Source organism: Meleagris gallopavo, chromosome 5, assembly GCF_905368555.1.
Source record: "Meleagris gallopavo chromosome 5, MGAL_WU_HG_1.1, whole genome shotgun sequence".
NCBI classification, from domain to species: Eukaryota; Metazoa; Chordata; class Aves; order Galliformes; family Phasianidae; genus Meleagris; species Meleagris gallopavo.
In genome coordinates, this window is record NC_139408.1 from 50,480,804 (window position 1) to 50,624,982 (window position 144,179).

General features: G+C 41.4%; 1 protein-coding gene across 2 annotated transcripts; it reads left to right on the forward strand.

Annotated features, from left to right (window-relative positions):
- The first annotated feature begins 14,590 nt into the window (after window positions 1-14,590).
- Window positions 14,591-112,767, forward strand: KIF26A (kinesin family member 26A). 2 transcript variants are annotated; one of them, XM_085225724.1, is made up of 16 exons: window positions 14,591-14,714; window positions 15,013-15,174; window positions 16,893-17,156; window positions 47,167-47,667; window positions 65,570-65,736; window positions 85,402-85,585; window positions 98,245-98,454; window positions 100,292-100,385; window positions 100,868-101,130; window positions 101,382-101,565; window positions 101,851-102,010; window positions 103,553-103,715; window positions 104,254-107,626; window positions 109,593-109,783; window positions 110,660-110,810; window positions 111,308-112,767. In XM_085225724.1, the coding sequence occupies exons 2-16, from the start codon at window positions 15,040-15,042 to the stop codon at window positions 111,481-111,483; spliced, it is 6,216 nt and encodes a 2,071-aa protein (XP_085081850.1). In that variant the 5' UTR covers window positions 14,591-14,714; window positions 15,013-15,039; the 3' UTR covers window positions 111,484-112,767. The 2 variants fall into 2 exon arrangements, with proteins under 2 accessions (XP_085081850.1, XP_085081851.1); XM_085225725.1 differs by lacking the exons at window positions 14,591-14,714; window positions 15,013-15,174 and adding an exon at window positions 16,395-16,701.
- The last annotated feature ends 31,412 nt before the right edge of the window (window positions 112,768-144,179 follow it).

Consider the following 144,179-nt stretch of genomic DNA (forward strand, 5'->3'; position numbering starts at 1 on the left):
TAGAAGTGCTTCTCAGGGACAGTTTAGGCAAGGCATGATGTTTTTTTTTTTTTTTAACCTACTGCTGTAACTCAGAACAAGTTAGGCAAGGTTAATTACAGTGTAATAGGGTTTAATTTAGCTGGGAATGAGGGTATGGTGGCTGCTAGTGTTTCTCAAACTGTGAGGCTGGCCTCCTTAGGCAAGCTTAAACAAGCCCAAGGCAAATGGAAAAACACATTTTTGTCTGGGACTTGGCAAAGGTAGAACCCCCACATCTATTAATGATGATTCCTCATTTGCCAAGGCAAAAATTGAAATGTTCTCCCAAGGAAAAGATTAATGACCTGTCCTACTTAAGGGTCGGATGATTCAATACCATTCTGTCTCAGTTCTAATATATGGCACTCATTATCACAGTCTCTGAGCACCTCCCAAATATTTAAAAAGAAATAACACTAGTGTTCTGTACACACAGTTCTCATTAAATTCAGTGGGTGTTGTGAATGTTTAAACACAGCAGAGTAGAGCCCTGAAGAGTTGGAAATAGACTTGCAAAACACACTGTGGGTTTGATCCACAGCTGGCTTGAATCGGCCCAGCTCGGTTAACTGGAGGGGAGTTGCACTCATTTACATCAGCTGGGGTTTGACCCAGTGCTTTTCTGCCAGTGCCACTTCCAGCTGATAAGCCTGATCCTCCCATCTGGCTCTATCCAAACTTGTTGCTGATTTCAGTGGCAATGTGAGCTGTTTAAGGAAGGGTTTCCTGCTTCCGAGGTATTATGGTTGCTCTGTGTAGTGGGGTTCAAGATGATGTAAGTAATTGCTTTTTTTCTCTGAGTCCAATGTGCCCCTAAGAAGTTTAAGATCTATCTGATATGGATCAGAAAATGTTTCTTTTTTTATTCAAGAATGGCCTCAGTGACTCTGAAATAACAAACCTGGTAGGAAGGCTCTACTTAGGTGGAGAAAAGAGCTGAATGTTCCTGCACTGGGTTTGTCTGTCATGATGAAGCTATACTATGCTTGTGTAGAAACTGATGCTTTGTTATAACCCTTCTATGAAATCAGAGAGCATCACAACATTTCTGAAATGTCTCTTTGATGTGTGCTTTTTTTTTTTTCTTCCTATGGCGCTTTAAAGGTATAGAATGAGATCGACTTCTAACCGTTGTTTTTTCCTCTCTCAGACTGGGTGAACTCATGATGACAAAGCTTGTAGTTTTCATAAGCTGGCGGTAAGCCATGTCCATGAACAAACAAACAAAAATCCCCAACAAGTATGCGCTGAAAACCTCTGGGCAAACAGCCTTTCCTTGTGATATTGTCTAAGCTAAGCAAAAGCCTGAGGGTGTGAAGGGAGGAGACTTCTGCCAGACTTAGTCAAACGTTGCCCCGCAGTTGCAGAACATGTCTTTAGCTCTTACTATTAACATTGCAGACAGCAGTTAAGTTTCTTATCACAAGAATCTTGGCCTTCGTATAATAACACTTAATTTTTCTGCTCCCTTTAAAAATGAATAGCAAAGGTATTTTATGGTCAGACTGGAAGCAGGGGTGAGTTCAACCCTTTTGGTCCCCTGGTCAAAGGAGTCAGTCTTCTGTGTGCTGTGCCCAAAGAGCAGGAAGCAGCAGTGCATTCCTCCCTCCCCACCCTTTTCTGTAGGCTGCTTCATGCTCTGGCAGCACCTTGCAGTTTCAGCACACAGACACACACACACACACACGCACGCACACACACAGAGCGTGTTGGATGTGCTGCTGATTGGTCAGAGAGCCGGGTGGCAACACCTCGTGAGAGATGCATTCAAGTCAAATTCACATTTGAAATGAGGAAGGTGTGTTCAGCTTTACTCTTTCTGTGTCATCTACTGGAGAGCACCTCTCTGTGTAGGAGTAATACAGGTTTTGGTGCTGCTGAGTAACAATGGAATTGGGGCACTCTAGGTATCAGGCTGAAGTTCTTGATCAATAGGTGTTTCTCTAGAAACCCTTAACAGTAATAGCCTAAGAGTTGTTTTGTGAAAAGCTAGTAACAAAAAAGGAAAAAATTCTAGGTGGCGATCTTCAGTGTTTTCAGGTTCTTGTTCAGCTTCTCGTATGGTGCTTGCAATGGTATTTGCACAATTTTCATGCTGGGAAACCAGATATTAGAACCTATGTCCAAAGGAGGGTAACAAAACTGGTGAAGGATTTGGAACACAAATCTTATGAAGAGGGGCTTAAGGAACTTGTTTAGTCTGGAGGAGACTAAGGGGAGATGTTACTGTGCTCTACAGCTCCCTGAAAGGAGGTTGTGGTGAGGTGGAGGTTGGCTGCTTCTTCTAGGTAACAGTAATAGGGTGAAAGGCAATGGCGTTAAGTTGCAGCAGAGGAGGCTCAGGTTGATTATTAGGAAACATTCTCAGAAAGAGTGGTGAGGTAAGGCGGCCCTGGGAGGTGCTGGAGCCATCATCCTGGAGGTGTTCAAGAAAAGGTAGATGTAGCACTGAGTGACATGCTCTAGAGCAGCCACAGACATGAGTTGATGGTTGGACTGGATGACCTTAGGAGTCTTCCCAACCTTAATGCTTCTGTGATTTGCTGCCAACAGAAGAAGCATGTAGACCTGATCTGACTAAACTTTAGTGACTGGGAGGGAAGAGGAGACTAACCCATCCCATAGTTGTGAATCAATGGCCATGCTTTCAGCCTTTGTAAAATTGATGTATGGTCATTCATCTCTGTATAACTATACCAACTTACCCCAATGAGGAAATCACTTCGAGTTTTTTTTTTTTTTTTTCATCAGAACTGATGATGGAGAACTGCAGATAATTTTTGAAAATGTTTTTTCCAAATACAGTTAATTGTCCATATTAGCAGTAATGACATCCCCATGAGATAAATGAGGTGACGAAGCCTTTGCTTTAGACTATGAAGAAATGATTTTTTGCTAGCTGGTTTGTTTTTGACTTCCTTTCCTTGGCACAAGTTTATGAGAACCCATAATTTCAGAATGTGCATGACTTTCATTGTAAAACTTCATGATTTTCAGCAGTTTATACTGGTAGCTGATGAGTGCTGATGATCACTTCACCAACTGGTATTTATTCTATCTGACAGACTGGTTATTTACATCTCCCCTTAGCTTCATGGTTTCGTATAATCTTTTTGTTGTTTGTAGATCTAGATCTAGTGCTTGGATGGTATTTTTACTGGTATCTGAGAGTACTGGTAAAGGTGCAAGTAAAGGTCTTTTGAGAACACTGTCTTCTTCAAGCATATCCAGAAAGCTTGTTACTTCTAATGTTTGCTCATGTTACTTTCCTCACTTTGGTGTATGTTAAATTTGAGTCTCAGGGTGAGGGCGTAATGGCATTTGAAGTAGGGGTAGTAATCTTCTGATTTACCTTTTATTGGGCACTTGGATAAAATTCTCTTGACCAAACGTAAATGAAATACCTCATTTTCTGTACTAACTTCATGGTTAGTGAAGGGAAATGGGCACTCTCAGGTATTTTACCATCTTGAAGTGGATGGCTGAAGACAGACTCATTCCACCCTAGAATACACATTTCCCACAGTTTGCTGTGAAGTGGTGCAACATCACTAAATTGGCCATGGACTTCTCCTTTGTGGGCTATGGTGACTCAAAGCCATCCCGAGTCTCCCTGCAGTCCTAGTTCTGTAAAGAGCTATTCAGCATCTTGAGTTAGATATATGCTCCTCCACTGCCAGTTTTACTTGATTTATCTTTTTCTTGCTTCCTGGAGTGCAGCAGAAGGCATTTTTAGATCAACGGGCACTAAAATTAGAAATAATTCAGTGACACTTTTATAGTAGCTGCATGCAGTAGTGCTTGTTCTGTAGTAGTTTAACCTTCACACTATCATAAAACAGCTGTAGAGCTAGTTTTGGTGCCAGGATGAAATAAATTTATAATAATGTTTAGTTACCGTATCTCATGAGTTTTACACAGCAGTTTTTGCCAATAGGGTGTTTTTGTTTTGTGTTTTTTTTTTTAACCTGACTTCATAAGAAATCAGAACTAAGAAAACTGACTCAAACCAAAAGTCTGTACTGTTGGTTTTTTCTTTCCTTTGGGTTTTTCAGAGAATAGTGATTGAAGTTGAAAGTGACCTCGTGGGGTCTTGTCCAACCCGTGCTCAAGCAGAGCCATTCAGAGCAGGTTTTGTTAGGAACACTGTGTATAGTTGATCTTGATTAACACATGACATGTAGTATATTGACATACTCATTTATGTCAGGCAGTTTTAATGTGGTCTAGTGAATGTATCAGCTTTCTTGGGTCATACAGCCTAGCGACCCTTCTGAATCTGTTCGATATCAGTGGCTCATTGATGGCTCTGGAAGCTCTATCCTGAAACCCTTCTTGTTTGGTTCCTTGTTAGCCTGTTTTGCTAGACTTTTTTTTTTTTTTTCTCCTTAAATCTTCAGCTTCAAGATTTGTGTGACTTACTTAAACATAACTGTAAATCTTTAGACAGTTACTAGCTCTCACTGTGGTAGAAGGGTTTGGAATAGTAATCTGATGGCACCAGCAGTGCTCAGAAACTAGTAAACAAATGGAATCAAAGCCCTTTTTTTTTTTTTCCTCTTGTGATTTTTGTTGTAGGGTGGGGATGAGTAACTCATGCCTTTTTCTTATTTTCTTAATGCTTGGAATTGGCAATATTACATTGTAATAAATCAGTAAAGATGTTCTCCATTAATATTATGACATCTAAATAGAAAGCCAAATCTTTTCTCTTTCACGTGGGCATAAGACCAGAGAAACTCCAGTTTATTTGTGTACATGGATGGAATAGAACAAGCAAATAGAAGCTACTGATACTGCTACAATGTCTGTGCCTTTGCTACTTCAGGTGAAACCAGAGATTCTCAATCCCAAATGCTTTCTGGCCTAACCCATGCTTTGTTAATCCAGGTCAGAAGGCTTGTAAAGCTGCACTGGTATATGGAAAAAACTACTTTTGGTAAAGTAGTAAACTTCTGGCAGTTTACATTATGAAAGGAGGAGGTCTGAAAAGTGGCTCCCTGGTGTAAAAGATGCCTCTGTTGCTTGGGGTGGGAGAACTCATGATGCAAGGGCAAATCTGGAATAATAAGAAGAGGATCTTTGTATGTGATCTTTCCCTATGTAGTGTCTCCCATCTCCCTGTTGATGGACGGGGATCTAAATAATGATTTAGTAATAGAAAGAGAATGTCAAACATATTCCAGTATGTTCCTTCCACTCCCTCCAGTATGTATGTGAACTCATCTCATCAGGATGTATTTACGCTGAACACTTTCACAGGCTGATGTGGATTTGGTGACCATGCACGTTTCTTTGGGGACTGCTGTTGTCTTCATACCTCTACAGTGCACCCACAAATACTGAAGGTTGAGGTGGTGGCACTGCAGGCTCCATCTAACCAGATTCAGGTGTAAAATTGTAAAAGGCAGTTTTGTGCTCATGTCGAATTAAAGAATAGTGCTTTATTGTTTGCACAGTCTCAAAATCTGTGAGAACAGAAGAGGATATTCACATGACACTAATTTTAGGCAGTATTTGTGAAAGGCTTATCTTCCAGGCATCTCCAGAGGGAGGACAGAACTGTGGTGAAGGCAGTATCTCCTTTTTTCTAGAGGGAGCATAGAGGACATGCTTACAGTAAGTGCAAGTCTGTAGGCACCGTGAATGCCTTTGGATAAGCTAGTTTCCCCTCTTGCATAACATGTCTAATAGGATGTCCCTGGAATATTTATGGTTTGGAGCAGAACACATCTTTTACAAAGACATGTGGTTCAATTGAAAATAATAAGGCAATTTCCAGACTCTCTAAAATAAACAGGAGATTCATCACATATAATAATGTTGTTTGCATCTCCCCTCCCTATTTTTATTTTCCTAGTAAATACAAACATATTTTTCCCGACTTACGCATTCTATTTTGTAATAAGGTTTTAAAGAAAAAAAGACTGACCATACTGCTTTATAAACAGCCACTGGATTTTTATGTATGTGTAAACAGTGTATTAAACACCTAATATTCCAGAAGAGGCCACCATCTTGTGAAGTTGTGCCAGTAAACCTAAGTCCACAATCAGTATCTGAACTGTAAGTGGTCTCAATAGTCAACATGCAAGATGCTGCATCTGTCAGGCAGTTGGCATCCAGGAACGTGGATGTGTTGCCACTTGCAGTTCAGTATTCTGCTGTAAATTTGACCAGATTCACAACCATGTGGTTGTGAATTAGACTCTCAACCTGACAGTTTGTCTCTTTCAATCGTGTTCAATTATTGTGTTTCCCAGTTGAGTCGTTGGTTTTAAATAACGTGGAAACTTTCATCTTTGCAAAAATAAGATGAGGACTTTTCTAATGCCATCACCATCCGTGTAGTTGTGTAGTTACTTGACTTCAGAGTCTGGAGTGAGCATATGCAACATAGTATAAGCTGGGGCTATTCCTGACTACATACTGGAAACTGAGAAGAATAGGCTTTTCTGGGGCAGGAAGAGCTGCTCTGTCTCCAGAGGAGCTGGGGCTCTTGCTGTCCATGACATGGAGAAAGGTGGGCTTGGCAATTAGAGTATCCTGCTGCATGACCTGCGTGGTGAAGAGCTAGCATAGGAAAGCAGGCAGCCAATGCATTGTGCCATCTTCTCACCTACATCTACGAAATTCTGTTCTGCTCTGACCTCTTCCTTCTGTCCTATCTGCCAGAAGGCTCAACAGAGGTAAATAACCTTTGATACTTAAAGCTGTTGCTTGTTTTTTTCCAGGTATGTCCCAGTAAGGGTTTAGTTAGCAGGATCAGTGGATCAGGAAGATTGTCCCTCCCGTTATTGTTCCTTCTTCTGATGTTTCTGAATTCTTCCCTCCCCTACTGGAAACAAGCTTTTCCTTTGTTTGAACAATCAATTCACATCTGGTATGTGATGGAATGTTTTGGCCTGATGTGTTCAGAAGGGCTGGCTTGGATCTTCTCCGCTATTCAGTGTGATTCATTGTCCTACAGATAATGGCATGGGCCAGGTGCCTTCTGCCATTTGAAGGAAGGATACTGGTGACTCTGGTTTGCTGTCCCTACCATTATGGGGGAGATGTGCCTGTATGAGAGAGCAACCTTTCAGCAGGGTCAACATCCTCCAGTTTGGCTTTGTGCTGGCAAAGGCAGTAGAGGCCCTGGAGTTCATGATCTTTTTGCCATGTCTTTTTGCCTGCTGCTCTATCTAGACAATATTTGCTTTCCCAGTATTGAAGCTGGTCAGTGTGTCCCTTTCCTCTTTTTATTGCCTACAGTCCAGGATGGCCCAGAGATACAAATGCAAGGATATGTGTTGTATTTGGTGGTAAGCATGCGTGAGCATTATGCACCAGTGAAGTATTTGTAGCCTGAAAATCTCTGGGTATGAGTGGGTAGAGGGAGTGCTTCTCCAGTTTTGTGAACCATTTATAGTTTTAAGTGTCATATTATGCAAGAACCTGTCATCACTTTTTGTGTCATAGGCTCTCCAGCAATGTTTTCCATGTGCAATACTGATGCTCCCACACGCCTTTTTCCCCCCTTGTTTCACAGAAAACTGCATTCATTCTGCTTTGCCTTCTTGGTCTGTCAACGCCCTGACACTGATTCAGCTCTTCGTCTTTCATATCCTGGAACAGAGAATAAACAATACGTAGCCAATTTCAGTGCAAGCATTGAAAAACTGGAAAAAAAGAGCTTTCTGAAAAATAAAACCTTAATGCACTGGTTGGTCTAGCCACTTGCTTTTGAAACTGTTTTGTTTTCTTTAGTTTAACACCCTCATGCAGGGAGAAATGAAAAGAAAGCCATTAATGATCCGTTCAGTAGTTTGTTTTGATATTTATCTTATTGTGACTTTTTCTAATGTGCAAGATGCACAGTGAAACAGCAGCATGCATGGTGAAACTCCAATAGTTTTCGTGCATTGCCTGATACACTGGAATTTAAGCCTTCTTAGCAAGTGGCTTTTCTTCTGTGCCTCTCTCAGTTCTCCAGTCTGGGTTCTGAAAGAGTCTTGCAACAGCAGAAGAGTTCCCTCCTCTGGGAAGACGTCTCCCAGGGCAGTTCCCGGCCTCGCAGTGCCATCTGCCGAGAGTGGAAAGCACAGCCCCGAAGCTGCGGGTCTGGAAGCGCTGTTCCTTCAGCGCTGCTAAATGCTCTTTGTTTTGAGTTTACTTGAGGTTTGGGATTCGAATTCCTCTGCTGTAGTCCCTAAGATCAGCAGTATTGCTGAGACAAAAGTTTCTGCCTGTTGCTGGTAGTGAAATCTGTTCTGAAGAGCCTCTAGGCTGTTGGAAAATTGTCACTTGCTCTGTTCTTTGTCTCGTACTGACAAAGCAGCCTTGTTTTAGTTGAGATGTACAATTTGCTCTTTCCAATCAAGTGTGCTTAAATACTGAGTTCAGAAGATGGAGTCTTTCTACTTTGTTAAAGGATTAATAAGGCACTGAACTCTGAATGGATTGGTGAGAAAAATACTCTCAGGATTCACTGAGGAGAAGGAAATAAAACAGCAACTTTCCAGTAAGACAAGGCATTGGATGAGCTGTGAGGTGATACCAAAAGCGGGGCATTCCAAACTCTCTGGAGCACGTTGGGTGATTTTTGTTCTCTACAATATAATTTATGTGTTATATTCTCAAGTCACAAAAGCTCTAAGTGTGTGGCCAGCAGAGCTAACCTTTCCCTTTATGTTATGATGCTCCTTTATCTTTGATGAAAAAAATGACTGTAGAGAACTTGATGTTTACTTTTTTAAATGAGTTGATTGTCACAAAGTAGAGGGAGACCCTGGGAACGCCTTACGTGTGTGTTGCTCTGGGCGGATGGGAGCTAGAAGCCAGGACTGGGCTTTTCCCTCCCTCTTTGACCATCTCCGTGTATTAATCCTCCTCTAGGTCCCAATTTCTGCTCTACAAGTCTTTATCATCCTGTTTCACTCTACCAACGTGAGAAAGCAGCGTCAAGGGAAGATCAGGCTGGACGTTAAGATTCTTGACCAGAGGGTGGTCGGGCACCGGAGTAGGCTCTCCAGGGCAGTGTTCAAGGTCCCATGCTGTCGGAGATCAAGGAGTGTTTGGACAAGGCTGTCCGCGCTCGGGACCCCCCTTGGCTGACGCTGTACGCCCAAGGCCGGACTCCTCCCGCCGCTGTGCCCGCAGGAGCCGCCCGGCAGCGAGGCGGTGCGGGGGCGCTGTCCGTGGTGCTGAAGCGTTGTGCGCCTTCGACTGGCTCCCCACCCGCAGTCTCTTAAAGACCAACCAACGTTAAAAGGCAGAATTGTTATTATTTTACATTCTGCGGCTTAAATGTATCTAGATAGAGGCCACTGAAATAGGATTAGAAGCGCAGATGTGTAGCACAGGCAGGACAGTATGTGACTGGGTGGGCATGTTTCACAGAGGCGAGGGGGCTGGGGCTTTGCATGAAAAACACCCAGGCAAGTGAGTGAGGGTTAAACTGGTATGATTAGGGTGACAAGGAATTAAGCAGGAGACCATGGATTGCATACCGTCTTTCTTTATGACTTGCAAATTAGAATGGAAATTAAAAAGCTGGAAGACAGAGATCCCCACGCCTCACAGACACGGACAACTGAGCATAAGATTGTCTGCAACTGTCTCTCATTAAATGGTGTTAGGCTTTCCTTCCCCTGACCTTCACAAGTTGTTTACAGAAGGAGGTTTGATCTGCTCTTGGAGAGCGAGGTCACAGGGAGGCAAGGGACTGAGCCAGAGCTGGGCCTGAAATCTGTTCTATGCCTGCAGGCCCAGGCAGGCTCAGCAGAGCCCTTGCATCAGGTTGTTTTACTCAGCCCTGCCCAACAGGCAAGTTGTGACTCAGGGCTTGCTGAAGTCCCTGCTTTGCTGCAGGCTCATGGAATCCGCTCTGTGCCTGAATTGCCTCAAGTGCAGGACGGAGGCAGCCTTGCAGGGGCAGGGATGCATCTGATAAAAAGAGGCTGGGCCCCTCTGGGACCATGGGTGTGGAAGGGAAGCAGCAGTGTAGTGAACAGGTGGAAGAGTCCCAGCATCACAGGGAAATATCTGAGTGCAGAGGGGGAGGAAACCAGGATTGAGTTGGCAAGCCCCTCTCCTCCTGGAGACAGTGTGGAAATCTGCCTCAGGAGTGCATTTAGCCTCTCTTGTCCTATTTCCTGTCCTTTCCTGGCCCATCTGGTGCCTGTATGTCCCACCCTGTTCTGTGGAGCCCTCAGATAGTGGTTGGGGGCAGCTGGGAAGGATTCTCTGGGAGCCCCCCCGTGCACCAGGGGTGTCCACCCCCACGTCCCCAGGGTGGCAGCAGCCACATCAGCATCTGAACACGTGCAAGGGTTGAGTGGGATGTGTTGGCTTTTCATGTTGGTTTCGCAGATACAATCATTATTTTCTCCTCAGGCTGTGAGGGCTGAAGTTTCCCTTTATGGTCTTAACAGCCTGCCCCACAAATCAATCCCACCTAGCAGACCCGATGAAAATAAAGGTGAGGCCAAGCAAACAGCAAACAAACAAAAGCCCTCCACGCAGCCCTGGGTGGGCAGTGCCTGGTGAACGCCTCGAAACCTGCACTGCCCTGCGGGGAACCTGCCCGGGGCAGCGGGGCCGGTCCCAGGGCAGTGGAGTGGGCTCTGTAGGGTTTCCTCGGTGTAGCCTCTAAGTCGGGCCGTTCCTGCTATTGTTGTCTTTTAAGTCCCACTAATTTTTTCCTAATGATGTTTTCTTTGGCTGTTCATGAGCTCTGGGGTGTTGCAGTGCATAGGGCTATTCCTGCTCTGCTTTCCTTTCTCTGCCACCCCCCCTTTCCCTCGCATTGATGTTCGTTTGCATATTACACAAACAAGATCAAAAGCGGCTTTCCCACCTCCGCCCACCCCATGCTGCATTTGTTTGGGGCTGAGTGGGGCTGGGCCGGGTGCTGCTACCCAGCGAAACCTGGGGGGAGGCCAAGTCCGTGAACCTGAAAGTGAGCCCTATTACCACGTTATTTAAAGGTCTAATCGTGTCAGGTATCATACCGAAGAAAAATGTTAGGTCTGACAAAATGCTTATATTTTCCTGTGGTATTAATGAGAAGCTTGCCCTGGGCTATTTCCCCATCTCAGAGGGCAGCAGATGCAGAAAGTCCTTGGGGAGCAGATCTTTGAAATTTCATCAGCATTCATGGGTGACCTCGCCTTTTCAAGCACAATGATAGACATGATAAATCATCTTTACAACGAATTCTAATTATCCTCTATATGGCCGGATTGCCTCTTGAAAAGCAGAATTCTAGCACTTTTCCTCATTGCTTCCAGGTTTCCGGGAGGGCATCAGAAGTCTCGTGCTGTCCTTCCCTGCCGCGGCATGCATTGCGTGACATTAGCCCTAAACCCATGAGTGTGCAGGAGTCAAACTACTCTATTAAGTTACACGCTTGCCTGTATTGAACTAAATTTAATTCCTTTCCTCTCTTACCCAATGAAATTATGTGGCATGGTGTAAGATAGGATTAGAAGTGTATCATTATAGCAATTAATACTATAATGCCTCCATGATTAGTGTGCTACATTGAATTTCATGGATTTTTGCTCACTGTTGCCTAGATTTCCCTTGGGTCCTCTAGCCCAAACCATTGTATTCTTAGTAAATTAAATGTGAAATTACAGCAATATACTTAATAAATCCACTATCACCTGTATGGTACCTTAATGAACGAGTCCTGTGCAACCTGTGCAGCAGCACCTTGCAGCCTGGGATGCTCACAATGGGATGAGCAGGGCTTTTCCACCACTGGGATTCAACTGCCTGCTCTAGCCCTGCTCTTCTATTCAACATCTCCCTGGCTGGCCCAGAGCAGTGGGACTGTGGAACCCCAGCACTCCCTGTCCCAGTGCAAGCATAGTGGGAGGATTTGGGGATTTTGGCTCACAAAGAGAATGCCTTGCCCCATGGTGGTTTATCTGGGGGAATGGGGATGCATTGCAATGCAGTGTCCCCCACCCTGTCTGGAGATGGGAATGGGGTCCCCTGCCCTGCTTGGCTCCCCAGCTCAGGGGCTTTATGCCTTCCCTGCCACCTTGGGGAGGGGTCTCTAAAGTGGAGCCTGTTTGAAGTGGCCCTGATGGAAATAGGTCATTTTAGAGGTAGGGTAATGGGTGTCTGGTTATCTTCAGCCAGGGCTCTGTGTCAGGGAGATAAGGTATTTATTAAGAGACCTGTTTTAATGCTTGAGGATCACTTTCAGAGGGCCCAAGAAAAATGGACTTTATCTAGTCCATTATTATGTACTGTCACCCCGCTGATGTTTTACTTTAGCTGCCTTGAATAAAAGCTAATAACTTCTGCTTCAGCTGGCAAGACACCTGAAGGTAGCAGGCTGAGGTAATTTTCCCCCTTCGAGGGGTAACTGAAGAGAGACATCCCCAATTAGGGGTGAGGTTGAACTGCACGTGGACTACTGGTGCCCTGATGCTCAGTGCCCATTTAGACCCAAAACTTTCCTGGGGTCACTGCACAGAGCTGAGGAGTAGGGTCAAGGCAGGGTGGAAAAGGCAGAGCTCATGGGCAGAAGGGCAAGGGACATAGAAGATCCCAGGTCCTCCTGGGGCCTATTCAGCATGGACTGAATATTTAAACTCATGTGGGCTACAGATATGGGGAATGGGGGCAGATGTCTCCAAAGCAAGCAGTGAACCATAGTTTTATCTGTTCTTGGAGGTTCTTTCCACAGTGTAAATGTGTTGCTTGGGTTCTGGTGATGGGTACATTTATTCCTTGTGTGCAGTGCTTCATCTGGACAGTTGATGTCCATCTCACCATTGTGCTTGTATTGTTTTTCCTTCTACCTTCCCAGCACCTTGGTGATGTGGCACCTTTCAGGTATGATAAGTTGCAGGGGCAGGGACATATCCCACTTGTGTAGGGCAGAATGGTAGAGCTGAGGGACGGGAGGAGACTGCACAGTAAGGCAGGAGGCAGGGATAGGGCTGGTCTATGGGAGGGGAGGAGGCTGCACAAGGTGGGACAGTGGCTGTGTCCATGCATATCTCATCCCAGGTGGGTTCAGGGCTCAGCTGACATGCTGGCACTGGTCTGAGGTGTCTATATCAGGAAGGGAGGCAATAAAGAAGCTGGTGAAATCTGTACCCCTTTGCCATAAGCATCTCACTTCACTGCCTCTCTCCACCTTCCCTCTGCCCCAGGACCTTCTGTGCCTGCCTGGGACACCTGGGTTCCACCTCCACTGTGCAAAGCTGCCTACTGAGCCCTCTTCTTTGTCTAACAGGGAGGCTGAACAACCAAACAGAGATGTGTGTGAGAATGTGGTAAATCTGGATTGAAAAGAAGACAAGGTGTCCTTTTGTAGCCATAGAGAGTTCAATTCTTCTCTTCTTATAGGACAAGGGGAAATGGCTTTAAACTAAAAGAGAGCAGATTAGAAATTCTTTACTCAGAGGGCTCTGAGACCCTGGCACTGCTGCCCAGAGAGCTGTGGGTGCCCCATTGCTGGACGTGCCCAAGGCCAGGTTAGATGGGGCCAGAGCAGGAGGGGCAGCCAGACCACAGCGGGGGAGTGAAATTCAAAACATCCTCAAGGTTCCCTTCCAAATGAAGCCAATCTGTGAATCTACGACCCTCTCGGTGTTCCTCCGTCTCCACCCCGACGTGCCGGCCCCAGCCCTGGGCTCGCCCCGAGGCAGTGACAGCGGGAAACGGGCACGGACCGGCACCCGCCCCCCGGAGACCCGGCTAAACAGACGATTGATCTGACTTTCACTGCCGGTACTACGAAGCGGGATAATGCCTTTGTCAGGACGTGAGTTATTTGTTCAGCGGCAAAGTACACAGAAAGGGATTAACGCGCTGAGCGGAGCGTGCCCCTCCGGGGGGGCGGGTCCCCCCCTGCGTCCTGAACCACCCTCGGGGCAAACGCTGGGACCTGCGTGGGGACTCTGTCTGTAAAGCAGTCGGGGGGGGAGGGAAGGGGTGCGACCGGGGCTGCGATGCCCCGGTGGCAGCCGTGGGGCCTCCCCTCCCCCAGGTGAGGAGCTCTCTTATATTTATAGCTTTCTAGAGGACTGAAAGGCCCAGCCCAGAGCTCCCCCGGGCTTTCCTTCTCCCTCCTTCCCCCCCCCCCCCCCTCCCCCTTTAATTTCCCTTAACTCCTTTCCTCTTTTTTTCCTTCTTATTCCCCCCCTTTTTTTCCTTCTTCTTTTCTTTTTCTTCATTTTTTCCTCAAGATCTTTTCTTCTTTTTCTCCCCCTTTTCCCCCTTTTCTCTTTTTCCCTTTTCGTCTTTTCGTCTTCTTCCACCCCCCCCTTTCTCCCCCCTTTTTTTTTTATTTCTCTCTCTTTTTTTTTCCTCCCCCCCCTCCCTTTTTTTTCTTTTTCTCTCTCTTTTTTTTTTTTTTTTTTTCCCTGTGCGTGTGCGTCTTTCCCCTTCCTAAGCTGCCCTCACCGGCAGCTCTTCCCTCCTTGCCCTTATCCCGGAGGAGGAGGAAGAGGAGGAGAAGGAGGAGGGAAAAAAAGCACACAGACCCGCCACCCTGAACCCCCCCCCGCTTCCCCCCCAGCACGGACGGGGTCGGCAGGCGGCTCTCGGCGCGGGCTCGGGGCCAGCGGGCGCGGGGAGCTGATGGCGGCCGGCGACGGAGCGGCTCGCTGCCCGCCCCACGCACCCAGCGCGGTGCCGGCGGGCCGCTGAGCGGGGCGCAGCTCCGCGCTCGTCAGGCAAAGGTGCGCCGGGGGGGAGGAGGGTTGTACAGCGGGGGGAAAGCGGCAGGGAGAGGCAGGGAGGTGCCCGGCTGCGCTCTCTCAGCCCGGCGGCGCGCATCCTCTCGGATGAAGGAGTAACGCAGCCGCGTGTTTAGCTTTTTTTTTTTTTTTTTTTCTTTTTTAAAGGGTGAGGGGTATTGGCTATTTTTTCTTTTCTTTCTTTCTTTCTTCCTTTTTTTTTTTCTTTCTATTTTTTCTCCTTCCCCCACCCAACCCCCCCACACTCTTTCTGCATCCAAACACATCACCTCCTCCCCAGGAGCCGGATATCACCCACCCTCAAACTATGGCTTTTCCCAAACCTCCCGACGCGTCAACCGCCCCGAGGAGAAGCCCCGGGCTGCTGGAGATCGGCGCTCTGTGCTTGGACTCGGACATCATCTTCGGCTTCACCAGCCACCTCCTGAGACGCAAAGCCAAGGTAAGGGCATCTCGCCCGGCCCGGGACGGACGGACGGACGGGGGGGTAGGGAGTTTGGGGCGACGGCAAACTTCCAGCAGAGCGAAGTTGGCGGCTCTGCGGGCTTTCAGCACCACCAACAGTGCGGGTGGCTCCGCGGAGCGGCGCGGAGAAGCGCGGGGGCACCGCCCCCGTCCAACCCGAGAACGTCTCCGATGGAGCGTTCTGCGGGAGGTACTCGGGCACGCGAAATACCCGAAACTTTGTTACGGCTCCGGGCAACGATGCGCCGGTGTCATAAAGCTGTGCAGGGGGCGAACACGACCGCTCCAGCCCCCAGGGGATAGACACCCATTCATATTTTTTAGAAGGGGGCTCTTCAAACACGTGATCGGGAAAGTTTAAGCAGTGAAGAAGGTGTCTGATGGAAAGGAGTTGAAGATGTCTCTCGGGGAGGGTGGAATTAACGCGTAGCCCTGTGCATTTCCCTCCCAACTCCTCGTGCTGGGCGCTGCTCCCCGCAGCGCAATGCTGTGCTCCGGTCCCACCGCGCGTAGCCGGGGTCGAACGGGGAGCCGAGCTCGGCAGTGCGGTACCGCACCGCGGCCAGAAGGTGGCGCCATAGCCACAGCGACGGCGGAGCCGGGGAGGGACTGAGCCCCGCACAGCGCCCTCCCGTCCCGGCTTTCCCCCCGCGCTCCGCGGACAGCACCGCGCTGCCGCCGTGGGGCAGCGGGATCGTGCTGAGGGAGAGGGGGAGGAGTGGGAGACAGCGGCGCCTGCGGCTCTCTCTGGGGGAGAAAAACTTAAAAAAAAAAAAAAAAGTGCTAAATACACGAGCCGAAGCGGCAGCCAAGTAGACAATTAGCTGCGAGCGTTAATTTCCCCATCTGTCGGGTCAACAGTCGCGTGTAGCAACATCGCGGCGCCCCCGTCGAGCGGCTGCGGAGCCGGCCCGGGGAGGGTGGTTGCGGTAGAAGGGGGGGACAACCCCGGCACCTGCAGGGGAGCGATAGGACCTTCCCAGCCCCCCCGATGCCCGCAGAGTTCTCCGATGCGGCAGCCGCACAGCACCCCGTCCCTTTCGCCCCGCTCCTGCGGAACTCGGGGCTGTCAGTGCACAACACCCCGAGCACAGCGGTTTGGGACTGTCCCGTAGGGCCGCTATGAAAACAGCACCCCCTCACCTTCCAAACCCAACCCCAGCCCGCCCCGCTTACCCCACCCCGCCCGGCCCCTCCTCCCCTGCCCGGAGAGCACTTCTGCAGCTTTTTTTCCGACGTGCTCCCGTGCTCCGGCTCCTTCTCCGTGCCGCCGTGGGGAGTTCACTCCGCCTTCCTCTCCCGACCCAAACTTCGCTCCGTCCGCAGCATGGGAGGCAGCATCACTTAGTACTGACCCCCGCCTCTCCCTCTGCCCACCATGGGTTCCTCGCACCGCCGGGCACCTCGCCGCCCGCAGTAGCGGAGCGGGGCCGCGTCCCCATCCTCCAACATGAGCGCGGTGACCGGGAGGAAGGGGCCGGGGCTGGAACCCCGGGCTGAGGGGGTGAGTTGTACGGGAGGAGCGCTGCTACCCGCTCGTGGGTTTTTTGTTTGATAACTTTATTTATTTATTTCATTTTGCCGCGTATTTATTTATTTATTTCCCCCCCTCAGGGCGGGTGGCTGAGGTGGGTGGGAGTGGTGCCGAGCTTTCCGCGATGCTCGGCGCTGAAGCTCTCTCTGCTCTCTCCGCAGGTGGCGGAGGGGAGCGCGGGGCGGGAGCTCTCCCCTCGGAAAAAACCTCCGTCCGCTGCCTCCTCCGCCGTCCCCGAGGAGGAGCGCTGCGCCCGCCGCCCGCCGCCCGAAGGAGCGGGGTCCGCCGCCGTCGGGAGCGAAGCGCGACCGCTGGAGCGGGCGGCGGCCGGGGGCTGGTGCCGGAGCTGCCAGGCACAGCTGGCCGAGCTGAGGAAACAGGCGGCCAGGTTGGCTGCAGGCGGCTGCCCGCCCAACGCCCCGCCGGTAAGTGGGGGCTGCCGGCTCCGGGAGGAGAGAGAAGGGAGGGGGCAAACTCGGTCCCGGGGCGTGCAGGTGTGTGCCCCGCGGATATGGCACCCCCGGCGTTTTGCGAAGCGGGAGGGTGCTGCAAAAGTTTCAGGGCTTGCAGGCGTTGCTTTATCGGGAAGTGCCGCTGCGTGTTCTCTGCGCGGGTAACGCCGTCGGCTGCCGGGATAAAGAAACTGAAATAAGAAGTGACTTTGACGGGGGCAGCGGGGCGGCACAGCGAACGCCGTCCGGGCACGGGGAGCGGCGGATCCGGGCTTCCCCTGCGCTGCCCCGTTTGTGGGAGCGCACTGAGGCTGCAGGGGGTTCAGCTCGGCTCCTCCTTCGAGGGGGACGTGAAACGCCGCTGACACCTCCTGTATGTCCCCCATACGCATCCCCCCCCGTGGTGGTGGTCGGGAGGAAGCCGGAGCGGAGCTTTGCGGGGCTCTCGCTGCCCGGTGCTCCTCGGGTTTCCCTCGGGTTCCTGAGGTCCTGGAGTCATTCAGGGTGGTTTCTCTCGAGTCTGCGCCTCGCAGTGACTCTGGCTGTGAGTGGATAAAGTGCATGAGTGCTCAAGAGGTGGCCAGATGTGTACCGTTCTTCCTTCTGTGTTTCTATCAGAAATCTTTATCATTGCTTCTGGTGTCTCTCTTCCTTAAGTAACTGTGAAACAAAGCTTTCATAAGGTGATACAGGTGGAAAAACCTTCATGCTGACTCTTGGGACCTGGGGAGACCTTTCGAGTTCAGTGATGGTGCAAAATGCAGCAGAAGACCCTGAGGTTCTGTTTTAGGGCACCAAAAACCCGTGTTGGGTTTTTGATAACGTTTGGCAGAGAGGTATTGTTTTCTAAACAATGCTTATCTGGATGGCTGCAAGAATGGGGGAGAGAGAGGGGGGAGGGTCTGAAGAGGAAGCCAAACCCTATTGACCTTCATTTTCATTCAAAGATTTCCTGTATGATCTACAGCATTCCCATTGAATCTAAATATAGTTTTGTTTGGAAGTGCATTGTGGAGCAGTGTCAGTAAGGTTTGCATTCTCAGGCCTGGCCCCAAACCCTTTGAAATCAACAGGAGTCCCTGTGCTGACCCATTGGGTCAATACTAGCTTGTTTTCTGCAGCGTAAAGGTTTCGGATCAGGATTGTCAGACCTTTTGTTTTATGGATGGTTTCATTCCCATTGTGAGATCCATGTGATAGGGCTGGAGCAGTGTGCACACAACCCAGTTCCCATTGCTGTGGTGGGACCCATCCCTGATGGGCTGAGCGGTGTGGGGAAGGAGCTGGCCAGGTGTGTGGGGAGCAAAGGGCTGTGTCTGTGTGGTCCTTTCCCTCCGGTCCTTCATAAGCACTCGATGATGGGTGAATGAATGAGTGAATCCTGCTTTTCTGCAGCGTGCCTAGGAAAGTAATAACAGTCATCATCACAGTGCTGGAAACTTGACAGGCTTAGTCACGGAGTCACGGGTACCTGGGGGTTACTGGGTGAGCAGCATACTGATACTTGGGGTCTTTTAAAACTAAGTTTTCCAGCGTGCATGAGACCTCCAGCCTTAACTGAAAACTCACAGGCCCCTCAGTCAGGCAGTGAGCTGCTCCTCGGGTAGGAAGATGCAGCAAGCAACCCCACTCACTGCCTTCTGCCCAGCAGATAGCAGGAGATACCCAGCAGAGGTTGGGGTGCTCAGCTGCAGCTTGTTGGCCATGCAGTGGGAATCTGATGCAATAAGCTGGCAGGCTGAGCACGCTGTAATGTTTGTGCCAGAAAGGCAGCTTGCATTTTTTTCCCCCCCTTCTTTCTTTCTTGTTTAATTATATAACAAGACATCTGAAAATGCAGCTCCTCTCCCTGAGTTTCTTGCCTGTACAGTAAAGATCCAAAGAGTTTCTCCTAATGCGCTGTCAGAGGAAGAAGCAGCTCCCAGGTGAGCGAATGTAGGAGGCTGCTGCTGGGAGCACGCTGCTCTCATGGCCCTGTCCTTTGCTGTCGCAGTGAAGGGATCTTTCAGCACAGGTTGAGAAAGATTTCCACACCTGGTTTAAAGCCCTTTGGAAAGGTGGGTGGGAGCCTGGGAGATGAAAGAAGGGCCAGTTTCCTGCTGTTGATATCTGTGCTGATGAAAGGGAGCAGTTGTATTCTTCTGCGTGGGGCAGCTGACAGGGGATTGAATTCACATTAGAATAAAAAACCAAGGTACTGTTTGCAGTCTGTGGGGATAACAGATCTAATTGCTCAGGAGGGCGATGATTCATCGTTTGTGTGTTGCTGTCCTTTCAATTAGACTTATTTTAAATAAATAAATAATGTAAAGTTTCGGTGCTCAGATGATGTGCATTGATTACAGAATGCTGTTCATTGTTTGGGGCTTTTTCAAGTTCTCCAAATCTCTGTTGACAAATGATATAGAGATAGACCTCTTTGCTTATGTTACAACTCCTTTGCAGTTCTCCTGAATACTGGATTTATTGCACTCCACGCTGCCAATTCCCCTATTTTTGCTGCTGCTGTCTTTACGTTTTGCTGCCACGGTGAGGCTTTGAGCGAATCAGAATCAGCAAGGATGAGGAGGGTGGGGGTGGGGGGGGAAGAAAAAAGCAAAGTTCAATCTGACAGTATCGCAGACTGGCATTTGGGTGTTGCAGCATCAGTTGCTGGATCGTGCACTGAACAAGTAGAGGAGGAAAAAAAAGAAAAGAAAGAAATAGGTGCCTCATTTTATCCTTAATTAAAAGTTTTGCATGTGCCTTGCAGACCGTGTCCCTGGGGAGCTGTAATGGGCTCCCGAGGTCTGGATGTGCCTGGAAGCTGCTGCTTTTGGCAGCCTGGGGAGGTGGGTTGGTGGTCGCTGCCTGGCTGGCAAGAAGCCTCGAAAGCCACCCCGACAATTACTGCTAATTGGCATCATTGTTGGCAGTTTCACAAGAGAGGCTGAGGACTGAATGGAGCTGTGGATTAAATTAGTAATAATAATACTTAGCACCTCAAATCATCTTCTCAGTACTTTACCAAGTGCTAATTAATTAATTCGTGTGACATCTCTGCTCAGTAAACCAGAACGAGCTGTCGTGTCCAGAGAGGTGTGTGTGGGAACAAGGTGTGCCCCCCAGGGAAGGGACAGGCAGGGACGGTGTGAGGTGTGCAATGAGCTGAGTAACAACCGTACCCAGTTCTACTGAAATAGGAGTTTGTCATCGGGGCTAAGAAGAGGCCAAGACAAGAGGAAGTTTTCCTTGGAGGCAGTTAGCAGAGGACTGTGTCCCTCCCAGCCCAAGGATGACCCTGTTTCATCTGTCCCCAGCCCATGCATTTTGTGCTGCGCGGTGCAGGCACTATGGGATGGGAAGACATGAGCCCTGCATTATCATGAGTTCAGCTGAGTTCTCACTGTTCTACTTTCTGGGAGCTGCTGTTTTTCCCCGTTGGGATCCCTGTTGCATTACCTTCACTGCATGCTATATTGAGCACACCACTGAAATGCTCCAGGAGTGTTTGGGAGGTGAAGGAGAGGTGTGTGCTCTTGAGATGGAGAGTACTTTTCCTAATACTTAGAGCCCTGTATACCCAGCCAACCTGGTATGCCATGGCTGGATACAAAGAGGTGTTTTACCAGTCCTGCTCTGTTGTGCTGGTGACCAGGACAGCTCATGCCCTCGGCTGCTAATGAGCCATGAATCATTTGATTCTGGCTTACCATGCCCTCAGCATTCTCTGTGTTCAGAGAATAATACATAGAATCATTTGAGTTGGAGGAGACCCTTAAAGGCCATCCAGTCAAACTCCCTGCAGTGAGCAGGGACACCCACAGCTCTATCAGGTGCTCAGAGTCCCATTCAGACTAACCTTGGCTGTGTCCTGGGACAGGGCATCCACCACCTCTCTGGGCAACCTGTGCCAGTGCCTCACCACCCTTATTGTAAAAAATTTCTTCCTTACATCCAGTCTAAATCCCTTCCTCTTTTGCTTTTAAACCATTTCTCCTTGTTCTGTCACAACAGACCCTGCTAAAGAGTCTGTCTCCTTCCTTCTTACAGCCCCCCTTTAGATACTGAAACACTCTCAGCTCCCCCTGGAGCCTTCTCTTCTCCAAGGTAAACAGCCCCAGCTCTCTTAGCCTGTTCTTAGAGGAGAGGTGTTCCATCCCTTGGTGTTTGTATTACTTGGGTTGAGCTGGAGGAACCTGCTCTCTTGAGGAATGGGGAGTCCCAGGAGGCTTCAGGCATGCAGCCGTGCTGCTGGGCTGCCTCCCACCACACCTGCTGCTTCCCACATCCATGGGTACACCTGTGTGATGCTGATGGCATCACTCAAACAGGAAACAAAGAACAAAGTTTTGGGAACAGCACGTACTTCCCTGTGGGTTTCTCATTCATGCTAAATAACCCCATGTATTTCCACCAGCAGCAGAGTTCAGGAAGGATGGTTTGGTTGGATGAGTGCATCGGTCATCTCCTTGGCTCTCCTTGTGGTTCTGTACTGAGCCCGGGTGCTTCTTTGTGTTGTCTGGGAGTTGTGGGCACTTGCTCTGAGTCTCCCACCTCAACTTCAGATCATATGACAGGTTCCAAAACTGTAGGGGAAGACTGAAAGACTTGAGTCTTGGCCAGTCTCAGTGTCCTCCCTACCCAAAGGGCTGTTTTTCTTTCCATAGGAGGCAGGTTGACGTGGGTAGGGATGCTGAACAGCAGAACTGTGTCTTGTACCTCTGCAGAGTAATTGAGTTTTCAGGGCTCTTTACAACCATTGAGTGCACCTTAAAATGTTCTGTATTTAACACTTCAAAAATACATAAGTGGAAAAGTCTCAGTTAATAAATATGAAACTACAAGGCATTTTTTGAGATGCGCTTTTAATATTAAATTTTGCAAGAGAGGCTCTTGCAGGGACTTAGCTGCAGAGTGCCTGGGGCTATGAGCTCAGATGCAGATTGCAGGTACTGTGCAGTCTAATAACAGGGCTAGTGACATCACGGTGTCAGATATGTTGACACGAGCCATTCTCTTGTTTCAGTCCTTGCAGCAGTCCCCACACTATACGATAGGCTGCGGAAACTAACTGTAATGGGTTTGCTTTAGACATTTAGGATTTTCAAGCATGCCCTTTTAAAATACAGGTGAGTAGGATTATCCTACAGTCGGGATGCCTGAGGCCACAGACCTTCTCACTGGGGGATCTGCAGAGGGGGAGCAGGGGTTGCGCAATTAGCTGGAGGTGCTGCGGTCTCCAGCTAGCTGGGGGTAATTAGTATTGCTGCGGCTAATGCCTTCAGCACCCTGCCCTATTAGGGGAAAGGGAGGAAACACATAAACCATTTCAAAATCCCAGGGGGTGGAAAAGAGCATCTGCTGCTAACATCTGAGGTTACTTTGAACCTGTTGAAATATGCAGTTGCTACTTTATTGTTTTTGCCAAGAGTTTCCACCTACAGTGATCCCAGCCTCTGGCTTGTTTGCAGGGAGGTTACAGGAGGCAGCAGTCATCCTCCTCTCCCATGGCCAACAGCAGCTGATAGCGGCTGCTCCTCTGGGCCTGGCAGTGCCAGGGAACGGCTGGAGCCAACAGGGGATTTGGCTTTCTCAACAGCAGAACTGTCTGCTAAGTATATGTTGCTGCTTAGGTTTCCTGCTGCCTGGGTACCTCACAGCTGAGCCTCTCTCCATAGAGGTGATGAAGAACTGTCTGGATGTGGTCCAGGGCAACCTCCTCTAGGTGTTCCTCCATGAACAGAGGTTGGACCGGATGGACCCAGAGGTTCCTTCCAAACTCAACCAATCTGTTGGCTTTCCCTTTGTGGGTCCAAATCCTATTTCCCGCCGTGAAGGTGGTGATGTAAGGAAGAACCAGCTGGGCTTTCATCTGGCTGATGAACATCTTGTTATGACAAGTGAATGGAGGCTTTGCTCCACTCTGTGTAGAGGAGGAAAATCTATATGAAATTGCATGTTTGTCCTCTGGAAGACTTTTCCACGATGATGCTATTACCTTTGTCAAAGTTGGATTACTTTCACAATCTACATCTGTTTGGATATTATTCACAGTGAGTGTGGCAGCTGCTGTAAAATTGGGAGTATCATATCTTTTTTTATGTATGTATTTATGTATTTACTTACTGGAAATCTATGAAACTTGATTTGTCTGAATTCACCTCAGACCTGCAGCACTGGAATAACTGTTTTGTACTTACATTTCTAGTATATCCACTAATGGAAAGCACTTTCAGGTAGGCGAGAGTTCTGTCTGTGTTACTGGCCATGCACTTGATCAGGAATAGGTTGGCTTCTTTTACAAGTGTCTACTAGTTCTGTGTATTGTTTCAAATGGGTACCTGATGGGAGATAACCTGGGCCTTACTTTTACGGGAATTGAGGCTCCTGCTGCTGCCTTTGCCATTGGAGGAATTGTTCAGACACTGGGTAGGGATGCAAGTTGTGAATTTAACCCATAGACCTGTTGCTGCCTTTGTGTGAATTTGGACAAGCTGCTTAATATTCATGTGCTTAACCTCTCCTTTGCCCAGCAGAGATAAATTTCTTTCATCTTTTGTCCATTTCTGGTAATTGTCTGTCTGTTGGCTGGTATGGTACTGAGCATCATTGCCTGCTGTTCTTAGTTGGGCTGGCTGCTCCCGTAATAACCTAACAAGGAGAAATGTATAATAACATAGAAACACAGAAACAAGTGCATTCTGTGACCCAACTGTGAACCAACTTTGACAACCAACTTTCAGATTGGCTGTCTCTCCTAGGGGGATTTGAGGCAGGGGTCTGTGCAACAGCAAAAGCAGCAAACAAAGCCAGAGACATCAGCTAATCTGAAGAAAATTGCCAGTTCTCCTGGAGAGGAGTGGTGAGGCTGTGGAAAGTGCTGCAGAGGATGTCCAGGCAAAGTGGAGCCTGCTTAAGTAGCAGGTATCAGATCAGCTCTGGGAGTGCGGATTAAAGCAGTACCAATGGCATCTAAAAGGGGCTTATCTGCAGGCTGTGCTGTGATCCCTGTGATGAAACCAGAAAGCTGCCTTGAGGAAATGGGGTGTGCCCCTGCAGAAAGTCCGGAGCTCTTCAGTGGCTTCAATCCCCCTTCCGCTGTTGAAGTTCATGCCAAAGTGTGTTACTTATTAGCTTTCATTTGAAATGTTTTGGTTTGAAATGGAAAAAAAAAAAAAGATAAGTTTGTACAGAAATCCAAGAGCAAGGCTTCAAATGATTATCTCCAGCCAAGGGTGGGGCTAATGTTTCTTTGCAGAAGCCATGTATTCTTGTAGAATAAGTTTAAGTGAATGCAAGCTTTTGCTATATAGTTCTTTGCACTGACCGCTTTGCTTTGAAGCTGAGTGAACTTTGAGGGCGCAACTGGCAGATGTTCATTTTCATGCTGGAGAAGGAATGTTTAGCTGGTATAAATAAACCCACCTATTTTAGGCAGTGTAATGCCATTGTTGCAAGTTTGTTTCATCACTACCAGTCTGACTGTTGTATGCATCACTCAAATGCAGGGTGAATCAGCGGAATCTCAGCACTTGATCACACACAAAAAAAAGGCTTAGGTGCACACAATTAACCTTCTTTCTGAGTCAGGCCTTAAAATCAGTCTTTGATCAGCATTCCTGGAATTTGGCAGACTGCTCTCAGGTTCTGCTGGGGTTGGGCCAGCATTACCATATGTCAATACCTGCGCAGCATTGATTGAAATGCTGTGCAGCTGTGGGAAAATGATCAATTTTCATTTAGCTCTTAGCAAATCTTCCCTGGCTATTGCTGAGGGGTTTTGCACTGCTGGGTGAATAGGATGGGAAGTGTTCTGTACAGCTCTGAAATGTGATACTTCTGCCTAGGCTTGGCATTGACTGGCTTTCAGCACTAACAGTCACGGGGAAGTATTAGTCCTACTTCTCACAGCTTTCAAAAGATTGTTTGAATGTGTTTTCTGTTTTACCACAACATGCAACTTGTTACAATGTGGTTTGTGTTGCTGTCAGTGTGTGTAGATTGATCAGTGCTGATCGCACTGCAAATGGGCAGCATTTGGCTTTGTGCTTTAAGTCATTTGGGACGTTAGATGTACTCAGTCTGCATTGTACTCTCTTTATTGCCTTGTGTTATTCCTACCTTATTGTTTGAGGTAGCATGTATTTATTCCTTTTAGCATTGCTGTCATTCTCAGAGTACAGCAATTTCCTACAGTTTGTATGCAGTTTTATTTGATAAAAGTTTTTTCATGGTTTGCCTGCTGCTTTTCCTATCTTGACTGCTGAGCAGCTGAGAGGTGTCCATCGGGTGATGCTGCTTGGTATTTGGAGGAGGTCAGCCTGCAGGGGTGGCTGGGGTCAGTAGCACCGTGCTGGACTAGTGGTACATATCCCATTCTCATCCTATAGCTATAGCAGTCACTGGCAGCTGCTGTCACCCACAGGCTGCACACTGGCTCCTGGAACTCTGGGATCACAGAATCATGGAATAGTTGGGTTGGAAGGGACCTTAAAGCCTACCCATTTCCAGGCTCCTCCTATGGGCTGGCTGCCCCCCACCAGCCCAGGCCACCCCGGGCCCCATGCAACCTGGCTTTGGGCACCTCCAGGAATGGGGCACCGACAGCTTCCTGGATAGCAGTGCCAGGGCCTCACTGCCCTCTGAGTAAAAAGTTTCATCCTAAAATGTAATCTAAATATCTCTCCTTTAGTTTAAAGCCCTTACACCTTGTCCTATCACTATCAAACCATGTAAGAAGTTGGTCTCTGTCTTGTTTATAAGCTCCCTTTAAATACTGAAAGGCCACAAGTATTAACAGTCTTAACAGCTGTCTGGAATATGAAAACATATGAGTTGCTCGTATGATCGGGAAATTTGGCCATCCTTATTTCAATTCCTTTACTGCTTTTTGGTCAGCTGTAGAAGGACTGGGCTCTTCTGCTGAGAGCATTCAGGTCTTCCCTCAGTAGCATTTGGGTTCTTTTTGAGTGCCTCTGGATGAAACATGCTGGTGTTACAACAGACCCTCTCTTTAATACCAAACAGTCTGGAGCGTGTGGTGTAAAAGCAACTGCTTGTGTCTACTGCCCAGCTGCAGCCAGGCTACAGCAAACAATGGCACGCTTCCCAGGAGGAAGAGTGGCTAAGAGCCAAACCTTATAAATGTGCTTTGTCTGTGGAGTCCTTGGTAGATGCTAGTGTGGAAGTAGCTCCAGAAGCTAAGACTGCTGAGAGGCCTGGACAATCCGGCACCGGCCCAGACTGGGCACATCCCCTCATGGCCTGTTTTGTGAAAGTAAATGATTTTCAGCTGCAGTAAATAGTCAGCAAAAGTTGGATGGATTTGGCTTGTGTTCAGCAGATAAAGCTTTACCAGTCGTGCCAGAGCTGTTGGCATCCAAATGACTGAAACGACGGTAGGTAAACAGTTGAGTAAGCTAATCCTTGGCAGCCAGGGTGAGGGGGATGTTGATTTCCATGTGCAGAGTATTCTTAGAACAAATGTGAAGAGAATGCCGACCTCTTCCAATGCAGTGCTCTTGTGTTGTCAGAGCAGCAGAGTTGTGTTGGTGTTTTGGCCTGGATTTAGTAAGAGTATTGAATATTAGAAAAAGGGATGTTTAGTGCACTGAGGTATTATTTGAGAAGTGTTGGCTGCGTTGTGATAATGGATCCATTTTGTGATGAACACGTGTATGTGTGTGCTGTGGGGACCTAGTATGTCCTATTGCTGGGGGCATTGTGAGGAAGAGAGATGTTCCCGTGCCTGTCTGGCCTGGACCATCTAGTCCTTATGAAGCAGTCACCAGTGATGAAAAGCTATAAAATATATAAGAACTGTAGTAGGGATCCATAATGGCCTTTAAAGGATGAGGTGAGGCAGAGGTGTGTTTGACAGTCACCTCAGGGCAACATCAGTGCTCTTTTCTCTAGTAGGTGTGCAGATGGGAGGGCTGGCTTGTCTCAAGTACCGCCTTTGGAAGTTTCTTAGCATTAATATGGATTAAGGGCATTGCAGAGCTTTTGTAAGCTGTCTTAAAAACTATGCTCTGGGTGAAACCTGGGCCAGGGTTTGGCCTGTAACTATTCTGCCTGTAGCTTGTAATTAAACATAAAGCTAAACTCAGAATCTCCTATTAAAGTGTTCATGTGATAGTGTAGCTTGCATAACTGAATGCAAAAGTAAGCCATTCTGCTGAAGATTTTGTTGCAAAGAAAAGAGAGTATATTTGACGTTCCTCCAGCGAGCTCTCACAGGGGAAATTTTGTGTGGATGATTGAGAGGCGTGGAAACTGTAAGATATTGTCCTTTTGTGGGTTTTGTAAAGAGGAGATACAGTAGAAGTAATTTATAATATGCAGAGTCTCAGCAGTCTGCTAGGAGAGCTTCTTTAAGCAATTACCTGTAAGAATAAAATAAAAATAATTTATTATTGATATTACATATTAAGAAGTATTTCTTCTGGTATTGTTAATTTTTTATTTGTAGGCTCCAAAGGAGTAACCCAAATGTGGTTGGAGAAGAAAAATATGAGTTAATACATTAAAGTTTACATATTTTTCTTTTGATGGATTTATGGTTTTTAATTACATCTTCATGTCTTACATTGGGATCCCTGAGGGCCCTCTCTGAATTTTATGCTTACACTCTTGGTGTAACTGTGAGATGCTTTAACCTGCCACCTTGTGCACTCTTATTGCTGCTCGACTGACCTCTGGTGAAGCTACTTTTTATTCCAGTTTCAATTTTCAGACCCATACAAAGAGCAAAAACATATTTGCACAATTTAGAGCTTCTCGAGTTAATGTGTTGTACTTGTGAATCTCAGACTATGAATGGGTTTCTCTCTTTTTCTGTATGGAAGAATGGGCTTTGTGCTTATTTGCTCATTTGCCAAGGCTGTTTGGCAGTGAAAAGTAGTCACATCTTTGCTAACAACCCTTTGAGGAGTCATGGTTGGATTTAAGGAAGGACATCTTCAACGATATGTAGTCCTGCATCTGGCAGTAGATCTCTTCTGTCTTCAGATAAATACAGGAGTATTTTCACAACAGTTTGCAGCATGGTTCATTTATTGGAAATGGAATTGGAAACCTGTGTTAACAGGTGGAAAATGAAACCTATTGGCTCTGTATGTTTTCTGTTGATTTACACCAGCAAAACAGTGTTGGATCAGTGTGTGTATTTCAAATTCATTTCGCTACATCCTTTTTAAACAGTACATCCTATTCATTTTTCCGTTCAGTGGGAATATGATTACCTGTGTTGAGGAGTGGGGTGGAACACTGCCAGGATCTGTTTGGTACAACTCAGACATAGCTTATCCAAATCTAACAGCAGTTTATCTAAGAGGCAAACAACTCAGACTGATAATATGCAGACTTTCCAAAAGATATTTGCCTTTGGACTGACTCTGAACATGAATATTCAGACCAACCTGTGGCGTTTGAAAACAGCTGAAATAAGAGGGTAGCGGTCTTGCCTTTGGGAAAGCAAGGACATCTGGAGAATAGAGTTTATGCTGCACCAGCACTATGGTATTTGAGCACCTTTTCTCAAGTTTGTACTATATGTCCTTATTATTCTGGTCATGATCTCTCTTAAGTGCATGTAGCCCAAGAGCAAAATAGCTCTGATTTGTACTGTAAGATTTTAATTGGATTGCAGCATCCTACTGCCAAGTCTCTTGATAACATAGAAGATGTATTATATGCAGGGCTGGCTTTTCTGACCCACCCCAGCTTCTTCACTGAACTTTTCATTATTGTGATAGAACTTGACACTTGTAGGATTGGGTGCAATGAAACGTAGACAGGCAAAGAACCACAATGCAGAATAGCGGTAAACACTTGACCCTGGGAAGAGAACACAAGTGAGAATACAAAAGCGTTCTTGTCTAAGATGACACTTCAGAAGGTTGTTAATTTTCTGTGTTTTATTTTTGTAGTTTTTGTTTCAGTTCCTCTTGTTAGTCCAAGTTTGGTCCAATTTTCTTTCTTGCTGCTTGAACAACAGCCCTGTTTGCCTTCCAGTATTTAAAAGGGGGGGTTGGTGGCCCTGCCTGTGGCAGGGGGATTGGAACTTGATGATCCTTGGGGTACCTTCTAACTCAAGCCATTCTATGATTCCTTTCTAATGGCCGTGGTCCTGCTTCTTGTGGAAGCAGTGAGAAGTCTGGTATGGAAGGTTGTCTCATTAAGCATAAGGGTACAGAAGCAGCTTATCCACATCTAAAGGATTGAGCTGAAAATGTCTCCTATTACTCAGCAACAACAAAAGTAGATCTGCTGAGTGAAAAAGCTGTCTCTTTCTATGCTTTGACAAGATCCTTTAAGTCTGTGTAAGAGCAAAGAGTTAAGGTAATCCTGATTTTTTTTACAAAGGAGTTACCCAGGAGTCTTGTAGCTCAGCTGAATACAATGCAGGAGTGTCACCAATGTGAGATTAGAATAAGCTTCATTATCTTCAAAGAATGTTTACTTAATGGCTTGGAAGCCCTGTCTGTAGGTAGAGGTAGGAAATATCCTCAGGCAGAGAGCAGCTGATAGCATTAAAGCGAGCAGTAATGTTTTTCATGCATCCTTGCATCACGCCTGCTTCTCCCAGCCTGCTTCTCCCAGCCTGCTTCTCCCAGCCTGCTTCTCCCAGCCTGCTTCTCCCAGCCTGCTTCTCCCAGCCTGCTTCTCCCAGCCTGCTTCTCCCAGCCTGCTTCTCCCAGCCTGCTTCTCCCAGCCTGCTTGGCTGCCTGCCTGTAATCTCATGTGCACTGTTGGTATGGTATCAAGAGATTGCCAATAGTTTTGGATGTTCAGCACCGAACCCAAGCAATATCTTTGCATCTTCTGGATTACTTCCTTCTGCATCCTAGCATCTCTGGCCCTTTACAGGCCACACATAATTGGTCAGTCTTTAGCCACAGGCTTGTTTTTTTGTTTGTTTGCTTGTAACATTCTTCCAAATTTCTGTTAATTTTTAGGATTGATGTGCTTGCAGGGTGCCTTCTGAAAGCACATCCCTGAGTAGCCACAGGACATTTGTCTGAGGAATGATGGGGCAGAAGGGAGCTGGGTATGGTGCTTCTCAGCATGGGGCTCTCGGTGGCACGTCCCATGATGTGATGGATGTGGGATACATCACAGTGTGTCACTGGCTCTGCCAGGAAGTACATGAAGGAGTCATGGTGATAAACATCTCTTTCCAAAACCCTGATGTGGTAATGAGCTGAGGAATCAATTTCTGCAAATATTTGGGCAATATTACTTGTATTTTTCTTATAAGCATACATCCAGAAGTTTTCCTTAAAATACTGGTCAGAAATATTTTAAAATCTCAGAGCTTTGGATATTCCAGCTGTCACTCGTAATCGTATGGAAGACTGTACATGGTTGGTTTAGGTTTGTGGAGGCCACTTGTGCAGGATTTGGATCTTTTCTGTCTTTCCATCTTCAGAGTTCCTTCTGATGGCAGTGAAGTTACTTCTAATCTCAGTACAAAAGAAAAGACTGCATTAAATTTAATTTGGAACCCACTGGGATACGTAAACATGTCCCACATGCAAATGTTTAGCTCTTCCATTTTTCTCATGAGAACTTTACTGTAAAACTGGTCTTTAAAGCAAATTTATGCCTCCTTGGCTTTATTTTGAAGACAAAGCAGAGATGCAGTGTTCTAGGCAGATATATTTTTGTTCCCAGCTGTTTTGAATGTTCATTTCATGTTAAGTCTTTGTTCAAATGAGTTCTATGTCATTAATGACTCTGGAGTAAGTAGGTATGCAGAGCTGGAGGAAATCCTGTTTTATATGTTCCTATTCTAGGAGAGCCTCAGAAAGGCTAACAATAATGCTGCTTGGTGAGGTAATGGGTAAACATAGTAAGAAATTAAAACGTGCTTACTCCTTGCGGAGGCAGAAAAATAGCTTATAAAGCATAATGTTGTTCTTTGATACGTGTAGATAATCTGACCTGCTGCAGTCTGTGGATTAAGACATGAGCTGCAGCCACTGAAACAGCTTCTTATGAAGAACCCGTCTCTCTGGTTGTAAAGAAGTTGTCAGCAAATGCAAATGAGAATTAAAAAGAAGTGGGAGCCCAGTCATAACCCAGGGAAGGCACTTTAAAGGCTTGCTTTTAGCGGTCAGTTGATTTCTGTGGGAGGCGGAGGGCTACATTGTGCTGCTCAGCACTGTGTGTTCTCATGAGTCCAGTGCAGGCCTTCAGTTCCAGTGACAGGTGGGTGATACACAACTAGGCTCTGGTGATGCTCCGGTTTGTAGCTTTTTGTGCTCCTTTCAAGAAGCTATGGGAAAGGGAAAATGAGGGCATGCCTCAGCTTTTCCTTCCTTTTGCCGAATGAAGTTTAGTAGGAGAGATGTATTTATTTTCATGAAGCATTCTCATAGGAGGGCGAATTTCTTCATCAGATTTTCAAGGAAGTCAAAGCTGCATTTAAAGTTTTTGATCTTGGTCAGTATGTAAAAAACAGGATGAGATTCAGTAGCTCTTTTGGGAAACTTATCTTTTAAAATTTTTTATTCTTAAAACATAAAATTGTGTATTTTTTTTTTTTTCCCCTCCCTTCTTCTTGAGGCAGATTGTAGCAGCATGAATACAGTGAAACATCCTGCCTCCAGCCTATCTGCACTGTCTGTGCTATGGACTTCCCCAGGGGCTAGGGCAAGTCAACTAGCATTACAGTTTTAGATGCACTTACCCATTTAGCATATGCATTTTTCTCAGCATGCGATTATGGGCTGGTGACTTGCTGCATGTATACCAGGTCTCTCCAGCTGGTGCTCCTTATACATGCATCATTTTTTATGTGCATTACTCTGGTGCATACACTTCAGCTATAGCACTGATCTCTCTGCACCTTTATATTTTTTGAATGAGACTGCAGTGATTGCCTTTTCTTTGAGTAAGTAGGCAGAGTCGTACTTGTGGCATATTTTAAGACCACTTGGAAGATATAAGGTTATTTAAACGCTTGTGATTCATCACTCTTTGCTTTATTTGATTTCTTAAATGTTAGCCGCTGTGAACAGTCCTTAGGTTTTGCCCCTTTTATTTGGGATGCATCAGCTGAACTCAAGAGAAGGCAGCTGGTGTGCTGAAAGTATTGCTCCTGTAAGAATTTGGTGTGCAATTTGTTTATCTGAGAAAAAACTCAGTGATCGTTATCCTTGGCGTCTGCTTTTTTTGTTTGTTTGTTTTCCCTCCTAAAGTTGCCATCTTGCTCTGTTGGTATAATGGTGATAATGCTCCAACATGTTAACCTGTGCAGTGCCTTCCAGGCAGTGAGAGAGAATTGAGGAATGAAGAAAGCCTGTGTGTGAACTGAACTTGGCTGACTTAGGCTGATAGTGCTGGACACAGTCCCGATTGCTTTCTTGAAAGATGCAGCTGTGTGAGATCCTTTTGGGGCATGTGCCTTCTCCATTGGTGCATGGGCTACCTTCAGTGCTTTCTGCTGTCCTATGCTTTTGGAAAGGGTATCTTACCAGGAAACCTTGTCCCAGGTGGAGGCAGCTCTTCCCTGATGGTGAGAGGGAGGTAGGCCACCTGCATTTATCACCTGTAGAGCAGCAAGCAATTATTGATCCTTTATGGGAATGGTGGTTCTGGGTAGAAGAGTATTTAGGGTAAGAGAGTGAAGGAGCAAATATGCATTGGGTGTTGCAAGCTTGTAACTACCTGGTAGAAAGCGTGTAGGAGAGGCTGCTCTGTAATGTGTGCTGGAAGCATCTCCCTCCCCCATACCCCAAAAAAATGCATTTCTGGCTTCAAGATGTGGGAAGGAGAGAAGCTATCCACGAACAGCTGCTTTCCAGAAACACTTGAGATCAGAGTCTGAGTGTGTATCACCTCTAGTGTATCTTGCTTGTTTCAGGTTATGTTATGATGGCAGTCCTGATCATTATCTCATATTAATTTTCTAGAGCATGATGTATGTGGATACACCTACTGCACTCAGATTTCACTGCAAGATTAGAGACATGTTTAGGAAATTAGTAATGAGAGAAAAACGCGTAATTAAAAATGATATCAGTTTGGAAGCTCATCCATCTTCAGCCAGCTTGCTGGAACAGAAAGGAGTCTTACACAATGCTTAGTGGTGGGAAAACACATTTGGCTTTCTGCATTTTAAACAGGAAGGAACTATTTAAATGACAGACTTACAATAGTAATCAGGGCATTAACTTGGGAACATTGCATTGCATATTGTAGCTGCGTGATGCTGAGGGAACTCAGATTGTATAAAGTTCAGAAGGATCTCATTTTACTTGTTTTCTCTTAATGATACCTACAGACAATTGTTTTGTCTTATTTGAACCCTTTATAAAATAACTTGGTTTTTGGAATGAAAATAGGATTCATATTTGAGGCAGTCAGATTTACATATGCTGAATGCTGCCCATAAAGTTATGATGCTACACAGTCAGCAATTTATTGTTTCCTGAGATACAGTTTTATGTGAAATGTCTTGAATTCAGAGCCTGCAACAGAATTTTAGCTCTTCATCTCCAATGACCATTATAAATTTGCCATATGCCTAAAAATGTTCTCAGCACAACTGTGATTGTTCAGACTGTGAATTTCCTCTCATTTTATGATGGGATCCTTAGTTCAGAATAAAATTACTCTTCTTCAGCACTAGGAAAAGCACCATTTGGTTATATATTGTTTATTTCAAAATGTGATAACTTTTAAACATTGCAAGCAGTGCACTTATGCCATTTTTCATGAGTGGTTAACAGTAACATGTTGTCAATTTTTGTCTTATTATGTCTGTAAACTTGATTATCTTTCTCTTTGGTCCAACTTACATAAAACTGAAGCAGATGTCGCAGCAATAACCAGGTGTACATTGGAATATTTTGCAAAGTTTTAAATGCTGCAGGGATGTTTCCTAGTCAAGTTTCCTGGTTAATGAATCTGTTTATTACTGTTGTGCCTTACCTTGCGTTTGGTATTTTTGTAGTGAATCTGGCTGGGTTTTTTTTTTTTTTTTGGCAACAGGCTAAAAAATAACTTTGTAGAGGGACATGCTTCTTCACTGACTGAAGTGTAGTCTGGAAAACTGCTGACTGGCTTGTCACGCAGAGCTCTGTGTAACTTGCGATTTTGGTAAACTCGTTAAACATTTTAGAATTGCAAGTTTGACACAAGGGGGTTAGATCCAGCTGGGCCTCCAAATGTGGTCAGTGTGTAAATATTTATCTTTGTTGCCTCTGTAAGCATTCTGGTGTAAAGCCAAGCACAGAGGCTGATGACAGACAAGATAGCTCTGCCTTCAGCTCCAGAGTCAGAGCAGAACATTTTTGGGTGTCTGCTGATGGTGGCTGTTGGGTGTCCGACTGTTAGAGTCAATGGCTGTTGTTAGCTGGGAGGACTATGGGCAAGAAAGGTTTGGCAAAAAAGACTCAGGAAGGGAAGACAAGCAGCTCCCAGCAGTGCTTGTAGTGAGGAGCTGTTAGGTTGATGACCAAGGGGACCTCATGGAGCTGGAGGTCAGCAGCTGTGATGGAGAGGGGGTGTCAGCTTCCCAGTGATCCCTGTAATGCTCTTCTGTGGAGGATTAGCCTTTCTGGAGAGACACAACAGGCAGCATGGTCTCTGATAGCAGCCACTGTGGGGGTTGCAATGCAGTGCATGGAATAAGGAGGTGTGGATGTGTTCTGAGAATGCCTCTTACTGCCCAGAAGTGTCTGCATGGCAGGAAGAGGAGACCCTTGGTTCTTATGCCTGCGCAACATTGCAGATTTGGACCCAGGCCAGGCTCTGGAGCTAGGACTGGATCTTTTATGAGCACTATTATATATCGATGGAATAAAGAGAGAGAAAATCTTTTTCCAGGAATTAAATAATTGCTTCCTTGATGAAAGGACTCAACATCTGGCTCTCCTGCTTCATATATTTTGTCATGTAGATGTAACTGTTTGCTTTGTTTCTAGCAATAGTGTTAACTTATTAATGTATGAAGCTGTTTGCAGGTCGGTGGAAAACTGCATGTAAATCTTGATTACATGTAGTTGATTGTCTTTAACTCTTTATAAAATACAATTAGCGTCCAGTAATCATACTGTGGTGCTGTGATTACGCTAGTAGTTAGTGTGCAGTGCAATTCTGGTTTTATAGACTGGAGCTAATGTTAGCTTGATTAAAATTAAGGATAAGTATCAGCCTGTGTTGTTGGCCAGCTAATCTTCTCACCTTTCTGTGGGCAGTTTCATTGCCTCCTGCAGTTCTGAGTTGTGGCTGTCTGCTCCTGAGTGGATTCAGATTAAAATGCTGGGATTTTTAATATGCGGTGCCTCACATTGAAGTGGAGCCACTTTCAGTAACAGTGTCCAATATGGGGGGGAAGAAGTGGATTGCAGCAGGGTCTTCAAGGACAGTGACTTGGCACAGCACTAGTGCCTAGAGATGTTTTGATCCTATTGTAATGAATAACTGCTGGTTCCTGTTGTTGTTTCTGTTTTGATTGAGAGCCCAGCCGGTGTATGGTAGAGATAGGATGTTAGGGCAGGGAAAGGAAGTAACTGTCAAAAGTGCATCTCCCTTAGGAAAGCAAGAATGTGGAGGTATGGTACAGTTGGGGTTTAAATAGCACTTATTTTTCCTTGATTTTTCATAGTGCACTGACTGTATGCAATTTTCCACATGCTGGGTAATGGAAATTTGGTCCCAGAGGAAGTTACTTTGTAAATAAAGTTTGGGATTATAAAATCAATCACTGTTGGGTCACTAATTGGTGTGGAAGATAGGAATTTCCTATACAGTATGATAAGTTCATTGGCTTTTTGGCAGGTTGTGCACAGCGAGCTGTTAGCCGACGATACTCTTTCCTGGTTCTGTTGTTAACTCAGGAAAAGCATCAGGTCATTTGTGGCTACACCCAGACTGCCGGTTTGTTTCAGAGGAGTAAGGAGGAGGGGGAAGTTTGATGTCATGTAGAATCTGCATGTGTTTTATGAAGTTTGTTTTCATCTATCTGTGGCATAATGGTGAATCTTGGCAGCCAGATAGTAGTTGTGAAGATTGACTGCTCTAGCGTTAAGCATCTCACATCTCTGAGTTTATGTCAACACAAGCCTTCTTCCAGCAGCAGCATCTGGCTCATTGGCAAGATCTGTGGACAGTTGTTCTGATTGCTCTGGAGATGCCTCTGGTTGTCATGTGGATGCTGCCTTGACTGTGCTGCTTTGTTATTCTAGCTGGTCCCATTTTCATTTGATTTATTTTTTGGCTTACCTCTGATTCCTGATGAATTGCTCCTGAGACTGCGTTCTTGAACAAATCTTGCCTAACATTCTCGTGCAGGGACTTCCATGAGAAGCTGATGTTAATTTATTTCAGTGAGTGTTTGCTGATTGAAACTGGAGCAGTAACATCCCAATCTGTGCCTTCTGCGCTGGTTTTCCCTGTGAATCACAGCATCAGCTTTGTGAAGTAAAACACACATTTTTGAGCATATCCTGCATAATGGATTGCTCTGAGACTGGAGCTGCAGGGGTAAATCAAAGGTTACCAGTACGCAGCCAGTGTTTGGGATGGTGCTGTCTCATAAACTGGGAGTCCTGGAGTCAACCTCGAGGATTTCTCAAGTTGATCATATGGAATAAAGATCCTGGCCTCACTGATATAAGCTAGCACAACAGCAAAGAACAGCGTGTGTCAGCTTGGGATTTACATCACCTCAAGTGCTGTTGCTCTCTGCTTGATTGTATATTTTATTCATAGCACTTTAAAAATACGATTCGTTCAGAAGCTTTGAAAGACCTGTGGATTGAAGTAAAAGTGAATTCTTAAAATCATAAAGTCCCACTTTTCATTAAATAGGCCTGTCGGGGTCATTGCATCTCCTGGCTGAAATTAGCAAGTACCTGATGCGTAGGAGGCCAGACGAGATGGTTATCTTCAATGGCCTCAAGCTCTAAGGATCTGTAGAACTGCCTTGGCACTGTCCACAATTAGAGCTGTTTGACTAGCTGTCAGATTTTATAAAGATGCTGGCAAGGCATGATTACACACAATTTTCCGGTTTTAAATGTGTATTTACATCTGTAATAATAATAATAAATCACCCTGGGTAGCATGTATGGTGTTTTTTCCAGTGATTTGCTTCAAAGTTGATACAACGCTATCTGTTGCCACAAAACTTCATTTTCAAACGAAGGGGATCTTTGCACATTAATTTAACTCTTCTCCCAGCAACTCCATGCATTTCATGGATGTTTTATGATAAATGAAGAAGTGGATTGATGAAAGTCTTCACTGTTGATTGGAAATCAGGAATGGGGATGCGTGAACATAGAGAGAGGGAAATACTGACTTTGTATTCAGTATGAATGTTACTGTGGCTTTTCACAGGGCCCAGGTCTTGCTTTGGGGCTGTAATTTCTCTTCTTAAAGGAAACCTATCTTCCTCTGTACTTGGCCTTTTCCAACAGATGATGAGAAAGCTTGTCTTTCAAGGTCTCAGAACAAAAAATTAAACTAAAAACATCCTCTTATGTAGTACTAACAATTGAATGGAAGTATAAATGTATCCTGTGATGTTAAGCATTGTCTAAGCTTGTGGAATTTCTGTAGAAGTGACATTAGATACCATAAATGTTTAAGAGCTCTGTAAGTGTGACTGGTAGGGTGAGCTTTCATCTCTTTCTTGCTGCTTTTAATAGGATTTGGCTTGAAAGGTGTTGAAAGTTGTTGCCAGGTGTCTGATTGCTTCAGTGTCTCAGGAGATAAGGCTTTTTTTTTTTTTTTTGGTGAGGAGCTTGAAAGAGTTTGCAGAGGTCTACATCTATGTGTGTTATAGCTCGCTCTGCCGACACACTTACTATTTTCATATCCTGTGTTGTAACAGAGCTTTTAAACCATACCAACGTGGTTTTCAAGATGCCCTGAGCACAGGCAGAGTGATTTTTTTTTTTTTTTTTTTTTTTGTCTGCCTGTGGACGTGGCTGTGTTGATCTGTTTGCAGTAGAGAGACCTTGGGCAAAGGGAGTTAGTCCTCTTTGATTTCACAAGTTATATGGATGGAGAGGGGTTGTACAATGTGCAGGTTTTGCAGGACCACTGCAGGAATTCCCAGCCTTACTGCCATAAGGATTACAGGTGGACATTAATCACAGTACTGTTTTCCTCCTCACATCATTTGCTGGGCTGACAGGGGAGAGCAGTTTAAAAAAGTCAATTTCTCACTTGTCATTTAGGTTGCCAGGAAAATGTACAGTGCCTTTCAGTGGTCCTGTTAGGTGTTATAAGGTACAAGGCTGGATATGTGCTTGTTCGCAGTTACAGTATAGACACTGTAAGTCTTATATTAGAAAATAAGTTGTTTTGTGGACAAAAATTATCTGATAATGTTCTGGTAAGTTGTGCTGGAGAACAGTAGGATCAACAAAATGAGCAACAACAGTGTCTTACTACTATCCATTTTACTAAATTTATTTTACATAGTGTCTTAGTGTGACACTGCTACAAGCTCATGTTCCAAAATGTTAAGTGCTGAACTTGTCATCTAAAGAAACTATTGAAATAGGGGAACCATGTGAGTACATTGTAGCTGTAGTTAAGCAGACTAGTTAAGCAGAATGGAATCAGTTACTTCTGTGCATTAGCATCTTAACTGAAACCAAACAAGAACTGCGGACCTTGGTTCTCTCCAAGTCCAGAGATGTGATAGGCACCAGGGTGCTACTTTCCAACAGAGCTGATGGCAAGTTTGTGAACTTGCTGAAATTCCTTGCTAAAAGGTGTATAAAATAAATGTGAAACACCACCTACCTCCCCAATCTATTCACCCCCACAGCAGCTCTTCTACACGTGCTGCCAAATAAGTAAACGAGCAAGAGCAGATCTTCAGAGCAGTTTGTGGCCTGTTTGAAGCTGAGGAATTGGAGGTACACTTAGTTGCTAATTTTCTCTGCTTGGAAGCTCCTTTCCTTTGTTTTTAAGTCCAAACCAGAAGAAAACCGGAAAATTCTAACTTACTACGAAGTTGCTTAAACTCAGATATAAAGTCAGTTTTTTTTTTCAGACAAGTCAGTTTTTGGCAAAACAATTTAACTGAAGCACTTTAATGAAGATAAAGAATAAGTGTAATCCACTTTATTTCTCGAGACAGACTGCATGATGTGCTAACTGTGCACTGTGTGCAGTAATTTGTAGCTTTCAGGAGGAATACACAGTGGGCAGCCCTTCCATTCTGTAAGCTAAATCGTTTCTTTATGGTCCTCAAGTATTCATTTACCAAACAAATAATTGATAAAATGAGCAAGTGAAAGAGATGCTAAGAGGGTGTGATCCAATGCCAAGCACTGGTTTTCATAGTTGATTTTAAATCTACATTATGCTAATGATGTTCATTTGGAAGATGTGTCCACTCCCTAACTTCTGCTGCTGAGCGTGCTTTTAATTGGATTCAGATGGTTGGACTGCAACAGTTGTAGGGTTCGTACACAGATGTCCTGAGTGCTCCAAGCATTTTTTTCTCTCTTCAGTTTTTCAAAGCCAACGTTGTGGTCACTGAGGCAGGAGTCCAGAGGTTCCTAAAATCCCCCGCTGAAGGTTTGCCTGACGCAAATGGGCACACTTCTCCTGAGATAAATGTTGCTACAATCATTCAAATGTGCTGAAGACCTCATTTAGAGCGTTCTCCTTTCCCAGTCCGTTGGGCTGTGTGGGCTGGGTTGCTGGTCTCTGGCCAGCTCACTGGAGAAGTCTATCTCACAAGGCTTACCCTTGTGATCTGATTCTGAAAATATGGGCTGTTGCCTGAATAAATGAGATAGTGCAAACAGCCTTTTGTTTTGAGTAAAATGATACCAAAGGATCAGGTTTCTGTGAGGCATTCTGACAACAGGGCATGTTTCCTTTGTGGTGGGTGCTGCTCAGATTTTCAGCCCTGTGCTGGAGTTCAGAGGTACTGTATGATTGGAGTGGCCTGATTGAACTCAAACCACATATAGGGTAGGTAGTGGCAGAGGACATCAATTTCCAGAACGGCCATTCTAACACTTTTCATAAGCACGTAGTTTTGCTCTTCTTTTTACCTTTTAAAGAGAAAAGAAGTTTTGACTTTTTATATAAGCAGACTTTCACCCTTCAGTTTCAAAAAATGAAATACGATGAAAAATGATGTTTTTTTTTTTTTTTAAGCTCTTAAATATTCTCTAAATGTGTTTCTGTGAAAGTAATAGTGAAAACAAAGATGTTCTAAGGACACCATGGTGCAGTGTGGTGATGGGATGTGCAACTATTTCCTCAAACACTTGGTGCTGTGCCAAATGACAATAATGAAGGTTTAAAAAAAAAAAAAAAAAAGGAAAGAGAGAAAGAAGAAGAACACAATGGGTGTTAGAATACAGTCTTATCATGTGAACAAAATCAGTTCTGAATTTGCATTGTGGAGTTACAGTAAGCCACAGACCTGAGAGGGAAAATTAAAGGATTACTTAAAACCAACAATAAACATGCAAATTAAAACACATCATTTTTAAATGAAGTCATAAACTGTTAAAAATAAGCACAAAATTACATACTGGTTTGAATGTGTAGTTTATAGAATACGTGGAATGTTGAAATTGAATCAAATTAAGAAAAACATTTTCCAAAGGCAAATAAAATATCTGTTTAATTAGATTGTAAAGAAAGGAGATTAAAAGTAATATTTTGTAATACAGTAATTACTATTTTTCAGAAGTAGTCGGGTTTCTGTGTGTTGGTCTAAATTTAAGTATGATAGCAGATCTCTTTGGGATCTTTTGTTTTGTGTGTGTCTTTAATTGTTTTAAATCATGAATGCTACCTTTATTTTGTTTCCTTTGCACTGAATGCAATGCATGGCTGCCTGCTCCCATATTCTGCTGGCTCACAAACGCAAATCTCAGAAATCAGCCCATACTCTCTGGTTCTGGGAGGTTAAAAGCCGAATCATTGCAGGGAACTATACAGAAGATAACAGGAAAGGCCCCTGAAACCATTGGGAGCTGGGTTGAGGTGCTGATGGGAGTCTGAGATGTAAATAAACCAGATTGCTCTCATTTCCTCTTTCCACTGTATTATGCATTCCAATAGCACTATTCATCTTTATGACAGACACCTATTGCTTTAACTTTACTGCGGGCCACTGAAGTACATTAAAGTGGGCAGGAAATGGAAATAAATAGAGTTCAGTGGAGGCTTCAGAATAACTAAACACGCTGAAGTCATTTTTAGTGTGGGGTCATGTGTTTCTTAGCACACTGTAGCATATTGCCTGACCTTTGTTATGAAGATGTTTGAAAGAGATGCAGTATACTTAGAAAGTAAGAAATAAAATGCACTCTGATACATGTATTTTCCCCCAAACTCTTTGGGTTGCCAAAGATGAAAATAAATTGGGTTGAGACTCAGCTGGCCAGAGTCAATAAGGATATGTCTGCGTGCTCTGCCTCAGGTTGGGGTTAGAAGCAGAATAATGGGACTGGAGATTGTCACCAAGACTTTTTCCAGACAGCATAGGGCAAGGACCACAATCCATTCGCTTAAATTAATCTGCTCAAAGGTAGTGAGGCTTTCAGGTAGAGAGATGAAATGGAATTTGGCCTTAAAATGCATCTGTTTGTTTTTTGATTCATGTGCATTTTGCTTTGGAAAAGTTGATTGCTGTCCTGCTTAGTTCACAGGGCTAGCTGCTTCCAAAGACAGCTAAGTTACGCTGCAAGTTCCACATCCCCCTGGAAGAAGGGATTTGCAGTGAATTCCCATCTTGCAGAAGCTTTGTGTGTTTATTTTTCCTTGATTGTTTACACTCTTATAAAACATAGGTCAGTAACCAAATGATCTTGCAGCATGGGTTACTTGAAGAATTAGAGCTTGTATTTTCAGTCCCTTGAGATAATTAGCCATGTGGAAACTTTTTAAAAACAAAAAGCTATTAGTATGTTTTTTAGTTTGATTACAGAATGGTATCTGTAGCATGTTCTTTTTTCCTTCCTTTTTTTTCTGTCTATGTTTATATAGTGGAAAGCAAGCCTCAACCTTCAACATATTTGTCAATATAGAGCATATTAGTGGATATTCCACAATGTCATGTAAGATAAAAACTAATTTGTAAGCAGCATAGCAGAAATTGGCAAAGACAATTAAGACAAAAAATCATTATCATTGATCCATTTGCACTGGGAAAGCACATTTCATTCTCCCAAAGCATCTTTTAAAAATGTGGTTTGTCTTGGTCTGTGTTTAAGGATGTCTTTCAGTGTATCATTCAATGCTTCTTTCTTTTCTTGATTATCTTTATATCAAGATTTCATTTAATTCTGAATACTGCTGCAGGTAAACTTGCATTGCAGAAACTAGCAGCAGACAGAATTACAGGTAATTACAGAGAGTGGCTGTTGGCAATTTGACTTTTCATCATTTGTTCGTCATCGTTTGTTCGCACTCTCTGGATAGTTCCTCACTGCAAGGATTAGGTTACAGATGGGTGGGTATTTCTTCAGTGACTTCTTAAGTGAGAATCCAGATGCTTTTCTACATCCTCTCCTATTGCTTAGTTTGGGAGTTAGAAATCAGTGGCTGCAGGTAAGATTTCAAGTTTCTTGTTTCTCTTTTGCAAAGCTTTCTGTCACTCTGTTGGCAAAATTTAAATGCAGACTTTAAATACTTTGGAATTTACTGTAATCTGCAATTTTTCAGTAAAATTTTAAAAGAATTAGAGTTTTGTTTTTTAAGTGCATGTCACTCAGTCTCACGCTTCAAAGAACAGAGCTCCAGCAAGGTCATTTGATGTTGCATGCTGTTGAAAACCTGCATATTATTTTTGTGCCTAAGCTGTAGTGGGGATTTTCAGTCTTTTTCCATGTCTTCGGACACATCACAGTTGCTTTGAGTATGTCTGTATTTTCAAGGACTGTGGTCTCAGGCTGTAGTAATTTACGGCTGTGAGATGCTGACCTTTCTTTGTGCCCCAGATGCTTTGGTGTTAGCTGCATTGCTGGGAGCCTGCTTGGTGTGTGATGGATTTAACAGGGAGGAACTGCAGCAGTTAAGTTTCACATCAGAGAGGTTGTGTGAATTGAAATTACTGTTTTTATTTTTCCTTCTGTTACAAATTACTGGATGTGTTTTCAGATCTGAGCGTGTTTTCTGTACTCACTCTCTACATTCAGAGACAAAGCCTGAAGGCAAACTCCAGGCTAAATGCAACAATATTGAACTATGTGGGTATTTCTCTATTATTTCTAGCTGGAACACAGTTCTGATTTTCTACATTTATTGTCTTCCCCGGTTCAGCTAGGAAGCACTTTCAGACCAGGTGTGCATGCTCATCCTTGGAGCAAGTTGCACATGTATGATTAAGTCTTCCAGGAGCTTGTAAGGTCACTTGTGTCTGTAATAGCCACTTACTGGAAAACACAGACAAATTCAGGTGTTTCAGAAAACTTTTGCTCACACAAATATGTCTAATTATCACACTGGGGGCTTGCTGGTCTCCCAAGTGCAGTGGTCTGTAGTAGAACCATTTATTTTGTTCATCTAGCAGTCTGGAGCGTTTGGAATTCTAAAATTTATAAGCAGAAGTTAACAGGGTGAGTCAATTTTGTAGCACAGCAGACAGAAGTGATTTGGAGCACTGTTCGGATGGGTTTGTAGCCTATGTGCTTGAATATTGTGTTAGTACCCCCAGCTTGCATGTCTGCTTTGTTTCCCTCTCTGCCGGCAGAGCTGTGATGAGGATGACTTTAACTGCTCCCCATCTGCTCCTGTAACACATTTGGTCACTCTGCTTTATTTTCTTCCTCTGTAAAACATGAGAAGGCAACTTCCACCCAGACTCGTTAGGTCACAAGCTGCTGAAACAGGGGCTCCCCGGGTCCAGGCGTTGTCACCAGGTAGTAAAACCTCTTTATTGGGACTGACTTAACTTTTAAGTTCCACTTAATGTTTTTAACAGTAACTTGCATTTCCTCTGCCCTTCACGCCCAATCATTAGCCAGGTGTTTTTATCGCAGGGAGTGGAAAAATAAAAGTAATCTAAGCTCACAGCTGGGCCCTCTGAGAGGGAGCTGGAGGAGAGGGATGAGTACCAACATCAGTAGGGAAAGGGCTACAATGCTGTAAGGACCTGGCAGTTGGAAATGAGATGGCCTTTTATAGAAATTGGAAGGTGTCTCTTTTTTCTGGCATAAAGTGTGCTTATATAGTTTGTTTTCAGGTTGAACATTAGGAAAAATTTCTTCTGAGGAAGAGGCATTGGCACAAGCTGCCCAAGGTGGAGTCAGCATCCCTGGAGGTGTTCAAGAAATGGGGAGATGTGGCACTGACTGACGTGGTCAGTGTGCAATATTAGTGTTAGATGGACAGTTGGACTAGATGATTTTAGAGGGTGTTTTCCAGCCTTAATGATTCAATGATTCTGTGTTTTGTGTAATCTAAATAGATCTATTTCCTCCCCTTTTGAATATGCCATCCACTTAGTTTCCTTGTAACTGCAGTACTGTCTGACTCTGCTCTGCCTTGCGCTGTGAACTCTGTTTATGGAGCTGGAACTGGAGGCTCATTAATTTTCTTTACATCAAAAGAAAGTTGTTTCTTTCAAATGAGAAGCCTGCTTCACCTAGTGATTTGCTTTAATTGCTCATTTGAAACTTTTGACATTTGATAGCAATGTAAGCATTGCCAGATGAGGCCCAGGTCAGCAGGAGACACAGGTGCTTCATAGAGTCATCAGTGGATGGAAAAGGCCTCCAAGATCATCTAGACCAACTGTCCACCTACCACCAATTTCCCCACTAAACAGTGTCCCTTAGTACAACATCTAAATGTTTTGTGACTCAACCACCTCCCTGGGCATCCAATTCCTGCATTTGATCCCTCTTTTGGGGAAGAAGCTTTTCCTAATATCCAAACTGATCCATCCCTACTTGAGGCCATTCCCTCTAGTCCTTTTGCTAGTTAGTTTCCTTGAGTGCCAGGCCATGACTTGGTGGCATGGAACTGAGCAGTGGTGTTTTTGGGGGGCTGTGCAATCAGTGCTGGGTTGTTGACTGCAAGTCTGTGCTCAAAGGGCTCTCATTTGGAGGGATTTCTGTGAAGTGTAGGCTGTTTGTTTTTCTTGTGAGGCGTAAGGCATGGTCTTTGGCTCGCCTGAAGCATAATGGTGCCTGCAGGGCTGTGTTGTGATAGCTTCCAGTCTAACCAACTGCACCTTTCTGCTGAAGTGCTGCAGCTTAGAAGAAAGTTTCTGATTTTTTTTTTCCTAATATTTGTTAATTTAGTGTTTTTTACTTCTGAGAGACTTGAAGGGAAAGAATTTTCTTGCTCAGGAGGATAGGCGAATGGAGCAACTTCAAATGCATTTTAAGCCTCAATAAAGAGAAAAGAGGCAAAGATGAAATACTGTCTTTGACTTGAGTTTGTAAATTCACTCGCTAGTGTGAATACAGTGTATTGTTCAGTCGAAGCAGGAGCAGCTTCCCTTAGCCTGAGAGGTATTTTTTCCAGTAAATAAACAATAATTTAAATTACTGTGGAAAAAGTAACTTTTGTTAATGGTTTTTGGCTGTGGAGTGATGTGATGCTATATACAATGGTTATATTAACACAATACTGCATTTTATGAGATAGATCAAAAACTACTGCAGGAGCAATCCAGCAGCTAAAAACAAGCTAGATACCCTGCTGCTGGTGGAAAAGTTGGGCAGTGTTTGAGGATTTTATAAATTCAGAGCAAAGGGAAATGGCAGAGTTGAAAGAGAATAATGAGCAAAGCCAAAGTACCAGTCCCTAGACTTCTTAAGAGTTTTATTGATGTGTGTTGTAATTAAAACCAGAATGAGTTAGTTTTCTAATAGGGCATTCATTTCCTAGAGAGCAATTGCAATTTGGCATCAAGTAATACGATTTTAAAAGGAGTACTGATCTAGGGATACCCCAGCGTATGCAGGGTGGCTGATGTACTAGCTTTGCATGCTCTCATTATGAACAAGCAGATTAAATATTTTCACTTAAAATAATTATACAAATAAACCTTTGGCTATGATTTCATTAAAATTTTAATTGTTTAGAGAGCTGAAGGAGAGTGTGTGAAGTTGGGTCAGTTTTACTGCGCGGCATTCATCTTGATAGCAGATTTACAGCAGGGCTGGATTTAATCTCCTGGCTGATCTTCACAGTAGCATGCTGGGGATGGGAAGGCATTGGTGTGTTTCAGGAGATAGGTAACTCTATCTCTGAACTGGAAACACAGAACAGGGTTTTAAGATTTCTGGGCAGCCTTAAAATGAACTAGTAAGGTGGAGGAGGGGGGAGCAAAGTAGGTGTTGCTTTTAAATCAGCTTCTTAGCGTGTACCTTCACACATGGCTGTAGTTTCAAATCTATTTCTCATGAAAGCAAGAGTAATGTAAGAGAATATTGCTACCATCTGGATTGCAAAGATGAGAAATAACAGGCCTAGCTAGCAGAGGAGCCAGTTTTTGAGCACTACCATATAAGCTGTTTTTATGCTACTTGATTACTCATTTCTGAGATTGAGGACAGCAAAATGTTTACCAGGTCATGCGCTAATTTTTTTTTAATAATCTGAGATTTTATTTTCCTGGTTTAAAGATGGTGGTATGCCTTTGAAACGCGTTACAATATCTGTAGGGTCAGCATCTCAACTAATGTTGCTTCTGAGCATGAAAAACACAAGCATGTTGGATGTCTCCAAAGGAGAATTAATTAGAAGAACAAGTAGATCAAGTGCACCATAGCTCTATTGTTTAATTTGATGAAAATTTTCATGCTGGATCTCATACAAATGAAGTCACTTACGGTTTATTAGTCAGCTGTGACCTGAAAGTCTTTTGGGGTATTCAGACAAAAAACAAAACAAAACAAAAAAAAACAACAACCAAACCATGGTAAATACCAGTAGAGATTTAAAGTGTTTCCATGGGTGGAACTTTGTCTTTTTCTCTTTTTGTGTTTTGACTCAGTTTTTTTTTTTTTTCTTTTCTCCTGCTTCCTCCCTCCTTCTTTAGGACCCACGATTATCAGCTTTAATTTTTGACAAGCTTCAAGTGCCTGACTACTTACAGAAAAACAGGAATGAAGGAGAGAGCAGATGCGAAACTTGTGCCACTCACTTGAACCAACTGAAACAGGAAGCCATCCAGATGATGCACACCCTCAACCAAGCCAGCTACTCAGAAATGCCCGACCTCCCACCCGGTGCCACAGCAGTGACCAGCATGGTACCCAGGGTGGTCACAGTCTCTTCCCAGCGGGACCTTCCACTGATTACTGGGCAGGTGGGCAGGCAACCTGGAAAATCACCAAATCTCTTCTCTGGGACAGAGAGAAAGAAGGGACTTGGATGGTCTCAAGGCACAGGCAGTTTTCCAAACTCCAGCGTTCAAGTCACAGTAGCCCCCAGCGGTCTCAGCGGTGCGCTGAGTTCAGTCACCATCCAAGCTCAGCAGTACCTCGAGGGCATGTGGAGTATCTCCAGGGTGAACAGCTTCCTGCCTCAGGCTTGTCTAGTAAGTCGTGATAATGCAGATGCGCAACTTTTGTTTACGTGTGTGTGGATAAAGAAAAAATGTGAGAGGTATGCATATTTATGTTAGAGAGGATCAGCTAATGGTATTCTAAGCCATGTTTCAAGAACTGAGTAGCTTAAAAAGAGCCTTGAATGATGTTCTGTCAGATGTCACAAGGAATTTGCTTTCTTATCTTGGATGGTGACATCCTTTCCTCAGATGTTTTTTGTGACTATTGTAGCTTTGTGGATGCAGGTGATGTTATTTGGCTGTCAAATACCTGGTGACCTCTTCAGAAAAACATAAAAGGCCAGGTTTGTTACATAAAAAAAAATCTGGGGGCTTCATGGGAGCTGTATCAAAGATGAACTTGACCCTCAAGTTTAGTGCTGAACTTCTAAGGCTGTGTTCAATTCACAGATGATGTTAATAGACTGCAATGGGGAGAAAAAATCTTCAAGTTAAGTGTGTTGCAAAACAGCTTGCTGTGCAGGAGGATGCTCAGAAGGTAGCCTCTGTCCCATACTTCTGTAAATACTGCTGCACTTGGATTCTAAGCATTAAAGTTGGTTTTAAACCATTCCTGTATTTGATATATGTTATAAGAATTCTTGCGAGAAAGGAAAAATCTTAATAGAGGTGCACATCACATTGACAACCAAGTTCATTAAACATTTGTGACCATCTATGGAATGCTGCTGAGTACGAAATGATACACAGATTGATTTTGACTAAGATATAAGCCATTTTCCCTTGATAGTTAACAGAAGTCATGCTTTTCACTAAGGTACTGCAACAGATCTTTGAAGACCAGAGATGCTGGTGCTAGACAGCTTTGAATGCAACATCATGCCCTATGTGCTGTTATATATAAACACTACCAAATATTGCTTGGTAGCATCAGCTGGTTGAGCTCTGAGATCATCAGTGATAAACATTTTAAGAGTGCCATTGTATAACGTTACTTTTACAGGAGGCTGCTGTATTTCCTTCCAGAAGAGTCTTTGGAGACATGATTCCTCCTTCTCATACTTTTCTCTCACATGGAAATCTGTGAAAGCTTGCATGTCCCACCGTTGAGGGGCTCCCATTTATATCTGGTGTATCTTTATTGATGCATTGATCTCTAATGATATTACCTTTAGAAAAAGGGACCAAAAAAAAAAAAAAAAAAAAGTTCTATTCAACTGTTATGAGGAAATGCTTCTGTGAGTCCTGTTCTCTAAAATGCTACTCTGTTTGGGATCTCTATGGCCAATGTTAGGGCATGTGGCATTGTAGTATCTTTTTAATTCTGTGTATATCACAGAAATGTTGGAAAATGAGAAAGCTTTTGGCTTAAGAGGCCTACAGTCCGGGGAAGCACAAGTATTTCAATTTCTCTACTCGTTCCTTCCCTGCCCTTTTCATGTTTTAAATAATTTACTAACTGCCAGCTCCAAATTTCTTTCTGTTTAGCCATGCTCACTGATAGATGTGGTTTCCCCTAACCACTGCATTACCCTATGATAAAACTGAGCTACCTCATTTAACCTCTGAGAGGTAGAACTGTGTGTAATGCAACAGACCTGAAGTGCAATCTAGAAATGTGCAAAAAAGCTCAATAGCCTGGAAAAGTGACCTTTAAATGAAAGGATAGACAGTGTTAGACTGAGTGTTCGAGGTTGCTTGGATGTGATCCAATCATCTGCAAGAACAGTTTAGTTTTAGAAACAGCTTTTGGAGAAAAGCTATTTTTTTTTTTATTTTTGATTTAAGCCCAACTCTGTTCATCTCTGTCCACAATATCCTTTCTGTGTCTGAATTCTATTGCTTTTTGTATTATTAAGAGCCTTGTGTCTGTTGAAGCTGCTTAGGTGGGAAAGGTGGAAAAGTGCCTGCCATTGCTTTTCCCCTTAGGTGGGATATAAGGTTGGGGGGATTTCAGGAACTGGCTGATCTAGGATGGCATTCACTGCATGGCATTCTTGTCCAGTGCTTGTCTTACTTCATCCTATGAATTTGTTATGTTTGAGATTTCACAAGTTCTACTGATTGTCAATTGTCAACCTCCTTTCCCATTAGAAAGGTTTTCTTCTCTTTTGAAATAAATAAGCAAAAATAAATCTCCACTGCTGCATGTTAAACCCGTTATTCCAGCTGCCAGATAGTGTAGCTGGAGAAGAATTTATTCTGTTTTTTCATAGGTTTTTCTTTTCCTTTTCTATTTGAAGTTTGTTGTCATGTTTCCAATCTTTACCAGAAAATAAATCGAGTATTGAGCCTTTTCTTGTTAGTAATGATTTCTAGACTTTTGATGAGTCTTGTATCTCTCTCTAACTAGCATCTTTTTGTCCCATGTCAGTCTAAATACCAGTGCTCTAGCAGGATATTTTCTTCTAGCCGAGGCGTCATTGAAATGAAGAGTTGAATGGATAGTTCAAGTTTGGGTTACCTTCTCAGTTTCAGCAGAATGAAAATCAGAGTGTTGCAGCTGTGGAGCAAACCTCCAAATATGGAGCCCATGTAAGATGTGAACTGGTCTGGTTAGAGGAATTCTAGAGCAAGGAAAGCAAATGCAGTGAAAAGGATAGCACTGAATTATTTATTTCATGTAACATGACTGCATCTTGGAGCCCTGATGATACTGCATAAATGCAGAAGAAAAGACAGCTCCTGCCCTGAGGACTTCACGCTCTTACTTGTGATGTTATTTTGACTACTCTGTAAGTGCCCCTGATTCATTTGGAACCTGCAGTTTTCCCTTTTCCCTCCAGCCCCCCTCAGTGGAAGGTTTTTCTTGCAACAGTGCTGCACTCCTTGCTAGGAAACTGTTTTCTAAGTGCTTTACATCTCAGTGATATAACTCAGTGCCGCACTTGAAGTGAGCATAATTCATTTTCTAAAGACTGGATGACAGATGCAGATGAAGGCTGGGATTCATCTCAACTGTTTTCAACTGCCAGAAAGACAGGTGTTTATTCTAAGCTAATTACAGAGCATTCCTTTATAGCAGTAGGAGAGTACCAGGCACCTCTAAGAAGTGCTTTATTCCTCTCATGTTGGTTGTCTGTCCTGGCTCATCTTAGACATCTATCTTTGCTCACCTCGACTACTGAAGATGTCTGTTGCTTTCTCCTGGAGCCAGAACTCAGGTGGGTGCCTTGAAAATGCTTAACAACACATGGCTACCAAACCTTACGAGACCTTGTATCTACAAACTGTTCTCCGGGTTCCATATATTTTTTTTTTTACTTTATTATTGTCAGTTTTACCAGTGGTAGTACTGCAATTGTCTGCAGAGATAAAAAGATTATTTGATTTCTGCTCTTCTTATATCCCTGCCCAAACTTGCATGTATTACCTTGTAATGTCACTTACATTTATGAAAACGCTTCTGTGCTGAATGTTTGGGGTCAGAAGTGCAGTACATCGTAAATTTTTAATAAATGTTTGGAGTTCAAGTGTGAAAATCCATTATATAGATTATAAATTTTTTGAACAGGAATGTCTCTTCAAAGCATAGTGCGAGTGCTGCTCAAACTGAAATAATAACAGTGGTCTTCAGGAGCTGTGAAAAGGAACAGTAATTAAGGATCTGGAGGAGGGTCCAGGGAGGGGAGGACAAGGATTGCAATGAGTGCAAGAGGTGAAGATGTAATCAGTGGCTTTACCCAAGTGGCCTGTTGTGAAAAATTACACAAAATAATCACCAGTAGCAGTGATAAGTAGTTTGACCAGGCAGTGAACACTGTGGAGGGGAGGGAGCTGACATAACTCCATGTAAGGACAGCTGATTTGCAGTGGACGACTGACAACTGTAATTAGTACATAGTTTTATACTGATGTTTTTAATTCTAAACCTGACAAATGAATACAAGGTTACTACTCACATGAAAAAGCATGTAAGCAGTACTTAGCATTGGTACCACGCTGTTTAACATAGAGAAGGAAGGGAGGATTTAGTCTTCCTAGAACTGAGATCCTGCCTGAATGGAGAAAATGAAAACTACTAAAAATACATTGTACCTCTATTAGAAATACCCACATATATTGCTTATTGTGGGAAAAAGAGGTTCAACTGCATGCTTTGAATTGACTGTTATTAGTATGCAGCATTATGTGCTGAATAAAAGTGGTAATGTAGCCATGCAGTGTAAAAACATCACAGTGAAATAGAGCTTGTTTTGCAAATTGCTTTTTCTTTCATCTTATGCAAAATGAAATCTTTGCCACACTTTATTTCTAATTTGAATATTCATGAATGGGGCTGGTTATAAGGCAAAGTGCTGTGACTTTGTTGTGTGCTTACTAGTATCTGAGTTGCTTTAGAAATGTATTTAAGAAGAAACCAATTAGGAAACTAGGAAAACTGAGGTACTGGAGAAGTGAATGATTTAAAAAGACTTTAAGGCATAGGTATATAAAATTGTGAATTTATCAGTAGTCCAGTGTATGTCCTTGAAAGTATTTGCAAGTTCAAAGCTATATTTATGTCTAGATAGAGTGAGGTTCTTCAACTGTGGGGTTAAAAAGTGGGCATGGGTGTGAATGGATGCATGTCTTCATAAGTTCAAGGAGTTCTGTTAATTTTTACTATTTGAAAAGATTCTGAAAGCTAATTTAGTCAGACTTTAAACTTTCCTGGAGTTCTTCAGGTAAGAAGAAGACATATTCCTAATGTAAACCAGATGGATTCATTTGAGGGTTGCTCAGCCCTTGACTTTTCTGAAATCCTTTTCCTTTGTTTAAAGCGAGGATGACTTACATTTTGCTTAGAAGATGTAATAGAAACTGACTGTGGAAAACAGAACAATGAGATTTATTTTTCAGCAGTTACTTTTTTACATTGATAAATGTCATACCAAATGGATTTTTAAAATCGTTCTTGATAGCTTTCTCGGTGACCTTTTATTAATACTATGTGTGAAATATATTTTGTAACAAAACAATTAAAATACAGTGCTTTGGCCATAAATCTTGTCTATAAGACATTTGGATGACTTTGAGCTTTGGGATGTTTCTCAGACAAGATGGATAATAACTTGGATCTGCAGAAGGCAATAGCAAGCCTCAGACTAGTAGTGGGGCTAGGACTGCATAGAGACTTTTATGTATTCTCTTTAACTTTAGAGGTGCTAAAGAGGTTCTTCAGTGGAGGTACGTCAAGGAAGGAGAAGAGCAAAGAAAGCTGGAGTTTGGACTTGTTAAGGAGAGCGACCAACAATAAAAGGAAACCCGTCGATTCAAGTTACTAAAAGCTCTCTCACATTAACCTAATCTTATAGTTCCTGTGTGGAGGGAGATGTGAGAGGACAATACTATCAGCAATATCTTACATTCACTTACATTTAGAGTTGCAAGGTTGACCTTATCTCAGCAGCCAAGTAGCAGATCAGCTTAGAAACTGTAGGTTAGAAATTGAGCGTTGTACGCACACAAAACACACGGAAATTTGTTAATTAACACACTGTTCTGTGTGATTGCTAAGGACTCCATGGTCATTTTAATATTTTTTATTTTTTTTTAGATTGTTCCCAGAATGGGATGCTGAAGGTGAAAATGAGCTGACTTTTTAAAGTATAGCTCCAGGTATCAGAGTGACTCATGAAAATTAGGCAGAGTTGGTGGAAGGGGTATTGGCTCAAAGGTGAAGATAAGCATTTTTATAGGTGAAGGTGTGGTTTGCATCCCTTTATATTGTGTATTTGAAACTTCTGCCATGGTGTTGGTTTTACAATTGCGGGACAGGACAACTATCCTCAGGATTCAGACCCTCTTGGTGCTCAGATTACCACCTGAAAGCACAGTTCTTGTGATCCTTCACTCCTCCAGGCTAAGCAGTTGTTATTACAGCTCTCAGAGGGAAACAAATCCATACTGGCCTTTGTTGACAATTGCAGTCAACAAGCAATAATAAAGAATGTTGGCCCAGACTTCACCTATACTAATCAGGGGTATATTTAAAACAAGCAGACTTCAGAGATTATTTGCAGATGATAATCCACAGATTTTACCTTTGTTAGGTCTCGGGTTATCTCAAGGCCTGTTGCTGAGGTTAACTGCCTTCAAACTCCCAGAAATTCTTTGTGTAACTTCTGAGTAACTCTCTGAAAACATCTTGAGTTTATGCAATGTCTTTTTCAAAGTAATAGGGGTTCATAGGACTCTAATCTGGAAAATGTATCATAAAGTACACTTTAAGTGAAAAATGTCTCCCTGTTTTTTACCCCAGGTGTTTAAATATTCTACTCCCCACCTCCAAATTAGTTTCTTTGATTTGAACTTTTCTGTTCATCCATTTCACTTCAGTGTCTTTTTTGTTTAGTACATTTAAACCACGTATATTATCTGATTTGTTAATTCATGTATCCCACTCCTCCCAACACTAGAAATCACCTTACAAGAAAGGCTCTTAGGTTTTGGCTGGAGCTCAGATATGTCATCCAATAGAGTAAGACTATATATCTAATCTAGAAGGGCTTTAATGAGGCTGCCATTGTTCTGTACTATGTTGGTTAAGGGTGGGTTCCAACTGAGTGCTGCCTCTCAGTTTCAGAGGTGAAAAGCTGAGGAACCAGATGAATTCCAGATGGGCTCAGACCTTAGTCAGCTGAAGATAGATGGAAGAAAAATATTTTGTAGAAGTCTCTATACCCCATGAAAGAAACAAAGGAACTGATCTACATGGCTGGATACAAGTGCGAATTACCCAGTCTTCCCACTTGCATAAAATAAGACTGAACACAGTACAATTTTTTGAAAAGCACTTTAAGGTTTGCTCTCTAGGCTGAATACTGCAATGATGACATGTCAGGGTTGTGGGATTCCAGATAGTCACACTACACACTGAAAGCATCTCCTGTTTTGTGATATGAACAGCTGAGCTTGTGGCAGATGTTGATGTTTTTTGTTACTTGCAACTGGAATCACTAAAAGACCCTAAGAGGCAGCTTCTGAAAGGAGTTTTAAAAAGCACCTATATAAAATGTATCTACATTTCTGTTTGAGCACTTGGGAGAAAATTTATGATAGAGAGTTTGTAGATGTTTCAAGCATTTCATATGTGTGTGTTTAATGGAATGGATTGCCACTTTGCTGAACATAGTATCAAATCGGCTTTGTTAATTGAAAAAGATTTTTCACATTATTGCTAATGATGTGACACAGTTTTGTTAGAGATGGTGCATAAAATAGTGCTACTTGGAATGACATTAACGTATGCATTTAAATTCGTTCTTTTCCATTTATGTGCATTATTGATTTTATTTCATTGCTGGGGAGATAATGGATTTATAATTAGAATACAGTCACCGTAATCAATGATGAGATTATTAGACTTATAAATAGAACTTTAAAACTGCTATGAGGTAATTTCCCAGTGTAACGAAGGATCAATAATTAGAGGTTTGCTTTGAATCTTAAAGCAGTACTTGTGAGAGTCTGGCATGAACCACTTTTAGGGAAGTGAGTCCATATAAATCATTATACAAATTGATGTTGTGGTTTGACATTGTGCGAAGTTGGCCTATTATTATTTTAGTTTGGTGCCCAATTACTTATGAGTTAATTCCTCTGGGTTTCCACATCTGGCAATCTTTCAAAATTGGATGTTTGTTCTTTCCTGGTATCTAATTTTGAGGAAGCATCTGAAAGGAGTTTGCTGCTGTATTTTTGATACTGTTGGGCAAAGATAATGGATCTGCTATTCAGAACCTCCCACTCCTCAAAAGTAAGGATGGTAATGTTGGTCAAGGTGGTTACAGCTGTTGTAGGAAGCTAGTGGAAAAAGAAGGGGAGAGGGTACCCTTAGGATGACTGGCTTTGAGCATGGTCTGAGTTTAGTTGGTCTCTGCAGAATAGGTCTGCAGATATTGCCTCTGTTCTCAGCAGCCTCTTTGCATGACTCTGAAATTCTTATGGGGACCTATGAGAGTAGCACAGCCTCCCATGACTAGATAAGAAAAGAAAGACCAGTGAAAAGATAGATGTAAGTTATAAGAATGTTAGAAATATCCTACTGGGTCTGAGCTGAAGCACATCATGCTTAGGATTGTCTCCCTAATAGCAGTGGTGCTATTAATGGTGTTTAGGGAGAGCTGCGGAGCCTGGCTACTTCGTGCAGTCTGCTGTTAGTCCTCAGCATGTGCAGCTGAGGAGGTTTCAGGGGCACACCTCTCTGTTTCCTTTAGTATCTGTTTGTATGCCAGACATCTCAGAATTTATCTAATGCCTCTCTGACCCTGCTGACAATCTCTGCCTCCACAATCTCCTTTGTCAGCAGATTGCAAGAGTTCATTACTCCTGTGCAAAGAAGTACTCTCTGTCATCACTTACAAACTTGTACCCCATCAGTTTCATTGACCATCTCTTGTATCTCATGTTACAGGAATGGGCGAACTGTAATTCTTCATTCAGTATATTCACTACCTCTTTGACTTTGTAGCTCTCAATTAGAAGTCTCTCGGCCTTAATCTCACTAAACAGTAGTCCCAGCCTATGTTATCTCTCCTCCTAAGGCTGCTGCTTTGTCCTCTTGACCATCTGACAAAGCCTTGCTCGTCTCTCTTATTTCCCTAACTCTGCTACCTCTGTCTTCAGATGCAGGACTAGGAACTTCACTCAATGTATGGACAGACTCCTTATTTTCAGTACCCTGTTTTGTGATGCTGAAAATCTGGTGGTTTTGGCTGCTATTGCATCTTGAAACACTGGATGGTTGGACTGGATGATCTTTTAGGTCTTTTCCAACCTTGGTGATTCCATGATTTCCTGAATTGTAACTGCCAGTTCTGAGTTCAGTGTGCATAGAATATCCAGAGTTGGAAAGGATCCACAAGAGTAATCAAGTCCAACCCCTGGTTCCACATAGGACCACCCAAAATCTAAACCATATGTCTGAGAGCAGTGTCCAAATGCTCCCTGAGCTCCCAGCAGCTCAGGACCATGCCCACTGCCCTGGGCAGCCTGTTCCATGTCCACAGCCCTCTGGGGCAGAGCCTTTCCCTGACCCCCACCTGACCCCCTTCTATGTAGCCCTCCTTTGGGCACTCTCTAACAGTTTTACATCCTTGTTATCTTGTGGCAGTCACACTGCACTCAGTGCTCGAGGTGAGGCCACACAGCACAGAGCAGAGTAGGGCAATCTCTCCCCTTGTCCAGTGGCAGTGCTGAGTCTGGCGTATCCCAGGGTATCATTGGCCCTTTTGGGTGCCAGGATACACTGTTGACTCCCACTGAACTTGCTATCAGCCAGAACCCCTAGATCCCTTTCTGCAGTGTTGCCTATAGTCTCTTGTTCCCCAATCTGTAAATATGAGCAGAATTACCCTTGCCCAGGTGCAGAATCCAGCATTTACTTGTGTTAAATTTTCTGTAATTGCTAACTGCCTAACCCTCTGATTTGTCAAGATCTCTCTGCAAGGCCCCTCCACCCTTGAGGGAGTCAGCAGCTCCTTCTAATTTAGTATCATCTGCAAATTTATTTAGTATGTGTTTAGGTGTGTCTTAGATTACTGTTACGTGTGTCAAACCTCTTTGAAACTTTGCCCTTCTTTGTCCACTCATGTTTGGGAAGTTCTGGAGTTCCTCATCATTGGCCTGGCGTTTAGCTTAGTTACCTGAAAGATCTTTGGGACATCTGCAGGGAATCATGGCTGTTTCTGCATCTGAGTTGCAGAGTGTCAGCACGGGAGGGTAAGCACTGAACAGCCATGAGAAAGAAACAGCAGCACCTGCACGTCTCCTTCCCTAATTTGAAAGGTTGTCGTCCTTCACCAATTATCACATAGTCTGAACTGTCCCTTAGAAACTTATTGCTGCTTAATAAGCTTGCTGGTGACGAGGCCATATGCTTTAGATTTTGTTGTACTGAAGAACCAGCTTTCACTTCGTGTAACTAGGGCTTGTATCTCTTCAAGTGAGACACTAGTCAATGGGTGCCTTGCACTTGGTAGCTGTCAGGCAAATTAGTCCTGAGGGATGTTCTCTTTAAAGTAGTTAGGTGTAATATATAAGCAGTTCAAGCACGATTGAAAAAGAAATTAGGTATGACAGTCTCTGGCCTCTTTTGTCTTTTATTTGCTGACATTGTATGTCAATTAGTGTCACAACATAATTACAAAATAATGTAATAAAAAGGAGATACAATTCTTGGAAGCACGATGATTCCGTTTTACAAAATAGAGAAAGCAAGACACAGTGAAACTTGGATTGAGTTGCCTGAAGTCACTGAGAGATTTTGTTGCAGCCTCGGGAAGGCACTGCAAGTTCTGCTTCAAAGATTTGTGTGTGTCCTGTGTTTTGTTGCTAGAGACACATCTGGCCTGTGGAAGTCAGTCCTAATGGAAAAGCATTTGTCTTCTGGTAGGAAAACAAATCCTAAGCTAACAGAAATTTGCATTATTATGAGCTTGTTAATGAATTCCTTTGCTTGCTCGTATCAGCCTCTGACAAAAGGCAGGGATTCAACTATATATTTGTCCATTCGAACAAACAGTTCATTTTTAATTTTGACCACAGTGGTAAATTAAAACACCCTGAGCAGTAAACAGCAATATTTTTTTTTTGCTTTGGAAGCTGTAACTATTGCAGTGTCAGCAGGGATGGTTCCAAGTAACATTTTCTGATGCTTGCCTGGAGGCATTAGAAGAAACCGTTCCTTTAGTCTGGCTGTTTTAAATTGATTGTACATGGAGTGTCTTGACTTTGAGAGTGTGCATGTGTAGCAGAGTCTGTGCCCTTCCTGACCCTTTCATGTCCCCCCAGCATTCCGAGTGGTGGCTTTATGTGTACAAATAGGAGAGTAACGTTTACATGTTTGGTGGTCAGAGAGCTATGAAGGAGGAAAGAAAAAAGTATTGCTTGCCTCTTCTTTCTGCACTGCTGTTCCACATGGCTGAGGTGTGAGGTCACTTGTGTGGGTACTGAAGTTTTGGCTTTGGAGGGCTGAGTCAGAATGAGAGAATGCTGTCATTGCAAAGGTGTGGGAGCAGGGGAGCAGCAGGTTCATCAGTGCCCCCTGGCACCTTTGTGCTTTCAAATCCTTGGCTGCACACTTTCTAGCCTGGGAACACAGGTAGACTGAAAGAAGGAATGGACACTTCAGAGATTAAGGAGGCCAGCCCAAGATCTGCCCACAAGTTTTAATAAATCTCTGGGACTAAGGAGCATGGTTTATGTGAGATATAAGCCAGGGCGAGTTCAGGAGCCTGTGGCTATAGAGGAACTTTCTTCTCCATTCTTGTACTGCAAAAGACATCAGCACTGGAAGCATGTTGGATATCCATATCCATTCATTTGAAGAGTGAGGACAGTCCATGAAACATAGTCTGCATGATTTTTGGTAGTGAAGATAGAAATCCTCAGTGTGTGGTAGTAATTCAGATAGTAGACCAAAAAGTAAGAGCCCCGAGGTTGCCTTTGGATCTCCTGCAGTGTTTTCTGTCTGACAGGCATTCCTATTTCTATTTAATTCTACTTTTCTGTGATTTTTTTTTTCTTCTCCTTTTGCCTCATTTTTAAAGATAAAACAATAAGCCAGGCATTAGCAACTCTTGTAGCTGTAAACCTATTTCAAGAAAGGGATATTATGCTCTGTGTTTGATTCACATTGACCACACAATGCTCATAAAAGTCTGAATGTACAGGGTTAGGCATTCTTGTTACCACTTTGCAGCTGCGGGTTATGAAACAACTACAGTAGTGTATTGTGGTTGTAAACTACTCTAGTTATTTTATAATGAGCCCCAACAGAAACATTATCAAAAGGTAGTATAAAGTTTGTCCAGAACACGTGTCATTTCAACTGACGTATACTGCATGGTTAACTTTACGTCATGCTAGTCAACCTGAGAGGGAGTTATTTCACATGGGAGGCATATGCTTGGGGGGTAGGAGGATTTATAGTGTAAGCATTACCCAGGTGGAGATTTATGCCGTGTTTCCTCCAGTTAGTAGGTCACAGAACTTTGGAATGAAACATTTAGGGGGGAATTATTGTTTTATCGTGTACAAGCAAGAGCCTTAATAGACTGCAAAATCATTAGATCAAACAGTTCTTACATTTCAGTTTGCTGTGATGTTGTAGGCCAAAAGTGGAAAATAGAAGTTAAAGCAACTACTTAAATTCTGCCTTTTGGCCTGCAAGTCAGAAAGGGGTAAAAACAGGTTGGTGGTGGGAAAAAGAACAGTCCCGGTAGAGTATCAGTATTGATGTTGCTAGAGCTTCAACTGCAGTTTACTAGTGAAGTCCTGCTGAATGCATTCACTGTGGAACTAGTTTTTGGAAAGATAATATTGAGTTTTGATTGCACAGGTGTCTACCAGATATGGGGTGATGGTTCTGTAATTTTTCTTCCTTCCCACTTCTGCGAGTTTCTCCTTAATGCTTGTGTTTAGATGTTGAATCTGATTACTCTCTTCTGCAGTTCTCTTTAGCTTTCTGGTTTTCTTTTACCGTCATAGTGCTGTCCAAAGATTGATCTATTTTTCTCTATGTAGATTTTTATATTCCTGTGTTTGCTTCTTGCCTGTCAACAGGCTTATGTTTTGCACAAGTAGCAGAGGTGAAGTGGCAGTGCCTATCTTGGCTTTTTTGGATCTGTGGACAAAGGTCAATGTCCAGAGAATGGAAATACTCAGAAAATTGAAAACATTTCAGCTTAACTTTTGGCTATGTACTTCAAACTTGTTAAAAGCTTGCTAGGGTTGTAATTGTCCTTTAGATGGTAATGACTTGACAGCATTCTATGTACCTGGAAATTTAATCTATGTCCAGCTTCTCTATAGTGTGATTTTAGACAAGTCTGACTTGTTTAAACATGGACAGATGTTTCCTGCCATCTGGTCACAGCAGGGAACCTGTGTGCTGGGAACCGGGGATGGGACAGGAGATGCCCTTGCCATACCCAGCACATCTCTGCAGCCTGAGGATGTCAGGTCACCTCTGTGGTCTCTCTGTCCTCACCCTGAGCTTTCAGGAACTTGGATTGGGAGCAGCCTGTGCTACAGTTGTTTGTTGTGGCCCTGTCAACCTTGGTTGTACGTGTAGATGCTGCCAGCCAAAATGCAGCACATCCAGCGCTGCTCCCACATCCTCAGGGTGGGCACTGGGACCCCAAACCCTTTCATCACTGATTCACTCAGACCTGCAAAACACCTGGTGTGACGTTCTCAGCCCTTGCCTTTGCTATGCTCTTACTGGCACCAGTCCCTGTATAGCTTCAGAGAGAAAGTAAAGGGAGGCAGCATTATAGAGCATTTTTGGAAATCCTTCCTTTGAGGATTGGCTGTTTTCCAGAGAGTTAATGGTTTTTATCACCTCCAGATTTTTCTTAGAGAATTGAAAAGAAAAAAAAAAAAAAAAAGCAGGAAAAAAAATACAACTCAACACATTAATTTCTGGATGGAGGCCTGTGACATTTAAAATATTCAGCTACTCTTTATAGTGACAAGTTTTTGATTTCTGCGCTTGGATTTGAGTGATTTATGAGAATGTAGTAAACAGAAGCACAGTTCCCGTTCAGCCACATGCTGGAGTCTTTTCCCTCTGCAGAATTCTCTGCTTAAAAAAAAACTTAGCAGAGTTACTCCTCTTGTTTTAGAGAAGTATTTTCCATGTATAGTCCCCAGAAGAGAATGGACTGAGGTGAGGGTGAGGCACTAGATAATTCTCATGCTTAAATTAAAAACAAAGCCCACTTATCTTAGTTGTACCCTTCAGCATCCATAGGCGACGCAGTCTGAAGCAGGAGTATGCAAGAGAGTCCCATAATCTTTGTTTAGTTTCCCTGCCTCAGGGCAAATGACTTGGACCTGAAAAATTTCCTCATACCTGAACTGGATTTTCTTGAACCGGTAACAGTCTTAGTGTGTGACTGCAAGGAGGGATGTACCCATGGGGCTGTTTCTCCTAAAACTTTGAAGTCATCCTTGGTTAGCTGTTGTCCTCAGGTATTCTGTTTTCATTTCTTTCCCATGATCCATCTTCTCTTTTCTTTGCTGGTCTCCCTGTGCTGAGGTGGGTCAGCCTCGGATATTCCATTTTCCAGAAGTACTGACACGATTCAGGAACCTAAATCTAAGAGGACGTTTGTGGGATTGCAGCTTGGAAATGCCTCAGGGCATGTCCCATTGGGCAGGTGTGTGCCTGTTTGGTCCAAATGGGCTCCTTACCTGATTTCCACCAAACATGCGGACAGTGTGCATGTGGTGCACAGAGTGCACAGAGAGGGGGGGGGGCAAAATGAGAACATGGCCATCAATGTTTGACCGTGTAGCCATCTTCCTTTTGGAAAGCTAATATGTTTTCCTGATTTACTTACCTGTGCTGAAACGTTGCTTTAGCTAGGGATACTGGATGTGCCTGTAGGAAGGTTGACCCTGTTCTCTTCAACAGCTGAGATGTAGCTGTATCCTGGAGACCTGAAAATGGTTGTGCTGGAAAATGCTTTCTCTTTATATAGTGCAAACAGTCCTTGAAATTAATCCTAAACTTGGAAGAGTTTGTTTGGCTTTTTTTCACAGCTTCTTGGTAAGAATTAATATCAGTCTTCCTGCAGTGTTTAAGAATGTTAATTAAGGAATTGAAGACTTCATGAAAAAGGTATGGATTGTATTCTGAGCTAGGCTTCTGATGAATTTATCTCGCTTGTCTTATTTTACTTTTTCCCCCTCTACAAGAGTTAATGGTTTCCCATTGTCCTCATTCAATGTAAATTTTATGCAAAGAGCTGAGGAAAAAATACTGTCAAATTTACCCAGAAATTGCAGTTTGAGTTTTTAAGAGTGTGTAATAATTCTAGGAATGACAATTTATCGGCATCCTGGGCTGTTCTATGATTCTGTGATCCAACTTAGATATGTTGGCTAGGAAATGGACGTTTGAAAAGTATAAACTATCTGCTCTCTGAAAAATGAGTTTAGGTTTGGATGTTTTGAGTTAGGTGTCTGATATGTCCACAGTCATTGGTCTCTTTTAGAAATGTAGGCTTTTAAGTTCTCATATAAATGAAAAAGTGGTGAAGAAAGCATGTGTGTTATTTGTTGCTCATGGTTTTTGTTAAACATGAATTGCTTTTATGGGAATTGACCTGTCAGAAGATGAGCGCTTACAAAAAAGCAAAACATGATCTGGTTAACAGATTCCAGTTAGTTCTTACAAATCTGGCATACTTTCCTGTAAAATTCCCCAAAATTTTCTGATAAATACAGTTTTTATCTTCAACTTATGCATATGTTAAAGTATTATAGGTTAGAAACATGCTACTTCTTCAGTATTCTTCTTTCAATATTTTGCTTAAATGTGATTTCTTTCTTTCAAAATCCTGCTATCTAATGTTGTCCTGTTAAAAGCAAATGGAAAAATATAAGTACATTTTGGGAATTCAGCTTTACCCTGCAATTTTTAATCTGAGACAGTGCACGTGACGAAGCGTTGTGGTTGTCTTCCTGGCAGAACATAAGGGAATATTCAAACACTAATGCTAGGAGTGGCTGCTGGTGGGGTTTCCTTCCCTCTTGTGCTGGCCTCTGAGTGTGCCAGTTCCTCAGTGTACCAGCTCTGGAGTTTCTCATCCCTTCTCTCCAGGAACCAGTCTTGCTCCACCTTGCTTCATCACTTTGCTGTGTAACTCTACTTTCATCACTCAAATTGCTTAATTAGGTGAAGCCTAGGGTAAAGTGTGGTGCTGTGTGCCAGTAACCACACAGGCCAGCTTGGTGTTATAGCTGATGCAGCAGCTTAGGTCAAAGATCCGAAGTCCACCTTTTCCTCATTGGCATTTGATTGTTTCTATGATGTGTCATGCGTTCTTCTTTTGGTTATTCTCTTATACATCTGGTGTATATTTCCTAATCCATAAATTTCTAAGCACTCAGTAAGCTCTTCTCATTAGCAGCATTTTACATCAGTTCGGGTAACTCAGAAGATAGCACATTTGAATCTTTCCCAGTCTGCATATTTTTCCCTGGGTGCCACATACTTTCCATGGCTGGCATAGGTCAAGACCATATGCTTTCCCTTTCAATTTGTTCATACTCAGGTACCTTCTTTATCCACCACTTCATCATCCTCTTTACTTCATCATTTATTTTCAAGCAGCTAATCACAGGAGCAGATTTCATTGTTTTCCAGTCATCTCATTTCTTGGCTGTCCATGTATGATGGTTCAATGTTGGTATCTCATGGCTGGTGTAGACAGACTTCATTTTCTGTGTGTGTGTGTGTGTGTGTGTGTGTGTGTGTGTGTGTGTGTGTGTGTGTGTTACTGGTGTACCATTTTTTTTTTTTGGTGTCATTCTTGATCTCTAGCAGTGCTTAGTCTCCTGCATTGCTAAGGAATCTAATCTTCTGGGACACGTGTATTACAAAGTGAAGGATTTTTGTAGGAAGTTATTTAAATTTTCAAGTTAGGCTTTCAGCACAAGTAACTTCACTAGGATTAAGTTAATTTGTTCGTATATTCATCTATCTCAGCATCAGATCTCTGAAATCTGGTCTACAAAAGTATTTTTTGTTGCAGCATTTTGTTGCAGTATGGTGAAGCATTCGTCACTTCTCCTGTTACGATAACAATGTTAGCCTTTGAAGTGCAGACATTCTGAAGAGCTGAATGCACTTCCTCCTTGTTGACTTCTCTGGGAACTAGGAATTCAGCAGTTAGAACCTATGGGAATGAGTCCAAATGAACCTCCAGACACTCAGCCAAGCATTGCGTGGTTGGCAGAGTTTTCCTGTATTTGATACCTAATAAGAGGGTTGCCTCAGCTCTTATGAGAGCATCTCTGTTTTTTCAGAGTATGAGGAAGTTTATTGTCTGTATGTAGGTGGGAGCGTCCTATTACCATGTTTATATATCTGTAGATGTAAAACATGATCTGTGGCAACACAAAATTTAAAATTTGGTGGCATCCCAAGAAGTACTTAATTGCATTTGTGCTTCATTATAAGACTGTCTCCTTTTCTGGAATTTATTTTAGCTAATTAGTTGGAAATGTCAAAGTAGCATTTCAGATGTCAGAAATATCATATATTATCATATGTGAAGCAATTACCTCTTCTGACAAATATTTATTGTGGTGTCGTCTTTAATTAAATCTTCAGTACTCCTAGACTCCTAGATAGAGAGCAGGTTCTTCCTAAAAGGAGTCCTTCCCAGCACAGTCAGTGAGTGTTTGACTGTGGGACTTAATTGAACTTGATTCTGAAAGAGTTAATTGCTAGGATGTATTGACATGACACAGTTTCACAATACCAATGTCTGTCATTTTGGCAAAATTGTAAAACAACCACCTCCCTCCAAACTCAGTCTCAGATGTTGCAGATCCGTTATGCTGAAGAAGATGCAACTCCTTTTGTTCTTCCATTGGAACTGTTTATAGGAGACAAAAGTGCCATGTACTTACCCATCTTAGCTGCACAATGCGGAATTGCAGACCTGTATATACTTTGTAAAAAATCAAAATTTTCGTTTGTTTTATTTAGTACCTGGAGTTATTCTCGTGGAAACTTCTTACAAGCGTGACTCTTTGGTTATTTCCTCTTAAGCAGATACATCTTGTAGATGACGTGCCACTGAGAAATAATTTCTGACAGTTATAACTGAACCAGATAAACAGTTCTGCCAGCTCCCAAATAACACTTTAAAACAAAAGGGTTCTGCTTATAGTTTTCCATTTCTTCATGCCTGTCAAACTGTTTAACTGTGCATTACCCGTCACAAAAGGTCCCTGTGTTTTTCTGCTTGTCTGCTGCAGTCATGGCACCAACAAGCGTCTGTTGGTACGCTTGTCCAGCTGTATCGCTCCTCAGCTCATCTCTGTTCATGCTCACAGTATTTGGAAATACTGCATGTCACTGTTCCCTGTCATGGCCATTCAGCATGAATAGTAACCTATATATTTCCTTTTATTTCTTTTTCAGGCAGAAACAGCACCAGAAAGTGTCTGGGATGGTCCCAACGTTCAGGTTAGCTCAGGGCAGAACAATTCCGACCCCATAGGACCCGGTGGCTCCGCAGCTTCCCAGAGCTTGGTGGCTCCAGCTGGGGTCTCAGCAGGTGCCTCGGCTGCAGCTTCGTTCTTCATCAGGTTTGTCACCTTTCTGTTTTTTTTGTAACTGCTTGTGCATTTCCAAATGGTTGTGAAATGTTCTTGAGACTTTTTTGATAGGTAGAAGGTGAGTGTTTGGTGCTGGTTGCTGAGAGGTAGAGTTGGTCACCTGTAGCTTTACACTGCCAGTGGGGAGCAGGGATGTGACACTGACATCACATATCTCTCGGCAGACTTGAGCAGGAACCTTATTTGACCAAAACCCAATCACATGCCTGTTGGTCTTTATCTAGTCCTTAATGGACATTTCTACCTGTAGCAAATCTGGTTTTCAATAGGTTTACTTGGAGAAAAAGCTAAAGTAACAAAGTTTTTACACTTGGATCAAAACTAAAAGAGGTTTTTATTTAGATTTTTTTTCAGAAGCATGGCCACATGTACATAGACAAGCTTTTTTTTTTTTTTTTTACAACACTGTTTAAAAACACTGTTTTTTAAAAACACTGTTTTAACAGCAGTTAAAACAGTTTAAGACTTTTATAGCACTAGGATAGTGCTAGAGCAGTCTTCTTTTTTTCCCTGTTCCTGGGTCTTATAATGAAAATAAACTGTTAGTTTTGTTTGTAAAACTTTTGTTGTAATTAGCACTGTTGACTAAATGCAATACGCTGTCAAGCAGATGGTATTTCAAGCAACAAAATTCAGGGCTTTGTACTTGCATTCCAAACTCCTTTTTAAATTCAGAACTGAACATATTTTGAGGCAATATTGAAAAAAACATATGTCTGTGAGTGACATTAAAGTAAAATTTATGCACTGAGGATCCTTTTTATTCTTGCAAAAATTGTATTGTTTCTTTTTCCTTAATTTTTTTTTTTTTTTGCAACATCTGAAAAAACAAATTTTAAATTGTAATCTGAAGTCAAAAAGAGCTCTTCAGAAAATAGCACTTGGGCAGATGAATGTGGTACGATGAGTCTGAACCATTAGGTACTTTGTACCACTATGCCTCTGTGTGCAAGAGGTAGGGAAAGGTCTGTTCCAAGTGTCGTGTGTGGAAGCTGGTGTGATGGGTCTGTGCTGCAGGTTTAAAGTCAACATAGAGAAATGTTGCTGATAGAGGATAATATGTTTTGTTTTAAGATAGTTATTTGAAGTTGGTGTAAGTGGAGAGGAAAATGAGGGGAAAAGCTCAAACTTTTTTCTTTTAGTTAGCTAAAGACAGGTGAATCCTTTCCATAATACCGACAGTGGCCAGCTGAACAACTTTTATTGTGCTACTGGGGGTATGAACAATCCGATTTAATCTACTGGAGTAGATTAAGCTCTGTGCTTTCACTGGAGAATCCAGAAAATAAAATAACACATTTAAAACTGAGAGAAAGAAGTCAGTGCCTAATAATCTGAAAAAAAGATCCCAAATATTTTCCTCCCAGTGATGCTTCAGTCACTGGTCAGCGAAACACAGTTCTGGTTTTATTGTAAAGAGACAGGTCCTTGCTAATGATTGTCATTGGCTTGACTGAAAGAGTCTTCAAGTCCTCAGTCTTGAAACAAGACTGAAAATGACATCACTGTGTATTGGATCAGGCCTTAATTGCTTCACATGAGTCTGTCTTTGCCTTGACTGAATCACGGTTTTATAGCTTTAGCAGCCATGTGTAGCTAAAATGTTTTAAAATCCATTAGTACCTTGCTTATTCCCTATGCATTTTTTCTGATCAAAATTCTCGTCATCTTAACCAAATAATAGGGCTGGTTGATTTTTTATTTTTTTTTTAGTTTTTTAATTTTTTATTTTTTACAAAGCACTTGTTTCTTTTAACAGTCACCCAAGTTAGTATTTTCATTATCTTTAACTATATTGCTGATAAATGCATTTCAGCATTCATTTCTCAGTCTTCTCAGAGCCTCTCTTAAGTGTGTGGTTTTTTTTTTTTTTTTTTTTTTTGATCCCTAAAAGCAAGCATTCATGGACAGTCTTATGAAGATTGGAATTCTCTCTCCTCCTATTTGTTCCCTGGCAGTCATATATACATTGAACAAGTCCTCAGGTGGATACCATTACCTAATCCTGGCCAGGCAGATCCATCTCCATCAACATTAATCTCCCTCTCCCACTGCTCCCCCTCTGCTTCTAATGTGTCCTGCTGTGAGAACCTATGGATCAAACTTTCAGTCCTGTCCTCTCCTCTCATTGCTGAACTGTATAGCCCTTGGAAGGAAGAAGAGGAAGTCTTCAGAGATGAGACAGGTGCTGGTAGAAGCTGGGGTATAGGAAGCTTATTCTGGAAGCGTTAAGTATTAGAATCAACAGTTCCAGAAGTTTTTCTTCAGTCATGGTGATCAGGATTGATTGATCTGACCTTTGCACGCCTATGTCTTTGTCTCTTTGCACCATCCAACTTGGAGCAAGTGGTAGAAGGTCATCTCTGCCTTGAATCCTTTGTAGCAGTGTCTTCTCTGTCCTTCACCTCTCATTCAGCTAAGCCTCTCTCAGCAAGCACCTTGAGATAAAAGAGGAGTCATAGCACTGGCAAATGCTGCAGTCCCTATTCATCATATTTTCTGATTATTCCCTTATGATCTTTCTCTCTGCAGCCACTTAAACTGTAAACTTAATAGCAGGGCCAGTCTGTTATTTGAGTTATGCAGAGCCTGGAACACCTTTTCCCTTATTTGCTTCTGGAATTAATACAGTTAATATATTGAAGATTTTACAAGCAATCTTCTTTTTTTCTTCTTTTTTCTTTCTTTCTTTTTTTTTTTTTTTTTTCCTAAACCATTCCCCTCTTCTTGTCTTTCTATTGAGTACTTCCATCTTTACAGGAATCCTTTTTAAAAAGTGGCTGTGGATGGGCCTTTTCCTTGGGAAGAGGGCTGTTTTGTCATAGAAATAAAGTAGCTAGGCAAAAATATGCATGTATATTAACTTTAGTGTATGAGGGTGCAGGGTTAGTTACTTCAGAAGACAAAGCCTTTGTAGCTTGCTTGTGGAAACTGTCTGTGATTTACTTAGCAGTGGCAACAGTAGATCATGAATAAAGGCGTCCAGTCTTGTTCTTCATGAAGCAGCGTTAACTGTGTTTGTACAGGTCTGAGCACAATTAGCTTTTGGGTTGTGGCGTGGTTTGCTGGCAGCACATAAATGTCTTTCAAATTAAAACTAGAATCTATATTCAGTGAAATGGCACCCTTTGACTCTTGCTTGTGGGCTGGCTCGTACCTGTGAAGTCAAGTCTGTGCAACTTTTTTGGTTTACTTGTTTGTTTTTCACTCCAGTTTATTCCTCAATGACAGTCATAGTTTGTAAGGTCACAAATTCAGAACACAGTAAAGCAATATTCATATCCTTATGTGGAAAAAAACTAATAGCTGCAGCCAGAGTCTTTACCTGGTGGTGAGAGATACATGGGGTTAAAATGAGTATCTTTAAGACGGTCTTTGTAGTGAGTGCATTGATTCTGTTAAGTGTATGGCAACCCAAGTTCATGCATTCATCCAAAGCTCTTTTTCATTTGAATGTCATATTTAATTTCTTTAAGCTTAATTATGCTCTGCTTTTCAAAATAAAGAAAAAAGAAAAACATTTTATTCATTACCTTGAAATGCAGAGTCCAGTGTGGAAGTGCTAAGTATTCAAAATCAAAGCCAAATATTAGAACCAGCAGACAGAAGTGTATTAAGAAATTAAATCAGTTTTAAGCCTTTTTCCCCTCACTCTGATCTGTCATAGAAGGAGAAAAAGCTTTGATTAACAGCCGACTGTGCCACACAAGCAAATTGCCAGACATTACTCAATGGTCATGTTACTGAAGGGGTGTGGAGGATTTAGCAGAAAATGCAGTTTCTCAGTAGGTCACTGTCAGAATGAGAATGCTGGAGTAAAAAGTGTAGCTCATCAGCACTGTTGGCTGTGAAGAGGCTCCCAGTTGACCCTTACAGTGCAGGTGAAGTTTTAAGTGGGCATTCCTCAGGTTTAAGAAAAATGCAAGTGGGCTTTGCCTATTGGTGTGGACTGAGCCATGCCTTATTGTAGTACTCCATACTTTGTATGCGTTTTCCAGAGCCTTTTTTTTTTTTTTTTTGTATAAGCAACCTGAACAAACTTGAAATTACCGAGGGAAAATATGTGAGAAAGTTGTAGGACCCTTCTGTGAGCTGAGTTCTCTTACGCTTTCAACTAAGTAAATATTGACTGGTTTTGGTGGAAAGCTGTAATAAGCTGTTAGATTTTGTCAGCCAGACACCTGGGAAAGGGTGGAGGTGTTGTATCCAAGAGTAGGCAGAAAGACAGTGAGGAGGAGTAGAATGAACTTGGGTGGAGGTTAATTGTCTAAAAAGAAAATACCACTCCCTTGAGAGAAAAATCAGGTCCCCCTGAAAATGAAGCCATTGCTATTCATTTGTGATTTTTTTTTTTTTTTTTTTTTTTGCCTGTTAGTGGCTGGTGACATGGCAGTGCTGCCTGTACCATCACCTAAAGTTTTGTTCTTTTGAGTTTCTGGCCTAGGTATCCAAAGCAAGTGTTTGAGTAGTGATGGGGTAGATAAGAGAAATCAAAGCTGTTTGGAGGAAACTGTGTATAAAGCCAACTGACCCTGAGCAAGATTGAACAGAAAACAAGCTGTATTGCATCTTAAATTTTAATATTCTTTGATATTGGATTGTTTTTGTGTCTTTTCAGGCTGGTTTGGGCACAGGGTTGCACTTGCTGCTGTGAGACCGTTGTCTTCGAAGCAGTGATGAATTACACTTCCAAACACAGCACTCACTGTGCACTCCCTGGTTTCTAGGTCTCTAAATTATTTGCAGTGTTGCTGGGCTTCACTAGATTAAAATCAGTTAAGTTAATAAATCTGGAGAATCACAATGGTGAATCACACCCATTATCTTTCCACTCATCGTATTTCTGCATGTTTAGGAAAGCTGTGTCAATTTAGACATGACATAAAACATTACACGATATGCTTTTTACAAGCAGCTTTCTTAGCAAAACATAACATACAATCTCTGAGTAATGCAATTGAACATCTTATGAGTTAAAATAAGCATAGTCTTTTCCTAGATTCAGGATATTCCATCATATTGTAATGCCTGTGAGTTGTGGATTACAGAATCTAATTATTCACTAATGAGCAGTAATGGTACATATAAACTAAGGGTCACTATCCTATTACAGGCACCTGATGGTTCACTGATAAGCATTTGGTCATTAGATTGACCATAAAATATAGTCAATAATTGAGGTTAGTCATAGAGCAGACACCTTATCAGCACTAGGCATGGTGGGACAGCTTGCCAGTACTCTGTGTACTGATTGTGCTGTGACTGAGCATATGATTAGGGTATTGAAGCAGTCTGTATCTAATGAAACTGCAGGAAAGGCATAGCAGTATTAGCACAACCACTAAATGACTAATGCGTTTTTGTTCCAAGCTTCAGACACTTCAATTAGTTCCAATAAACTCTGATCTAGTGTAGCGGTAGGCAGAGGATTCAGATATTTTGTGTACATGCTTTCATTATGCTAGTCAAAATTTGTAATGTTTTGGGGACAGATGAAATCTAGGTGGCTTTGAATGAAAAATGATGGAAATAATAAATGATGTCATTACCGTTTTTACTTCACTTTTTCAGTTTTATTTTTGCATTTTTAAAATTCAGATTTCTTATGAAGACAATAGCTGCTGCCTGATTTAAAAGATGAAGCTGACAGTAGCAAATTAGATGTCTACATGTTCTGCTTTAAGATTCACTCATGCAGTTCATGTAGGCTTGTGCATATAGATCTAAACTTAGAATGTGTTCCTTAGCGTTTTGTACCGTGTGGAACATTAGTCAAATAGTCTACCTCTTGAAGGCTTTTGAAGAGATATTGATTTTACTGTGCTTCAAACTGTTGCTGAGAAAATAACCTCAGAACCATTCTTTCATGATTTCTTTCTTTCTTTTTTTTTTTTTTTTTTTTCCATGAGGATGCCTTAACTTTCATAAATTATTTAATACAGTGAAGGATGCAAAATGCCTTTTGTCTGTCTGAACTGCTGTTCAGGCGTCTGTGATGCGACCTTGGAAAGTAACCATAGAAACACGTTAAAAGCATCAACTGAAAATCAGTAGTTGGGTTTGACAGTGATGCAAATTCTGTGAAAGAAGATTATGATGTATTAGGAACACTTGAGGCATATATTACTGCTAACCTGTTAAACCTGATTATTCCATGTCAGTCAGTACTTTCAGAATTTAATACAGAGGGAAAAAAAAGAACAAAAAAAAAACATACTTTTTTTTTTTTAAACTTCCTATGTTTAAGATGTTTCCAGCTAAATCACTTCATCCTGCCATTCTCTGTCCTTCTAAAAGCAAGAATTCTATTTCTGCTAAGCCATAATGTAGTTCACCAATTCTCTGTATTTAATAGCTGTAAACTTTTGCCCTGTACCCTGCTGGGATGTGCTGGTATCCTGGCTTTGTGCAGAGCTGGTATAATTTAAATCTCTTTGACAATTTAAGTAGATAACTCGGTTTGAGTAAGTAGTAGTTCACCAGAAGGTGAAGAAAACGTGTGACGCATTGGATCCTGAGCCAGACCTTTTAGTGCTGAAATGTGGTAGCCAGGCCAGTTTGTGATGTTGCAACAGAAGTGCTTGTGAGGATTACAGGTAACTATAGTAAATTTTTGGTGAATCACAAGTCAGAGGAAGAAGCAGAGTCAATTGTATCCTCACTAAGGATAGTTCACATCCAAGAAATTTTATGTTGAAGTGTCAGAAAATTAAATTTGAATTAATTACCAGGGAAGGTGGGATCCTGGCTTTTCCTGGCCTTGTTGACAGAGGTAGCCAAACAGCTGTGCATGGTTTGTCTCCTCTTTGTGGGTTTGTGACAGTATCATGGGAACTCTGAGGCTCTTCCAGGGGCAAAGCAACTTACTGACATTAATGCAGCTCAGCAGCCGCTCGGAGCATCAGCCCTTCTTCATTAAATCCCCACAGTGTCCTACTTCCTCTTGCTACCATCCAGTCATTGTTAGAAGGCAGTCGGGAATGGTGGCTGAGCAATCTGATGGCCAGAGCATCCAGATGTTTCAGAGGATGCCAAATGTGTAATTCCCATTTTTCCCTCAATGAATCTCTCCTCAGAATCTGGTGAGCTGGAGCAGCCCGGTCTCTGCAGAGTGTCGCCCCACCACAGGATACTGGAAGTGTAAAACCTTCGCAGATGCCTTTTCCATGCTGTATGGTTTCAGGTTAGATATTAGGAAAGATATACTCTCAGGAGAGTAGTCAGGCACTGGCACAGGCTGCCCAGGGAAGTGGTTGTTTCACTGCCCCGCAGGTGTTCAAGAAACACGTGGATGTGATATTTAGGGACGTGGTTTAGTAGGAAATACTGGTGGTAGATAGACAGTTGGACTAGATGATTGTAGAGATCTTTTCCATCCTTAAGGATTGTATGATTCTAAAAAACCCTCATGCAGATGTGCAAATGGAGATGGAGTGAGTGACACTGGAGGGCTTGCCTCGTCCTGCTGGTGCCATGCCGTGACTGCTGGAATGCTGTTGCTAGCAGCCCCTGATGTGTAAATGTGACCTGCATATAGCTCAGTGCTATGCAGAGACAGGAGATGAGGCAGGGTGTGTAGCACTGTGTAGTATCTTGTATCATCTTTGGGCAGCTAAAGCTTTCCTAGTTGCTGTGGCAGCATAATAGTGCCTATAATTAAGGACAAACGAAATAGTGTATGGCTTAGGTATATCCTGTTTAGCTTTTGCACATAAGGAGGATAAATGAGAAGATAAGACTGAATTTAGTAGGCTTTGTCTGTGCAGACAGAAATGGCTCTCGGAGCAGTGTGTTTAAGAGCGAGACATCATTACTGGTATTGTTACTAATACTGCATCATACCATATGCTGATAAAGCACTATGTAAATTAAGCCAGGTTCCCTGCTATGAAGAGCTCATCTGTGAAGACTGAGACTGGGGAAGACAGCTGGGGACACAGAGCTGTGGTTCAGCAAAAAAGAGGAGGTAAAGAAGCCAAAGTAGTTGAGAAGAAAGGGAACAGTAGAGTTTTGGATATTGGCACTTCTGAGTTGATCAGTACTGAAAGTGTGAAGAGGTGAAGTGTGAAGAGTCTCAGAAGTCAGCAGATTTGAGATCACAATATGGCTGATTAATATGATTAATTAGATTGGGGAGGCTTTGAATGATCATCTGTGGTGGAAAGCCAATGGTGAGGATTTGAGAGAGCCCTGAAGGGAATTGGCTGAGAAACTGGGTTTGTGTTGACTAGATGAAGAAGTGGCGCTGGGCACCTAAGAGTCATTGTCTTGGCAAATGAAGCTCCCCAGTTTAGAAGAAGTGTTCATGATTCAGACCAAGGAGGGATTGTGCAAGGCATCAGTGTCAGGGAAATGTTTGGGAGGCTGGGCCATAGGGGAGGTGTGGGACCAGGGTAAGCTTTGCTGGAGGTGGCAAAATAATGCAAGGAGGGAGGCTGGTGCCAGCCAGGATGGCAGGAAATATAAGAAGGAAGGGAGAGAGTGAAAGAGGGGAAAAATGAATTTAGTGGGGTGAATATATTGTAATGGAGAGGATGTTCTAGGTCTTTATTCTTTCATAGCAGAAGCTAAATTAAGGCACAATAGAACACTCACAGTGCTTCCTGCTGACTATTTGCCTTAAAGTTCTTTTTCATGTGAGGCTGTCCTTTAGAAAAGCTGATTTTTGTGAGCCCAAGTGCCTTGATGGATAATACAGGAGGTTTTGGAGCACCAGAGGCAGCCTCCTTAGGAGATGAAATGACTTCTTGAGCTGTTTTAGGTGACTCTGTGCAGACAGTATTGCAGTATTGGATTTGCTCTGTGTTCTGAGATGTTTGTGACGCTCAGAAGGAAGAACAAAGCAGAGTAACTTGAAACAGATGTGTTCACAAATTCATGGTAGGACAGAATTGGTGCCTTCAGAGCTGCCAAAGTTTGAATTTATAGAGATACAAGAGATGGATGGAATGTGCATGTGTGTGGGGTAAATGGTGAACTGTGAATGGAATTATAAACTAGTGAGAAGCCTGAAGCATTTATAGATGATCTGACTGGAGTCATGCAGATGCTTATTTTCTTCTCTCTCTGATCCTCTGCTTTCATTAATTTAATATTTTATCCTCTAATTTAGGGTTTTTCATATGATCTTGTCTGTACTTCCTTATTCATCCATAGCTGCACGTACCTCCTTATGCAGTTCATCTGAACATGCCCCTTGTCAAGAGGAACATTTCTCCCACTTCACCCATCCCAGCCCTTTTCCTCTGTCTGCTTATTTTTGCCTCCTTGGCTCCTGAACATCAGTGCCTGTTCTGGCCCCATTATTTGGGACTTCTCAGCTTGGTGGCTGTGGCAGCTGCACTGGTAGTTTTGTTGCAGCAGGAATGGGGCATTCCATTGGTAAAATGATAATGGCGACTTTCCTGTAGGGCTGTAATTTGACAGTTTGCACCTGTCTCACAACTTTATTGGTGTCTTTCAGGCTCTTTCAATAACATACTTAACTATTTTAATGCTTTATATTAAGGCATGGCAGACTTAGCAATTGAAATAGTAAAATTGGACTGATAATAAAGCATTTAGCTCTCGTGAGTGATTTGCAGTCTCTCTGACACTCAGTTTACTGAGTGTTGTGTGCAGTTTGTAGGGTGTGTGCATTTTCACACTGACGCTGGCTATGTTCTGAGCTCAACTGCTTTGCTTGCTTGTGCTAGTGGCAAAATGAAATGCTTTGCATTATCATTTATAACAAAAATGAAATGTCAAGGCAAAATAAAGCACCAGCTCTACAATTGCGGGAGCTTGACCAACTGCAAGATTTCAAAACCTCCCTCATCCTTCCTGTTGGATGATGGAGGGTGTTTCCAAGTGCAAGGTCTTGCACCTGGGTTGTGGTAACTTCCACTATGAGTGCAGTCTGCAGAATGAAAGATTAAAGCACAGCCCTGCTGAAAAGGACCTGGGGATAGTGGTGGATGGCAAACTGGACATGAGCCAGCAGTGTGCCCTTGCAGCCTGGAAAGCTTAATGTATCCTGGGCTGCATGAAAAGAAGCATGACCAACGGGGTGAGGGAGGGGATCCTGCCCCTCTGCTCTGCACTGTGAGACCTCATCTGGAGTACTGCGTACAGTTGTGGAGTCCTCAGTACAGGAGGGATATGGACCTGTTGGAGCCTGTCTGGAGGAGGACTGCAAAAGTGGTCCAGGGGATGGAATATCTCCCCTGCAAGGACAGGCTGGAAGAGTTCACTCTGGAGAAGAGAAGGCTCTGGGAAGAGCTGAGAGCATTTCAGTATCTAAAGAGGAGCTGTAAGAAAGAAAGGGACAGACTCTTTAGCAGGGTCTGTTCTGATAGGACGAGGGAAAATGGTTTCAAACTAAAAGAGGGGGGATTTAAACTGGATATAAGGAAAATATTTTTATAATAAAGGTGGTGATGCATTGGTATAGGTTGCTCAGGGAGGTGGTGGGTGTCCCATCCCTGGAGACAGCCAAGGCCAGGCTGGACAGGGCTCTGAGCACCTGATGGAGCTGTTCAGTGCAGGGGGGTTGGAGTAAATGGCCTTTAAATGTTCTTTCCAACTCAAACAACTCTATGATAATTCTATGATGATTCTTTTGACATGACACTTCCAAGCTCAGCCAGCATGTTGCTCAGCATTAGTGCTTCTCTTCCCATCGCTCTTGGATTTGCTACACTTATTAAGAAGGAGTGCCCTATGGAGTTTTGAATATAAGGAAATGACTCAGTGGAAGTTAATCAGCATAAAATGAATCTAATCTAAAAGTTATTAGGGAAGCTAGTTGAAGTCCAGAATGAGGTTTAAAATATTCCTTGATAATGAATCTCAAGCTGGACTTCAGGAGTTCCTTGTTTCTCCTGAAGTTTGAAGTTAGTATTTTTTGGTCAGAAAAAGACAAATTTCTCTATCTGCAACAATATGAAAACACGTGTCTTATATTTTCCTGCTAAGTGCTATTTTAAATGGTGCTGAAATTTCAGCCCACTGTATCTCTGAGATGTATTGCTTCAGGACTGATATCAGTTAAACAAATCACAGAAATGCTGGACTTTAAGCTTGTGTGTCTCTCCTTTGTTTAAAAATACTCATTGAGTGTGCATAAGACTTTGGTGATTTTCACTGTATCATTTAATACTGTCAGTGCATTTAACTCTGTAACACTAGGTATAAGTAAATACCTCCCCCCCCCCCAAAAAAAAAAAAAAAGTTATTTGCTTGGCAGTATAAATGTCAAGCCTTTGACTAAGTATGTGAAATAAAACCTGGGTGAAGGAAGAACCGACCTTCTGTGGATTTTCTAAATGTGCACTGATATGTGGAAAAGAGGGAGCTGAAGGTTATGAGAAAGGTATGTCTGTGGGGTCAGTGTGCTGGGATGGAGGAAGGTAACCTAAAAATATAACCACCCTCAGAGTTAATGGAGTCTTTACAGATGGAAGTGACCAGAAATGAGAAAATCTTGCATTAGTGGGCCCTAGTTTAGCCCCACCTGTGCTTCAGATGTCCCCCATGTTAGCTGTGTCCTGCATTTTCTCTCATCCTTTTCAATCACAGACGTGCCTGTTCTTTCCTGGGAGCAGCCTGAATGAGCAGAATGTTTTTGCTTTTCATACCAGATTGTTTTTGATGAATAGCATGGAGTGCAATATCCTTTGTAACAAAAATAATGAATTGCCTGATAAGTCATTTTGATGCTGGCTTCCTTCTGTATATCGGGAGCTGGTATTGCAGAGCAAAATGTTAAATGATCTATTAAAGTAATTACTTCAATAATGAATGGCTAGTTAGCACCATTGTTTCTGTTCCATTACTTTTTAGTTTTAAAAGTGGCTTTATTACTTTTTCTTGATAGAATACAAATGAGACTTTATTTTAGTCTCATTTGTATTCTCTCTTCATTTAGAGAAAAATTTAGTTTTTCTCAACCTGTTTCGAGAGTTTGTGTCCTGCTGGCAAATAAATCCAACCGTTTTTGCCCTAAAGTGTGTGCTTAGATTGATGTGGTTCTGCCTCCTTTACCTCAGTTCGTGAAATAGAGCGAGACAACACTGCTGGCAGTCAGGTAGCTGTGTTTTCAATACGGAGCTATCTATGTTGTGTGCGACCCAGAAACTGGCATATTTCTATATTAGGTGTTGACAGTCTTGCTTACATAAAGATTAACCTACATGGGTTTTCAGCAGTTTGTCATACGGCACAAGTGTAAACAGTGAGCATAGAAGTATGGCAGTGTGTGCAACTGCTCCCGCTTTGTTTAACATCATTAGTAAGTGGAGCTGGAAATGGACGTGGCAGACTGCGGTGCCTAGCTGCTACCCTGGTGTGTGTATAAATAAGTTCATTCTTGATCCTTGGACCTGGCTGTTGAAGCAACATTCCTTGGCCAAAAAAGTGTCTTAAATTTGCATACTGAGAGGAATATAGATCTGACATCACTCATAACAATTTTGTAACAGTCAGCTCAGAAACCACTGTTTTGGGAGAGTGGAAAAAACAGTTGAAGTGTAAAAGTCAGCAAATGCTGCCCTTTGGTGTTACTTAAATTTTGGGAAAAATTACAGAGAAGAGCTATGAGAATTCCTTCTTGGATTCTTGTTTGGAAATCGCTTGGTTGGCTGCTTCTGTTTAAGTAGTAATGTGCGGCTGAGAAAGCGTATCATCTCTTGGGTCTGTACACCATGGGAAAGCTCTTCTGGTGTCAGCTGTAGTCTGCAGGTTTATTTTAACCTGTCATTCTCCCAGAGGTCTTTCTGAGTTTGGCAGAGAGTGGCTCTGTCTGGTCTTGTAGTGAGGTCCCTGAATTCAGAGGTATCTCAGCTATTGCACACCTGTCCATCAAGCCTTGATTCTGTACGTAGTGAAGACGTGAACAGAGTAGGGGGAGAGTAATGAAGGTGTTCAGAAATCAAGGGAACTTGGTCTGTAAGAGGTTGGAAGAACTGGGACTGTTTTTGTCTGGAAAGGAGAAGGCTGAGGGATGCTTGCAGTCTTCATACAGGTAACAGCTGCAGCAGCAGAAGGAAATAAGCTCCTCTGCATGTCTTCTGGGGAGATGGAGGGGGATAAGGAACATAAATTACAGCAAGGCAGATTTATGAGAGAGACACGAGGTGTGAATTTTCTAACAGCAAGAATAGCTAAAAGCTAGAACTGACTGCCTCAGGAGGCTGTGTCTTGCTTTCCCTGAAGTTTCTAAGAACAACTTGGGCAAATATGTAATGGAAATACGTTAGGTAGAATTCATCCATGGGAAAATGCAGAAAGTTCCTAATATGTCAGTGTAGCTGATATATATATATATATATATATATATTTTCTGCCTTTCAGATTTTAATAGGAGATAGTAAGAGAACATTGAGGTCACTCAAAGTGAGAAGCTGACATTCCAGCCTGAAATTCAAGCTATGTGCAAGGTGCAAGGCTTGAACTTAATCTCATGTTGAAGATACTTGGCAATATCGCCACAGTATTAGATGGAGTTTGACATTTTGGAATGTTTTAGAATGATGTTTTTCTATTGAAATTTATTTCTGTCACCCATTATAAAAACATCATTGTTTGAGGCTATGCATTGTAATCCAAATTATTTATTTGTTGAGGAAGGTAAACCAGTGAAATGAGGAACATTTATTGTTCCTCCTGGCAGTGTGTCTGAACAGCAGAGCTGGGATGGCTAAGCAAACAAAGGTTTGGTGCTGTACATGTATAATGACGCTGAAGTGAGGAAAGTCAGCACATGCTCCTGAAACTAAGTATGCATCACAGAAACCCAGTAATGTTGTTCCAAGGGGAAGAACAGGACATAATCTCAGAATGTAATTCATACTTCATAAGAGATGCCTCGGGCAAAATTTATTGCAGAAATACAGATGGTGACTTTTTATCCTCCGAGGCAGATTTAGATGTTCCCAGCTTTCTGTTTTAAAATGACTCTTTCCAAACCAGTTTTATTTTCCACATTAAATGGTGCTAGTGGAACCTGATACCTTGCTTATTTCTGAGTTTGTGTGGTGTTTTGGGCAGTGACTGTATTGTTTCATTGTGCTGTCTGTCTAATTTTAGAACCACAAATCAAACAGTAATAGTAATAATAAAAGTGATAATGCCAACCAAGTTTATTCTGTTAATTGCGGAAGGCTCGGGACGGAATGCTGGAGGGTGTATTGTAGGACATCCGTCTATTTGTTGTCTGTATTGACGAGTAATTAAGGAAACAATAACTGGAACTGCAGATACAATGACAGACTGGGACTTTCCCACTGCTTCCTTTGGAGTTGGTTTGCAGTGGGAAAGGCTTTGATTATGTGATGAGGAGCAATGACTGTGTTGGGTTGGGAACTGAGAAAGTTCAGAAGGATCCTTCTTAAGGGTAAACCTGCATTCAGAATCTTGCAAGCTTTGCAGAAAGCTCAGGATAAAGTTGAGTCTTGAGATATCTGTCAAGATTTGCTGTGGACTTTTGAGCAAACTCCAAAGCTCAGGATATTTGAGACTTAGACTTTGCACTACTTTGGCCGTGACTTGCTCAGTAAAACCCTAAAAAAATGTCACAAAGTGAATGACAGTGATAAGGCTGGCTAAGGATGCTACAACTATGTTAATACATAATGGCTCATGCTGAAATGAATGTGAAGAAGTTTTCTTTTATTATTTTTTCAGTGGAGCTTAATCTGACTTGTGTGGGTTTCTCTGCAAACCCACCTTGTCTAATTAAGTCCTCTGCATCTGTCTCACTTGACTCATTTTAGTATGTGTCCCAGACTATATTTTGCATCACTTTTCCTTGTGAAGCTTAGTAAATGTTAGGATAGCACTTTGTGGAATTTTGTAATTTTGCATCATTATAAAAGCTTAAATTCTACTTTTCTGTTTCATGGAGAAATTATACCTAGATGGAACACTGTTCTTTAGGGATTTAAATTGCGCTGTTTACTTTCACAGCTAAGATGTGCAGAATGTGTATAGTGAATGTAATGTAGAAGCAGCTTGCAGTACAAAAGAGTATCTGAAATGTCATGCTAACTACATAAAAAGAATATAAAATAAAAAATTGTATTATTTTATTTTACTGGTCAGGCTTTGTAGCTGCCATTGCTGCATACACACATTCTCTAGATGCTGAGAATTTTGTAATTTATCTGGCTGTGCTTTTCCTCTCTGGTCTCATTCATGCATGGCAGAAAAATCTAGTAATCTGTAAATTGTGTTGGAGGGGAAAGAACAGGTTAGAGACTGTCCCTTTGTCATTTGATATTTGAATGCTCCTGCATGTGCCATATATTAGTTTTATTTTCTACCATGACACCTAGCTATGAGAAAAGAACTCTCCAGAGCATCTTAAAAGACATCTTCTATTAGTGATGGAAAGAGTTAAGCAAAATGCAGGCAGTAGATCTCACATCTAGAGGTAAAAATAATATATGCATGTGTCTCTGGAGCTTTAATTGGAAGTGAGGCATAATAGTGGAGCTTAGCTTCCCTTGCAAGAGTGCTCCATAGATGAGTGCTTGAAGTTGAATGGGGAAAACCAAAGGTAGGTGGAAAGTGTGCAAGTGTCAAAGTTGTGAAGAAATACTTGGAAATTACCCAGAAAAACAAATAAGTCTAACACTTAAGTTTTGCACTGTATTCTTTAGAAGTTATAATTTTCCCTTTGAAGAAAAAGACTCTGATACTGTAGAAGTCCAGTCAGTCCACTGTGGTGGTGAAGATGATTTAAGAGCCTTGTCTGAGAGATTAAAATTGAGGGAAAGATACAAATTGAGAGGAAATAGGCACAGCACCTGCAGAAAGTGGTTTGGTATGATCCCAGTTTCAGCCTTTCTGGTGGTGGACAAAAAGGGCACTGTTGATTAGAGGTTGGCCTTCCCTGTTGTCATGGGGCAGATTCTGCTGGAGAAATGGAATGCTGGAATAAAAAAGGACTGGAAACTCAGGTGTAAATTCACTAATGGGTTGTTGAATGAGGACTGCAGGAAATCCAGTATCTTCATGGCAACTCAGAAGTGGCCTGGGAGGAAATATTCTCATGAATTTTACTGAAGTGAGAAGTTTTGTGTGGTTGGATTTTGTTTCATTTGGTTGTGCCCGCATCCAAACCAATGCAGCCTATCTTTTGGTCTAATGAGTACTTGGCTGGGAGACCACCAAGTGTATTCTGGTGCTGTAAGAAGTGCAGAAGGGTTGATGAGCCCTTCTGTAGTTCTCCTTGCCTGGACCAGTCCAGGGGCCCAAGCACGTCATATGAATGCTGCTGCCCAGCTGGATTTTGTAGCAGTTAAAGAGCTAGGCTTTATGTAAGAGCTGAGGATGACAGCTACATATATTTGTATTCAAAGTCTAGAATTAGTTTTATTTTGTTTTCCCCAATTGCTCAATTCTTAACTCCATATATTTTCCCCTTTAGAGAGAAAAGAAAACAAACCAACCCAACAAGCTGTTTGATACTGCTTGTGCAAAATGTCTGTGGTGTTCCTGTTCTAGAAATAACCTCATTTTGATGTCATGTAAACACATAGAGGTTACAATTAAGCTTTGTGCTCTGCTACCTGAGATGAGATACTTTTTAAATATATCATTATTAGTGCAGTTGGCTTGTTGCCTGTCAAAGCACCGATTATTTTCTACAACAGCTACTCCAGTTCCTCTGCTTTCTCAGTTTCCTGTTATCCTTCATGGACATCTGCAGTCCCTTTGCCAAATTTCTCAGCACATCGTGATACTTCAAACTCATAGGAAAAGGAGTTATCAGCACTCTAGCAGTTAATTGCTTTAGCTAGCATATGGCACCGTACTTTGAATTGTGAAAGTCTATAAAGTGTGGATGCTGCTAGGAGTAAATCAGTTTGAAAGGTGGTCTGTCTTGGGAAAGTTAAGACAGCTGTTAGTGGGTTTGGTGTCTTCTACCTGCTTTTTATAGTGGTCCAAAACTGTGTTACTGAACAACGTTGAGAGATGTTATATTTTAATAAAGCTGATTTTTTGTTTAGATGTTTATGTGCTGCTTAGTTTGGCCTTTGTGGGTGCGTTTACTGGTGGTTAGCACTTTGTTAGGTGCTTGAATAAACAACTACTGAGCAAATTTGTTCTTTGTATCCCATTCTCTTTCACGTATTTTTCCCAGAGGAGCTTCTTCAGCCAGATATACTGAAGGAATAATTATTTCATCAGGATGTAATGCATATCTTGATTCTACTTTGAAGACATTCTCTTGAGGAGGTTTTATCATTTCAACAAGGGATCATAGCATGTAAACAAGGAAATAAACGCTACCTTTCATATTAATCAACAAGATGATTAAATAATAACCAGAACTGTTAACTGGTACTTGGAGAGGGGAGGATAATTACTATCTTGAATTCCACAATGAGAGCACAAATGGGAAGATAGACTTTTCTGCACAATAAAGCTGCGTATTTAGGAGGCATTATAGTTTTAGTGTGCAGCTGCAACCCCAGTGAAGTTGTGCAACTGTTTGCCTGGCATCCTGTTTCAGGCCTATATTTTCATACTGAAAAAGATATTATCAAGACTTTTGGGGTTTAGGCAGTTAAATCAGTTCTCATTTCCACTGAAAACCTGAAGTTCTGTGTAAACTCATGCTTGCAGTGTTTTCCTTCACCATGGGACACAGTTCCTGCTTGTCTCAGGGTGCAGCAGGAGTCAAAAACTGTTACTTTGCTCAGAGGCAAGAATCCAGCTTATTTCTTACAAGATGGTGGTTCTGGCTCTGAGTTTGGGTCTAGAGTCTTACCTTTTCATCACATGACTCTGTTTTCTTCTAAATATTGCAGTGTTTTTAGAGGGAGAAAGAAGCACACAGGGTGTCTACATCTCTTGATTCTGATGAAGAAAAGGGTCCAGGAATTTAACTTACATGTTGGGCAACGTAGAACATTGAGCTGGGAAGTCTGGAGGTCCGTAATTCTTGTTCTTAGCTGTGTAATCCTGACCCAAGTGAGTAATTTTGATCCTTGGGCACAGCCAGGTCTTTGAACTGCTACTTACTTGATGCTAACAGTAGTGTTGCTGGAAGAGACTGTGCAGCCCTCCCACTCTCAGTATTCTGTTTTGCTCCTGACCCGCTGTAAATAGAAGCAAAGGAAGAAGTTCCTTCACAGATCAGCTTACTAAGATAATGGAACCTGAGGCTGAATCATCACTAGATTCATGGAAAAGTTAAAAGTCTAGTTTTACCCTGAGTTGAAGATGACAGCATAGCACTGCCTTAGTTTTCCCATGTGTCTGTTGCTTATAATACTTCAGAGATATTGATGCCAGCTCATTCTTGCTGAAAAGTACTTTGAGATTCTGGCCTGAAAGTCATGATGAAAATATAAAGTAGCTGTTGTATAAGGAGACTTCTTGTGGTCGTATAGTTGTAAACTAATTTACCCAAAGTGACAGGCCTTTATATCACAAACGTGCACCAGAACAGTGCATTGCTACCCCTGGAAAAACTGTTGGTATCAGTACCAGCTGCTATAAACAGTTGTACTGAAGTAGCAACAGAAGTACTGTCAGTAGCATGGTCTCAGATCACCCACGGATACTGGTAGTGTAACACTTTGTGCCTTTGCAGGCTTAACTGTCATTCAAAGTTATAATAAAAGATAGCATGCTGGATTCTTTTATGATATGTATCTGAAGGCTGTCTATCTACAGGCAGTCTTAAGGTTCATCACACATGTTTGAGTGGCAAAATGCTGCTTGGCTTTGACAGAGCTGAGATTTCACCCTCACAGCAACAGCCAGTTACCTGCTGTCTACTCACTTATGCAGATACGTGTTCTACGTAGCTCTGTAGGGTGTTTTTTCCCATGTGGGTTTTGATGCAGAGTTGAGTTTCTGGTTTGGTTTTGTTGTTTTTTTTTTTTTATTATTTTATTTTTTTGCTATACTGTTTGGTGTTGCTGGTGGGGAATAGCATAAAACCTGATTCCGTTGCTATTCTTAATCATAAGGAAGAATGTTACAATTTTAATTGTATGCTTTAATTTATCCTTCATCTTTTATGTTTTGAAATTCTGCATTTCAAAAGCAGGATCATTATAATTTTAAACATTAAAGCTTGTCTCTCTAATAGCTTTCCCTTTTAATGTGGAAAAATGGAATTGAGGAGGAAGAAGCCAATCTTTCTTGAAGGAAATTTTCTGTTATCTGAGGATTTTCAGTGCAGCCAACAAGATAGGATCTAGGCTTAGCTGACTTGAAGTGTCATTCTGTGTCTTGAGTAACTTGTAGTGTACAAAGCATTGCTTCCATAATGTTATCACCAGCAAAATCCATCTGGTTTTTACAGTGACAAGGAGATTATTTCAACTTTTTATTACATTAGTGAGATTTTAGCATTTTAGGGTTCAGCTGTCAAGCTGTCAAGGGAGGAGAGAGAAGTTAGGTTATAGTTGAAACTCTATTGAAGGAGAAATTAACTTAATACTTCAGTCATAATTTTTCTACCCACACTTACTTTTATTAGTCCCCTGATGTTTTGTCCTTATTGAATCAGATTAGAATGCAAAGACTTGATTTGTTAAAGCAGGCAATGATGACAATGAACATCTGTTTGTCTGGTCAAGATTGCCATTAACACCTAGTAACATGTCCTTTCTCACTATTACTTTTATACAGAGCAGCACAGAAGCTTAACCTGTCTTCGAAGAGAAAGAAATACCATCCACCCCTGCCACACACACACGACTTGTCTATTTATGCTACTAACTTTAGTGGCATCCTGCAGCTCTGTCCTCCCCCAGCACCGCCATGCCTTCTGAGAGCTGTGTCCAAAATCAAGGACAACCCTGGCATTGGAAAGGTAACTTTGGATTTCGATTTTTTTGAAATAGATGTCCAGATCAATTTTAATGGGGCTGGAAGTTTTCAGCCTAGGTCAGGGTTGGATAGGCTCAAGGGAATGGTCTTGAGTGAGAGAGGTACACGCCATCTGTCTGAATATGCCTGAGAGCTGTTATCATTTGTTGTCTTTAGAAAATGTTTGCAGCCTCAGAGCAAAATTTTGGCTATGCTGAAACCAGCTAACATCATTGACAACAATACTGACAAAGGTTATTTTGTCCTTTCTTCTCTTAAAGCAAAATTCCTCTCTTAAAGCAAGAAAAGAATTACTTTTGTTTTCTTTGGTCCAAAATCAGTGCACATCCAGGTGTCACCTTTGGCAGAAGCAGTCTCTTTGTTACCAGCAAGGCTCAGCTGCTGATGTTGTCTGTGTGCAGCGAGTAAAGGAGATAGCCACAGGTGCTTGGTTTTCCTCTGCTTCACATGTCAGTGTAAACCAGGAGTAATTCTGTGGAGATCAAGTGGCTAGAGAGAAATAGATGTATCTCCAGCTTGGGAAATCTAGCACCTTTCAAAGTGTAATATTTGTGCTAATTTTATTGAAAATTAATTAAAATACAACGTAATTACTTAGAGCTTTATTCATATTTATAGCAGTTTAATCACTTACATGACAGTCCAAATACTTACGTAAATAAGTTACAAGCGATTGGTGTTTGAAGATAGAATTGAAATATTTAATGTGCATAAGAAAGCTCAAATAGCACCTTGACTAACCATAAGAATCAGCATTAATGTAAAGAGATTGTCAGCCTAAATTCTTGTAACTGACATGCTGTTACTCTCAGAGCATACTCTGTATTCTCTTAAGCTGGTGAGCTTGTGATAAATAGAAAACAAAGCAGTAATTAGGGTTATCTCTAAGCACGTGGAAACGTATACAGGAGAATGTTGTTTCTGCTCCTATTTTAAAAATGTGTTAGAAAAATGATGCAGTATTAAATGGTGGAATGCAGGAAACGTGACACTGTAGAGATTCTGAGGTGAAAGAAGAGTTTGTCAAGGAACATCCATTCTATGCTTACGTTTTAGCAGAGCCCATTAGAGCCTGCCTATTTTCCCTGAGGCTTAGCACTTAGCTGTGGCATGAGGAGCAATGTGGAGCATTGCATTTCTGAAGCTCTTGGGCTTAGGAAGGCCTTTAAAGTGTGCTTACATCTCCCTGTGCTGACAGCTCAAAGAATTGTCTCTACCTCACCACATTCACACACCTACAGCTGTGTGTAGCTTTTCTCTTACACTTTGAGGGTGGTCAGTGGAGCTTATCAGCATGACTTGTGCCTTGCAGAAAACTCTGGTTTAGCTGATGTCTTCAAACAGATCAGCAAAGTCTAAACATCAAGTGAACGATCCCAGATGGTAGGAAATCATGCCTTAGGTCATGTGGTCTACCAACCTTTTTAATCGGGGAGCAGAGAAAATGTCTTTCAAAGAGCTATCAGTATGCAGCAGATCAAAGCAGGACCTTGCACCAACCCACAGACCAGGGCTGTGCCCACCTGCTAAACTGCATGAGCTTCTCCAGCATGGAATATATATTTCACTGAGGGAAAAGGTAGATAGACAACATGTTGCAGAGCATATACATATAGAGAGAGAGAGAGAGAGAGTGAGCATGCTGGCAGTGTGGCTTGTATTTCTGTCTTGTCTGGCAGATTGCACCAAAGAATTCTCAGATTTTATGGATCAACAAGCTGGTGTTTGACTCTCTGTTGTGTAGCTGTTGGCTGAAAATATTATTGGAAGTATTGTTTGTTTGGGTCCAAGATTCCAGCTATAGACTTTTCATCATGTACTTGACCAACATTTGGAAAGCCCTTGTGCTGTGCTGGAAATAAGAGCTCTGCTAATAGCATCTTTCATATATGAGTTAAGACTGAAGAATATCAAAATGGTGATGGGGTGTGCTATTTCCCTAGTTTTAATGCTCCTCAAAAAATAAGGTAATAAGACATCATCTCTAACTCATGGCTTAAAATGTGCAATACATCTTAAACCCACTTAACCCATTCATTTTTTTTGCAACTTTATAAATTATAACTCAACAGTGTGTTTTTTTTTTTTTTGGTAAAACAAACAAACCAAACCAAACAGCAGAAATGAAATGTTGTTTATTCTAATTCATAGATGTTATGATCTAAGGAAAATTTCAGTACTATGTAGAACACTCAGTTCTTTAGCACTGAATACTGTGTTTCACCTTTTCAGAACAACGCCAAGTCACTTTTGGTAACATTTAGTTCATTATTGTAGTGGTTACATTCTCTGTGTTTTCCTCTTTATCCAGCCTAGTATCTCATTACAGTAATGATAAGAATGAAGTAACTACCATTCTTTCTCACTAGAAGTATCATTGCAACTGAGAGAGCAATTGGCAAATGTTGGCAGATGTGCTGTGATCCTGTTACCTTTTGGTCCCTCCTCTTCTAACAGCTTTTCACTTTACACTCCTCCTGACTGTCTCTTTCCTCGCACTTTTCTTGCAGCCTGTCCAATAGTAAGTACACGTGGATAGAAGCAATGCTGGATTCTGGAGTCAGTTTTTCGTACTGCAACAGCTGAGGCTGTGGCTGGCTTTTTCTTTGGTTTGTGTGATTGTTCCCAGGTCAGCAGTGTGCCTGGCCCTGTTATTACTGTGCAATTACAGTGGGTTAGGCAGCTGTTGAGGCAGTGTTTTCCTTTTTCACCTCCCCCTTGCTGCTGTTTTTTCTTTCGTGGTTATTTTTGATGTGGAGGACTGCTTTCTTGCTGGTATCTGCTGTGTAGATGAGAATGCAGCAGTATTGATGGCTGCCTTACTTAACTTTACTAACCTGAGAATGGCCCCTTGAGGACCAGTCCTTACTCTTTTCAAGAGGCTGATTCCTCCGAGCACAGATGTCTTGACAAGTTTTAATGTTCCTCTTGTTACATGGCTTCTTTCAGAATATGAGAGGATACCGTACAGCAATACGTAAATTGTGAATTGTGAAGGAGATTGAAGAGATAATATTTAAGGGGAAATGTATATGTTACGTGAGAATGAAAAATGTAGAAACAAACCCATCAAGTGTCAGCGACAGATCAGTGGGAGCAGCATAGCTCCCTTCATAAAAAGTTGAAGTGGTGAATGATACTTCAACTATGGGGAAATACCATTTATATTAGGAGGGAACTAGTGAATAAAGCCAGGATCCTGCACAGAGTAGCTGTTAATCTGTTCTGACACATGCTAGGTAGTCTAATTTTTGTTGTATTTCTCTTGAAAGCTCAGAGCGAAGTACTTGTTTAAGTCAATGTTGAAACATTTAACAATGTCCATTATGGTTGGGTTCTTATATTTCCCCATCTATAGACATTTTTAACTACTCCCTCCACCATTGTTCAAGATTATCTCTTATCTGATATTCAGTGCGATGCATTTAGAAGATACATAGGAAGACAGTGTAGAAAATACGATGTCACTTTAAAGGTAGAAGAGAAAAATGGTCTCCAAAGGGAACCTGGAAACATAGCAAGCCTGATTCACAGGCCAGGCAAAGTTGCCTAGTTACTGAAACAAGAATGAAGATCAAAATTAGCAAGGAGGGATTAATATGATATAATAGAGATCAGTTGATAAGGTTTTTATGGGTGGAACGCATATGTTAGAGCTCTACAGAAGAGTCAGCAAGCATTTGAATGGGGTGATCTGGTTGATTGAGTGTATTTGGGTTTTGAAAAAGCTTTCGACAAGTGCCCTGACCTAGATTTCTCAGAAAACCCTAAGCTGTCATGTATTCTCATGTGGCTTAATAGCTGACAGGAAACAAGGTTAGATTCAGCGCTGGAGCAAAGTTAACCACAGTGTCAAATGCAGGTCCATGCTGTTTGTTGTCTTCCTAAATGATTTGTGTAAGGTGGTGAAGCTACCTATTCAGGCTAGCCAAAGATACAACTGACAATGAGAACTTGCGAAAAGATCTCACCGTGCTGAGATTATTGGGAGGATAAGGTGGCAGATGAACTTCAAATATTAACTAACGCAAGGAAATGTATAGAGGAAAAGCAGCTCTAACTCTGGATGCACAAATGCTAAATTGTAAACGAATCAGTTATAATCAGTTATGACTGTAAGATGTTTTACCAGCCATCATGAAAGCTACAGCATTATTTTTATCGTGAATCTGAGCTTCTGAAGAAATGCTGTATTTGACTGCTCAGAGGCAAGAATAAACATCTTTAGTTGTAAGAGGGTCTGTGAAAGTTTGATATAAATACATGATCATGTATTTGAACAGCCAGTCACCATTCTCTTTACTGACTTTCTTCCTTGATGTGTTAACTTAGAAGAAATTTAATAAAGGATGGTAAGAACTAAGGAAAGATAATGGTTTTCCCTACTTCCCCCTCTCCGAAGGACCCTCTCAGAGGTGAGCTGTTCCTGTTGCTGGATCTAATACCACTGCATGCAGAAACAGTAACATTGTGCTTTGCTGCCAGCACAGGCCTGCACCTAAACCTCTGGTGAACATAAAGGGCCTCACCAAACGTTAGCATCTGTACCTGAAATTTTAAGTTCCTTATTAGATTTTCACTTTCAGAGCTGGCTTACGGTGAATATTTGCTTATCCTATCAAATAAACTTTGCTATAGCCAAAGCACAGGTTCAATGGAGAGATTCCCTATGCTTTAAGTCCTTTTCAAATGGTTTCAAAGTTAAACAAATGAGTAAGAGTTATTCTGAACTGGGGTAGAGGGGAGTTGAAGTTAAGGAACACACTGAACTGAGCGTCAGCTCAGCAGGATCTAACTATGTATTGCCAGAACTGCTGGAGGGGGCAGGAATGTGAAAAGACTGTATGGCCAGTTCTTGCACTTGAACTCACTTACTGATCATGTGAACACAAGGTTTAAATTTGTTCTTATCTAACATCATCATCTCCATACATATCATGCAGTTCTACTGTGGTGAAATGCAACTATGTGGTTTTCACAGAGATTGAATGTGTTAGTGACTTACTACAGCAGAGGTTCTGTATGTATGTATCTTTGCAATTTCTATTTATATAATTTCTCATTGTTTCAAGTAATGTCTTGGAAGGTTGGTTGTAAATATCTTATTAACTTCTTTTACATTTCATGAATACCAGATTATCTATTATCATAAATTCAGCAGAAGTGTGTGGATTTATCCTGTGATACAAATCTTTAATTATGCCTTATGTTTGCTTCTCTTTGCGAAGAGTGCAAAAGGTTATGCACTCTTATGGCTGCTTGCAGGGTTTTCAGTATTCAGGAACACCAAGCAGTAAAAAGTTTAAAAATAAAATTAATCTGGAGTTGTAAGTCTGTCTGAGACATGTGTTTTATATGATCAACAATTATCAAACTCCTATGCGCAAAGGAGAATCCCATTATCAATATAAGCTAAATATAAAAGGAATTTTGTTCACTACCAATAGATGTTACAATACAAATTTCATACCTTTCACTTGAACGTGCCAAAAACATCAGAGTCCGAATCATTTAGCTGAATCCTACTTAAAAGGCAATGATCCAATACACTATGATTCTTGTAACTGAATCATTTTTGTGGTCTCTCTGGGTGTTATTAAATTTAATGTCAGAATAGTAGGAAAGACGTCTGAAAGCCATTTAATACTGTCACTGGAAAGAAGTTAGATTGTGCTCGATTTCTGACATTAATGTGCTACTTAAGGTAATTTATCATATTGTGGTATTAAAAAAGACATCCTTTTTACAGTGGCTGCTGTGTAGCATTCTAATTTGCTATTTTTCTTCAGCATGGTTGGAAACCTTTTTCATGCAAAATGTTTTTTCTGGAGCTCTATTCAGCCCATTCTTTATAATACCGCATCACTTACAACAGCAACTTTAAGTGCTCGTCTCTTTCAAGGATCCTTTCTTTTTTTTACGTTAGAATGACAGAAGCCTCCTATGTGAGACAGTAGAAGGGGAGCTTTTATAGAGAGCCTGAATTGTATATACCTGTCCAACAGACACATCTGACATATTGGTCTCCATTTATGTGTTTTAGACATCTACTTTCTTTTATGCTTTACCAAGCCAAAGCTTATGTCCTGCTAATATGATTTACTGATCATGCAGGGTTTTCTTAAGTGTGCTGCATGTCCCATTCACTGGTTCTTACGATGGTTTGATGACAGATAACAAATAGGTACTTAATTTTGTCATCTTTATTGCTGCTTGTTTCCTAATGACTAGAGTGTTATTTCTGATATAAATCACATATCGTACTAAGTACTTTTCAATCCACACGTGTAGCCCTATATAGTAAAAAGTATGTGCCTCCCTGCTGAAACGCACTGAACTACTAAAACAAAAACGTCAAAGATTGGATTAAAATACACAATTTCTTCTATTTTGTTTTTACCTTTTAAAAACAAAATAATTTTCTTCCTGTCTCCTGGGAGTGGAGAATCAATTCTTCTTTAATAGAGTACAATACAGAAGTGATTTTTTTTTTTTTTTTTTTTTTAAGGTCCCAGGAGAGCTAAATGGTCTTATGCTGGCATAGCAATTTTGCATATAAATTTGCCATCCATCGGTAGTGGCAGCAAGTGAAAGGCTTGTAAGAACTACCAATTTAGCAAGGGTTATATATCTGTCAGTTACAATTAAATCTATGAAAAATATTGGCTCTGAACTAAGACTTTTCTAATTTCATTTAGACTATAGTGGAGAAACAAGTGATTTCATTGGAAAATGGCCTTTATTCAACTGAATGTGGATTCTTTGTAATTTCTTGCTGAGAAATCTTAATTCAGAATGGTGGATGATGTCTAAACATAGTTATTTAATTAACCTGCTGTTATATGCCATTTTGTGAACATTGGACAAGATTAACTTCCTGATTGTGTGATGCCTGTCAAAGATGTGTGTTTCCAGGGAATATTTAGTGTCCATTCAAATTTGATATAATGACATTTATTGCTAAAGACCAAATTGCTTGTTCATTTAGGGATTATGATACTGTAGCAATATAGAATACTATCAGCATTTTTGGATTCCAGAAGAGTGCCAGCACTTTCCCAGATCACAGAGAGATGAAGTCAGGGAGCTTATCTTAACAAAATAAAAAATAAAAAAGGCTTGAGCCCATGTATTTTAAAATCTTACATTGTTTTAATGCATTCCTTCTGCTTTTTTTCCTTCCTGTTCTGTTTGATTTGAAACTTAACTGTATAAGCATCAAATGCTAACAAAGCATCACCATAAACACACGAATACTGCACATACATTGATTTCAAAAGAAGCACCATATGTTACAGTTATGCCTCTGTTAACATACTTGGCTGGGTCAGGGTCTTAATTTCCTCAGCATTCAAAATGCCATGGAGTATGATAATTACTTGGTGAATTAGTAGAGTTTTTTCTGTCTACATGTCTGCCCCAAATTAAACTCTATAGGTTATTTGGCACCCTTTGCTTCACTGAAAGATGAAGGATCAACTTGATGATATATGCTGTAATTTTTGTGAACATACTCTGAAACAATATTGTAGAAGTCTATGGTAGTATTAGGGATGGAATCCAAATACTCTATTTCTTTGTTTCAAGTGTGATAGTCCTTCCCCTTCCTCTGGTATCAATGTTGATAGCCCTTCCATCTTTCTTGATTACAGGGTAATAATCAATGTGAACCTGACTGTCGTAGTCTCTTGGCTGTTTCTGTCTAAAATTGTGTAGGTTTGTGTCATTCTCTCTGCTATCACTGGCTCTTTTCTCTTAAAAAATCACCCTTGGATGTGATTTCTTCTGAGATGACGCTTGCCTCACTGGTCTTTGAGGAGTTTCATGTTCACTGATGCATGGCTTTGCTGCATCTCCATTCAGTTCAGCATATCCAAAATATATGGGATGTATTAGGGGAGACTGCTAGCTTGCCTCTGGCCATCAGTCTCACATTCATGTCTTGCTGTCAGAGAGTTGCCTTGAAATTTGGTTTTCACGGTTTCTTGGTCTGTCTCTTGCTTTTCCCAAACCTGCTTTTTGACACTGACGTATCCTCGATGTTTTGTGCTATCTTGCCCTGTCCTGCAGCCAGCCTGTTATTTAGGTTGCTGTCACTCCCTCATCCTGCTCTCTTAACTCCATCTGGTACATTATGTGAAGTCTGGAAGTCACCAGTCCACATGAAGAGGATGTGTGGGGCTGGTGCTCCTGGAGGTCTCAGCATGGGAACAACATGGGGAGAGGGCAAAAGGTCTCGGGTGACCGTTAGGTGTGAAATGGGGTAGACGGTAGTGATGGCCTGCAAGAGGAGAAGGAGTGGTGCCAGCCAGGATGTATTTTCCTCAACTTCTGGGGAGGTTCAGTGTTTAGGTCAGAATTGTTAAATATGCTTCTATATTTAACTTTCAGAATGGTTAAAAATGTCAAAGTGTAGAGCTTTGGCTTAGGGTTCCTACGGATTACTGATATTTGAGTGTTAAACAGGATCTGTGGTTCTGTAGTGGTCTCATTACATGTTTCTAAAAAACTATATGGGTCTTAGTCATAGCCATTGTACCTCACATAAGGGATTTTTTTTTTCCCTCTGACACTGTGAACGAGATGTTTTTCTTCTTCATAAATCTGCCTTTTGCCAGCTTGTCTCACTTAAAATTCTTTATATATGCATAAAACAGTGTTGTGATGTTTGTTTTTATGCTTCAGTATCCACCTACTGGGTACGCCCCATGGCTGGAGAAAGGGAATTCTGGTTTGCAGGTGTGTGCTTTCAGAGCACTAACTTCCACTGTAGGAAGATAAATTTAATTTAAAAAAAAAATAATAATAAAAAGATCTTGATTGTTATGAATCTTTCTTGCCAGTGACAGTTTACATTATACCCATTGTTGTGTTGAGTGGGCAGACTTGTGACCTTATGCCATCCATTCCCAGGGGTTTTCCAAATTCTGTGCTCATTTATTTATTTATTTATCCTTTAGCAGCACATTCAGGATGTTTGCCATCTTCTTTTCCCAAACAGTTTTGATTTTAATAGGATTTCCTTCAGCAGTTCTGCTGACCTCCTAGTTCCTGTGGAAATGTAAGTCTGGAAAGTCCAATTGGGTATTAACCCCAGCATACAAAACCCACAGGATTAGAGTCAGTTAATTACTGAGTCTTAACAATATTTGGCATCTCTGTGAATGTGTATGTAAAAATTCTTGCATCCTTTATGGTTATAAGCTTTTACCTGTAATTCATTTTCTTATTCTATATCTTTGTGTGACACTGAAGAAAGAAAAGAACAGTGCAACAAGTTACTAAGAATTCGCATCTATAACAAGGAGGTTCATCCGTGTCATAGGAAGCATTTGCCATTTTAGCTCTCTTTATGGAGTCTACAAGCAGCCGAAGCAGAGATGGTCTCTCAGCCTGAGATGATTCTTCTGGGATCACCTTATTTGTATTGCTTATTGCTTTTCCATTTTTTTTTTTTAATTTTTAGCTCCTCTTTTTTTTTTTTCTTTCCAACTTATCTTAATTTTCTGTTTCTTCATTTGTTCTTTAAATTCCTCCTCCTGTTGTTTCTTTGCTTCATGCAAATGTTACCAGCAGCTGGTACTGCTGGAGTTGGATCTCTGCATCAGAAGTGGCCATACTGCTGAACATCTGCCAACAGAGGATGTAATCCTGAGTGGGCCTGAAATTAATGTTATTGCATTTAATTCTTGTCATTAATTTCATAAGCAAAAAAAAAAAAAAAAAAAGCCCACATTTGAGTGCAGTGCAGGTATTGCCCCTGTGCTCTCTAGTTACATTTCTCTTGGAAGCTTTCACTATAAAGATGATTATGACCATTGAAGGTTGTTAGGTGTTGGAATCTGATCCATTATGGGAAGAGATTTTGGTATCTTTCTGCTGGTCTCAAAAAGCTGATTTGACACGCAGTTTTTCTGGGACTGAAGCCATCTTTTTATTAGAGGGAGGAACACTCTAATGGAGGAAACTTGCTGTTTGGGTCAGAAGGAAACCAATTTTCCTCTTATCCAAGCTCTGGCTGGTATAATCTAGTAGTAAGTGTGAGAGAGAAGAAAGTACTGTGTAGGAAAATTCTTTGAAAATAACGCATATTTTAAAATTATTTTTAATCAAGTGACACTGAGGTGGGCATTTGTGTCTTCTATAAATACATACATATATACGTATTTCTCTTTTTCCTTAGGGTGGTTATTTTCTGGGTGTTTCAGTTGCATGTCAAGGTTGGGCGAAGAGGCTAATACACAAGACCGCCTCCATGGAGCTTTTATAAGGAAGCAGCCTTGAGTCTGTCACCTCTGATGCACTTTGGTTTTGAAACAGCTGTTTCATTTGTTCTGAGGTTCAATTATTTCCCGGCACTGCATTTTTATATTTATATCAGTATAAAAGGGACAGTATTTTCATATTCACAACAGTGTAAGTGGAAGGAAAAGAAGAGGGGATTGCTTGAGTGAATAGGTGGAAGAGTTTGCTGCTGTCTTTGCCTTCCGCAGTGCTTACTGGAGGGGTCAATTGTTTCTTAAACTCTTTGTTAGAAAAAAATGTTGGGGGAAAAAGCTTTTATAGCTGCTTTCTGAGAATACTTCGTGATGACACTCAGTCATACCCCTGCATGGCTGTGCAGGTGGTGCCTGCGTGCACCTCAGCTGCCACAGAATGGAGGAGATGGAGAAATGGAACAGTTAAGGAATGAGATGAAAATCATCAAATTAGCTGTCCTTAATAAAGGCAGGGATGGTTTGTGTGGTGCTTAGTGCTGTGCTCACTTGTCCATTGTGATTCTTCCTGGTCTGGGCGCTGCATTTCACTTGCGTGTGCCAGGGATATATGCTGTTACCTTCTCACCTTGTCAGGTATGAATGGTAGTCCTAGAGGATGGCTCAGCCTACCCTGGGGACTGCAGTGCTGGAGGGTCCAACATTTCCTGACCATGCTATGCTGAAGTTTGTTTTCAACTTCAGGTCTTCCTTTGCTGTTATTTTTCAGGGTGCAGGACTGATGGGAGGTGGTGACTTCAAACAGCTTTCTTTTCTTTTTTTTTTTTTTTTTTTTTTTTGCAAAGACAGAGAGAATGTGGCATTAATATAAAAGCACACCATTTTAAAGAAATAGTACTCTCATAATTTAGAATATTCTCAGGCTCTTAAACCCAAATTGCTTTGACAGTTTTAAGATTAAGTTTAGCAAAAGCAAGTTACTGGAAAGGAGGCTCTTTCTTTATTAGAGATGCATGCTTTCCAACCCATCTTCCAATGCAACATCCAGCACGGGCCTAGAGCTGAGTATTAAATCAGCAAATGACCCTGTGCTCTCTGTTCGGAGGAGTCATCTGGTGGATTTGCAGCAGAGAGGTTGCTATCTTTCACTCTCCATCCAAATTGAATGTAAGTGCTATAGGAGGAGGAGTGGGTATTTTGTTTGGGTCAGTAGTTGCATTATGGAATGTACAGGTCCAGATGGGCGCTTTGGAGAGCACAGGTGTGGATTATTCTAGCTCAGCTGGCTGGTGCATTACAGCTGTGGAGACTCTTCACCCAGCAAAACTAGGTGTCCCACTGCTGCTGGGAAAGTCATTTGTTAGTTAGAAGAGTATGTAATATTGTTGTTCAGCTTATTTTTGAAGCGTTTTGTATTGGCCAAGGAGAGTTACTCTGGCCAAGAATAGCTTTCCTTTAAGTTTGATCTGGTCAGAGCAGAATAGATGATCAGCTGAGTGACACTGCTCTTGCAATAGTCATTTACTGCAGTGCCAGGTGTGTAAAATACACTGGTTCTGACCTGGGAGCATTTTGTAAGAATAAATCTTTGTAATTAGGTGTGAGGCAGTATTTCATGGCTTTTCAAAATAAGAGTATGACTTCCAGGAAGCCTAGAAGCAGCAGGTGTACAGCTGTTGCTGAACTTCAGTGAGACCAGGTCACTTGGCTCCCATGAGCTGCTTGGAAAATCACAGCCTACATGTCTGAAAGTGCTGCCTTAAAATGCCGTATGTAGGAGTAAAAATGTACTTCGTGAGTAGTTTCTTTTCAAGCTTTTAATGTTTGTTTTTGTTGTTTTTTTTTTTTTCCTTCCCTTCTTTGAGACTGCCATTAAATCTTCAGCTAACCATCAAGCTGCCTAGCAATAACAGCATAAAGGTGTCTGCCTGGGAAAGCTATAAGAGAGGCACCTGTTTATTACAGTAATGTGAAAAAGAAATTGAAACTTTCCAGATTCAGCTCAGCTTGAATGTGCTAGCTTTCTCAGCTTTGAATTATTCAGATGGATTTTTGGAATGGTTCAGATTGTACTTTTGGTCACATTAAGCACATAGAAGGTAGGAGACCAGAGTTTTGTTTTCTTTAGGCATGGTATTACACCTACAGTGGATTATACCTGCAGATCAGACATTTGGAAATTGAAACTTTGAAACTGGAAGTGTCAACAGAAGGGACAAAGTGCACCTTTGAAAGCTAATTTAATGAAAACCCCCAGGTGGAAACCAGCCTGAAAAATCTGGCTCTGGTTTTGTCCCACGGTTGTCCTGACACACCTAAGTAATACAAATGATCGTGTCTTGGGAGGAGGAGCGTATCAGGGAGGAATGCTATGCATGTGTTTAGCTTGGAAATAAAGTTGTCACTTTCTTCTGAATGTTTGCAGGTGAAAGTGATGGTAAGAATTTGTCCCTCTCAAGGAGCACATGAAACATCTGAATCCATGTCCTTCCTAAAGGTAGATCCTCGAAAAAAGCAAATCACACTTTATGATCCAGCTGCAAGTGGGCCTTCCAATGGAGGTCACAGAAGAGGTATTGTTGCTGTCCCAAAGATGTTTGCCTTTGATGCAGTTTTCCCACAGGATGCTTCACAGGTACTCAAGTCACTTGCATAAATCTCCTGAGTCTTTTGCATTTGATTTGCCTTTAGAGTACTTTGTTTCTATGGAATTTTATTTGAACGAGTTGCCTAACGCTTGGAAAAAAAAAAAGCCCCATACAACAGTAATTAATAGACAGACACTTTCAGTTTAGCCAAGACATAAAGTAAAGGGAAATGGATTTGCTGACTGAATTATCTTTGTGCATTTTCTCTTGTTAGTGAAAGACACAGCCAATTTGAAGCTCACTTTTCCATCCAGTTAAGTTTTAACCCATTTGATGTCACAAAGAATCTCCTTCCCTACTGCTTTCAGTGGATAATGAGTATGTACTTAATGTTAAGTGCTAAATGCTGCTGTTAGGAGAAGAGATACAGCTAACCCCATGGTACTGCTATACTGAAGTAGTTAGGGAGCTTTCGTGTTTTCATCACCTTTTCCAGTTTGCTTATTCTACGCTCTTGACCGAGTATTTTATCTTGATGGTGGTGCTGATGGTGTGCACCTCTCATGCCCTGCAAAAGCTTCTATTTCTACAGTAGTAGCCCCAGGCATTAAATCTGATATGTAGATGGCATGGTGAGTATTTGATAGGACTTTTGTGGTCAGGGAATTATTATTAAAGTTAGATTTTATTGAAAGAAAATAAAAACACAAAATATAAAGGTGATAAAGATATACTAATGCTTAGAAAAGATATTGAGATGTAGCTCCAAATCCCACACTCATATCTTCTCCTAGGACTTCATTGATTTTTTTTGGGTTCCAAAGTAGAGATACAAAAATATCCATGAAATCTAAGTTCTAGCCAGCACTGAAGATGGAGAATATGTCCTACACAGATCCATTCCTAATGCAGTGGTAACTACACCAGTAGTTTGGTGTTGAGATTCTGCACAAACCCAAATGGTGTCTTTGTGCAGAGATTTGCAACTATAATGTCAACATTGGTCTAGAACTGGAAATAGCTTTGTCTTACAAATACTGAAACTCCTGTTGTCAGCCCCTCCTGCAAGGTGGCTGATCACAGCCAGCTGCTGTGCTGGTTTTGACACAATCCCGTGGATCACTGCCCCCTGGTTTGGGTTAGGCATTTTCAGGTGCTCATAGTGGACCATTTGTGGTGTTTCTTGGTGATTTTGGCCAGCCCACCCACTTCTGTGCAGACATCATTCCTCGAGGCAAGCTCACTGCCAAGAACCTACAAACAGCTTTATCATTTCACTGTAGTTACACATTTAAACCTTTCCCTGCCTCCATTGCCCCACATAGTTGCTGTACATAATACATCATCATGTTGTATATTTGAAACCTTCACTGATGTGGATAAGCAGGTTTTAGTACACTCAGGTATTTTAGCAAGTTATTGATGATACTGTTTTCCCTGGAAAAGGAAAATGTGATGCTATGAAATCTTATTCAGGGATCTTAATGCATTTTCTCCAATATAAATGTCTTTTTAATTCCTGTGAGCACTCCTGAGTAGCTTAATTTCAGTGGAGTTGCTACTATTGCTGAATAGCCTTGGCAAAGCTATTATACCAGCAGGAAGCCTGGTTGGATAGCATTCTGTTTGGTACATTAGTCATAGAATCAATATTCCAAGAAAATTGGTTTAATAGAATTGAAAACTATTTTAGGCTCTAGTAGCAGGTTTTTTTTTTTTTTTTTTTTTTTTTTTCTTTTAAGATAGCATAGTTACTGAAATAATAGGACTGATGCCATAAAAATGGGAAGAATATAAAAATATTGAGTCATTTCATACAGAAGAGTAGTGAAAAACATAGCAGTATATTCTCTTTTACTTATTTGTCTCCAATCTTTCTTTCAGGCGGAGGTATGCTCTGGAACAGTAGCAGAAGTAATCCAGTCTGTTGTGAATGGTGCAGATGGTTGCATATTTTGCTTTGGTCACGTCAAGCTTGGTGAGCTCCCAAATTCGTTACAGTTAATTACTATGTCAGTCTGGTAATTACATGCTGTCAGCTCCTGGAACAATAAACCTGGAGTATATGAATAGATTAGAATTTCTTTTTAATTAGCTTTGCAAACTTATCATGGTTTATTTCTACATTGGGATTGTAAGTTTTAATTTGAAAAGGTAAAATGTAACATCAGATTAGCTTATTCAAGAGCAAGTTTTTATATAGGTGCATTGTGATGAAAATCAAAAGATCAGAGATGTTTTTAAGATCTAATTTGCTGTAGGTCAGAGTTACAAAAATGGCAAAACTAATTGAATAAATAGTAATGGATTAATAATTAAGTACTTGGCATATTTTGCATTTGTTATTTTCCATTATCCGTGCAGCGCATGGCATTGCATATAATGTGCAACGGTGATATGTAGAGAAACTGTCTTTTACAGGAAAGGTGGATTAAGTTCACGTTTGTCTTTTCATTCTAGGAAAATCTTTCACGATGATTGGGAAAGATAGTTCCACACAAAGCCTTGGTATCATCCCCTGTGCAATTTCTTGGCTCTTCAAATTAATCAATGAACGTAAAGAAAAAACTGGGACTCGTTTCTCTATTAGAGTATCTGCTGTGGAGATCAGTGGCAAAGATGAAAACCTTAAGGATTTGTTAGCTGAAGTAGCCACTGGCAGCCTTCAGGATGGCCAGTCTCCTGGGGTTTATCTAAGAGAAGATCCAATATGTGGAACCCAGGTACAATGGATATCCCAACATAGATTTTCTGAGTCTGAATTTCCTCCACTTTTTATTTTCTTTCATCTGGCATAATTATGACAACTTTTAAGATGGTTTAAAAAAAAAAAAAATTGCTTTTAATCTGTTAAGTCATGCTCCCAGGATGTACATATTTGTTTCTTCTAGTTCTCAAGAGATTTAGCTAATTCAGAAAGAAAAAAAATACAAGCTTCCTGTGCTAATTAGGCATTTTACTGTTTGTATTCCAGCTTCAAAACCAAAGTGAGCTAAGGGCTCCAACAGCAGAGAAGGCTGCCTTTTTCCTTGATGCTGCAATTGCTGCCAGAAGTACCAGCAAACCTGAATGTGAGGAAGAAGATAGGAGGAATTCACACATGCTCTTTACTCTTCACATATATCAGTATCGCATGGAAAAGAGTGGCAAAGGAGGAAGTATGAATCTTCACGTATTCTTAATTTTTAAACGACTTGGGTTTGGGTTAGCTTAACAATAATTTGCAATAAACTTGAAAAAGTGAAGTGAACCCTCAAGCCAGTCCACCTATAACTTCAGTAGCTGTGGCTAATATCTGTTTTTTCTTGCTATTAATATTTAATTTGGTCATTAGCCTATGCTGTATTCATTATTTTCTTCATTTGAATAAGTTTTGAATACCCAGTCTGGCTGGAGCCCGTACAGGCACATGACATACACCTGTTTTTCCCTTTTTGTTTTAGTGTCTGGAGGACGCAGCCGTTTGCATCTCATTGATCTGGGGAGCTGTGAAAAAGTGCTGAGCAAGAGCCGAGATGGAGGAGGCTCTCTGTGTTTGTCTCTCTCTGCCTTGGGCAATGTAATTTTGGCCTTAATTAATGGTGCTAAACACGTGCCATATAAGTAAGTCAATTATTGCATGCATTAGCTTAAATTTGTGGCTGGTGTTACCTGAGCAATGAATTGCATAAGCATAAGCAATTTACTCTGCCTCAGATGAAATTAAAGGAAGTTCTGTCAGAGAGGGATGTGTCTTAATATTACTTACGTGTTAGATACCTACATATGTTTATCTACCAACATGACGTTCTTACTTAAGTGATCAGAAATTGTATGGATATTGGTATATGCTTAATTTGGGCGAAATGCATATGTTGAAGAGAGTTTGGTTGTTGAAGACTGCAGAAGGAATGTCAGAGATCTTTTTTTCTTTTCTGTTTCCTTTTCAAAATTTAGAAACTGGTTTGAAATTTCAGAAAATATTAGAATATTTCTAAAATATGGTCATCGAGGGGTTTTATTTCACTATATTATTTTTAGTGGTACATTCTAAATTTTTCAATTAAAAAAACAAAAACAAACAAACAAAAAAACCCAATGAGAAAAGGTGACCATGTTGCACATTTGTTTAGCAGAAGGGAATATTCAGGCATATTGCTTTGTAGAGTATGCTTGACAATATTGTTACGCCAAACACATCTGTGGGGAGCCCAGCCTAAAGACAACATTCACAATGTAAACACCCCTGCTAGAAGTTGGCCTTCTGCCCTTAAGTTTAATTTCTGCTTGTCTTTTTAATTTCGTGTCTTCATTATCAATCATGTCATTTCACTTATCTAGTGTTGCATCTCAAACAGGTGTTCCTTCTTTTTGTATTAGGCTGAAAGTAGATAATTTTCTCAGGCTAGTTGCCTAGGTTTGTGGATGGAGTACAGAATGAATAGGTTAGAATAGGGAAGGGTGCCTGCTACAATTTTATGAGCACAGACATGATAGTAATTCCTAGACTTTGGGCTGGCTTGGAGTGGTGATAAGAAACAGCCTCCAAAGAGCTTTGGGTAGATATGTTGGAGACCTTGGATGACAGAATGTTAGCTATCTTGGCAGCTTTGCTCTCCATTGATAACAATTGCATCATCTTCTGAAGGAATACTTTCAGAGTGAATTATACCTTCCCATTTGCCATGTCATAGCAAAGCAAAGCAGAATGGGAACTAGATTAGCTAGGGTGACACTAATAATATATTTCTTATACCTAATGTTGTTATTTCTGTAGGATTTTCTTACCATTTCTGTTGACTTTTTCTCGTCAAAATTATATGACCATAGCTCACAAAGGTTAGATAGAGATGCAGAGTCTGCATGGATAAATATAATGTGATCATGAGCTGCTTGAGCAGTGTGAGCTAAGTGTGAGGTAACTAAACTAGTTATCAATCATTTTACAGCTGTGTTACATAACACACCAAAATTTGGACAGTTTGTTTATTTGTCTGTACAATGTGATACATTTTTAATATAGGCAAATAATAGGAATAGTTTCTGATCAATATGTACCATAAATGTGTATATCCTTTGAGAATAAAAGTAAACCTGTGGTGTAAAAAATCTGCAAAAAGATTGCGATTTCTTTAAACCATATTAACATTCTCATTTGTTACACAGAGACAACAAGTTGACAATGTTGTTGAGGGAATCACTTGGGAACATCAACTGCAGAACTACTATGATTGCGCATATTTCAGACTCCCCAGCGAATTATGCAGAAACCCTCACCACCATTCAGCTTTCATCACGAATCCACCGAATGAGAAAGAAAAAATCCAAGGTTGGTACACAAACATGCCACAATTAATTCATTTGAAAATGAGTTTTTCTAGTCTCTTGGTGGGGGAATATGGGATTTCTCAGCCTTAAGAAGTAATACAAAATGCATGAAAGCTCAAGAGGAGAACTGACAAATGACTTGGCATCAAGCCATCATCCCACCCCCAATCCTTAATCCTGAAATTCCCTTTCTGTCTGTTCCAGACACGAATCCTTTATTTGCTTGTATGTGGAACTATCTCAAGCCTCAATTTGTGTTAATTAAAACCAATAAGAAAGGAACAGAAAACTGTTGAGGACAAAAAGAATGTATAGTATTTAATGTAAACTGTCTGAAAAGGTGTGATTTATGACTCCAGTAAAATTTGTGTAGCATGACCTTGTTACTTTAATTCACACAGTAATATTTTTGCACTTGATGTAGATGTGATAGTGTAGATGTGCAGAGTATATTGCCAACCTGCTCTTTTTATCAATTACATATATATACACATATATCAATTTATTTTAATAACTCTTCCCCTGTTGATCATTTGCAGTATGCATCCAGCTCATCTGGAGGAGAGAGTTCATGTGAAGAAGGACATGTCCGAAGACCGCCCCATCTTCGACCATTCCACCCACGAACTGTTGCCCTTGACCCTGACCTTCCTGTCCTGAGTATATCTAGTGATCCTGATTATTCTTCTAGCAGTGAACAGTCTTGTGATACTGTCATCTATGTTGGTCCTAATGGCGCAGCTTTGTCTGACAGGGAATTGACAGATAATGAAGGTCCTCCAGAATTTGTTCCTATAATCCCATCCCTGAACAAGAAGAGAAGTAAAGACAATTCTGCTAGCGGTAGGAGTTCTGACAAAGATCATTTTAAATGCAACACTTTTGCTGAGCTGCAAGAACGGTTAGAGTGCATTGATGGAAGCGAGGAACCCATCAAATACGCTTGTGGAGAGACTTCTGTTTCATCTAATTGTAGTCCATTGCCCGGAGGTGCAGAAAACACACAGTCTAAACTGACAAAGGAAAAACTGTCTTCTCCTTCTGGAGGATTTAAGAAACCAATTTCACAAGAAACTGCATCTCCAAAAAAAGGGCATAATATTCCTTTCCAGAGTATTGCACCAAGGGGTGTCAATGGTAATTGTCATGAAAAGAGCACACCTCAGTTGAAAACAGAACTTTCTGTGCCGCAGAGCAGAGCTGACAGCAAAGTACTGGAGGGGGAGAGAGAGACAATCACCGATTCCCTGCAGTTGTCGAGGTGTAGCCCTTCAAAGAACCCAGAGCAGAATAAAGTCACAGCTGAATGTGTTGTTAAAGAAAAGTCTTTGTATGTGAAGAGGCCCTTGCCAAGCCCAGCACCCCCACCTCCACAGCAGAAGGAGCAGGTGCCAAGTTCCAAAGCTCAGAGTTTGGAGCTAGACAATAGCAATGCAGTTCGGACTCCTCCTGTGGGAATGAGCAAGCAGATGGCAAACAAACCTGAGCAAAACTCTGTAGGAAGCACGTTTCTGATTGGTAGCAATGGCCAGAGTCAGTCAGGTGCTATAGAGGTACACAGCTTCCGATCAGCATTCAGAGGTAAATGTTTTGATCGAGATATACTAACCACTACGGTGACTTTACAGCAGCCTGTTGAGCTGAATGGAGAGGATGAGCTTGTTTTTACTGTGGTGGAAGAACTGTCCATCAGTGGGATTATGGATAATGGAAGACCTTCCAGTATCATTAGCTTTAACAGCGACTGCTCCCTTCAGGCTCTTGCATCGGGTTCAAGGCCAGTTAGTATTATCAGCAGCATAAATGATGAGTTTGATGCTTATACCTCACAGGAAACTTCTACTGGTGTAAATATTGATATTGTTGTGCCCTTTGCTAAGGATCCCTTTACCAGCAGCAGACGTTCCTCCATCAGTTCTTGGCTCAGTGAAGTCAGCATTTGTACAATTGAGAGTGATGGAGCTCAGTCAAGTGACAGTTTTGTAGCTCAGACGTCTTACAGCTGTAATAAGTCTGAAGATCCCTTCAACTTGGATTCACACAATTTATCTGTCCCTTTGAAAAGCGCTCTGAATGACAGTGGATTTTGCTTCTCTGAACTGGACAGTGAGAGCATGAGTTCTAGCAAGCTGTCCTCAGGATTTGGCAAAAGCCCTCAAACCTCTGAAACTACCAAAGCATCTCAGATTAAAAGTGCTTTTTGTGTCTCTGATCAGCCTGTAAAAATAAAATGTAATTCTCGTGATACGCCTGTAATAGAAACAATACATTCTAGTCTTCCTAGGAAAACAAAAACTACCTCGTCTCCAATCCACAATAATACTGTCATCAGCTATAAAGACCTGCAGAATCCACATGGTGTATTTGAAGATCCTTGGCTGCTGCGCACAGATAATCAGCTGGAAACAAAACCCACAGATGCATTGTTGTCTCCAAAATCTCACACATTTGGTACTGACAAGCAGCCAGGAAAAGCTGCCCAGTATTTTGGCACATCATCTGGGCCAACGAAGTCACAAACTATGCTTGCCTGTTCGCAGAGGGTTGTGGATGGTTGCGAAATGGCCTGCAAATCCTCCAGTGGAGCTGCAAAGAAGTCAGAAGCTGTGATGAAGATGCCACAACTGAAGAGAGGAGCCACCACATTGGGAGTGATGCCAGTATCGCATGCTAATAACAGTACTTTGTCAGAGGCCATCACCAGAGGGAATTCGGATGCTCCTATGGCCACTGGCAGCTTGAAATCTTCACTGGGAAAGAAGAGCATGCCACAGAAGTCAACCATGTTGCCCAGGCCAGGCGGGCCAATGCCTCCAACACCTCCCGTGCGCAAATCAAGCCTGGAACAGAAACCTGTTGCTCTGGGAAATGCTGGGGGAAAAGCCTCCAGCCTAGAGTTTGCCAGAGCTTCCACACCAAAGGCTGAAGATGAACTAGATTTGCGATTGAAAGCTGGGTCTTACTTCAGTGAAAGTGCCAGCAGTAGAATGAACCTGAAAGGTGATCACTCTTTGCCTAAGATGACATCAAGCTTGAAGGCGAAGGCATCAAAAAGTGAAGCCGTGCACCGCTATGGGAGCCACATGTCTCTGGAGAGGTGTGACAGCCTGACATCAGTCGGATCCAAAGCAAACTTGGTGAGGGAAAATGGAAGCACTGGTAATATCCGGGCAGGACGCTCTGTCCCTAGGCTGGGTGTTCCCCCTGTTGCCTCTGGTGGAGGTTTACCACTGACCTTCAACAAACCTGCGCCTGGTAAAAACAGCCAGGCAAAACCTACAGCTAACCAGAAGGTCCAAGCCAGTGGAAATAACAACCGGGGCCACTCTGCCAGCGGGTCAAAGTCTCTCAGTTCCTCCATGAAGTCCCTGGCACAGCCGGTGGGGAAGAGCTCCGGCGTGGCTCCTGGAGGAAAGGCTGCACCCCGATCCATGCAACCTGTTGGTGGCAAACCTGGCCGAGGAACCATCATGGGGACCAAGCAGGCCATGAGGGCGGCCAACAGCCGCGTGAATGAGCTGGTGTCTGGTGGCTCTGCCAAGGTGGGCCACTTCCGAGGCTCTACCGACTCTGATAGTGGCAATGACAGTGGAATTAATCTCAGTGATGAGAAGTCGCCAATCCCAGTGCTGCCATCTCCATACAGCAAGATAACAGCACCCCGACGGCCTCAGCGGTACAGCAGCGGACATGGTAGTGACAACAGCAGTGTCCTAAGTGGGGAACTGCCACCGGCCATGGGGAGGACGGCTCTGTTTTACCACAGCGGTGGTAGCAGTGGCTATGAGAGTATGATTCGGGACAGTGAGGCCACTGGCAGTGCCTCTTCTGCGCACGACTCCATGAGTGAAAGCGGGATGTCCTCTCCAGGCCGGATGAGGAGCCTCAAGTCCCCCAAGAAACGATCAACAGGTGAGGAGTGAAGGGAAGGTGGCCAGACCACCGGTGCACTGCTGCGTCCTGGAGGGTGTGAAATTTTCATAGCACCTCTGACAGAAGTGGGCTGGGGCAAGCTTGAAGTGGGGACTGCCTGCATTGCGCTTGTGTGTGCATGTGTATTGCTGTGACAGCAGCTACTTGTCATTTATTTCACTTCAAAGCTGCAGGTGTGACACAGGTGCTGCAGCAGAGAGGGCAGGAGAAGGTGCTGAGTGCCCTGGGGCGCTGGCAGCCTCCTTCTGAGGGAGGAGGCAGCAGGTGGCTGCCGGCAGACAGGGACCTTCCTTCCTCAGCAGGGTCAGCAGCAAGCACAGCCCAGATGAAGAGGGTGTTACAGATGGATTGGGAAGAGTGAAGATATTGAAAGTATTTTCATGAGGATGGACAGTGTTTTTGTGCAGACTGGGGAAGAAGGGCAAGAGGGGGCAGCGAGGAGAGGAGGTGGTCTGCTGATGGGAAATTTCTGTGGAGTAGGCTGAGACTTCTGTTTGGAAACAAGGGAACAGGTCTGGAGTGGAGAACAGCATTTGTGAATTAATGAAGATTGCTGGACATGTATTAGATTATCCAAAAGTAGGGCCTGCAGGCAGAGCAGGAGAGTGCATTAATACTGCCAGCTAACTGCAAAATTACAGCGTTACACTGTAGAGGAGGTTTCATGAAAAATGTTTGGAAGGTACTTGTGTAAAAAGAATAGCAAACCAATGTGGAAGTTGCTCAGAAGTGGTGGCTCTCACTTGCATGCTGTGCCAAGGCAGATGCACCTGACTGCATCATGCAGAGGTGGGCATATGAATGCCAGCTCCCCTTTTCTGCTCTCCAGTGCTTTTCCTTGTTGCTCTTGCAGGTGGTGCTCATCTGAATGTCCCTTGTTGTAGCCAGCTTCAAAATCAGGCTGGTGTGACTGCTGGTACAGTAGTCATTTTTATCTATCTAGCTTGAAGACATGTATCATAAAGAATCATTGACAGTCAGTGCCAGCTAAAGACCAAATGCTCGGCTTGTTTCTGGTGGCCTTCAGCCCTTCTATTTACCCAGGGACTGCACTGCAGCCTTGTTTTAACCAGCTCCATGTGGTTATGCCATATGTAAAGTTCTGCCTTTGAGTGAACGAAGAGAGAGACTTGTGACTGTGAAAACTGCTGGACACCAAAGTGTCAGCTTTTGTATACAAAAGTACTAGCATTTTTGAACTACGCCAGTCAGTTTCTGCTGTAGGAAGCTTCTTCTCCTGGGAATTGTGTCAGTGTGGTGGTTTGCTCTTTGTTTGTGGAAAAAACAAATCCCTGCTGTTGAGGAATTCATGAGGTTTGTCATACTCTGACCGGTGCGTAAATGAGCAGTGATAGGCATAGCAGTGACAAGTTGCAACTTGATTGATTGCTGCCTTCTGAAGTGCCAAACATCTTCTAATCCTACAGTGTCACTGAAAATGCTGACATTTGCCTCCTTTAAGTACTGGCAGTGTGACTGTGTGGAGGGGGCTGTGTGCTCCTGGCAAAGAAGTAATAGAATTGAAGGGATCTTTGCCTTGCTTGGCTTTAACTGGAGGAGGAGATACTTGTCAGCCATTATCAGTATGGTGGGAAATTACTCTCTATCTCAATCCCATTTCAAGGTAATGAATACCATTAAAATCCACCAAAGAGAAATTAATCCAGGAAAAATGTTTTTCCAAGGAGAGAATAAACAATCAGTGCTCAGACATCTGCTTTGGGAATGGAACTGCTGTTACTCCCATTGACAAACCAACAGGAACATATTTTGTCAAGGCAGTAACTCAGTCAGCAGCCTGAGGGGAATTACTAAAAGGAAAAGATCAAGAAAAGCATTTATTCCTAAGTTTCCAGATAACCTAGATCTTCAATTTGCTGCAATAATGTTCTGCAGTCTGTTAGTCTCCTTGGAATCTGAGGATCACTTATCTTTGTTATTACAGGTCTCCAGCGTCGTAGACTGATTCCTGCTCCATTGCCAGATGCTGCCTCCCTAGGAAGAAAACCCAGTGTCACTGGCCAATGGGTTGATCTACCACCTTTGCCAGGCACTTTAAAGGAGCCATTTGAAATTAAAGTTTATGAGATTGATGATGTGGAACGATTACATCGACACAGACAAGAGGAAACTGAGGTCAGCACATATTTTACAACAACTGTAGACAACTTAAATTACAGTACACGGGCAGAATCCTTGCTTGAATGCTGGAACAGTGTTTGAGAAATAGATTGCAATTAAAGCACTATAATTATTAATTTTACAATTCATATGTTGAGGTACCCTTAACACAGAAAATGAAAGTGATTACTATCTAAAATTAATTGTGTTTAACGTGACTGATGATGTAAATGAAAGTTACCAATGAATACATTATGAGAAAACTTCATAATCTTAGCCTAGCTGATGAAACCTTACAGCTTCTCTCAACTGTAGGGTCATTAACTTTTTATGTAAATGACAGGGTTCTATTAAATCAGGGATACACTGAGTTTAATTTACTTGTAATTGGAAAACACTTCACCTAATTCTATGTTAGAGACCAGAATTCTATATTCTTCTGATGCCTTTTTCCCATTTCTTTTATAATAGCCTTTCCAGGATGTTGAGAAGGTAGGAATACTTTTAAGAAAATAAGAATTCACATTACTTAGGATTAAATATAACTCCTTCATTATTATTAGGCTGTGTTTTGATTATTTTTTTTTCTTTTGCACTACTGGAAAAAAAAACAGTGGTAATTTCAGAATGTATTGAAGGTGTTTGCTCATACAGAGAAGTGCAACAAATGCTTGAGTGACGTAGCATGTTGTTCCTCTAGACTGGAATCCATTAATGTGAACTTCAAATAATAACAATAATAATAGTAAAAACAAAACAAAAAAAAGCAACCAACAAAAAACTCATCTGCCAACGTTAATAGGTCGTGAACCGGGAGCAATTTGTGTCCAAATGTCAGAGGTCAGCTCATAACAGGCAAATTAATGAAATGTTTTTTCTTTGTCTTTAAAGGGTCTGATGTATTTCCATACCAAGCTGAAGATACTAGAGAGGCGCCAGCAGCGAATCAGAGAAGTAAAGGCAAAGCATGAGTTTCTGAAGGAAGAGTTGGAAGAGACAAAATGCAGGTTGATGATGGACCCGAATAAATGGAAGGAAGACTGTAAGTATTTTTGCAAAATAGTAGTATGATGGACGTGTAACAAATTCTCAGCGTGTGAGCAGTGCCTCTGACAAAGTTAAGCACTTGCTAAGATACTTTGCTGAAAGGAGACCCAAGTGCTCTGTGACACCATTAGCATTTCTGTGATACAGGATTTTGTTCAGTGATGAATAAATAGTACCAGAAATGGAAGAAACAAACAACAGAGACTCACTGTGATTCTTAATATTAAATATTCATTTAATCTTTTATTGTCCTTCTTTCCAAAGAAGGAAATGTATTTTCAAATCCATGTTACAGATGGGAAACTGAGGCATGAGATTTGTTCACAGACTCAGTGATGTAATTTTCAAGGTTAACTGTGGAAAAATGGAACTATTTCTTAGTTGAAGAGAAGTAAAATGGTCCTTTTTTTTTTTTTTTTTTTTTTAACCTCATGATAGAATGTTTTTTTTTGTGAGCTTCTTATTTTAACGTGCTTTTTTTTTGTCTGATAGTTGAAGTGGATCCTGATCTTGATAAGGAGTCACAGGAGTACCTGGAGGCACTGGAACAAGTGACAGAGGAACTAGAGCAGTGTGTTAATCTGTGCAAGTCGCATATCATGATAGTGACGTGTTTTGATATTGGAATAACAGATGCACAAGATGGAGTAAGGGAAGTGGAGGTTTGAAGAGAGGTTTTTCAAGGGGCTGAAGGAAGTGAAGCTGGATTGTCCGACATGAAGAAGTAAAGAGATTAAGCAGTTGGGAAGTGAAGGAGAAAAAGCGAAGGCTAAAAAGCAGCAATGAATGTTGTAGGAGAAAGAAACGGCTGAAGGATGGGAATGTTCATAAATCATTTGGTGCCTCAACGTGACCTGAACTGTACAAAGGAACAAGCATTGCTTCTACCAGAGGGAAGTGAAGAAATTTAGTACAAACCAAGACATTAAAAAAAAATCAAACAAGCATACAATGGAAGTGCCTTTAAAGTTCATTTGATTTTCATTTTTGTATTTGGTGCTAGAATTAAAGCCAGCAAACCTAAGCAGACTACAAAATGTATTCCTACGAAGTATTTTATACTGTATAGTGTATTTATGACTATATGTAAAAACAAACAACATTGTAGCAAAAGCAATAAGTAAATTATGTTTTCATACCTGAACTTGCCTTCTTGTTTCATAGAAAAGCTGTTTTATGTAGCAGAATTAAAACTGTATTATAATTGTTTTCTTGGTTAGGGTTCAAGATATTTTTATGAACATTTATCTAATGAAAAGGTGTACTATGGCATTTTGAGATGATTGTTTTACCTTCAGGTTTTGTATTATTACTTTTTCAGATCAAAATAAATGTTTGTTTTCCATTTTATATATTCATATATAGATATATATTAACTCTTACTACTTCCTTGGTTAATAACCTCACTTCTCACAGACCTGGTCTTTTTTAATGTGAGGAAGTCTACAAAGGGCACTGTGGTTTGTTTTTGGTTTTCTTTTTTCCTCTCTGACTGCAGGAATTGAGAATTATGTTTATTACCAAAACCCTAAAACAAACAAACAAAAAAAAAAAAAGCAAAAACTTTTTTGTAAATGTTAAGTTAGGTCCATATTTTTATATAGTTTTGACTATAAATATAGCATTTGCATTTTGAACTTTTAAGACAGATAGTATATCTTTTTACAGTTTTTCTAAGGAAGGCAAACCCTCAGGATCAAGTTTATACATGCTGCATGAGATTTGTGCTTTTTTGAAGGAGGCCACATAGGTGTGGAAACTATTGATAAATTGTTGCCAAACAAATACTTTTGAAAAGGTTTAATAGTGTATGTAATACCACATTTCATAATGAATCATATTTTCTGATCATCTTCCTTTTTATGGTTTTTTCAAATCCTTTGTACAAATATGTATTATAACAGCTTGCTTCGGTTTTTATCTGTGAATAAAAGATACATCTATTGTTATGATTTCTCCTTGCTATGTACATGATATTGATGTTAGGAAGAGAGGATGGCCTGTGGTACGCAGCACTATATGTCATGTTATATTATTTCCATTCCCAAGAGAGAGCTTGTAAGAGAGTCTTGACATTAGTCATCATAAACCAATCAGAAAAGAGACAAAACACCAAAGGGTAAAATAAAGAGCAATGATAATACTGTTAGTGCTTCACAGTTTACAGAACAAAGACCTGTGGCTCAGATAACTTGTTTCTCGTGATGAGACAAAGCAATTATAAGTGGGTCTACAAACACATGAAAGCTTCAGGAAATGGAATTGAGCCCTGTGCCCCGTTGGTCCATCATTGCAAATAACTACGCCTATTTCTGACACTGCTGCATTTGCTCTCTTGTTGGATAGTAGCTGTGCCTGGTCCTTATCTTCCACTGATGCCAGCTGTAGTAGCTCCAGGCAGAATTAATGTAAAGCTAATGTTTCTAATGACACCATCTCAAGTATTTTCAAGCTATTTGGCCAAACAACCTGTAATGTGTAGCATTTTCCCATCTGTCCCTCCCTCCCTCTTTCTTTTCAAAGCCCTTACAGCACAGCATCCAAGCACCGCACTCTCTGGCTCTCAAAAGGAGTCTGTTGGTTGGGGTGATAAATGCTTTTCTCCTCATTAAACAGCTGGAGGAGGTGAACAGTGAGACCGTGAGTCTGATGCTTTAAATACCTTTATGGTTTTTGATAAATTGCAAAGGATGCCCTACCCTTATCAAAGTCCCTATGGTTTGTTCCTGGAAAAAGCTGCACCATGTTTGCGTATTGGAATTTGGCACTGCACTGGGTTGTATGCAGTGGAATTGGACATCTAGAATTTCTGGAAGATCCCCTTGCTGATATCCTTGACTATCAGATATATTTATTTAGCTGTACTTTTCTTGTGCATATGTGCAGAATTACACATTTCTTTCAAACACAGCATTGAAATCAAGCCGTGAATCAATGCATTGTGGATTTTCCAAAGCAAAACAAAGAAGGTAGAGGAGCGCTGAGGAATGAGTATCTCTTAGCAAAGTGGAAGGCCTCCAAAATACGGGGCTGAAGGAGAATGTGTCTGCAAGAAGTCTGGAGTGTAATGCTAGATTTGTTAGTGCTGCCATTTCACTGCTGTGTGGAGATGTGCATCTTAATGGTGCTGCTGTAGCAAGAGTTGAGCAGTGGTCACCTCTGAGCAGTGGGCACAGCGCAGCTGGGCTCACATCTTTTCAGAGTGGCCTGTAAGTGGCTAATGAATGGCTACAGGAGTTCTTTTATTGGCCAGCTTCTTCATTCTCTGGGAGGTCTCTGTTGCTTCTCCCCAACTCCAGCAAAATATTGTAATACTCTGAGGTAAAAACCAAGCCCAAATGACAGAAACATTATTTGTTTTAATTTTGTGCCATGCAGTGTTTACTGTCAGTCTTGCAGCTTTTGACTTTTTTTTTCTTAATTTCTAACTATGGTTATGTTTTCCTCAAAATAGTGAAAGAGACATTTCAGGGCTGCTTAGTTCCATGTCAACATGGCAATTGCATACGTACTAGATGCATTTAGCCTCTGGCTTGGTGGCACAAAACAAGACTGAGTTGTAAAATAAGGTGAGGCACTGATGGGTGAAATAGCAGACATTTACTTATGCAAATAGTGTTCTTTACTGGTGGTTGTGGATAGTGAGGTATGTTTTGTGTCTCAAGTCCTCACATCCTGTAATATTCCTTTCTTTTTGGCTACTTTTGCAGTCCTGTCCAGTTAAGATTCATGCTAACGAATGCTCAGTTTATAATAAATTGTAAATGGCCTAATTGTAAAAGGTTTCAAAGGAGAGTTGCAAAAAGAAGTTGGACACTTTATTTCATCAATTTTCTTTTGAGATTTAATGATCTAAGAGAGCCATTAAAATGCACACTTAAAGGAATGAGCTTGTTGAATTTGTCACAGTATCAAATAAAACCATAGAATCCCAGTGGTGCTGGAGAACTCTCTGAATTACTCTTGGCAAGCCTCAGCCACAGAACAGTGCTTTCTCTTTTGGTTGCGGATCTTCCCATGAAATTCCTCTGCTCCTTCTTCTACAGGGAACCCTTCCTGGTCCCCCTCATGGCTCAATCTACCAAGCAGCTCACATTATGCTTGTTTCCAGGCATAGGATTCCTCCCAGCCCCCCAAAATGTAGTGACAGTTGCTGTGTTTTTAAATCAGTGTAATGGTAACTCAATAAAACCTCAGAAATGAAGTGAGAAAGCCAGGCTCTTGTCTGGTTACTGGGGTCTCAGGAAGCTGAGGAGAACCTTGGATTCTGGAGACGGTCTCCAAGCTTACTTTTGTATTTTCCCATGGATGTGGGCCAGTAAATTAAAACTACTTCTGAGAAGTGGGATTTCAACTTGCTTGTGAGAGTTTACAAGCAAGATGGATGAGGTGGTGGTCACTTCTGTAAGCTCTGCTGTTGCTGACCAAGTACTAAGAAGTGTACATCTAAGAGGCCATTTACATCTTTGTAAATGCAATTATTGCAAACACAGATTCCCTACAGACAGATCAAACGCAGTGTAAGCAAAACCTTATTCAGTGTACATGTTAAATCTTTTTTTTTTTTCCAAATAGTGCTTCTGGTCTAAGCTAAGGCTTTTCTAGGACACCCTAATTGCAGTATTGAAACATCAGTAGTAGTAGACAATGCAACAGAAATATGAGATTATTTGTTCTTTTCTCAGCATGCAGTAAGTGTTTCATTTATTTCTATTTCAAGATGCTCATGTATTTTGTTCCTGGTTATAAACCCATGTTTTCCAGTCACTTGCATTTTATTTTTAAAGTTACGTGTGGAACATAACTCCACCGGCAGCTGTTCTATATTGAGGCTGTAAGCTGGGTTTAAGGCAAAAATGTTGGCTCTAAGATGACCTCTGTATCAGCTGTCCAGGCTGGCAGAAATGGACACAAATAAAAAATGGTGGTGTATTTGGGCCCTGGTTCACTAGAGCACTTAGGCACCTGCTTAAGCAAACGAGTAAATCTGGTTTGTATCCAGCAAAACACTCAAATTTTGGCTTACGTCCCATTGACTTGGATTTTTTGCTCCAGGGCTTCAGACGGTGTTAATTACCTTAGCAGTAGTTCAGTGGAGCTATGTAGGTCCTGCTTAAAGTGTTTTTTACTTATCAGTGGTATTTGGGAGAATGGAAAGAATAATTCTGTTGATGTGCAATGGTATCATGAGTGCAAATTAGAAAGCAAAAATTGCCTTCCAGGCTGCTCCTGTGCGTCTCATGCCTTCATGCAGAATTTGACTTGCAGAAATCTGTTTGTGAAATGCAGAGAGTAAGACATAACTCTTGACAGTGTAGGTGTTCAGAGAGATTTATTACCAGAGCTGCAGGGGAACTGCCTGAGGATTGGGTGTACTTAGCACCACAGTAGCCTTACAGCAGCATACTTACGAGATCATTATTTCATTTGCTGTTTCCCTTCCTAAGACTCTTCCCAAAAGCTGAGGGGGCTGCAGGAGTGTGGTGGCAGAAGGATGGGAGTCCTTCAGAGCAATCCACACAGTGATTAGATGTGATAGAAGGTGATAGACAACTTCAGTAGCTTGGTTTTGCTACTTTTATGCCTTTTGCTTCTGATTATTGCCTTCAGCTTGAGAAAGGTTATTCCTGGGCATTTTCCCATGGCTCCTGAATGGGAGGAAAGGGTAATAATCCTTTGGCTACATCTCACCAGAGGATGGATTATAAAGTGATGTTCATACAGCAAATAGTTGCAACATTTCTGCTTCTCTCCCATGCATCAGCACACATTCAGTAACATAGCAGGACCAAGAGGGAATGGCCTCAAGTTGCACTGGGTAAAGTTCAGGTTGGATATTAGGAAAAAATTTCTTCTCAGAAAGAGTGACAATGCATTGGCACAGCTGCCCAGGGAGGTGGTGGAGTCATGGTCCCTGGAGGTGTTCAAGAGCTGTGGAGATGTGGCTCTGAATGAGGGACGTGGTCAGTGGGCATGGTGGGGTTGGGTTGGAGATGGACTTGATGATCTCTGAGGTCTTTTCCTTAATTATTCTATGATTATATAATTCACTTGCTGTATATTTCTATCAATATGTGTTATAGGGATTATGACCTTATTAAAACCTTAGTGATGTCTTTATGAGACATATTTTGTTTGGTTGAACTGTCTCAAATGGACAAGCCAGGTCCTGGAGAGAGCCAATGCAGCCCAATTCTGCAGATTTTGTTGCTTCTTTTTTTTCCTTTAACGTAAACATTTCCATCAGAGCTTCTTTTCACGTGTGGCAAAGGAATGCAGCAACTCACGTGGTGCTCCTGGTCACCCTGGGATGGCTGAAGAAGCGTGTCCTGACTTTTGGAAGCATGAGCCTGCCTGTTACTGAAACTAAATGAAGCTTTGCTGCCGACTTCAACAGAGAAGTACCAGGTCATTAGTTAACTCCTGGCATCACAGCCAGTGCATTGCATGGGCAGAGGCAAAGCCCTCAGTCTCAGGGTAGTGACAAAGTAGTCTCAGTCTCCTTGTTATCAGGCTCTGTTGCCTGAGGTTACCAGATTGCTTTCTGTGCTGCCCTTCAGAGTACCAGGGACATAATCAGGGCTGCAGAGCACTTGACACAGCTCATGCGACTGTATTTAAAGCACGTTTTAATTAATCTGACCTTGTGTAGGAAAAACCTGCAGATCCCTAATGCTGCTCTCTGGGAGGTGCATGTGGTGCTCCAGGGCGCAGTGCAATATGTGGATGTTTCGGGGTTTGGCCCGTGACTGGAAAATCTGATTTTAAATATAGGCTCACCCAGACCTCTCCCTGAGCCTGTCACAATGATGCTTCATTTGTCAGCACCCAGCACCGTTATACCTACAGATGCCCCTGATTTTGAAGGGTGCCACTCATTTCATTGCACATTACCATTTAAATGAGTTATATTTGTATCTAAACGCTTCTATCTCATGGGGCTAAGTGCTGTACAAACACCATTTTTTAGCCTCAAAAGGGTATGAAGGGGAAGGACGAAGTGGACTGTTGTGTTCCCCTCTGAAAGGACAATGTAACAGTTCTTAATATTTGTCTCCTGCTTTGTCCTTTGCTGGGTCCTGAGCAAAGCATTCGGACATGGAAGTTGAAGCTTTGCAGACAAGCTCCAATGGGATCCCATTTCCAGGCTGATGCTCAGTTTTCACAGAGAAGCACTCCTTCACTTATTTGCTTTTATGACAGGAAAGGAGAGAAAGCAAAGTTTTCCCTTCAGCTTTTCCCTTCATCTTTTGCGGAGATAAAGAGAAAGAGGAAAATGTAATAATATATAAAACACACCTATAAATAAAGGAAGTGCCAGAGCCTACACTGTGCATTTCTTTTCCAAAGCTGTGTGTGCTGGGCAGGCACTGGGATAGGAGAAATGCCCAATAGAAAAGCCAGGGATGACGTTCTCCTCTAGGACCCAAATGCTCTATTTTGAGGTATGTTTGGGCTTGGACCGGTGGTGCTAACAGCACAGCAGTCACATTTATTTGTCATATTCTTATCTTTCAGTTCAGGGCTTCTTCTGCTTGAAGCCCACTGAGCTGTACTGGCGTTTGAACAACATGTGAGAACTGCACAGTTTTGCATCATGCTTGGATTCCACTGCTGGATGTAGTCATTAAGCCATAATCATCGCTAAATCCAAGTTGAAAAGATAGAACTCTGCTCTGTTATCAAGATTATTTTTTAGGCAACTACTAAAATGAGAGGTCTGCGATATTCTCAGGGTGCCCTGGAGCCCTCTTCAGAACTTTTGTGTCCTTGGAAAATTCTCTTCTCCAGTCTGAAGGTCAAAGTTCCTTGCTGGAGTTGTCCTTGACAGACAACCAGTCCAACACAAACCAAGCAGCATGGAAGCACTGAATTTCAATCATACAACTTACAGAAATTTTCTTTCAAATCAGAAGCTGGGAAAGCTATTTATAAAACCACAAAATCACAGAATCGTGGAATGGTTTGGGTTGGAAGGGATCCTAAATATCATCCAGCCCCAACCCCCAGCAATGGGCTGATTGCTACCCACTAGACCAGACAGCCAAAGGCCTCATCTACATACCCTGTTGGGAAGGACTTTCAGATACACTGGTGATGCACTGACTGGTTTCTTGGAGGGACTAAAATATCCGCTTTCAGGTGTGTAAATTGTAAATGCAGGTCTGAAAGCTTCATAAAATCTCCCCCCTCTCATCCATTGTTCTCATAGAATGGGTGTGACATTGAGGCAATGATGCTATAAGATCAGTTAATATAATAGATGGGTCTATATATGTTGGGAATGTGGCCAGGAATTTCCGCTCTGAGTGCACCAGGCATGCAGCTGTGCAGCCCTTGCCCTCTGAGACCTTTCCCCATTAGCAGTGTTAATAATAAGGTTGGAAGCGAGCATCACAGCCTGACAGCACCATGTGCAAACTAACTGGGAGCCTCTGGAATCGCAAAGGCCTGCCCTTCTCTGGGAAAGGCCTCTTTCTGCCCCTCGTACAGACTGATCATGATTTTCCAGCTGATGGTAGCTGAGAACAAGTCGAGTTCTGCTGGTGCTTCGGGGCCCATGCAAGTTGCTGCATGCACAGCAAGTGGCTCCATCTCTGCTGCTGTTTTTACAGAGCTCCCCACACTTCACATGGGCTGATCTTGCCATCATCTCCCACAGCAGCAAGCTGTACAGACAGTTGTTCTGCTATTTGTATTTAAGATGTGGCAATACTTCAGCAAAGTGTGGCTGTGTGTTTACGTGTGTTGCGTAAGGCTTCCCTTTGTTGTGCTATCGTTATTACATCAGCATGAATTACCGATGTCTTTTGCCAGCTTGCAGCACACTGGCACATATCTAAAATCACAGAGTATCTTGAGCTGGAAAGGAACCTACAAGGAACACTGAATCCATCTCCTGGCTCCACACAGCAACACCCAAAATCCAAACCCTATGTATGAGAGCGATGTCACAATGCTAGCTGAGCTCTGGCACTCAGGGCTGTGCCCACAGCCCTCTGTAGCCTGTTCCATGCCCACTGCCCTCTGGGGCAGAGCCTTTCCCTAACAACGTCAAGATGGGTGTTTTGTTGGCATTAATCGACGTCAGATTGCAGTCACTCCCATTGCCCAGAGGGATGCAAGAGTCGTGAAATAAAAGCAGCTTACATATGGCACAAGGAGTGACAAGGCTCAGGAGCACAGGGGAAGGGCTCGCCTTGGGCTACAGCCACCACAGTGACAACTCCAGAAGTGCTAGTGACTCACCTCACCCAACAGCCCAACCAGAGCTCTGCACAAAGACAAATTACTTTCTTTATTTGCTTTTTTGCCTTTTCTAAGATATGCAATGAACCAAGGACAGCGGTAACATGTTTTCATGCCTAAGCAAAAGGGTTGTCCAAACTTGAACTTGTCCAGGGGCCTCTCAATAGAAGCACAGCAACAGCTTGCTTTTATATTGGGTGTTTCAGACATGTTCTGACTACATCATAAAATGATAGGAAAATTGCAGAGCAGCTCTAACGGCAGAGAACCCGCGGCTATGAGTGACTATCTCCGAGCTTACTGCACTCCCTCAGACCTTTCCCACACACATCAGTAATAGAATGTATTAATAAAAGGGAGCACTGCTCCACGGTCTGAGCTTCAACGTGCACTCAGGATCTGGCAGCAGAAACAAAGCGTGGTTTTATGGACTCCTGAACACTTCCCTCCATCCTCCCACTGAAGTCAGGCTCCTGTGACAGCCCTAGTAAACAAAAGGCAGTGAGTGCTGCAACTCGTGCAGAGCAATCTGGCTGCTTGGGGTCTGCGTGATGCCCGCCTCATGTCTGCCCTTCCCTTGGTGAAAGAGTTAATCTCCTTCTCAGTCGTGCAGCCAGTTTGCACGAAACCTCGTGGGAATGCAATTATTGCCGATATTTCTGCCCTTTGTCAGATATGTTTGATGTTGGCCAAAGCTTCTCTAAGTTACTGGGGAGAAGGGGGAGTGATGTGATGTACATCGCAATTGAATAAAAGCAGGTCGGCAGCCAGAGGAGTTCCTGTGTGCAGCACAAATTCAAATAACTTGCTTTCAAAGCTGAGCTTGTTATTAAAACAGAAAAATGTGCAATGAAGCTGCACCTTCCTGAGTGGTTCAGGGACTTCTCGTCCTAAACCTGAAGTCATCTCCTATAATGAGACACAGCTGATATTGGTTCTGCCTCTCTCAGTGAATAACTCCTTTCTCTGCTTCCAGGAATGAATTGTAAGCAGCCAAAGAGGGAGGATGCTCTGTGCTCAGTGGGGTTAGACAGGCTGAAAATTGCTCTGTCCTGGAACTTGCACACGAGGATCTCTTACAGATTACACTAGAGCAGACTGAGAGGGAGTATACATGAGTAAATTTAGTTTGCCTGAAATTAAACCAGCATTGATGAGAGCAGGATTTGGTCCTTAGACCCTCAATTGAGGGCACCTGTGTTTGGAAAGGATTTAACTTACTGCTGTGCTTCAGAGAGCACCTTCCTAATTTACTGGCTTCATGCACAGTATTGAATGGTGGCAAATTAACTGGAGATGAGAACAATCCCAGCACATTTCTTCAGCTGCTGGCAATCCATGTAACTCCATTGTATTTAATAACGAGTGCTAATTTTACACCTGTTAAGGACTTGATAAAAGGCAGTGTTGGCCCTACAATACCTTCTGGGATGGAAAATGAGCCATTTTGTGGCTCTGAGTTGCTGATTTCTCATTGCTTGTGCTGGCTGCAGTATTATGAGGTAAGATATGGGTTTTGTTTGCTCCCTTTCCTGTTTTATTTTTTCTGCCTGTCTCACCCTACTGGTGGCTGTAGGAGTGAGTCTCTGGAGAATGCACAAGGGCAGTATTTTTGCCTGCTTCCCTCTATAAGTAGATTAGATGTTTTTCTTTGCCTGGGCAATTAGATGAGGAGAATATTTGAAGTGGCCTTAGGTTGCATATAGCTTTGTTTCTAGAAGTCAGGAGCTATGTTTTGGCTTTGGAGACCTTGTAGTGATTATTTTTTGAAGTCACAAATTGCTCTGGTCATCCCCTATGGAGAAAGGGCTGGCAAACTGCAGATACTGCCTGAAGTGTGCTTAATCCTACTTAAGTTTTTTTTTTTTTGTGAATGCAGCCTTTAATCGTAGTCCTGCAAAGTGAGATGTCTTTTTCTGAATTTATATGCCTGATGTTGATCAGACTAATTCAAGACTTTCTGTAATAGGCTAGCTGATCAACCTAATTTCTCTGAGAAAAGGGGGGGGGGGGGGGGGGGGGAAGTTTGTTACTCTTTGTTAGGATGTTGATGAGACTTTCATCACTTTACATGGTAATCTTGGAAGAGGATGTAGATGTTTACAAAATATACCTGTTCTCATCTATCTGTACTTCAAAGCCTGCATTGTGCTAAAGGGAGCAGAAAGTGCTGATGTGTGTATTCCTACTGGAGTTCTCCTCATCACAGCGCAAAAAGCATTTTCTGATGCTTGTGTGGTGTACCAAAATATTTGGGTTTTGGAGACGCTCATCTTGCTGTGAAGAGAAATCATTAGTATCTGAACCCAGTGCCTTGTGCTAAGTATATTTTGCAAACATTAAAGCAAGCAATTAATATCTGAATAATGTAGGAGGATAAACAGTGGGAAATCTAAAGCATGAAAGGAAGTGGGACTAATAGGTAGTGGGCTTAGCTCCTTGTTCTTTGCTCTGGCTACTTTAGAGCACCCAGAATCCCAGGCCTACCAACGTAACATTGCCTGGACCTGCACAAATATCTTGAATCAAATGAGAAATGCTATTTTGAGGACCTACCTGTGCTTCTGAAGAAAAGATACTCATTCTGTTGCTGTAAAAATATCAAATTTGAGTTCTGCTGAACTTACCTCAAGTAGAGTTCATGGTACCTTTACAACTGGGTGATATTATGTTCCTGGGGAAAACTGATGTGGACGAATTAAATAATTTTATTATGTATTCATGCAGAATACATATTATTGCTTTGCCTTGTGAATTTGTTAAAATATGCTGTTTTACTTATGTTGAAAGCTGAAACAGTTCTTCCTTACAACTTCATTGAAACCCCAATGCTTTGCACAAGCTTCAACTCTGGGTAGATTGTTAACCCCTGTGTATGTGAATTTACCTTTGAATTCACTCTAACATAGGTAATGAAAGTCATTTGTGTAACTATGCTGTTATCTTAATTATAATTTCTCTGCTGTATTAGAGAGCAGCTTATGTGCCAAAAGCAGAAAATTCTCTATATTTCTATTCAATAAGTGCCTACAGGGCTAGACCTATATCTCTAACTCTTATAAGTTAAGTATAGCCCTCCTTTTACTGTTTCTGTACTTGTATCATAGGAAGGGAAGCTACAAAACTGAGCATACTAATGAAATAATCCTTGTTCCATAGAGCTGGAGTGGAAAATAACTAAGGGAAATGGCAAGAATGAACCAGTGAGTGTTAACTTACAAAAATCTGGTGTTACCCAGTCAGAAACAGATGGTAAAAAAAAAAAAAAAAAATTCCAAATGTGTTTGAGTTCCAACAAGTGGACTCTATTTCACTTGGTTAAAGTTTTGCAGAGTGTTTGCATGTGTAGTGCTGATCAGTACTAAGATTTATTCTACCTAATTGTTTTACCAGGCAAATAAAACATGCTCTAAATAATGCTTAGGGATAGATAGCTATCTTGACTTCATCTATAAGGAACGATTGTAACAAATGTTTTTACCCTTTCCACTCTTGTTACATGCGAACACAGTGCTGTAAGGTTTATAGGATGTATTTGGGATGTTTCTGAACTCTGAGAAAGGTGTACTGTAAGTAACTTTATTAAGTGACTTTACTTGATCGCTCCCTTTGTACTTGTTCTTTCCTATCACATAACAGGATAGAACCTTGCTGTTGTTGCAGTGCTGGAACAAAGTATCTAATTATCAAAGATGTTATCACAGGGAGGCACTGAGAGCCAAAGCCCAAGATAAATTTAATCACTTGTAATAACCGTGTAGCAGGAAAGAGGCATGGCATGGCAATGATGTTGTGATGTGGTTTGCTCTTCCTTTTTCTTAATCCTCCCTTTCTATGCCCCAGTCTCCTACCTGATAAACAGTTAGCCCTTATTTACTTTTTGCTCATTGGTTCTTGCTTTGCTGCATCAGATTTTGTATGTGTGAAGGGTTACTATGGCAGAAACCCATGATGAGTAGCTGCAGGCTTCTGTTAGTTTAGAGGTTTCTAGACTGCTGTATGCATGAGAAATAGATTTTCCTTCTGAGTGCTTTCAGTAGAAAGGATAACGAAAAATATGTGGAGTAAGCCACTTGAAGTTTTGAGGATTTCAGGTGTGTTGGCCCAAAAGCCTTGGGAACCATTCTTTTAGTAGGTCATAAATGGAAAATAGCACCTTTTAAATGTACTAGTTCTTAAACATGGGGAAGTTTCTGAGAAGCAGGTCCTACAGGTGGAGGAGCTGATATTTTTTGATCTTCAGCTTTTCTTACTTTCCTGATCTGGGGAATGTTTTAGGATTTTTTTTTTTAAACTAATGCTGAATATGATTTCAGCTTACTGAACTTAAATCCTACAACTGCTGTGCTGCTAGCCGAACAAAATACAAGGATATAAATGGGTGGAAAATAGCTTTCTTATGCTTTAAATCTGTTCAGTCCTTTAGAATTTCTCCATTTATGTTAATCAAAAGCAAGTGTAAAGTCCTGCACCTGGAGAGAAAAAACTGCATGCATCAGTCCAGGTTAGGGGCTGACCTGCTGACCTCTGCAGCTGTGAGCCATTAGTGTTCCCTTGTGGTCAAAAAAGCCAATGGTATCCTGAGCCATATTAAAAGGAGTGTGGCCAGCAGGCTGAGGGAAGTGGTCCTCTCCCTTTACTCTGCCTTGATGAGGCTGTATCTGGAATACTGTGTTCAGTTCTGGGCTATCCAGTTAAAAAAAAAAAAAAAAAGAAAAAAGAGGTATCTCATAGAGATCTAGATTAGGACCACAAAGATGATAAAGGGCCTGGAGTATCTCCTGTATGAGGAATGGATGAGAGACCTGGGTTTTCTCAGCCTAGAGAATCTAATTGATGTTTATAAATATCTAAAGTGTGGGAGACAACTGGGTGAGTCCTGAATCCTCAGTGGTGTGTAATGATAGGACAGCAATGGCTAAAAACTGGAACATAAGTTCCACACAAATATGTGCAATAGCTCTACAGTGAGGGTGGTGGAGCACTGGAACAGGCTGTTCAGGGAGATTGTGGAGTATCCTCCTTTAGAGATATTCAAGACTTGTCTGGTTACCTGTGCAACTTGTTGTAGGGAACCTGCTTTAGCAGAGAGATTGGATTTGACCTCTAGATGTCCCTTCCAAGCCATGCAATTCTGTGAAGTGCTCCAGCTAGTCTTGTAGATCTGAGCCATCTGGCCTTTAAACCCTTCCAATTCAGTTCTATGATTCTAGCCTTTGCCCTGACAGGGAAGACTGATATTATTTTCTGCTTAGATGTTTCCAATGGAGTCTTCTGTATGACATGCTGGTGTTTCTCGTAGAAAATGGATGGTTAGGGGAAAGACATTTGAGCTAAAAGGAAATGCTTAAAGGAAAAGTGTAAGCACAGTTCTTGTGCTATGAAAAACTTTGAGAATACTTAGATCAACACAGAAATTATTGAGATTTGGGGAAAATTAACTATATCACTTTATTTGAACACGGATACCTCTTCCAGATTTCAGTTTGTGGGAGAAATGCAGATACTTGGAGTGTATCCTCAGTAGAGGCAAAACAGCTTGACTTTACTGGTATAAGACTGACACGAGCTTTTCTAGATCTCTTTAAGTTTTGTCTATTTCATCCCTTTGCAGAGGAAAATAGATGTGCTTTCTTTAAAAAAAAAACAAAAACAAAAACAAAAAAATGCATTCTCTGGAGCTTCAGTGATGAGCGAAGAGAAATCTTTCAATTTAAAATTGTAATTTATATTGATGATGTTAATATGCTGAATTCTATAACCACTTCCATCTCTCAGAAGGATCCTAATACATCCTTGAGTTTTGGGACCCTGTTTCATCTGGATGTAGTATAAGGATGTAGATGTCATGGGGTCTTTAATTTTCACTCCTTAGATTCACTCTCCTTCTTTCTGATTAATTTCTCTATGGGGTGTCTGCCTTTTACATCACAGCAAATAGAGTGCTGGGGGGGAGAGAGATATAATGCTTTATTAGCAGCCTCTGTTTAATGTAGCTGTGCTGGTCCTGTGAACTAAATATGCTATCAAATGTAATTCCCCTGAGATGAGCAGGCTTGCTGATACTGGGAGAGCTATTGAAGAACATATTGGCCATAGAGGAAAGCTTGAGAAGCCAAATCTTCTGTGTATCTTTTTTTCGAAGTCTGACCCAGGGGGTCTTTTCTGTTGATGTTAAGTTTTTCTTCTTTGTAGAGAAAGGAAGAGATCTCATGTGTTGATTGAATGAAATGATTGAAGCTAATGTGTGATATGAATTATATGGCAAGTGGCCCTAGGAACATATCAAAGAAAGCCTGAAATAAACACTGAGTATTAGGGGTGTATACATACAAGATGTGATCTTGTTAAGCAAGTTTTTGAGCAAGTCTGTAGCACAAGACTGAAGGAATTCAGTCAAAGTTGATATCACACCATTCTAATCTACAATGACTATGCTGGCAGCCAGAGTCTAGAAGCTAGTGGTTTCAATTTTTAGAAGCTGCCAGAAAGGTATATGAATGACTCAAACTAGTCCAGAGAGGCAAACTCATTGCTTTGAATACCAATCCGAGGTGCAAGATGGTTGAAGCCTGCTGTTGTCATTCTAGGACAGGCAGTCAGGGGTTGGACTTAATCCTTGTGAATTCCTTCTGACTTGGGATATTCTATGAAGCAACAGCAGCATTTGCAATATGTAGATGTGTTATCTATGCATGGAATAGCTTTAAGCAGTATGCTATTGCACAGCATTTCCTATACAATGGTGTAGAAATACAGGCTCTGTTCAATGTACTTTGGTGCATGTTATGTACGTGTTCACATGTTCTGTGGCTCTTGGCACATTTGAATAATAACCTCCTGATGTATTTCTTATCAAAGCTTATTGAAGCTTACTGCATTAAGCATGCAGAAAATAAGTATGGGATTGTGTGAGCGTGTTTGATTGTGAAAACTTGGAAAAAAAGCAATATGGAGTTACTATTTGGTAGCTGGGTCACTCAACGTGATGCTTTTGTGTTTATATTTATCAGGAGGAATTTGAAAGGGCAAAATCATGGTTTATGTACATGATTGTTGTTGGAGAATATTTCTACAATGGCCTACTAAGTTCTAAGTACTATTTCTAGACTAGACCTACTAAGTTCAGATTAATTTCTCATTCTGAGACTAAAACGTGGTTCTTTGGACCAAGCTTTTACTTGAGATAAACTGGTTATATAATCAATAGCTTCAGTGAAATACAAAGGATTTGTGCAAACTCAAGAGTTTGGTTCAAATTTTCATAGGGCTTTGCATGAAGAGCTTCTATGCTAAGTCCTCATCTGGCTCTTCTGAGCAGGCCTGATACTGGGAGCTTTTAGGTGCCATATCATTTAGCATGAACAAGGGACTAGAATTTCCTGACTAGAAAATACCATATTGCTTCAAGAACATATCTGCTAAGATTTTAAAGGCTTTCATCTTCCAGACTGCTTAAAAAAGTGTACACGTGTTTTTATATGGACATAAAAATTTGTAGAAAGTGTCATTTTTGAAGGCTTTTTATAGAGTATTCTATTCCTACACACCTGGCATAGTAAGAGGGTTGCAAGCTATAAAGATGCTTCAGAACTTTCCAATGCTGTTACATCACCTTGGACTTGGACAGGCATTCAAAAATGCTTTGAAATGTTCCAACAAGTTCAAATATGTTAGTTTTATCCAGTCTCCAGTTCCTCATCAGCAATGGACTGAGTCTCAGTTGCACATGTTAGATCACCGACACAGAGCAGTGTTTTTTCAGAGAAACAATTGCTGTTGTTAAAACCTTATCTGTTGACTTCTTTCCCAAAGTCTTCAGCTTGTGTCCAGAGAACTCAGCTTTCATACAATAAGCTGTGCAGGTTGCAGTTATCACAGAGTAGCCTGTATAGCATGGATAGACATAAAGAGTAAGGTGTGATGTGAAAACACAGTGCACTAGCATTAACTTGCCCACGTCTTAGGGCTTCATGACTGCCTTGATGTGATGGCATTTACAGTTGGGATGAAAGGTGGAACTAGCTGCCTAGTTTAAAATGCATCTTCAATGGGGGTAGTAGAGTGTAGCCTCCTTGGGTTAACATTTAGCTCCTCTTGTCTAAGACTAGATAAGATGTTAATTTAGAGAAGAGTTACTTTTCATCTTCCTTGATATAGAAGACATTACTGTGTGAGATTACTTGTGATTTTTGTGGCTTGGTTATTTTGATGCTTTCTGTCCTTATCAAGGAACTCCCCGTCTTGCTCCTGTCATTAGTTTCACCTACTAAGGGATGAACCTGGAGCTATTTGGAAGCATGCCAGCCACAACACAAAACATGTATGGGAAAGGAGTGAATTCAGATCTCTCAAGTACCAATCTGGTGACTTAACTATAAAGCAGACTTCCTTTTCATTAATATAGAGTGCTCTGCACATGCCTCAGGCTATTTAAGGGATCTGAAGGTAAGATCAGTCTGTTTACTGTGCCATGTATTGCAGAAGTAAAAACAGCTAATTGTAATATTAGAAGATCTATGATGATTAGTAAACCTAATTGAGAAATCTGGATGCCATATCCCAAATAATGATGTAACAATGATATCTTTAATGATCAAGAATACCTTTTATAGGTGTCTTAATGTATGTGGGAAGTCTTAAAATTGACTGGACTGCAAAGTTGATTGTTGAAGTCCTTTCTGTTTCATAAATCAACAAGTTAAAAGCTGTATTAACCCGATGTGGCTGCAGTGGTGACCTGAGCGTTAATAGACTGTGAACTGCTTGGTGCTGGTCAGCACTGCTGCCTACCAGCTGAAGGAGCTAGAAACAAGGGGGGAGGACATGATTATTTTCAACATCAGACAATGTGTGGTATCCCTTCTCAAACATATTTAAGAAATGTTTCATAAACACTGTGTGTCCTACTTGAGCATCCCGTGATGCCTAACACTTCAGTGGAATAATTTTGACTCACTGAGAGGCAAATTGAGACTGAGAATAAGCAGAGTAAGTGTTTGATGTATATTTTTTTGCTAAAAGCGTCCTCTTTCTCAAAGACCAAACTACTGATCAGAAGTGTTATTTAGGAATAAATTAATACTCTGACTTGACTGTGGTGTAGTTTTTCTAATGACAGGTGGAAAGGTTAAAGCTGGTAAACTTAAACAGCATTCTCCCAGATCACAAGTCTCTGAATATTGGGCTCAATGCTGATAGCTTTACGAACAAGCTTTTGTTTAATAACTGCTCTGATGTTGCTTATTCAGTCTTGAAATTAATGTGTAAAAGATGCCCATAAGCAACCAGCAGCTGAATTGACTATGATTAGATGGATTACTACTATTACTCAGCCAAACAAGTTTGTTTTGTATACTTGAGCAAATTCTGTAGTGCAGACAAGTGGAATGATATGCATGTGGGCTAACACAAAATCCCTCAAAATATCCTAGGATTAGATGAACATGGACTTAAAATAGAAATGAATTTCCTGTGTTTGTAAATTAGATGCTTTCTGGCATTTACATGTACAAATAGCTTCTACCAACATATTCTGTTTCAAATGAGCAATGACTCAGTTGCTCTTTTTCTCCCCATGCTAGGAAATAGGAGCTGATTTATTAGAGCGTCAAACTGATTAAGAGGAGATTATCTGCTGTAGGGGCTCATTTAAAGAGATCTAGGGATTCCAGTGAGTTGCTGTGTTCAGTTGAATTCATTTCACACAGCTTAAAAAAAAAAAAGTCAGTCTCTTGGCTTTAAAGATCTTTAACTATTTCTTTCACTTGGAATAAAATAACTAGGAAGCTTTTTAAAGCTTTGAGGCCATAGAAATTCAAGAAGGCTCTAAGAATCCCTAGAGATGAAGTAACCCTGGAGATTCTACCACATGATAAAGAACAAGCTCTACAATGTGGACAATGAGCCCAGGGTCCATGCTCTATTTACAGCTGAGTGCTCTAGGCTCTGAGCTCACTCTCCTCAAGAAGGAGTGCTGTTCATATGGACCTTATACAGTTACCTGAAGGATGATAGTTGGGTTATGGTGTCGTACCTTTACTATTTCTATACCTTCTGGAGAGCTCTGGAGCTTAAGTAGGAACTGAATATAGGAACTGAAACACTTTCTTGAGGATGGCATGTAAATCTGCTAGTGAAAAACTGTTTAGACCTATGAATTGTCAGCTGAAACACAGAAATTGTATTATTGCTCAGGGAGCTGGAGAAGTATGAACGCAAATGAATACTGAGAAGTAGGATGACCTAGGTCATCTCTCCTCCCTCAGAGCCTGGAGTTTTCAGAGAAATTTTATGTACAGTTCCAGTTCTATCACATGTACCATGCTCAGGTACTTACTGATTTTTAAAAAGTATTTTTTGTGTGGTTTTATTCAGCATTGTTAAGAATTAGTGCTAGGTGAAGTTTTGCATGCCTTAATTGCAACTCCAAAAGATTTCATTGGCACATCAATTAAGATGGTAATTCCTGGTAATATCCTTAGATAGTAAAAGAGAACCTAGTAACAGAAGGTGTGTATCAGTTTAATGTGCATATGGTAATTACCGATTTTTGGGGTGACATTTAATAGACTCAAGTACACTGCTCTTTGTTTTACCTTTTGTATGGAGATTGCTGGAGAAGATCCTGTACTTAACATTTTGGGAAGTGACATAGGAGGAGAAAATTACACCCTTGGATATATTTTTTGATCTTGTTACCAAGGTGAGAATGCTAGCTGTGAAGTAGCTAGACTGTTTTTGCTTTGGACTTGCAGAGGTATTGATCATCCAGACTGTAAGTTATTATTTCCTGAACTGCTGTTTGGTACATACCAGTCCTTTCTTGGATAGCTTCTACCTTTTTAGAGTATACAGCTACTTTGCAGCAGACTAACTCAGCTGAGTTTGGCCATGTTGAAGTAAGGCAGTGAGATTAAATCTCCATTAAATCCTATCAGACCTGGATTTGAATGATTTGTAAGCAAATTAAAAAATTTGACTTCCATTTCATTTTAGCATTTCATATGAAAGTAACATCGAGGTATTATTTTATAATGGGAATAATTAAGTTGTGTCTAACAAATTTAAGGATGGTACAAGCCTTGGTTTTAACCAGTGAGAGCTAGGACTAGTGGGGTTCTACCTTCTTTTAGTCATTGTCCATTTTACTGTTTCAGAGTGGGTGTTAACAAGGTTTCTGTCACCTCTGCAGGATATGGTGTCTATGAACAGGCCAAATAACTCTCAGGGCTTCATATGGAAGAAGCTACTAGCTAGAAAATGAACTGCATGCAACCTTACTCTCATGCCTTGAATCTCTTGTAAGGTGAAGGTGTAGACATGAAGATATGGTGAGTTCACTTCTGTAAGCTGCAGTAACATATATGAAACTTGGTGATTTCTGAATTTTATTTCCACCTCTGAAAATCTTCTCTTGAGACAAATACGTTTCCATTTTAGCAAGTAAGAAAACTTTGCCCAAAGAAATGTAAATAGGAAAAGTTGAAGGGGTAAAATAGGCAAAGAAAGATTTCTTGTGTGATGGCCCTGTGAGAAGTAAAGCTTTAGCATCATTTATCTACTGCCAACAAAGATGCCTAAATTTTCTTAAATGCTGAAAGTGTATCTTAGAATGAAAGTTTGCATGGAAGATGAAAAGGTCATGTTCTTGAACGGAAGGATCATCTGATCTAAAGTGATAGGGGATGCCCTGAAATAACTGGTGGTTCTTCGAGTTATAGATTTGACCCATTCGCATGTCATTTCTAGTGCTTGAATATAACATAACGTCTAGTGCTTGTCTATAACATAAACCACATGCTTGCTGATGTAAATTGACTGGCTCGGTACACCTGGAAAAATGACACCATGTAATTTTATCCATATTGCTTAAACAAGTATTCTATACTATTCTACAGAATATGTATTCTAATGATTCATAACCAGCAATACTTTCTGCTGAGACTCCAGAACCTCAGCCTTGCAGACCTGCCAGAAGAATTGCTTTGGTTTGCACCAGCTTGAGGATTTGTCCCAAAATTATAATTGTTGTGTTAGAGATTTTTCAAGTGATCAGAACAGAGATTAAAATTGGTTGGAGGTTGTAGCAGAATCTGTAAGTCAGCTTTAAGGGCTATGTTAAGAGGGATTTTTTCATCAAATCTACTGGAAAACTAACAAAGTTAATCAAAACTGTCATAAATTTAGGTCATGTTCAGTGAATTCACCATTTGGGAGGGACTTTGAACATGGAAGTAATTTCTTTTAACTAAAAAGAGTGTAATATTAATATGCTATCAATTTCAAGTAAAAAGAACATCACTTTTTTTGTTGAATAAAAATGTCTCATCTTCAATCTACTGTACCAGAAAGGGCAGATGATACTTTTCCCCTCCTTCTGAGGAGTTTTATTGAAATATTCTTCAGACTGGCTAACCCTGTCAGAAATCAAAGGTCATGAAGATAGAAGTCAGGGTTTCTTTCTACCCTGCTGCCCCAATGAAGGGGTTAGAAGCAACTGGAGAGTCCCAGCTCCCTTTGGAGCCCAGTAAGCTGCTTCAAGTTATTTTAGAAGGAGGGGGGAGAAGGGAGGGTAAAATAGCCATGTCCTTGTGACTGGTGATCTATTAATATCTTTGATTGCTATCTGCTTGATTTTTATCTGCTTTGCAGAGGAAGGAGCCAGTGCATAACTAAATGAAATTAAGTAAATGCATTTAAATAACCATACCTCTAATTTAGATGGAAGAATGGGAAAGAGTGCTGGTGTGAACTGTAGAAAGAGCAAAGAAACAATTTTTACCTCACCATTTGCTGCAGCTCTTGCTGGCGTTTAAGTTTTATATATTTGAATAATGTTAAAATAACTTTAAATTTTTGTTCCTGTTTTTCTACTTGAATAACTGTAGTGAAATAAAGCATTTCAATTTAGAAAGCGATAGAAATACGTAAGAAATATGGTCTCTGCTATGGAGTGGGCAAGAATGCAGTAAAAAAAAGAGTTGGATGATAAGTGTCTTATAATGTAAAGCTATATCCTGCCATGTATTGGGGTCAGCTTATTCTACTGGATTTGTGCAAAAGACTTCTGAGCTATTCTAAGCAGCAGCTGATGACTTCTGCCACACAAAGGGAAAAATGCAGCAGGTGTCAGTGAGCATAACTACAACTGCTCCCCAGCCTCTGCAGGGAAGTGATTGTGTCTCATGAGCCAGAGGAAGAAAGCTTGTGCTCTTTACCAATGCATTTAGCATAAAGTGTAATGTTCAAGGTGCCACAACACCTGACGTGCTACAGGAATCTTGCGTATGTTCTCATATACTATGGCATTATGGTTACTCTCATTTCTCTGCTACTTTCCTAGTAAGATCCCTAATTTGTAGCTTACAGCTGGTACTGTGCCAGTGTATTTCTGTATATACGTGCACATTTAGATGCATATAAGAAAGATTGACTACATGAGATAAGTAACTTATTTACCTTGCTCTTGTTAATTTTTGGAACTAATTGCCACCAGCACTGATAGGCTTTAGAGGTTCCTTGTTAAGTCTCTTGTGTGTGCGTTGTGGTCATGGAAGAAAGCAAGGCTGTTCACTCATTTAATTGTTGGCCATCAAGTTATTTTTGTCACTGTTTTATACTGACTGTATACTTTCAGGTGGATAAGTTGCCTTAAATAAAGCAGAGTTAAACTTCAGGATTTGACTTCTTATTGCATCTTCAGGCTATTGGGTGAATGAAAGCATGTTGTTTCATTACAACAGAAATGGCAATATGGGCTACTTGAGCTTTCATCTTCAATCTTAATGTTGGTTGCTAATTTTAAAGCTCTGCTTATTTCAAATTAGCCCCTGATAAGGTGGTTCAACCCAACCACTCAAATCCCCAAATTGATCTGAACAATGATGACCCCACAAACTGTGTTTTGATGGAAACCTGACTGAGGGATTTTGTGTGTAAAGGTGGGTTTATCAGCTGCAGGAGATCTGTCTTTAAATTAAAAAAAATACTAAAATAATTAGGTATTTCTCATTGTCTTTGCCTGCTTCAGTTATATACATCCAAGTTGCTTTAGAACACTGAGCACAGAATTATGTTGTAAAGTAGAAATCTAAGTTTATTATTACTATCAACCTCTAAAACCATGTTTTGATGAGGGGAGGTTAAAAAAGGGAAAAGTACATCAAATGTAAGGTAGAGGTGAATGTCAATGGTGGACTAAGTCTTGAAAACAGGCTAAAGTAATGGAAAAATATTACAGTATGAAATGATCACTGATGTTTTTTATATAATGCACAGCAATTACTTACAGTCAAGCTGGAGGCTAGCAACAGCCTTCTTAAGACATTAGGAAATCATCTTTTATTCTGCTTTAGAAGAATCATTTTACACAACTTCTCACATTGACTGTAGCACAGTAGAAGTAAATGGTGTGTTCAAACCCATACCTAGGTAGCTGAGATAAGCACTATATCATCTCCGCAGTGTTTTATGTGGAATTTATGAAATATGCTGGGAATGCAAGCAGCACTGCTGAGAAATGAGAGTTTTCAAATGTGGTGTGGGGAAATGTAATACCAAGTGGCATATCACAGGAGGGGAAAGGGAAGTTCTCTGAGCAACATCTCTAGTCCCTATTAAATGCTTGATGTTCCAGCCTTTTAATTAAAACAAGCTGGCATCTATGGCTGCATGTAATCAAGAAATGAAAGATTTTATACCATTTCTTTATCCCCTGATATGTGACAAGGGAAAATACCAGCCTGCCTTTATCCAGGCACATCATCTGCTAGAGGGCAAAGTTTTTCCAGTTTTCCCATGAATATAGTTTTTCATTGCTTGTGTAGCATCTGTGGACATCTGCATTGCCTGTCTGTATCTGCTTCTGTGGCAAACATAATCATATGCCTAGGTGATGCGCACCAATCTTCTACTGGCCTGTGTGTATTAAAACAACTGTGCTTGCATCGTAATGGCATATTTAACTGAATGATCTTGCTTGTTTCCTTGTGCTTCTGCTATTGCCAGTGGTTTCAGGATGCTATTACAATAAACACTAGCCCATACATGAATCATTCCTTCTCCTAGGCCTGTATCTCCACTACCAGTGCTTCTATTGCATTGGAATGACAAGTTGTGATGTTCTATGTAAGACTGGTTGCTTTAAATATTCCTATTCAACTTCTAAGCTTGTTTTCCCCTTTTTTTTTTTTTACTGTACCAGTGCTATACAACTTAATCTGTTTGGTATGCATCTTTGCAAATGCTCAACTGTATCTTTTCAGAAAATGCTTGAGGCTCAGCACTACTTGAAGGTCTTGAAGGATTCTCTTAATACTCCTAGATTTCCAATGTGGAGCTGCTACCTGGGAAGAATGCCACGCTATATACGTAAGGCAGTATCATCAACAGGCTGGTTAAAGTTCAAATCATGAGTATTTACTTACTGAGGTATGACAGGGGAGTTTAAAATATTTTATAGCACCATGTGTAATCAGCTTGGGCAGAAATTCTTTTGTATTTGTCAGAAAACAATTTGTAAGGAATGCACTTGTATGTGAACTTGCAAATTGGATGTATTGACTGGCATTTCAAATGTATACTGGCAAAAATCTCTTTAAGGAGAAACCAGTATTGATCATACCTAGTTATTCCTTCCCCATAAATACACTTACATAGAATTTGAGGTGTACTATGTTTGTCTGTTTGCATGCTGTAGGAATGTTATTAAAACAAATGAATATAGCTCTGCTAGCTATTCTTCATGCTTTACATGCATTAACTCTCTCTGAAGTCTACTTCACGGTCTAGCAAAAGTTTGAAATCATATTTACTAATGTTGCCACTTAGGAAGTATGATTGCTTATGTATCAGGCTCTGTTTCAGTTACATGTGTAGAGGAGACAGGTGCTACAAAAGCTGTTTGAATTCAGGATGCCTGCTTTTTTTTTTTTGTAAATGCTCATTTGATTTGTGTAAAAATAATAGTTTGGAATGATTTTAACTTTGAGGGAGTATTGCTTGGTCTTCTGCAAAATGTCAGTAAAGGCCAAATGAAGTTCAGTGCAAATCTAGATGGAGGTCTGAGTGAGTTTGAATCTGGGTGCTATCCAGCCTTAGAAGGCAATCAATGAGCTTTAACAAGATCTTGCAGCTTCTGCTTCTCCTGGAAAAACTACTGGCTGCAGACAGGACATAACCTTTTGACAAGAACTCAACTCAGTGTATCTCTTTGAGAAGAATCCCCATCCAAATACGTGTTCAGAGTGTGCTCAGAGGTTCTAGGGGGCATTAATGTGGGTTTCTAGGTGTTAGTCTTCTATGAATTCAGTTAAGATGGACTTAAGCAAGATTAATATGTTGGTGTCCTCTCTGCACGTCAGCTCTGCTAACAGAAATAGTGTTAAAAGGGCTGTCCAGTTATTCTTAGAACTGAAAATCTTGTAAAGAAACTGTTTCTGTGGAACAATATGTAATTCTCAAGTAATGGGAATGCTCTATTACTGTTTTCTACAGCTTGACTATGAATGGTTTGGCTGCTTGTAGAGGTATCAGGTGAAGGAAATCTGAGGGTCATGACTGCTATTTACACAGTGGGGGATGTGAACACATCTTACAGCTTTTGATCAGCTTTAGATATAAGCAGTGATTCTGAAACATGTAGTCTCAAACACAGGGAAAATGTTTTTTCTGTCAAATTCTATTTCTTGAGTTGATGTCTTCTGATTTCAGCATACATGCTTCTGTATGGGCTTGAAATTGCACAATGACACTTTGCTTTCTTTAGGCTTGAATTCCTGCCTGTCTATTCCTTTACTAAAACAGAAGAATGTAATACTTAAAATGTAGTTCTTTACTCAGCTGGCATAAAGCTGTCATTCCACTGGCTGCTCTAATTTAAATCCAAATTTAATTAAATAATATTAAATTGAAGTCAAAAAGAGAACCCATAGGTACCTAAAATTCAAGTCTAATTTTCTAGTAGAAGGGTATCAGCTGCTACTTTGTGTATTCACAATCTCACATTTGCTGCTTATGGCTCAGTGACTGACGTTGGCTGTGAAGCAGGCACTTGGCTGCTCCTTTGGCCAGTGGAGATGAAATGTTGGCGGCTGGCTCTCTTAAAAGAGCAGAGCTATAAAATTAGAAAATAATAAAACATGATGATTAGGTTAGGGTCACAAAATATTGTAAATAGGAACATATTGGCCTTTATGCTCTTTTTAAAGCTCTTTGTATGTTGGCTAGCCAGCTTCCTGGATGTCTGTGTTGCCTTAACAGTGTGACTGTCTAAAGGTGATGTATAACAGAAAAAAATAAATGACCTTTTATGTATACTAAGACCTGAAACAACTTTTTCTTGAAAATGTTTCCTCCCTGACCTTTATCTTTTTCTAGCAGTGAAGTCTACTTTTTCTTGCTGTCACTCATGGAGAAGTTGGTAGCATTTAGGATTGTGGTGAAGAATTGTAATGACTAGTACCTGTATTCACGTGTTTGGATTGGGATTTTTAACCCTTCCATGGGAGTAAATGTGGTTTTTTTTTTAAAAAAAAAGTGTAGTGTTTTGTTCTTGTTTTTGTTATTTAAAATTCTGAGCAATCAGAAGACCTTGTGGGCTTCAGGAGTTCTGTTACTAATGAATATGATGAATGACCATGTGTGAAGACTTGAAGTCTAGATGCAGAGATCAAAATTTGGTGTTTAGAGGAGCAGGTGTTTTTTTTTTTTTAAAGAAAAAGCCAAATGTTTCTCTGGTTATCTATCTGGGCTTTTAGTCTTGTGGCACGTTTAGTACATTGGGCATATTAGTGAAAGCCTAAGCTTTTACTAGCTGATCTTTTGTCACCTTTGACAATTTCTTTCTTTTCCTTTTGCTTATGTATGTAAACACCAAGAGAATTGAGAAGATACAGCCTTTGTGATGCATCCAGAGATACCTGGCAGGAGGGCTGAGTTGCTTTTGAGCCTGGTCAGCTACTTGGTACCTACCTGGCTGAGAGAGGAGGTAAAAATCTTTGTGGACGCAGACTGAAGGAACATGCTGCATGAAACCTCATTAGTCTATTACTGGATCACAGTAGCTTTACAAGCCATGAAGTGCTCTTCTGCTGATTTCTACCTAGGAATGTCCACCTGTATGCAATTCCACCAGGTCTGTGGCCTAACAGATGGTCCTAACTAATGAAGAGAATCCTTTTAATTAGTCCGTCTAAAGACATTTATTCACACTGGTGGGCGCTCCCAATAAAGTTTCAGTGACTGGGAGCTGTGCTGCTGGCTTCCAGCAGTCACCATCTGTTTGGTGGCAGAAACTGGCCACGATATCACGCTTGCATTTCCCACTTCAGTGGACTGGAAACAGGTTTAATCCTGAGGAAAAGAGGGGAGGGGGGAAAGGTCTCCTGATTATTGCCTACAGAAGTTTGATAGCTGTGGTATCCCTGCTTCCAGACCTAGGATTACAACAGCTTATCCTGCTATCTCTAACAGCAGTTTTAGAAAGCAGCTTTAGAAATCATACTTATTTCCTTTGGCAGCAGCATTTTTTAATATTTGAGAACACCATTGGTATATTTACAAAGGCTTTCTTAGGCTGTTAGCTGGTTTCTTAACTGAATATTGTAAATCCCTTTGTTCTTGATGACTGATACAAAATTATCTAAAATAATTAGAAATGTTATGCCAGTAGTCCTTATTGTGAGTGTAAACGACTTGGCTGGCTGCATCTTAAAGGGAACCACTTAATGTTAACAGTCAATTCAAAACTAGGAGGGATGTTAGGGAGCTGGAGCAGTACAATAGGAGATAGATAAAACTAGTCATGGGTGAATAAAGCTTTGTGTATGTCCTCTTCATATGGACAAACTAATCCAGTTAGGAAGGTAATTAAACCAGTTGAAAACTGGTTTCTTGGGGAAGAAACAGGCTAGAGATGAGACAGGAACTGTGAGAATGCAGCATCCTTTAGGATAATTCCATCTACTTATGTTGTTGATATACTCAATTTACAGTCTTTCCCTGCATTCCTCCCAGCCTCTCTCCACTCTCAAACCTTACCCAGGCTCTAACTTTGTGCTGTGCTTTAACTCAGCATGTAGCTAAGCATCACACAACCATTCATGTAATGTCATGAAGTATGGAATATATCTTTAGTCATTTTAGATCAGCTGTCCTGATTCTGTGCCTCCTCGCTGGCAGGACTGTATGAGAAGTCGAAAAACTGAAGTGTTCTTAAGTCTGCACAGCACTGTTCATTGACTGAGTAAAAGGTGCTATGGGAGGACTAGATTCAAGGTGGAGGTGTTAGACCTGACAGCTGTCTTTCAGAAAACTTTCACTAAGAAGTATTCAACTTCTTTGGGTGGAGAGAAGCTATAGAGAAGTATAGGCTGATGCAACTGAACCCTCTCAGCAGGGAAATAAAAAAGCAATTAAAGCTCAGGAAACTTCATTGTATGGGAGAACTTCTTATTTAGTTCTGCTTCATACAGTCTAGACAGTTAATATTTGGAGATATTAAGAATCAAGATTTAAAAAAAAAAGCTGGTATCTGAATAGTGAACTGAAATGGAGGGTGCATTTTGTAAGGGACTTAAAATAGTTATAACAGGGGGAAGACTGTCAGAGGCAGAGATGTAAAAGAAACATGACAAAAATTGGTGTGGGGAAGATAGGATTTGACTGAAGAGGAAGCAGTGAGCTGAAAATCAGGAATTTGAGAAACATCTGTGTGATGAGAGAATTGAAAATGAGTTGTAGGTCATGTGTACAAGCAGAAGAGATTTGAACAAGATCTTACACACTGAGTGGTGATGGCAGAAGGAAAGGATGCTTGTGTTCTGGATTCTACAGATACACAGCAGAAGACAGTGTGGCCTGAACACCTGGCAGTTCCAAGGCTGTTGTAGGGGGCTTTTCTGACAAGCTTAGTCTCAGACTCCTAGGCTTCTGGGACATCATTTAATGCAGAATGTTTTTTTTTCTGTAAGAGTCACTGGAACTACCAGTAGTCAATTTTGTTAATATTTTTGCTGCTGTTTCGCTGATGCTGTTGCATTTATTGGACCATACGCCCTTGCTGTGGTGTCAGGTTTATGAGTAAACTTGGCCTTTCTATGTAACTGAAGATGCCTGCAATGCAGAGATTATGGATTCAAGTGAAGTCGAGGCTTTCTTTCCTGCACAGATTTACACATAAGATGAAGTGAAATGATAATGCAGTTCAGCCTGATCTCTTAAGTGTGATATTTACTTTTCAAAATTCCCTACAGAGAAGACTTTTTTTCCTAAGCCGTTTAAAAAAACAACTCCTGTGTTGAAAAGTTTGTTTTAATGCTAATGGCAAATGAATGCTCTGTAGAGGATTCTTTTTTTCCAAAGACAGGTATAGAGACAACTCTGATCTTTGCTCATGTTTGCTCTGATTATGTTGGAATAAGTTTGTAGGTTGTTTTCTACTAAAGTAAATTGCTTTGTTACCTCTGTGTATGGAGCTGATTTCTACCCAAAATATGCCTAGAATGCCTAGCTAAGTATGTACTCACGTTGCATGTCCTCAGAATCCTTACAGATTCTGACTGTAAGGAAGATTTGAAGGGAAGGTAAAGTGTGGTCTTTTCAACAGATCTTCAGAGTGCAGCACTGCACAATTGTTCAAGTGCATGGACTATCAGGCAAGGATTCAACTCTGTTCATTTAACTACTTCAAATAGTGAAATATGTGATTTCTGGTGTCTTGTAATACATTTAAATGTCTACAACTTGAGTATCTGCCTGAGCAAGTACATGTACTAAAGATTTTTGGATTACATAATGGAGATCTGAATTTGTCCTTTTTTCAAAATTAAATATTTGTCATTTATCTTTTCTTGAGTGAACTGAAGCTGAATTAGAACTTCGGTTTCCTGGAAAAGCCCTACTTTAACACTAAGGCTGAAAATGAGTGAGAAGGGTATTGTGGGCTGTGTCAAATGTACAATTAAGAATCAAAAACTTTATATGGAAAAGTGTTTTCTGACAAATTGTTCAGTCAGAACTTCTCTGTTCTCATTCCAGTCTGTGCACTTCATCTTTATTCTTTTTTATTTTGAGAGTTTTCTGTGGTTTAAAGTTTTCCAAATAATAAATTCCTTCCCCCTTGGAGGAGTATAAACTGGTAACATAAAGAACAAAAAGGAGAGAAAATGAGAATTTATTGATGAGAACATTGGAAAAGAATTGCAATCACAACCCAAACTGGAAAAACTGCAAGGATATATCTTCTTTGGTTGTCTTCATGTGGGGTACCTTTCTCTTTGCTTTTGTGTATAGGATTTGAGTTTTAGTTAAACAGATTGCATAAGAAGTTAATCCTAATTCACATAAGCTAAAATTATGCCTTTCACTTTCCTGCAGATGTTCTGCACATCAAGCCAGGATTGTTGGGTCCATTGCACACACAGGACATTATTAATATGCAACTGTGCACAAACATCTGGGTAGTCTGGCTGAAAGCATTTTGAACATGAGCATGTGAATTCCATTCTCAGATAGACATGATGCATTCCATGGGCCACCACTTCTCTGGCATGAGCAGTGGAGGGCTTTGATGTCTTGTTTCTGCTTTATATTTTTCTCCTTTGCACTTTCTTTTTCCTAGCCTCTTCCAGTAAGGCTGGAGCACATATGAACTTTTACTTCTGTGTGGAGGACTAAGGTGGAAATAATGGAAGCTGCTTGTCTCTGGCATGGACATTGGGTGCTTTCTGACCAGTACATACAGTCTAATGCTTATTATAGAAATGTATCTTGAATGCTTCTTTGTTTTTTTTTGTTTTTTTGTTTTGTTTTTTTTTACACTGCCACCTTCAAATATTTTGTTATAAGTCTCACTCAAAATCGGTTCCTTACCAAATTGGGAGCCATTTTCACCCCTTCTTAGTATTAGTTAAGATGCTATAAGCATTTGAAGCTTCTAGGGTTTTTTGGTTTGTTTGTTTTTTTTTTTTTCCTTGTGAATCCTATGGTAGTATTAGTTGAAACATCTATATGCCTTAACTGCATTTAATGGATTTTATTTGGATGCAAATTCAGAATCTGGGGGCCTGGCTGCATGGAGTGCTTGGTGGAGATCATCTTTTGTGAGTTTTTGTTTTGCTGGACTTGGCTTAAGTAAGGCACCACTATGCTTCTTCAGGATCTGATAGCAAGCTTTTCTGGCCTAGTGAAAAGCAATATCAATCTTTCTGCTAATTGTAACTGCACATGTCCAAGACACATCATGTATATTTCCTTTCTCTGATAGGATTTGATCCAGCTGCTGCTGAGCTTGAAGGAGAGTTTCCTGTTGATAAGGGGGAACTGTGCCTCTTTTACTGGAGAGGGGTTTTTGGTGGTTTACTTAGTTGCCCACTGAATGTTCAGTACTATGCTGTTATAGAACTACTTATTTTCAGTTTGTTTGAGGTGGTTGTGACTAATGGGAATCCTGAAGTTAGCTTCCTGCTTTTTTTGTCTCTTTCCAGATCTTTAATAAACTCCTAATTATACGGTTTATAATTGTGCTGGCTTGTGTGTATGCAGGGAAATCTAGTGACTGAAACTTTAAAAGGTTTCTTTAAAGTACCTTTTATGGTTTTCCTTGCTACTATATGGGTACAAAACCATAAATGGCTAAAACCACCGATTTCCTGTTTAATTCATTGCATCCCGAGAACTAAAATGGCTAATGACCTAATTAGTAGGCAGAGATGGAGCTGCCCTTGGCAAGGTCTGCCTGTATACCTATGCAGCAGAACAGATGACAATACGCTTATTCTTGCAGATGAGAGCCAGATGTGAATGAGTATGGCTGTCTCTACTAAGATGGTGTGCTACTAAGTCTTTTCACTTGACTGCTACCAGCTTACTTTGGCTAGACACAGACTGGAGGCTGAGGGAGCAGAAGACATGCAGGTTTACCTAGCTGTTGCCCTACAGATAGACACAAAGTTAACTTTGTAAAAGGATACGTAAAATGCAGCAAGCCATGACTACAATTGGGGAGTGATGTTTGTGAGGGCCTTTCCCATAGCTTTCCATCTTAACCATTATTTTGCTTGTTTTGCACATGATTTTAGCAGTAATTGCTCTTTCCACTGGATTATAAGATCTGAGGACTTTATCAAGGGCTCTAGGAGAGCTGTTTTATTTTCCTTCTTTCTGTGGATATTTGCTCTGTCTCTAACTGACTTAGAAGTCCTCAACCATTGCTATCCGCTGGACAAAAGCATCAAGGTGTTAATATTAATAGGACAACTTCCTGCTTTGCTCTTCCTTGTTGCTTCCCTATTATTACTTGCTATTTCACTCAATGATGTTTAAGGCTTTTACAGCACATTGCATCTTTTCAATGTACAGCATGATACTACATCTAGAATCCTGCGTATTTCAAAGACTGAGAAATGCAGCCTCAAATGTTAGCTTAGTTCTTGCTTTGAGCAATCAGTGTAAGTAACTGAAAATAAAATTTCCTTCATAGAATTCAGACCTGTACTTGGAAATGTGGTATTTGTCTGCCTGCTAATATCACTGTTAATTTACCATGTTGGTACTCAGTTGCACAAGCAGAGTGATTGTTTTAATGAGCAAGAAGCATATGCAGCCATAGAAAGGAAAAACCTCACTAATTTCCTTGTGACTCGGAGCTCAGTTTTATCTAAAGCTGCACTATTGGTGGCTGATTAGGTTTTCATCTAATAAACGAAAGCACAGGCAAGAATTGTAGTTGTTTATTTCCTGTGCTCACTAAAAAGATGAGGAAATTTAAGAGAGCTAAATGAGTATCTTGCTTCTGTCAAGAGAACGATTATCATACAATGTTCCTTGTGTTTGTTTGAAGAGAATAAAATAGTTCAACCTTCATGGAATTTCTCAACTTTTGGGGGAACACTGGCATAGATAAACAATTGCAAAGCTTGCTTTTTCTATGTTAAGGCTGCTCCCTTTCTCGCTATTTAGGCTGACTCTGAGAACAGTGGCAGCCATGGTTCTTTGTGGAATCTTAATCACTGTCTCTCATCTGTTCAGTTAGAAAACAGGATACCATTACTCAAAACTATTTTATTTTTATTTGGATTGTGTGGACAGTACGAAGTTATGCAAGCAGTATTAG

What these genes read in the sequence shown, in the direction of transcription:
- KIF26A (XM_085225724.1), top strand. Translation starts at nt 15,040, where the DNA reads ATGGCTTTTCCCAAACCTCCCGACGCGTCAACCGCCCCGAGGAGAAGC. An exon ending in CTTTGGTCACGTCAAGCTTG is followed by an intron (nt 100,386 to 100,867) that starts GTGAGCTCCCAA and finishes TTTTCATTCTAG; the next exon opens with GAAAATCTTTCACGATGATT. An exon ending in CCCCAAGAAACGATCAACAG is followed by an intron (nt 107,627 to 109,592) that starts GTGAGGAGTGAA and finishes TTGTTATTACAG; the next exon opens with GTCTCCAGCGTCGTAGACTG.